At 45.0% G+C, this 144,179-nt stretch overlaps 1 protein-coding gene across 1 annotated transcript; it reads left to right on the top strand.

Annotated features, from left to right (window-relative positions):
* Positions 1 to 40,054: 40,054 nt before the first annotated feature.
* LOC147620681 (syntaxin-32-like) lies at positions 40,055 to 141,649 on the top strand. The gene is made up of 5 exons (XM_086824951.1): positions 40,055 to 40,438; positions 112,142 to 112,392; positions 112,507 to 112,676; positions 141,023 to 141,217; positions 141,314 to 141,649. The coding sequence occupies exons 1-5, from the start codon at positions 40,192 to 40,194 to the stop codon at positions 141,471 to 141,473; spliced, it is 1,023 nt and encodes a 340-aa protein (XP_086681077.1). The 5' UTR covers positions 40,055 to 40,191; the 3' UTR covers positions 141,474 to 141,649.
* The last annotated feature ends 2,530 nt before the right edge of the window (positions 141,650 to 144,179 follow it).

The following is a 144,179-nucleotide window of genomic DNA, read 5'->3' as shown; positions in this document are numbered from 1 at the left end:
TCTTACTCCTTGTTCCAATATCTTCCACGATGCACGTGTGGGTATCTTCGGCAACCCAGAGCCCGAGCACTGTATGGTCAGCACCCTCTAGGATCCTTTGTAGGTCACCTAGCGCTTCACTCATAGGCCGCTTCCTTGGTCCCTCATCCACCATACCGGAAGCTCACCATTTAAATCGAACCGAGGCTGGTTCGGCCGACCTTGCTACGCGAGACATCCTCCGTTGACCCTCCGTCAGCTGTTGCAACTTTATCAGGTAGGTCTCCACAACCACATACTCAAGACAGTCAAAATGCTTCTCCAGCATCTTTGACATAAAACAGTCATTTGCAAATAGTTTCACAAATATAGTTTCAATAATGAACTCACATCTTTCCTGATTGTTCCACATCAATCTATATTACTTAATCCAAATCCAAATCATATGTGTATCCATTCTCGACCAGATACATCATTTTCCATCCCATCACATCAGATTCATTCAGTTCACATAACATCTATTCCTATCTTTCTTAATTTACATTACGTCTCATTCGTTCAGATCTTATATTATTCATTCACGTTCTGATTCACATGACATCTCATCTCATCCATTCGCTCATATCGACTTCATATCCATTCACATTCATATTTGTATTCATTATTTCACCTACACATCCACATTCGTACATCCACATTCACATCTACATCCATATATCCACATTCGTACATCCATATCCACATTCCACATTCACACATCCACATTCGCATTCACATTCATACATCCACATCCACATCCACATCCATATATCTATATCATACATTCACATCCGCGTTCACATTCATACATCCATTCACATTCACATCCATACATCTATATCCACATTCCACATTCATATATCTACATCCACATTTCTCATACATCCACATTCACATTCACATTCATACATCCATTCACATTCACATCCATACATCTATATCCACATTCCACATTCATATATCTACATCCACATTTCTCATACATCCACATTCACATTCACATACATCCATATCCACATTCCATATCTACATCCATACATCCATTTCCACATACATCTTTCCTTTCACATACATCCTTCACATCCATACATCTATATCCACATTCCACATTCATATATCTACATCCACATTTCTCATACATCCACATTCACATTCACATACATCCATATCCACATTCCATATCTACATCCATACATCCATTTCCACATACATCTTTCCTTTCACATACATACATCTACATCATTTCTTTCACATACATGTACGTCTATTCTTTCACATACATACATCTCTATCTATTCCTCGTTCATTTTCATCTATCTGATTCGTTTCACATCCTCGTATCTATTTATAAAATACAAGAGAATTCTTATTTTTGATATAAGATTTCTTTACGCATCTATTTATGCATAAATTCCATTTTAAGGAGAATAACACTTTTGAAATAGAAATCAATCTTTTATGCATCTTCCTACGCATAAATTCATTTTAAATGAAAATGACACTTTTGAATTAAAATTCAATCTTTTATGCTTCTTCTTATGCATAAAATCAAAATTGATGAAAATAACTCTTCTGAACTAAAAATAGATTTCTTTATGCATCTTTCTATGCATAAAATTAAAATTGATGAAAATAACTCTTTTGAACTAAAAATAGATTTCTTTATGCATCTTTCTATGCATAAAATCAAAATTGATGAGAATAACACTTTTGGATTAAAATAAATTCTTTATGCATCTTTCCATGCATAAATCTAATTTAGTAGGAATTACACTTTTAGAATAAAAGAATTTTTCTTATGCATCCTATTTATGCATAAAATCATTTATGATGAAAATCACACTTTTAATATAAAAAATATCTTTTATGCACCCATTTATGCATAAAAATCATCTATGATAAAAGTAGTTGGAGCCAGATTCTGACCTCATGTGCATGTCTTTACAAACTGTGTGCAGAGGAAGGGGAGAAGCAAAAAACTGAGGTTCAAGTGTAGTCAGATAGGAAAGAAGTCTTACAGAAAATGCTTGCCAAGGATCTAGCTATGGTTGAGAGAAAAGAGTATCTGACTATGTTGCAGCAGTTTTCAGATCTTTTCATTTCCTCTTATACTCAAGTAAGGGGAGTGTCAGCAGCTATGCAACATGAGATACAGTTGAAGCCAGAAGCTAAACTAGCTGTGCAAAGATTGAGAAGATTAGGAATTGTGTAGCAATAGGTATTGAGAGAGGAGGTGAACAAACTGTTGAAAGCGGGGTTGATCTTCCCAGTTACAATTCTGAGTGGGCTTCTCTAGTTGTGCAAAGATTGAGAAGATTAGGATTTGTGCAACAAGTATTGAGAGAGGAGGTGAACAAACTGTTGAAGGAAGGGTTCATCTTCCCAATTGGCAATTCTGAGTGGGCTTCGTTTAGGCTTCTTAGCCGCTTTATCCCTAGAAGTAGAATTACAACACCTCTTTCTGTAACGAATCGTGTGTGTACCATGGCATGTCTCCTTTGCAGTTTCGCTTCTTTATGCGTATACGATTGAGGCCGTGATGCTCTATGTATATATCAAAAACTTTTGATAATAAACGATGTTTTGTAAAAAAATTCCAAATTGTTTTCATGATTGTGAATATGGTTGATAAAATTATCAGAGTAAATCTTGTTTCATGATGTATGATGAAATAATTATTTGTTTAAAGAATAAATCACAAAAATTAAATAATCATAAATCTGTTGTCAAAGTTAAGTTGATAAAAATCTCGTTTTATCAATCATGAGGCGCGCGGCCCGTGCAAGGCAACCGGATCCTCTAACCAATGACGAAGAGTTAGATGATGTTAAACATATTTGTTCGTATTGAGAGACTACAACAAGCTATGGTGAAGTTCTATGGTCTTTCACCAGAAGGTGAGAACTTGCAATTGCTACTATTCATGTTTTTTAGTAGAAAATGAAGTTTTGTTTTGAATATTGTAAATTATCATTTATTTGCAGTATTGGGGAGCACACTTTCATTTGTGCTCAAGCTAGATGAGTGCCAAATTGTGAAAGGTCGGAAGCTGGAACGTATGAGCATTACACTCATGAATGAGGCCATGATATGTGCATGGGAAAAGACTACCAAACCAAGTTTTAGTGTGCAATCTGAGAAAGAGGTCTGGTGGCTTGGTGCATTCGAGGTACCGAAGGAGGCACATGAGGTATTGACATGGATGTTTGAAAGGACTCTCTGGATAACAAATGTAAACAGCAAGCAAATTGATGGTCAACTTTTAGATGTAGAAAACATAGGAAAGTTCAAGGTGGATTGGCATCTTGGGGGAGATTTGAAGACAAATGCATGATGGGTTGTGCTCAAGGCGCGACATCAAGATGGCCTTGTCCATACTGCAATGCTCAGATTGATATTCCTCGGCAGAAAAAGACAAATGGAAAAGGTATGCAGAAGATTGGTTCTATTGGGAAGGATGCCTCAAAAGGTCCCAAGAAAGGGAAGAAGCAACAAGAAGATACAGTAGATTCAACTGAGTCAACTGATGAGATGAAGATGAGGAACAACCAGATGGGTGGAAGGTGTCATGTCTCCTAATATGCTAGGAGAACCAAACAGGAATTCAAATTGGAGCCCCATCATTAATTTTCCACTAAAGAATATTCACTTTTGCACACTTTATGCATTCATGAGAATCTTCGATCGATTGCTTAAGTGTCATATCGATTATGCATTCACAATGCCTACACAAGAGAGGAAAGTTGTAGCCCTTGGTAAATTAGAGCACCTTTTGAATTCTCTGGGCTGCCATGGCGGAAACGTGAAAATTGAAGTGAATAAGCAAGTCTCTGGTATATGAGGTTGCTCAAAAGGTCTCCATGACTGGAGCAAAGGCAAGGAGATTTTTGAAGAAGCCAGCAAACATAGAGAATTCAAAGAAGACTTGGGGATTCTGGAGAGACCTGTGTGTAATCACCACAAATGTAGATTTTCCAATGCCAGCTCTTGTAAATATGCACAAACAGCTTTGGACTGCCCAAGAGAACGAGCATCATTCCAACAACATATCATAGAATTCACCAAAAGTGTGCTAGGTGCTTGGGGAGATAGTAAAGTAACACACTATATGGTAAGTTGTACAATAAAAAAACAAACTCGTGTTTTAACTTGGACTTTTTCTAATAAAATTCTATTGTCATGTGTACAGCACATAGTTTATGCACATGGTGCGTATTTCATGAACAAGTATGGATCGCTCGACATGTGGAGTACCCAAGGGATGGAGAAATCACATTATAAAGCAAGAGGGGTTTATTTCAAAAATACAAGACATGGAGGTGGAGCTTCTGCAGGAGGAACACGTACAAACTATCTACAAGAGATGTTCAATTGGTTTTATCGCACAACCTTTGGAAGGGTATTGGTCAGGGAGCAGGCCCAACAATCTAAGCTTGCACAAGAGGCACGCAAGGCTGCAAAAAGTCATGCTCGGCTTGAATAGTTGCAGAGTTGCAGACCAATGCTCCCCATACGCATGGTGCTTTTGGTGTGCAACACAAATGAGGAGACAAGGGAGGCGTTGGGTTGTGCACGCACCAGCACAAATCTAGATGTAATAAGGCTAAGAAAATAAGTTTAGTTAGGTTTTTTTTGCCCTTTAAAAAAACTATTAATAATTCCTTCTCTCACTTCATTTTCATTTCATTTTTTTAGAGAGCTTGAGCTCAAGATCTACGTAGTCACCCACGTAAGGACACCAGCACATCACCACGTTAGCACAATAGAGGCACAATAGGCATAGTCATACATGGATATGGCACGCACCACTGGAACACCGCACGTATTACCATGCCTTCATAAAACACAGTGCAAGGCACCCAACGACCACATACTGGCGACACCATGGAAGAGAGTGACCCCTTGGATTCTAGGACATGCCCAATGGGATCGCTAGAGTCCAACCCTCCTCCCATAGAAACACCAACACACACACATGCAGGCCCTTCTAGTGGGAGCAAGCGCGTGAAGAAGACCCCACAATGTAGCCACCCCAGAGATCAAGACAGAGAGGCCGATGATGAGCAGTTCGACTGGGTTGGTGAAAACATTCCTACATTGCACAGCACCACAGGTGGCAAGGTCCTACTACCAGGACAGGGTCCCCTACCTACCCAGGAGGAACTTGATACACAGGTACCACAGCAGCAGGAGGAGGAGGATTTAGACTATGAGAGAGACCAAGAGGAGGTTCTTGCAAGTGTGCGCAAGAGTAGAAAGGTCAAGCTCTTCAAGCCAAGGAAGTCCCAACCTCGCCAATGCACCAACACAACACAGAGAGCTCCAAGAAGAAGGATACGCCAAGGGCATAGGGCTTTACAAGAAATCAAGTTTTATCAGAGGAACACCGAGTTGCTGATAAGAAGAGCCCCTTTCGCTCGCACAGTGAAGGAGATTCTCCAACGATATAGAACAGAGTTCTGTGTGCAGGGGATTGCCCTTGAAGCATTGCAAGAAGCCTCCGAGGCTTACCTTGTTGGGCTTTTTGAAGACAACCAACCTCCTTGCAATACATGCAAAGAGGATTACCATTTCTGCCAAGGACATGCAACTAGCTTGACGTATTCAAGATGAGCGAGACACAATCTAGAGATCTTAGATGTTAACCTTCTTTTTGAAGCAACTCTTTTGTTTCAAACCCGCCTTTATAACAAGCCTATCTGGCTTTCATTTGCTGATAATTAAAATTTTAAGTTTCTCTTACAATGTCTCGGTGTCATCTTATTTGTTTAACATGGAGTGTCTATCATATGCCAGTTTTTGTCACCCAAGGCATCAGAAATGCTCCTGGAGGACTAAGGAAGCTGTGCCAGAACAGTGCAAATTTGGCCTCTGCAAAACGGCGATGTAGGCTAAAAATTTGCACTGTTCTGGCACTTCTCCCCTAGCCACTCAAGATCATTTCTGATGCATTTAAAAGTCAATATTAGATAAAATGGAAAAAATCCCTCAAAATGGGAATGTATTTAAAAAATTTGTTTTGGCCATAACTTGAACATGCAAACTCCAAATTTGTCAGACAAAGTAGATCTAGATTCTACTTTTCAAGCTCTTTCCAATGATATGTCACATGAATATGTTTTGACAAACTTTTGGATGAGTTTACCATACCCCCACTTTTTTCATGGGAATGGGATTTTTTCCACTTTATCTAATATTGACTTTTATAATGAAGTTAAGTACACTAATTGTGAGAAATAGTAGTTTACAAAATAAAAACACCTTTAATCATGTGTAAAAATACATTGTTTATCATCCAGTGCATCAGAATTGCTCCTGGAGGACTGGGGAAGCCATGCCAGAATAGTGCAAATTTAGGCTCTGCAGCGGCGGTGCAGGCTCAAAATTTGCACTATTCTGGCACTTCTTCCCTAGCCACTCAAGATTATTTTTGATGCATTTACAAATGAAGTTGAGTACACTAATTGTGAGAAACAATAGTTTACAAGATAAAAAAACCTTTAATCATGTGTAAAAATACATTGTTTGTCATCCAATGCATTAGAATTGCTCCTGGAGGATTGGGAAAGCTATGCTAGAACAGTGCAAATTTAGGCTCTACAGCAGTGATGGCTAGGGAATCTATGCCAAAACAGTGCAAGTTTGGGTTCTACAGCCAACGGTGCAGGCTCAAAATTCACATTGTTCTAGCACTGCTCCCCCAGCCACTCAAGATTATCTCTGATGCATTTATAATGAAGTTGAGTACACTAATTATGAAAAATAGTAATTTACAAGATAAAAACACCTTTAATCATGTGTAAAAATACATTATTTGTCATCCAATGCATCAGAATCACTCCTGAAGGGCTAGGGAAGCTGTGCCAAAATAATGCGAATTTGGGCTCTACAGTAGTGGGTGCAGGCTCAAAATTCGCACTGTTCTAGCACTGCTCCCCTAGGCTCCCAAGGTCATTTCTGATGCATTTACAAAAAAATTGATGGTACAAACTAGAAAAAACAATGATATACTTGATGAAAATAAGTTTGCAAAAACTGTATTGTATTCATAATAAGAAGTGATACATCATCTTTACAAAATCTTTCTTACAATATTGAGCTTCCTTCTCTTGTTATTGGGCAGAGTGTGCTCAAGGAGTGATTGGGCTATTTCTGGAGGATCCTCTATGCCTATGCTTTTGGCTATACCTATACGAGCAAGAAGCTTACCCCTAAATCTAGAACCAAAAACATCGAAGGCAAGGGATTTTTTAATCAAAACTATACATTTGGTGCTCTGTGCCATAGAGGCTACATAGAGCACCTTAGAGAGGGCTTTCAAAAAGAAGAGAGTGAAGGCAGATTGAGGGGTGTAGTCCCTGTGGATAATGGTGATGCCATCCACCACAGGAAGCCGACCAAGATAGTGCGCCAATGCAGTATCATGTCCATGGACCTTGGCTTGGTCTCTGCTGTCGTCGCCTCTCCCAGCAAATGCGTCAATTTCAACCACCCTTTGCAATCAAAGGAAAAATCAAAATATTTTTCTATACATAATTACAAATGTTTCTAAGTTGTAAAAGGTGGATTATTACCTCTTGCTCAATGTCTTCTTTTGCCAAAGTGTAAGATTCCTCCCCCAACCTTCGAGGTGTGCAGGAGTAAGAACCTCCCTTTCTGATCTTATAATTATTCCTTTCTAAAATAAAAGAAAGATTATGTTTAAAAAAGGGAGACCCTTTCCCCAGAATACTTCTCAAGAGCCCACCTGTTTTAAGGATTCAGAACGATGAGTTCAGAAGTGAGAACCGGTGTTTTGAATGCCAAGGTGTTAGTCATCAGTTAAAAGACTGCCCGACTCCTGCCATGACAAGGGCACAAGGAAGTCTAGAACCCAAATTCAGAGACCAATTCCTTCATACCAATCTAATCAGGGTCCGTTCTCGGACAAGATTGCTTAACTCCATTAACTAGGTCCGACCCATTGATTAGGGTCGAGATGACCAGTCAAATGCTTGATGACATGGAGCAACAGATGCAGGCAATTCATAAAGATATAAAAGCTGCCCAGGATTGACAGAAACAGTAGGTAGATAAGAAGAGGACAATCAGAGAATGCAAAGAAGTACATATGGTCTTCATTTGAGTACGGGCCAAAAGAAGTTCTGTATCTCTTGGGGAGTATAAGTAGTTATCCCCCAGATATTGTGGGCCATATCTGAATTCAATAAAAATAGGTGACTTAGCTTACGAGCTTCTTTTACCTCCTCATCTCAAAGTTCTTAATGTATTTCATGTAAGCCTTCTATAGAAATATGTGCCAAACCCAAATCATGGAAAGACGGTAAAACTTCAGTGGCAAGATACCTCGTTGGCTTCTAGGTTACGCTTGTTCCTTCTTTTATATAAGTCATAACTCTTACTTGTCGCTCGCAGTAATCTTACTTCCATCGATCTCCTTTCTTTCTTAATTTCCTTCATGGCTTGGTAGCAAGACTTGGTTTTATTCATGATGATTTCTCACCTTCAAGACACAAGCGAGTCTGTGAAGAAGGATTTTATAGAACTGTATGAGCGCTCACTTTTCCCTCACTTGGGAACTTCTGTAGCTCAGACCAAATGGCAGACCTATCAAGACATAACTAGGGTAACACCGTGGGGTCAGCAGCACTTTCGTAACAATGTCCGCTTGGCGATGGTTATTGAAGCTTTGGGTTTGGGTCCTCGATACTATTGCGTGATGAGATCAAGGCATGTTGGGTTTTCTGAGCGGGTCTTCTTACGAGCGTGTTTTCTTCCTTCTCAAAAGATATGCCTTTATCCCATTTTTGGCTTTCCTCTTAGAGGTCCTTTTATTAGGTCACCTCATACCAATGAGATAGGTGCTGCAATAACCAGCCAAATTATTCCCATAGATGAGTTACCTTATACGTGTGCAGCTTGTGAGTGCTGCTTTTGTGACCATATGATGGACGGGCTTATGGAATTGTAAAAAGTTCTTCTATCTTTACTGTATATGTTCCAAGAGTGAATAAAGTTGAAATCTTGTTCTTGTCTTGAGTCTTACTCTCCATAATGGTTTCATTAAAGGATTGTTTTAAAGTTAGCTGATGCTGAGAAAAAGGCAATCTCATATTGGGTGTGTAAGTGGTGTGACTAGTTTTATGTTTGCATGAACTTCCGGCTAGGGGGCCTGGGAACTCTTTTCCCTAGTACCCGGGACAAAACCTAACCAAATCCCTAATTGGATCCTATCACTACAGAGGTTGGCTAACCCATGGGACTGGATGGGGTTAGGCTGGACTAATGGATCCGTAAATCGAGACTCAAATTCCGTTATTACGATAGATGAAGTAAATCTCGGATAGTAATTGTTCTATGGATAGGAATCAACGGGAGGCTGTGCCTCTTGATGGGGAAAAAAGCGTTGATCCCAATGATCCAAGTGCAAGTTTCTTCCTTGATTTGACCGAGTACCTTTATAGGTGCAGTCGGATCAGTTTGATCAGTAATGGTCTTGACTACGTTAGAGTAAAAAGTTATTCTGGTGGAATCGCCCGTGCTTTCCGGATAAAGGAAGTTTTTCTGGGTTCGGTTTTGGAAAAACCGATGGATTAGTCTCTTGTCCGGATATCCATGGACGAGGCTCCGAGTGTGGGACTCTGCCCACGTAAGAAGTGCTACTTCCGCTGTTAATATCCCAAATCCGTTGCGCGGTGGGAACAGGGATCTCACACAAAGTGCTGGTGGGGGCAGAGAGGTCAATCGAGGACTTAGCCTCATCCTTTTTAGTTGCTTTGTTCTCCTCCATCACTCCAGTAGCAAGAGTATCCTTTTCAGCCTCTAGCTTGTCTTGTAAGGTTGTGAATTCCTCCTCTGGAACTAGGGCTTGCTCCGCGGTCTCAACCACAGTTTCCTTGACCAAAGTAACTGTCTCTACGATAGATTCTCCAAGGGGTAATATAACACTATCTAGGTGAGGACCGAGATTGGATGTATTAATAAGGTCCACCTCACATCACGTGCATATAATGCCCAAGCATTCATCCATTCTCAAGCCAGCTACCTTTTCAAGGTCATGTGAAGAAATAAGTATTCTTCACCTTCCACCACAATGGTGCTCAAGAGATTGATCTCAAGCTCTGGCAGCACCTTGCTCTCCTCGTGTGGGGAAGATGGCCCCACATCTTCTACTATAGCGGCTGTTCAGCTGCAGATTGTGCACCCTCTGAAAATTGCTCTGATGCAAGTTGCTCTTCCACACCAGCACTCGTTCCTACTGCCTTCACTTCCTTGTCATCCCTCAAATACCTTGCCAACTGTAATACAGGCATCTCTACCTCCTCATCCGAATCCTCATCGTCACTGAGATGAGGAACACAAAAGTGGCGAGCCATGAGAGGAACCTAGTTCCTAAATTTCCCTTCCCCAACCTCTTCACCTCTCCTGCTTATTGAAGGTGCAGTAAGCTCCTGCGGGGATGCAGATGTCGATGAAGCGTTCAAGGCATTGGATGTAGGGGCAGGCATATTGTTGAATGTACTTAAGCAACTCAATAAGCACCCATCGATCATTGGGGCAGTGGGGAAAGGAGATGGAGTGAGGAGCCAAGTATTGCTCCATGTATGTAATCTACGTCTCATAATGTTGGGACGCAAGGGCGAGCGACTTTTCAAAGTCGACTTCACGAGCGAACATGACAAAGAGCTCGCTCTTGCCCGGCCACGGGGTGGTGGAGAGGAACTCACAAAAGTTGTCAAAGTGGGTAGCCATGTGAATGCAAAGAGATAGCGTGAGCTCGTGCTTGGTTTCTATCGCGTGAAAATGAGAAAGAAGGCACCTTTGGCTATTTATAGTTAAAATTTAAAGTTTGGCCTTTTCACAGTAGACTGCAAGACAAAAAAATCACAGTTTGTAAAAATATTAAGATTCCAATTAAATAAAGATTGGTTAAAAAAGAGCTTGCTACAAAATTACAAGCATGTCATCTAATCTAAAATTGTTATAATGTCTTCATTTTTTGCCTCTCTTGTGACATTTACTTCATGTTGATCTCCATCTCCTTGTTGACTTGAAAGCTCGTCATTGCCTTCACCTCGATCCTGAAACTCTTGCCCCTCACGTGCATCAGAACAGAGGCTATTTTCCCATATACCGAGTTCATCTTCAAGCTCTTCCACATACCTACTATGTGTTGGTAGGGCTATACACCTTGCTGCTGAAAATTCAAGGTCCCCCATTTGCCATGATTCTAAGACCATGGTTGTCCCCTCCTTACGCTTCCCAATCTGTAAAAATATAGCAAGTGGCACAATAACCAGAAAGTGTAAGGGTTAATTCCAGACATGTAGTGGAATCAGATATACCTTTCTTCTCATCAACTTGAAACTTGACTCTTCCACATTGTCAAAGCCCATGATGCTAAAGTGTTAATGCACGTCTGCTAGGCCCCAATGCTTGCTTGCTGCTGCCACACTCAATCCATCCATTTTGCATCATCACAGCTACCTCAATAGGCACAATTTCTTCTTCTGAGGCTTGAAGTGGGATCCATGTCCCGTGCTTTTGCATCCATCTTTGGTAGTGTAGATGCATGTACAAAATAGAGCGTGCCTTCAAGAACCTGAAAGACGGGCGGTAAGTTGGAGGGAGTTTTCTACAACTTCCTAGGCAGCTAACAGAAATCTCCTCTGTCCTAGAGGATGATGTTAGATCAAACCTATGCTCTCAGGCGCCCACCTCTAACGTCCTACAAAACCGAGATCGAGTCAACAACGCAATTGATGACCTCGGTTCAGCTAGCAAGAAATAGGAGACTAGGATAGGGTAGTAGACACTATCGTGGAGCGCTCCCCTATCCCAATGGAACTATGGGAAAGTCCGCAATATTGTAGAGAATGAATTAACCCCGGCCATTAAGGCAACCAGGAAAGCGTACCGCTCATGGTTTGATGAGTTTGATCTTGAGAATGAATTATCATTTTGTTCTGATAATTCATCTGTTGGCTCAGCTCTTATAGAATCTACTACATTGCACTTGTACACATCACCTTGATGTGACCCCTCATTAACCTCCCAACCCTCTCCTAGTAATCCTTGAATGAGGTCAGACCGTACCTCCTTCAAATATACATTGTTTTTGTTTGGCGCATTGGCATGGAATTGAACATGTGCACAAAAACATATAAAGGACAAAATCAATTTAGCCCTACTGACCTAGATGCCTTTAGAAACTTGAGTGATGTCTTGATATCACTTACCATCTTAAACTTTAAGCATAAGATGGTCCAATCATCAGATTTGGACCATTTGGGATTGTTAAGATGGGGGTTGGAGATCTCTTCTAGCTTGCCAAATAAACCTGGTTTTTTATCTACAAAATATGAGTGAGAAAAGAAAAAGATATTGTTCTGTACAAGATCACTTGGGCTTTGAGATACAAACATTGCCTCTCCAATGGATGCATGCATAGCATAGAAAACTCCAGTGAGGCTTTGGAGTGGTTGTTCCAGTGAGGCTTTGGAGTGGTTGTTCCTCAACATAATTTGAGAGGAAAATATCTGCAAAAAGACATAAGAAAATGGAGAATCATAAGAAAAGTTGAAACAAAAAATCCAATATTAGCATGTTGTTAAAGCTATGTTTATATTACACTAACAATTTGAAGGAAACCTTGGTCATTGGCCTTGAATGTATAGGTCTCCAAGGGTATACACGTGTTGCACTATGGCAACCAATCCTTCCTTCTTAGTATGCTTGAAGCCTTATAGCCGCCCCTTCCAATGATGTAGCATATTCCCCAGTTGATGCACTCGATGTGGTCCCTTAGAGCTTGGCTGTATGTAGACCCAAGACCCAACCCTGAATCTTGTTGGAGCCCAAACTCCATTCTCATCTCGTGTTATGCAGCACAAGCTCTTCCACCTTCTCCCTATGTCTTCTCACATTACTGGAAGAGGCCATGGTGGTAAGAAAAGAGAAGAAGGGAAAAGAAAAGTTTGTTTTACAACAGAGGAGTGGAGGAGGAGAGAAAAGTTTGTTTTACAACAGAGGAGTGGAGAGGAGAGAAAGTTTAGGGTTTTCAGTGCAGCAATGGAAAGCTTAAAAGAGGGTTAGAGATTGAGAATAGGCTTCCTGAACCTAGAGTAAACTAAAGAGGGATAGAGTTTCTATAGCAATGGAGAGGGAGGGAGCTTGAGAGAGAGAGAGAGAGAGGGAGATTAAGAGGGATGGAGTTTCTGCAGCAATGGAGAGCTTAGAAAGGAAGAAAGGAAGAAAGAGGGAGAGGAAGCTTGAGACTGAGGGAGCTTGAGAAGGAGGGAGAGCTTGAGAGGTATGGAGTTTCTGCAGCAATGGAGAGCTTAGAAGAGGAAGAAAGAGGTTCCAAATGAGCTTTCCAAACTAGAGTATGTTGGGGGGAAGTTTGAGAGGGAAAACACACTTTTGGAAAATAATTAAATTTTTTTAATTTTTAGGGTTTTTAATCTATACGATTCTAGGTGGGGGGACCTCTAAGTTTGGGCCCAGGAGGTAGGAGAACAAGAGTAGTAATTAGGCACCATTAGCAAACCAAAGCCTAGGCCCCCTAGGGTCAAAGAAGTCAAAAATGTGCACCCATCTCTCTTCCTTTGGGTCCATTCCTAAATCAAAAGTTAATCCAAGAGGCCCTCTTTGGGTCCAAAAAATCCTAATGTCCTATGCGCACACATCGCATAAAGCTTCATCATCGACAGACATCCAGGTACATCTCTAGATGGGGGGACCATGGTGGGTGCAAGCCTGGTCCATGGTACGACCCATTGCTTGGATCTTCTTAATCACCCCTATTACACCCGAATAATTGCGCTTCATGTAGACTAATCAATCCTACCAAAAACTTCTTCTTTGGCTCAACACCTATGGATCCTTGACATCGACTACCACTATCAACACAAGATTCCAGAGCTCCAATGGCTGAAGAAGACAAAGCATAAAAAGAAAAAGAGAGAACACTGCAACCTGATGACTCAACATCCACGGGATCAAGATACCCATCACAATGTCTTGACAAAGATGCTAGAGCTTCATGAACATCACCATCGATATACAGCATCTCGGAGCGCAAGTAGTCTCCATGCGTGTTGCCTCCTTGTCCCTCTAAAATCTCAGGGATCTAAACAAGCCAAATATGCACATAATTGTTTGTTTAGTTTCCTTTCATCTAGGTTACCTAAGTACTCACAAACCTAAACAACATGTTTAAAAAACATTAAAACAAACCAATTTTCCTTCTTTTTCTCACAAAGCTCAAAACCTTATTCTCTTCTCTACCAACACAACACTGTTCAAAAATATAGTGGCTATGGGAAAAGATACTTGCACAAGAGAGCAGAGGCTTTGAAAAGAGTGAAGGAAGCAAGAATGCTTCCCTAATAACAATGGCACAAAAAATGCTCACACCTATTTTTGCCCTCTTCATGAAACAAAACTCATCTTGCAATCATATCAACAAATAGAAATCGAAAAGTAAAAATAATGAAGCAAACTCACAACATAGCATCTGGTCTAATCTGTGCGCCCTCTAGATGGTGTCCCCTCCCCATTTGGAGTATTTATATCTTTAGACCCATGGAGCTAATAATAGCTTGCTCCAAATTTAGGTTAAACCTTATTGCCTTGTGCACTACCCTTATAATAAATAAATTAATCTCCTACATATCTACGATGTTATCTCTATGACACGCTAAAGCCATGGAATATAAATTGCCATTACAAATACAACGCCCAACCAAGCCAAAATACAACGTTAATTTAAATGTGAAAATTGGCACATTGACATAAATACTATGCGCAACACCATGATCGGTACTTGCACACCATGCTCAGACCATCATCCATGTGACACCTCAATTAGTACCCTCATACTACCCTCGTACTACTCAACGCCTATTATTCACCAACGTCAATCACATTGGTTAGAACAATTAATTGGACTCCTCTATAATTAATCCCAACATGATTATGTTCATAGGCACAAACCGTAACACTTATCATACACTATCTTGATATTTAACGCAGTAAATCAACTACAATACCAATAAAAATAGCATGGTTCCAAATGCATATACTAATAATACTAGCTTGTCAATACTAGCTTATCAATACTAATGTGGTATCACCTAGCTACCACCAACATGGTATAATGGTGTCTCAGGTGTCCCTGTGTTAATCCCATTTTGGATTAACAAACATGATCCTCCAATTGAGAACATTAATAAGTGTCATGAAACGGCACTATAAAAGTTGTACATTATGAGATATTGGCCACCCAAGGCCTAGTTAAGTAAGTTTTAGTGCCCAAGTGTGAATAAGGCCTAGTTAAGTAAGTTTTAGGTACCCAAGTGTGAATAAGGGCCAAATGTATATAAGGCATTTTCTCATAATGAAAAGACACAATCCCTTTTGTGCTATAGAGAGCTCTTCCTTGTGTCTTGAGAGAGATTGAGAGAGAGAGAGAGCATTCTAGCATTGTTCCTCTTCTATGCTTGCATGATTCATGCTTGTGTGGGAGAGTGAGAGAGAGTGATTGCCTCATGCGACGGTGCGAGCGACTCTATGGTGACAATGTGGAGGTGGAGCTTGGAGGTTTGGAGCTTAACAAGTGAGCTTGGAGGCCTCAAGGGACTCAAGTTCGAAGCATTGGTAAGTGCCCTATGACAGTTGTGATCTATTGCTCATCCTTTAGGTGAATGCATTGAGTTTCCTCTTGGAGGTGTGGTAGCCTATAACATTTTTGGTGCCGCTGCTGAGGAAACACCTTTATTTCGTCCTTCCTCTTGGAGTTTCAGCTCTCCCATTGTATAAGATTCATGATTACCCTTGCATTCTGGTAGTGCATTGTGTAGAAAATGAATGGATAAGATTTGTGTGGAAGTAAGAAATCGTGTGAAATTGGTTGTGTTTGTTGTGTATGTGTGTGGTGGAGTGGTCTTAGAATAGAGCTTCATTATTTTTTCTAGTTAATTTTGATATTTGCATCATTGGAAGCATCCACATGAATGAACAGGTTGATGTTCTGTTTTCTTCTTTTCTGAAAATTCACAAAAATAAAAAACATAAGGAGGCATTGACTGTGCCATAAACTTGTATTCCACTCCTTAGGCGTGGCACAATCATTTTGGGATCCGTTGGATAAGTATTTTGCATCCAAATTATAACATTTGACGCAGGAAGTTTCCACGTGAAACTGTAGAAAAACATTCACGCCGTGAACTTTTTCTACTTCTTCACGTCGCGAATTGCTCCTCCCGACATCAGCACCACAATTATCACGGGATTGCCTTGCCAAAAATAGGTAACCTTATTCTGACACCTCTACTAACGCCATGAAGTCTAATAAGATTTAGAATCGCGAAAGTTCATAAATTTGTTTACATCGTGAACTTTTTCAGAACTCTTCACGACGTGAACCAATTTGTTCATGATATGAGCCAATTAGAAAACCTTCACGGTAGCGTGAACCCTTTTTTGTTCACGCTGACGTGAACCAATTTGTTCATGATATGAGCCAATTAGAAAACCTTCACGGCAGCGTGAACCCTTTTTTGTTCACGACATGAACTTTTCTTGCAAACTCATGGTCTAGTCCAATCCAACACGCAGTCACACGAGGCTAAGGCCACAAAGGTTGGTAAAGGAGGGACGCCTACAACAAGGATGAGGAGTTCTGAGCCTAAGAGCAAAAATTTTTGAACACGTGAAAGTGCAGAAAAAAGTTCACAATGTGAACCGTTTTTAGACACTTCACGCCGTGAACTATTCTCCGTAATCTCACGGCCTCACAAACAAAGCGCCCGAATCGGATCAAAATTAAATTGGGTCAACAAAGTAGCTTATCAAATCATACATACATGCACTTAAGATCTGGAAAGCTCATCGGAGATTAAGATCTGGAAAGCTCATCGGAGACGATCTTACACCTGACTATAGTACATCGAATAACCTAGGATCTTCCTATCAAAAACGTGTGGGATCAGGTCATTCAGCAAGTACACACCTGAGTGTCTTAAGAAACGTGACCAGCGTTGAAACTAGTAGTGAAGAATCCATGGAAGAAGGGCTAAAGTACTCTGGGTGTGGGGAAGACGAGAAACCACCCTCCCCAACCAGGTCCGATGGTATTATTGATATCGCCTGTGGATTTTTTGGTCTCCAAACCAATAATGCAAAGAAACGCAATCTGTGGGCATGGGTTCATCAACCAACGCTGGACTCAGTCCAAGACAAGAAGTGTCCATCCAAATATCAAATTCAAGGCTGTCGAACACCGGCACCCCCCGAATGAGACATGACATGGAAAGTGCGGCCAGGACGGGTCAAGTATTCTTTCCCACCTCAGAGGAAGTAGAGTTAGATCTCAGAAGGAGCGAGGTGGAAGGATAGCTATGAGAGTTGAGCTAAAGGAAACAAGAGCGAGGTGGAAGGACAGCTATACAAGAGTTGAGCTAAAGGAAACAAGAGCCAGGTGGAACGACAGCTACGAGAGTTGAGCTTAAGGAAACAAGAGCTCGATACTCGAAGGGCGAGAGCTAAGCAAAAGGAAATGGGAAGTTTAAACCTACTCCAATCATGGGGTAAGGAACCGGAATTGGTCATGGGAAGAAGTGGGAGAAATTCCAAACTTGGAACCCATAAATGAGGAGCCGAGCTGAGGAAGGGTTTACAACCATAGAAGAAGAGGATAACCTAGCAAGAGTGGCGAGCAAAGTGGAGGACCGTCTGTACACAAAAAAAGATATTGAGCAAATAATCAATCATCCTATGTTCCCACAAGACATGGAACTTCTAATTCTGCAAAGGCGTACAGAGGAAACTAACGAATGAGCCACTCCAAGGTACAATGGCAGGAAATCCCATGGACCAGAGATACCTAGAAGAGCCAATACAAGAAGGGGACAAGGTCTAGGAAGGGGGGGAGAAATTCCTCAAAGACCAAGGATGGATTCAACCATTGACCTTAATGCAGCCACAAGGATAGATCTGCTAAATATGGTGGCAGAGATGGGCCGAGGAATGGTCAAAGAACTAGGCACTGCTCTAGAATCCCAACCCTCCCCTAGTAGATAAAGCCACGCATCATTTCCAAACTCATCCAAAAATTCTCTGAGGACGGAGATCCTATCCAACATGTAGATATTTTTTAATCCACATGTGAAACCTACGGGCCTGTTAGTGATGTGACAATGATTCATGTCTTCTCGCTAACCCTAGAAGGGAAAGCGCAGCAATGGTTCTGAACCCTCAAGCCCGAGGATAAGGTTAACTTTACATGACTCAAGAATGTGTTTGTGCTGCCGGTAGATCATTGCTACTGGCAGGACAACCCAACTCTTCCTACTTTTCTAGGGGCATATTCCGGGTACAAGATGCTTCACCTCTGCCACCACCAATTCTACCACCATAACCACCGCAAGCTAAAATCAATCAAGTATTGATTGAAGAGCTGTCAGAAGATGTTGATGTGCTATGTGAAGTAGAACTTAGCTAAGAGTACTATGAGGAAACTACAGAGGTCACGCATAAATTCTACATCCTACAGAATAACACACCAGTACCTGTGTTTCAAACCACGGTACAGTGGAAAGGCAAGGACAAGAACTCGAACCTAGAAGAGGAACGCTATAATGTTTTGGTTGCGGAGGGTCGCATCGAGTCGCGAGTGCCCAAATAAGAATATGGTTCATATGCACCAACCCCAAAAAGTGACTGCTACGCCCAATGACATGCCAATACTCACTTGTACTAAATGTGGTATTGATCATTTGATCAAGGATTATCCATACTGCACAAGTGGTTCGACTTTTACTGCCAATCAGGCCACCATCTCAACTATTATTAGTGTGCAATCTAGAAATATCACACCACTCAATGTCCTGACAAGAGCCCAAGCTCAATTAGGAGACAAGGGAAAGAACCAAGCAGATGCGACTATTTCCAGAAATGGCCGCAGGAGAAGAGTGAAAAAAGTGGGTAAAGGTGACACAAGGGTCACAATCCAAGATGGATCTGAAGAAGATACAATCGACCACCGGATCCACCCAATCGAGAGAAGAGGGGGATCAAAGGATCAACCACACAAAGGGCCAAACCTAGAGGAGCAAAGGGAGCAACCAACAACTCCTAAAGGAGTCAGTGAATACCCCAATGCCGATGAGGAAATAAGGAAGCTCGAAGACACCAGGGCCTTTGTCGAAGAATGCCAAACAACGACTTCATGAAGCCAAGCTAAGGGCTAACTGGGTCAGGGATACAATGTATCCACTAAACGAGCCAACAAGGGAAAGGGAGGATAGGCTGTCCACATTATACGATGGCCTGGTGGAAGTCAAGGAAGTTGATATTGTGGACCAGGGGAGGAAGCTCGACCGACCTGACTTCAGCTGAAGAAGACGAGGTTGTTACTCTCCTTAAGGAATTTAAGAACTGTTTTGCCTAGAATCACAAGGAGATGAAGGGGATACCACCTGAGGTAGTACAACATACGATTCCAATCATGGAAGGGTCAAGGCCAACTAGGCAGAAACCATACCAGATGAATCCTAAGTATGTCTAAATTGTAAAGGAGGAAATAGACAAGCTCATTGTTGCGGATTTCATCTATGGAATCGAACATACAGATTGGTTGTCACCAATCGTAATAGTGCCAAAAAATAATGGAAAACTTAGGGTATGTGTTGATCTTAAAAAGGTGAATGCACCTACTAGGAAAGACCATTATCCACCACTACCCTATACGGAACATGTTTTAGAAAGAGTGGCTGGTGAAGAAGCTTACAGCTTCTTGGATGGATTCTCCGGTTACAATCAAGTGTCCATAGCACCTGAGGACCAGCATAAGACAACTTTCAATACAATGTGGGGGACATTTGCATACAAGGTTATGCCCTTTGGTCTCACCAATGCCTCAGTAAACATTTCAACGGTTGATGTGCACAGTCTTCAAAGACTACTCACATAAGTGGTTGAAGGTATTCATTGATGATCTGTGTACACACTCTCGATGGGTGGACCATCTGGCCTGCTTAAGGAAAGTTTTCGAACGATGTCGATTATATCGTGTATCCTTGAACCCTTTAAAGTCAAACATGGTGTGATATTGGGACACATTATCTCAAAGAATAGTATATCCACAGATGATATCAAGGTCGAGTTGATATTGGAGCTGCCACTGCCTACCAATTACAAAGGTTTGCAAAGATTTATGGGCCATAAGGGGTATTACTGCTGCTTCATAATTTTCTATGCTGAAATCGCCAGACCATTGTACAAGCTACTCATTGTCTTTGAATGGACTGAGGAATGCAAGGATGCATATGATCGACTGAAGCAAGCCTTGGCTAGCGCGCCAATTCTACGACCTCCCAATTGGAATCTCATATTTCATGTGTATATTGATGCATCAAACTTTGCTATTGTTTGTGTACCAGCCCAGCTTGGTGAGTTCAAATTGGACTATCCAGTCTGCTTCGCTAGTTAGTTAAATGATGCTGCAGAGGTGAACTACACCACCATAGAGAGGGAAGAATTGGCCATGGTTTACGCCATCAAGAAGTATCGACATTACCTATTGGCCATCAAGAAGTATCGACATTACCTATTGGCCAACAAATTCGTATTCTTCATGCACCATCAAGCCTTATTATACTTAGTGAATAAGCCTTGCACCACGGGGAGAATCACACAATGGTTGCTATTATTGTTGGAATTTGACTTTACAGTCACGATAAGAAAAGGAACAAAGCATGTGTTAGCCAATCATATGTCAAGAATTCCAAATGGGGAACCTCCCTGATTCACAAAACCTAAGTGTTTCATGGAACCTCAACGTTTCACAAAACCTCAATGGTTCATGAAACCTAATTGTTTCACGGAACCTCACACCAGTTCACAAAACCTAACTTCACGAAACCTAACTTCACAAAACCCTGTTTCACAAAACCTCATTGTTTCAGGGAACCTAACTTCACGAAACCCACTTCACGGCCTATAGGTTCACAAACCACTCAGACCCTGCACCTTCACACCACAGTTTTCACCTATCTATTAACACACCCTGTGATTACTCCCACAGTAACACACTTCTCATTTCAACTAACCGGTTACCCATTAACCAAAAAAAAAAGAGGAAATGGTATCAACCCCACCAGAAGTCGAAAGATTGATGTATTGTTTATCTATAGATGTCGGCCTCGGAGTCGGAAGCTATCGAGACCCTAACTACCACTCAAGCCACCGCCACTGGATCCCCAGCAAGTCAAAAAAAGAAGCCAGTGCGGGTCTCGAAGTTGAATTTTTTGGGCCCTTCTGCTCAAGCCTTCTGCCGCCCAAGCCTTGCATGGGTCCATCATCAGCAAAGAAGCCCTCATGGCCCATGGAAAGGTAGCCCTACATTACCACATCTCAGAATGCCTCCAAATTTTGGAAGGGGCTGAAGTCAAAGCGAAGCTGGAAAAGGTAGGCTTGGGGGGGAGAATGGCACAAATATTCCCAAGAAGCATCGACACAGAACTCTGCGCCAAATACATCAAGACCTACATCAAGGGCACCAAACAAGGAACTATCACAGAGGCTAACGGCACTACTACAGAGAGCAACTCCTAATTACATAAGAGCTCATACAGGATGCTCTGCAGCTCCCACCCACCAGCAATCAAGGTCCACGCCCACACATTCAACAAAATGCCTCTCGACGACACAGTGCTCAAGAAAAGTTCTTACAACTCCAATGGGGCCGAGTACAAGAACATCCATGATGAGGCTATAGAAAAAGCTTGCAGGGCCATGTCATTAATGATGCAGGTCAAGCCCGTGGACAGATATAGCAGGGTGCCTTTGAACAGAATTGCTAAGGTACATATGAGGAGAAAGAGGAGGACTGGGCCTACTATGTCCATAGAGAGATGGAGAACTACTTGAAGGCCCACCAATCCAAGATTTACAACCCGTACCTGCTCACCCAAAGTTCTTAATCATGTAGCAAAAAGGCCTCTCCCAAAGCCCAAACCAGTAGAGCACTTGTTGTTTGCAACTTGCACTTCTGTCAGATTAGCCAACACTAACAACTGAAAACATGCAAGAGAGGCAAGCTGTCTTAATGGAGACCCAAGCAATAATGAAGGAAATCAAGAAGGGGAGAAAGAAGAAGACAAAGAAGAAAATGAGGGGGATCATCCCAGATATAGCTACCGAATCGCAAAGATTAGAGGCAAAAGTGGCAAAGAAATCCGAACATACCAAGAAGCATTTCAAGAGACCACAATCAGCCAAGCCACACAAGAGCCCATGCAGCAAGTTACTCCCTCAACAAGCCTAGCTCAACTGATATTCACGGATCTATCCCCACTCAAAGATTTAGCTCTGGCAGCAAAAAGGCCTCTCCCAAAGCCCAAACCAGCAGAGCACTTGCAACTTGCACTTCTGCCAGAACAGCCAACACTAACAACACTAACAACTGAAGACATGCAAGAGAGGCAAGCTGTCTTAATGGAGACCCAAGCAATAATGAAGGAAATCAAGAAGGGGAGAAAGCAATCCCGAGGAAATCCCTGACTTACAAGAATTTATAAAGTCTCACAAGCCTAGCCACCCACCCCCTAGGTCAAGAAGAATCCTCATCCTCATCTTCAAAGTCAACTTCCCCTGTCTATTCCAATGTCACTAGTAAGCTACTTAACCCATATCCTAATACGCCACCTACTAACCCATATCCTAATATGCCACCTACTAACCCATATCCTAATACGCCACCTACTAACCCATCTCAAGCTGACTGCATTTTCTCAACCTTCATTCCTCAACAAATAGATTTTCCCACTAACCCTCTCGCCCCCGAGGAGATACTGGCACCTCACCCGTCTCCACAACGGCACCCTCAGGAGGTACGCTATCCTATTCCACAGGATAATATTGAAGCATTCACTGATGACACAATTTTGGAATCATTGTCTAGTGCAGAGTATGAGGGTTTCATTCGCACCGACAATCCTCTCTTAAAGCCAAAATTAATGTTCAAGGTCCTCATGCAAATCATTCCATTTGAGCCAACTCGACAGATCATGCCAGACGCCTACTCCGAGTTCACACCAACAAAGCAACACAATATGCCATACCCTCTATGAGCTCCTTGCCCCCTTGAATTAGAAGAATTAATTCCTTTGGCTGGAGAGGGCACATTATGGGCAAATGTGGAAAAGCACACAAAGTTGGCAAACCCCCAATTAGCTGACTTGCTGGAAATAAGAATCGTCACCTTCATGATCAGCTCTACTACTTCTGCACAGCAGGTGGAGGAAGGCACATCCTATACACACGAGGCAGCTATGCCATCATTGTCACCGATGAGGTGCAACCCAAATTGAAAGATTTTGGAATACAACCAGACTGGCAGAAGGAATACTTGACAATTCGAGAGTACAGCTAGGTCTATATGTGTGCGCCACCAACACAGCGGGTTGACCCATTATACATGCCAGTTAAGAGAAGATGGATGCCGTTGGAGTTTCAAGAAGCCAAAAGGCGCGACTCCCATGTTTGCTACAACTTTCCAATCTTCATGCCAACAACATTTGCAAACATACAGAAGCAAAGAAAGCAAATGCTCACATGGATACAAGCATGGCGAAGAATTTCGGGCCCAGCAATTGTGGCAAGCATTAGATTTTTAAAATTGTTGGTGGTGCTCATTAATCAAGCTAAGGAGCCCTATAATGGCTATGAAGCTAAACAATTGAAATTTGACATGAATCAAGGGCCATCCAACAGGGGAATGATGCTCTACCACCATCTAAGATGCCTTCCGAGCTACATGCATGTAACATTCAAAGACATGGTCGACACAGGATTTTGGCGCTCCCACTTAGCGTTCAGACGTACACTCAGAAAGCTCCGATCACGAATAAATTTCTACCGACATGAGTTCAGTGACCAGGTCTTTAGACCTTGGTAACAGGTTCTGCAGACAGAACCTACATTAGGAAGGGGGGGGGATGTTAATCCCATTTCGGATTAACAAACGATCCTCCAATTGAGGACATTAATAAGTGTCATGAAACGGCACTATAAAAGTTGTACATTATGAGATATTGGCCACCCAAGGCCTAGAATCCATGGTCTTGAATTTTTTTGGGGCTAAATGCCAAGCTTTCCATTGTGAGCCCTTGAGACCTGTGTATCGTCCTTTTGCTAATGCAGGCTGTATTGGGAATTGCTTTCTTGTGATTGTATTTTTTACCTATTTGGAATTCTTTTGCAACCATATGAAATGGTATCCATGTAGGAGGTATTGCATGTGTGTATAAGTGGTTTGACTTGTACCTCACTTTTTGTCCAATTTGTCTAAAGGAGAACTTGATCCAAACAAGTGAGGGTGAATCTTGCAAGTTTGAGCTCATGAACTTTCCCTCCACACCATTGACAAGGCCATCTGCAATGTCATGGTTTCCGACACACAACTCAATGGTCATATTTGGCTTCAATTAGAGGACTTGGTGGAGTCTTGCAGTTGCTTGAGGTTCATGGAGTATTTGTACTTTTCTACTGCATGTTTGTTGTTGTATGTCGATTGTCACAAGGACATGAGGCTCTCCTAAATTTTGATGGGGTATTTGTACTTTTCTACTGCATATTTGTAGTATGTCGATTGTCACAAGGAACATGAGGCTCTCCTAAATTTTGATGATACACTTTGTCACTATGCTTATTTTTGTCATCATTAGTGTAGAAGAGGTGGGCTATATCATTTTTTTGAGGAGGTGTTCTGCAAAATGAAGCATACAAGTACTGTAAGTCCATGTCTACACGCATGCCTATTCTTATTCCATTAAGAATTTTTATGAAGGTTGGATCATGTTGTCTCATAGTGGTTTTTAACTCATAGCACTTTGGTGTTGTTTGCCAATACATGGGTGCAATTGCTTCTAGCAATTGTGATTGTGGCTTGGAGATCCATGAATCACAAATAGGACTTGCTTGGAAAAGATCACCACACAGAATGACATCAATGCCACCAAATGGTTTATCGTGCATGTGCTTGATACAATGTAATCGATTATCACAGTAGCAAGGCTGAGAGTTTTGGATCCAATGAGGGAATTCTCTTGTAATGTGTGGATAACATATCTAGTTTTTCTGTGGATAGACTTGTAGGTGTATTTGTGAGCGATGGTAGATGCAACGCTGAATGGATTATTGTTCCACCTATGCTGAATGCAGCCTTTCCCATGTAGGCCATAAGAAAGGTTGTTGGGGACTCAACATCATCCTAAATTGACTTAGTGTAATGCCGCAAAAGACCTTGGACAATGATCAATAGTGTGAATGTCTTTCATGTGCCTGCTCCACCAGTTAAGAAAAGATTGAGGGCTTTTATTGGTTGCATCCTCTTTCGTAGCATGACATCATTGAATATTAATTGCTACTCATCATTTAATTTTTGGAGCTATTCATAAAATGTTGCATTGGTGGGCATGAAGATGTTGGTTTTTGGGACTCTAAGCTCAGAAAAAAATTTGGTGGATTTGGAACATCAAGTGCAATGTCATAGTGCTCTCTTTCATTTTTTGTGCTAGGGTGTTCTCAGAATTTGAGTTGGATGCTTTTGAGTAAGACCTATTGCATTCATTCTCATCTTGTATTGTTGATGGCTTGTTATAATTTTGCATGTTGCTGAGAATAATGTCAACACTTGAGGTGTAAACATCATGCCAAGACTCATAACTGTCGAAGCTTGAGAGCTTATTATTTTGGAATGGGAGGAAAAGCAAGCATTGTTCTCGGTAGTAATTCTTAGGCTCTCTTTCCTTGTTGTAGTTTATGTAACACACTATTCTTAGCTTCTTTCATATGTTGTGTGTTCTTCCCGGTTGTGTCAAAGAATGCTAGGAAATCTGCAAGGCATATGTTGGAGAGATGTACAGGTCTTCTAGTGTACTTTTGAATCGAGTCTGGGAAAAATATTTTGGTGCTATCCTCTGGTGCTTATTCTAGGGATCGTCGTCATTTTAACAACAATGTACGTTCTTCTGTCGAGGCCATGTAAACAAAGACACATTGCCTACTAGTAGAAGTGCTGAGAGGCAGTGACAAGGCTATGTACACAGCTTGTTGCAAGCTCAACTCTACTGTGTGTTTAAGATTACAGTGCCAATTTTTTGAAGTCGCTCATTAATGCTAGCATTGTTTTCAACACACCATTGGAATTCTTGCTTGATGGCTCTAGTCAATGTGGTCTCTATTTTTGTCATATATGAAGTGCAATAGCTTTTTGCACCATGCACATTGAGAACAAATTGAATGTCTGTGTTGCGCACCATACTTCAGATAGATTCTTGTTGAAATTATTCATGTTTTTGTCTTGTGGCTTTTGCTGCAAAAAAATTATCGGCATGCTTATTGTGGTGCCGACATTTTTTTTTTGGTTTAGTTATTTCCAAGCGCTGCAACCAATCTATGAATGAATCTTGGCAGGGTGTTGCATTCTTCAAGGCTAGTTTAAGCCTTTGTCTTGTTGTTTTTGGCAGTTGTGAATTGTTTGAAGTTGTTTTGGAAGAGGCCGTAGCAAGATTATGGATGCCATAGGAATCCTAAGGAAGCCAAATCTGCATGTCTTTCCAATTTTCATTCATGTTTTTGTATGACAATGAGTTTGTGACTCACAGAGGTTCTCTGGGAGGTCATCAAAGTTTGTGCTTATGTATTTGTCAATAAAATGCACAATCTCTTGGTCTGTGTTCTTATCCAAAATTGGAGCATTTTCAATCCATAGCCAGTCATAATCATGTTGGCTTCCTCTACTTTGGAATTATGTAACAAAGAAGTAATCTTGGAGTCTACCTATAATGGTTTCTTCAGATGCCAAGAGTTTCTTCATTGCTTTGAAGAAGCGATGGATATAGTAATGCGCACATGTAATGGGATCAGATCGAATGAGTCGTGGCTCATATGCACCAACTGTCTCATCAAAGTGCTTTCTCGATTGGGTTTAAAGCTTGCAAACAATCAATTAAATCTCTCCATAGTCTCTCAACTGTAGAAAAAGTCATGAAGCAAGTGGGAGGGCCTAGTTGTCAAATCATCACAAAAAGATTTTTCTTGAGCTTCTCTTTGAAGTCAGGAGAACTGCACAATGTCTCAAAGTCTCTATAGCCTATCTTAGAGCTTAAAATTTGCTCTATATTGGTGTCGGGGGTGACATCTCTTGTTATGAGGCTAGAACCTTTAAATTTGCCTTTACATAGTCGAACCCAAATTGATGACATCACTTTGTTGACCATGATTTTCATAGTTTTGAAGAATAAATTTTCAATGTTCAAAGCAAACCGTCTATCGCTATGCGTCAACTCCCATTTTACTGTGAGCTAGTAGTTTTTCATTGCGTAAGTACTGATGGTATTGTCTTTCTTCCCCAAAGAACAATGTTGGTGGAAAGTCTTCAAATGGTGCAACGTGAATCATTGAGTCATTTGTGTCTACCACTTGATGTGAAGAGTAGAGTCCATGCGCAAGGTAATCAAAAAAGGGCTCATCATCTTGGCCATCAATGTGTTCATCATTGTCAAGTTATTTTCAAGGCTTCATTCGAGGGCTATCATGTGTGCCACCCAATTATTGTTGAGGGAAACATTGTTCGCACAATAAAGAGGTGTAGGGAGTAATGCATTCAAGGCTGACATTGTTCTTAGAGGGCGAACAGAGCCACTCATGTATGAATGATTGTAGGATAACTTTCTCTTGATTCCAACCAATATGGATCCTTCAAACTCAAGAAAGCATGGAAGGACACATTGAACTCTCTCTAAATCGGCCATCACATTGACTATTGTTCCACACAAGCCAAGTTGTCTGTTGTGTGTGAGTTCATGAATCTACGCAAAAGGTATTCGGATAGATATCAAACACGCCTCAAATTGGTTCAAGTTTTTGACACTTTCAATAGATGCATTGAACCCTTCAGTTGCAAGTGAAGTGAAAGAAGAAATCGCATCCTTCTTCAAGCTCTTTGCATAGAATTTTTAAATTCTCTATGAGTCTTTGCTAGAGTGACCATTTGATGTGCTTTGGGGGCAACATATAACTCAAGGGTGCATGCCAAAGTTGTTTGGCAAACACGAGGCACAAACAAGAAGCACATTTATGTGAGGGTGTATCTTGTATGGCTTGTAAATAGGCTTTAAGAAGGGAATGCTTTATTTCCATGCGAACATGTTGAGGTAGCTTTGCCTTTAGCTTGTAAACTTTCTTTGCAATAGAGCTTAAGCTATACAATGAAGAGGGAGACAATTCCAAGAAAATGTTTGATATCGCATTTGCAATCATTTCAATGTTGGCGATGATCAAACATACAAGCAATTATTCTTCTTCCTTTGACCATGCAATTTGTTTTCATTTAGTCTTATTTTCTTTCTCTCCAACAAAGCTATAAATTTTATCATGCAATTGAAGAAGTATCAAGCAGTGCGTTGCCAGTGCTTTCACTCTTTTTTTTAAAACCCACATTGATCAACTTTGGCTCACTATGCATAGAAAAGTATAAGGCTATGTGCAAGCTTACTATAAAGTTACATGGAAAGACTTCCAAGGCACTCATTACTAAAGCCAAATAATTTGTCATTGTGTGAAAAAGTGCATGAATTTAAGATAGCAAAGATGGAAAAATTTCCATTGTTTTGCAATGCAACAAAGAAGAGAGGGTTGAAAAAATAGTCAAATCTTTCTCCACATAAACTTGAAACAACCATTGGACCATAAGGATTTTGAACTCTTCAAGAGACAATGTTGACTGGACCATAAAGTGAACTGTATTCAAAAGACACATATTCAATGGAAACTTTGAGTTAAAGTAAAAATCAATTGATATAAGTTGTAAAAAGTTTAAGTCTATTTCATAATCATTCATTTGTTGGGAAGTACAAAAAGTAAAGAGGTGATTACAGCATTGGGGTAGTACAATAGCGATAGATAGGTATCCAACAAAAATATTGCATTTCAATGTATCTAGGATGTAGAAGGAGTTGGGCTAAAACCAATTATACAACCTTGATTGTCAACCAAAAATGAACCCACTTGAGTAATTTCAAAGAGTAACACCCTATTTAGAATAGCATTTTTTTTGTAAAGGTTCACAAGGGAGTCTTCAAGCCCAAGCACTTTATCAACACTCTCACCAATCAAGGTCACATCAGAGCTACTCCACTAGGCACAACACTTCAAGCTTGAAGAGAAGCCACCTCAATAATTTCCATAGTTTTGCCACATTCGAAAGCAATAGCCACCATCTAAGAGCTTATTGACCTTCGCTTGCTTGTAGATTGCACACTTATTTAAAAAGAAAACTCCATTCATGTTTGTTATCTCCAAAGTTCCAAAAACCTAATGAAAATAGCAGTTAAGATATATACACATACACTTTTCTTTCCATGTATTTAAGCACTCACTTTTACCTCTTTGCCATATCCCATCTTGGATATTTGAACATGGAAGGCAACTTCAAGCTCGCGTTTGCGTTTATCTCCGAAAATAGGTGTCAATAATGTGATGTCCAAGATAGAGAGAGTGTTGGGCACCTCCTTCCAAATGCCGATGTTTCAAGCGATAAACATGAGAATTTTGCCTCTCTGAAACTGGTTATACCATTTGATGGTTAACATTTTTCCTTTTGTTCACGAAGGTAAGCTAAAATGCAAGCGGCTAATCAATCCTGAAAAGGTAGTAAGCCTAAAGCTTTACGAAAAGCTTCTAACTTTTCACGAGGAAGAGCCTTTGTGAATAAAGCTGCCGTGTTGTCATGTACAAGGTATGGCCAATCAATCTTGAAAAGGTAGTAAGCCTAAAGCTTTACGAAAAGCTTCTAGCTTTTCATGTGAGGAAGAGCCTTTGTGAATAAAGCTGCCATGTTGTCATGTGTAGGCACATAGACCAAGCTGATCTCTACTGCAGCAAAGAGTCTTTCCCTGACATAATGGTAATGCACCTCAATGTGCTTAGTGCAAGCATGAAACACTAGGTTCCTCACAACTGCTTATGCGCTCTGGCTATCAATGAAAATCGTAGTGCTAGACGATTATCCAACAACCAAATCAACCATAAGACCTCTAAGCCACACACACTCAACTGTAGCTGTAAAAGCTGCCCTGTACTTGGCTTCATAGCTAGAAGTGGCCACTGTAGGTTGCTTCTTTTGATATACATGAATCACCAAGGCGAAAGCAAAACCCATGAGTGGACACTCATGTGTCATAACATCCAGCCTAATCACTGAAAGCATGTAGTTATGACTCACCCCTCTTTGGATAAAATAATCCAAAATACTGAGTGCCCTGTAAATAGCATAAAACCTGCTTAACAGCCTGCCAATGCTTCGTACTGGGCTATGCATAAATCTGCTCAACTATGAGACTGCATATATGGCCTCGTGTTACACATAAAGAAGGGATCCAATAGCCTGCTGATACAAACTAGCATCAAAAGAGTCTCCTACATCTTGAAGACTAAGTTGAATACATGTCTCCATCGGTGTAGCCATAGGTTTTTAGTCTTCAAGATTAAACCTCTTCAATAGCTTTTGTATATATTTAGACTGCAGCATAACAATGCCATCATTGTGCTGCATAAAGTGAATCCCCAAATAGTAATGCAAGGGTTCCAAATCTAACATCTCAAACGATGACTGCAAATCAACCTTAAAGGTTGAAATCTGATCTATATCGGGTCCTGTGAGTAGCATATCTAATCTCTTTGTTAATGATGTTGATTCTTGCATTTGATCCACCATAGCTCTTCACATTACTGCAAATTTAACAGAGTATATATCCCTTGCTTTCTGAAATGTATCCCACAAATATGCATTTAACTACCTTCATCAAGCTTATTGCCTTCTTGCTTAGGCACAAGAGCATAAGCAAGACAACCAAAAACACGTAAATGAGCCACAGAAGGCTTCCTACCTTGCTAAGCTTTATAAGGAGTTTTAGACTACAAGGCCTTGTTGGTAGGGCATTTTTGTTCAACACATAGTTTGCGCACATAGTTGCCTCTAACCAAAAACCATGAGGTAAATCTTGGGCTTTCACCATACATCGTGCCATCTCCATGAGAGACATGTTCTTCCTCTCAGTCACACCATTTTGTTGAGGTGTGTATGGCACTGTACATTGATGCCTTATGCCTTTTTCAGCTATATATATGCATGAAATTCCTTGGACATATACTCCCCCCCCTCGATTTGAACGAAGGGTGCCAACTTTACATTCACATGCATTTTCACCCATGGATACAAAGTGCCTAAAGCACATAAAATGTTGTTGCCTTCTGTTTTAATGGATACACCCAACTATATCGAAGTAATCATCAATAAAAGTGACGAAGTAGAGATATCCCCCAATACATGGTGTCCTCATAGGACCACATACATCACTATGTATAAGCTGTAATTGCTTAACAGCTCTCACAAATCCATTCTTAGGAAATGATGCCCGATGTATTTTACCAAGAATACACTCCTTATATACATCATTATGTATAAGTTGTAATTGCTTAACAGCTCTCACAGATCCATTCTTAGGAAATGATGCCCGATGCATTTTACCAAGAATACACCCCTCATATACATGTCTAGTAGGGGTCTCAAAAGTTGGAAACTCAGACACCAGATCATGCCTTTGGCGTAGCAAACTGCCATAATTCAGATGGCCAAATCGCGCATGCCATAATTCTGCATCACTAATAGCACGAGTCGTAGACTGAGCAAGTATCATGCTGCAACTTCTTAAATACACCCATCTTGCATAGGCCATGAAACAAGGTACCTGAAGCAATGATAGAATAATCATCATTTCTATCCTCAACTGTACATCTGTCATCCATAAATTTCACCATCAAGCCTAACAAGGCTAAGGTTGAGACTGACAGCAAGTTCTTCTTTATGCCTGGCACATATAGAACTTTAGAAAGAGTAAATGTGCCCCCATTTGCAAGCAGTGATGCACAACTCTACTAACTCCTTTGACAAGATATGAGGAACCATTTGCACATGTGACGGTTCCTACACTCGGGATAGATTCCAGAGATGAGAATAAATTTTTTTGTGAAGTAATGTGCTTACTAGCACCACTGTTAAAGTACCAAGAATCCGATTTTGCCACTGACATGCATACATCATGAACAAAAGGGTCATAACTGCAATGTACAGTCCATGCCCAATCGTCTCGAGTAAAACTTGTAGATTCCTTCTTCTCAGCACTTGGTGCAGATGCATCAGCCCCACAGCCATGCCTGATTCTTTCTTTTTCTCCTTCTCTAGCTTTTTCTTGCACTCATTTATGTAGTGCCCTGGTTTCCTGCAATAGTGACACTTGCTCTTGTTTTTAGGCTTATCACCTTCTTTCTCTACATCCTTACCTGAGGATTTTGATTTTGGCTTATAACCACCATGCGAAGAAGCTTTACCTTTGCCTTTCTAACTGGCAACAAAAGCTTGGTCACTAACTCGCATAACAGATTTGTTTTTCCTAGATTGCTCTTCTTGCAAGAGTATTGAAACCAGATCATCAAATGTAAGGGCATTTGGATTTTCCTTCATCATAAGTCTAAGGGTAGAGGCAAAACTCTGATAAGAATCTAGCAATGCATTGAGAACTGTGGGCACAAATGTACTATCAGGATATATCTCATCCACATTAGCGAGCTGTTCCTTAAAATCTTTGATCTTGGTCAAGAAGCTGTCCATATTCTACTTCAGATGTACCTGTTTCACCTGGTTGCATTGGTAGTTATGAAACAGGACAAGTTTCACTACCACTGACCAGGCCTTTAGCAACCAATACATGCCTCATCATATAGGACCACAATGGGTAGTTAGTCCCATCAAGTTTGTCCTTAACAGACAACATGTTGAATACATCACTACTGCCAGCCACATGACTATCTACCAAATGCAAAATCTTTTAACACACTGCAAGCACTTAATATTCATTGAATGCAACCCGAGATGGCTGCCAACCGATTGAACTTGCAAAGTGTATGAAAAATAACATAGAGTAGAGAATAGAGTGTTACTGGTGGCGAAAGTATGATAGTCGATGTTGTTGAAGACATTGTAGATGGTGCTGGACGCCTCTCTAGAACGTTTACAAAAACTTTGCGGTGCTTAAAACACGCTCGAATCGCGCCGCGGACCCCCAAAATTTTGTATACAACACACTATAGTATATATCTTCCTCTCCTAATAGGGTCTCTTGAAAAGATGCAGGGGGGAAGAGAGCTTGAGCTCTTGCAAGCACACACACACACACTCACAAAACCCTAATAGAGAACACACAAGGTGAGAGGCTGAAAATCTTCTTCTTCTTCACTCAACACTCAACACACCTTATACAAGAATAAGAGTACACATAATATGAAAGGTACTCAACCAATACATACACGGGTTCTCTATAGTGTGAACCTGACTAAATGAGCTAGCGCTATAACTATGCCAGTCTCTAGAATAGCTGTCACACAGCCTGTCATCCCACTGGCCGCATATCACCCAAGATCTCACCAACCATGCCAGTGGTGTAAGTGTGGGTCCTATCCCCCAGGCGGGTCATCAGTGTCCACCGCCTCACTAGACGAGCTCGATATCTCAACACTCCCCCTCGAGCTCAACTCCATCTCATGTACACCAAGCGAAGCCCTGAATCTGCGGAGCTTCTCTGTACCCAATGCTTTGGTGAAGATGTCAGCTACCTGATCCTCTGTGCTGACATAAACAAGGTCAAGATCTCCTGCCAAGACCTTCTTCTGACGAAGTGGTAGTGGACCTCTATGTGCTTCGTATGAGCATGAAAGACTGGGTTCCTGGCCAACTGTATACTGCTAATGTTGTCACAGAAAATGACAACTTGTCTATCCACTGATAGACCCAAATCTGCAAGTAGCTTTCTCAACCAAGCTACCTCACATGCTGCCATAGCAGCTCCTCTGTACTCGGCCTCTGTACTGGATAGAGCAACCGTAGGCTACTTCTTGCTGCTCCAAGTCATAGCAGCACTCCCCAAGAAAACATGAATCCACTGGTAGATCTTCTATCTGAGATACTACCAGCCCAATCAGCATCTGTGTACCCATGTACACATATCTCTGTCCCAATCTCATAGAATAGTCCACAATGCAAAGTAGACCTCACATACCTCAGTATGCATCTCACTGCATCCAAATGCGGTTTCCGTGGAACCTGCATAAACTGACTCACCAACCCAACAGCATAGCTCAAATCTGGTCTGGTGATCGTCATGTAGATCAAACTTCCTACTATGCACCTGTACATAGTAGGATCCTCCAAGATCTCTCCTGAATCTGCACTCAACTTGCCATTCTGATCCAATGGCAAAGAAATAGGCTTACAGCCTATCATACCATACTTGGACAACATGTCCAAGCCATACTGTCTCTGTAGTAATCCAATACCATGTGGTGACCTAATCACCTCAATGCCCAAGAAATATCTGAGCTCCCCTAGGTCCTTCATCTCGAACTTCTGTCTAAGCAAGATCTTTACATCAAAGATCTCTGCATCATCATGGTCCCCCGTAATGATCAAGTCATCTACATAGATGACAACAAGCACAACTCCTCTATCACCATGTCTCACATACAACGAGAAATCTGCATTGGCTACATGAAAGCCAATAGTGACAAGATATTCAGAAATTTGTCAGACCATGCTCTTGGTGCTTGCTTTAAGCCATACAAGGCTTTCTTCAACTTGCAAACATGCTCGGGGTGACCCACATCCTCATAACCAGGTGGCTGCAACATATACACCTCTTCTTGCAAATCCCCATGCAAGAATGCATTCTTTACATCCATCTGATGTAAAGACCATTGCTTTGACGCAGCCATTGCTATCACAACTCTCACCGTTGCCATCTTGGCAACTGGGCTGAAAGTTTCCTCATAATCAATCCCATATGTCTGTGCATATCCTTTGGCTACTAATCTAGCCTTGTACCTGTTTATGCTTCCATCACTGTTATGTTTAACTTTGTACACCCACTTGCATCCAGTGGCTTTCTCGCCTTCAGGCAATTGCACTAAATCCCAAGTTTCATTTCCATATAGTGCATCCATCTCCTCATCCATAGCTTTCTCCCAACACACATTTCCAATAGCCTCATCAATGCATGTGGGCTCTACAACCTGCACAACCTTTGCCATATATGCATAGTGATGTGCCACATAACCATCATATGTAAATCTCTGCACAGGGTTCTTCACTCTCCCTGATCTTCGCAGCTTTTCATTCATGGCTTCCATAGCCTTCTTTACACCAGGTGTTCTCATAGCTGGGATCCCAAGCTCCTCATCAAGGCTCATATCTGAGCCACTAGACTCTCCATCAACATGAGAATGCCCTGCAGAAATGTCAGGCATACCAAGGGGCTCAACCACTTTCTCCTTTCCTTTACGTGATGTACTAATCACATTTGCAGGACTAGTATTATGACGCAGCCTGCCACTCCATGGTCTATCAATAGACCCACTAGATGAGGACTCTCCTGGTCCACTCAAAGACTGTGATTGCTGACCTGCATTCTGTGCAACAACACTTCCACTCACATCAGCCCCAACAGCTTCTTTTTCAGCAGCATACCAGCTGCTCATCTCATCAAAAGACAACATCCCTGCTTACCCTCAACTCACGTATAGCAGGGTTATAACACCTGTATCCCTTTTGCTCAAGGGAGTATCCAATAAACACACATTTTTCAGCTTTTGGATCCAGCTTAGTTCTCAACTCATCTGGCACATGCACATATGCAATGCATCCAAAGACTTTCAGATGAGACAAGTCTGGTTTTCTGCCAGTAAACCTCTCCTCTGGAGTTACATCATGTATGGCTGCAGTTGGAGTCCTGTTCATGATGTATACTGCTGTAGAAACAGCCTCAGCCCAATAGCTATGCGGCATATTCTTCTCTTCCATCAATGCTCGCGCAATCTCAATAATGTGCCTGTTTTTCCGCTCAGCAACTCCATTTTGTTGCGGAGTGTATCTGCATGTAAACTGTCTCCGAATACCATTCTTTTTCAAAAATTCAGAGAACTCATTGGAGAAGTACTCTCCCCCTCCATCTGACCTTAGGCACTTTACATATTTCCCTGTTTGCTTTTCAACCAAAACTCTGAAATTCTGAAAGTGAGTGAACACCTCACTCTTCTCCTTCATGAAATATACCCACACTTTCCTTGTGTGGTCATCAATGAAAGTCACATAATACCTGCGGCCTCCCATAGATATGGTCTTCGTAGGACCCCATACATCTGAATGCACAACATCTAGTGCATTTCTGCTCACATATCTGTTACGTGGAAACACATGCTTTGTTTGCTTCCCAAATTGGCATGCTTCACATATTTTCTGCATACCTTCCACTTTAAATTTTGGCAGCCCTGTCACAATTCCTTTTGTCTGCATAGACTTCAATCTCTGCACATTCACACGTCCAATCCTTTTATGCCAAATGTCTGTGTCTGCAACAATTCCTGAACCATTTGCAAACATCGCAGCACTCATTTCAGGCATGTCTACATTCAATGTAAACATTCTGCCCACTGTGTTGCCTTTTGCAACCAACCTACACTTGTCTTTAAAGTCTTCAACATAACAACCATCAGGGTTAAACCGAACCTGCAAACCATGCTCAATCATCTGGCCAACTGAAACCAGATTCTTTGTTATGTTCGGTACATGAAGTACATCTGCAAGGCACTTCACTTTGCCATCCTGCATAGACAATGGCACATCTCCAACATGGGCAATTGGATGAGTAGTGTCATCCCCTATTTCCACAAAACCTGGTCTTTCCGGGTTTTTCATCTCCTTGAACCACTCCCCATGACTCGTCATGTGGTTCGAAGCACCTGAATCCACATACCATACATTCTCTTTTTGTGCTGCATCAACATTTTCAGACATGGCATTCACGACATATTGCATAACAAACAACCTTTCATTATCCTCATTATTTCTGCTTGAGGATGCATAGTTATTTTGCTGCACTTTTCCATTTTGCATGTCAGCCTGCTTCTTATAACATTATGCCTGCACATGTCCAGGCTTACCACAATAATAGCATTCACGTGCATCATTATATTGCCTTTGCCAATTTGCACGGCCTCTTTGACTCCCCCTACCTCTGAATTTGCCTCTTCCACCTGTGTGTTGTTGTTGTTGTTGATTCTGGGACTGTTGTTGTTGCTGCTGCTGCTAGCCATAATTCTGATTACCTGTTCGGCCACCTCCTTGACCGCGTCCACGGCCTCCTCTACCTCGTCCTCTTCCTAAACTCGTGTAGAAGGCCTGTTGCTCTGAACTATTTTTGCTTTGTGAAGACTTTTGGTCTTCACCCAAGCTCTTCTCTTCGATAATCAGCATAGACACCAAATCTGTAAAGTTGGGAATGTTTTCCCGAGTCTGAATAGACGTCTTGAACGCCTTGTATTGTGGCCCGAGACCACGTAGACAGACTTCCACCTTGTCATCATCATCTACTGACACACCAATAGATGCAAGGGATTCCACAATACCCTTTATCTTCAGCGCATAGTCATTCACAGACATGCTCTTTTTCTCCACAGTATGAAGTTCATTCTTCAACTGTATCTTACGTGCCTTGGTATTTGTTTCATAGAGCTTTACCAAGGTGTCCCACGCCTCCTTGGGGGACTTGGCATCCTGAATGTGCCCAATCATGGTGTCCTGTATACTAATGGAGAGCCAATACATAACCTTCCTGGCTCCTTGGTTCCAGTCTTTAAACTCTTTCACATCTGCAGCCGTCGGTATCTCCGGTGCCTCTTCATGCTCACCTTCTATGTAGTCCCAATAGCCTTTTCCCATCAGGAAATTTGTCAACCTGAACCTCCAAGCATGGAAGTTATTCTTATCAAGCTTCTCAGTCACAATCTGGGTTATTCCATCATTTGACATCTTGCCAAACACACAATTTTACCAGAAACAGCACTCTGGTTTTTTTGCACAAACTGCTGTATTTTCTGCAGCGGTACTGTAGTACTCTCAAATCTCACAACCAGTGACTTCAATGTACATACATACACCCAATGGCAACTGTAGACCTCTTTGCAGCACCCACAGTGTCTGCACAGTCAATCTATCTTCCTGCAGTTCTTAAAACAAAGTTCTACAGAGAATCAATGAGTTACCCGCAGTGCTCGAAATCGCCTGCTTTCTGAAAAAACGGAGGTCCAGACGCACCCGAAACGCGTTTTCGGCCCAGAAAATTACGTCCGATAGGACAATATAGCTGCCCTATAGCTTTACTCCCGCGAAGAAAGATCCTCAATCAGAGATCGTTGCCGGTGCCTCCCGTAGAGCTCCCGACAAGGGTGTAATCACCAACACAAATAGGGAAGAGTAGTTGCAGCTCTTACCCTTGTATCGCTCCCTGTGGTTCTCTTGCTTGCAGCTCAGCCCTTAGCACGAACCTGGCTCTGATACCATGAAAAGATACAGGGGGGAAGAGAGCTTGAGCTCTTGCAAGCACACACACACACACTCATAAACCCTAATAGAGAACACACAAGGTGAGAGGCTGAAAATCTTCTTCTTCTTCACTCAACACTCAACACACCATATACAAGAATAAGAGTACACATAATATGAAAGGTACTCAACCAATACATACACGGGTTCTCTATAGTAGTGTGAACCCGACTAAATGAGCTGGTGCTATAACTATGCCAGTCTCTAGAATGGCTGTCACACAGCCTGTCATCCCACTGGCCGCATATCACCCAGTGGTGTAAGTGTGGGGCCTATCCCCCAGGCGGGTCATCAGTGTCCACTGCCTCACTAGACGAGCTCGATATCTCAACATCTCTCAATCAGAGACAGAAAAAAATAGGGTCGTAATAAGGAGGGAGGGTCTCTCAATCGGAGACAAAAAAAAAATAGGGTCGTAAGGAGGGAGGCAGACTACTAGATCAAGTCTCTAGGAAGCTAGCTCTGATATCAATTGTTGGAATTAGGGTTAGGGTTGCAACAATGCACACACACAAGATAGAGAAGCTTGAGAGCACACAAACTCACTAGATTAGAATGAACAAATGTGTGCCAGATACAAAAGATAAGTACACACCCCAAAATGAGTTGATAAGAGGGTGTACATACACACGGGGGAAAAAAACCTCCTAGTGAAGGAAAAAGTACCCCGGCGGTCCTAAGTGTGTTCACACACATCACTACCATATAATGCTACAATACTAAGCAATGGAAGAGAGAGAGAAAATTGGGCAGAGGTGTGAGGAACAGTTGAGATCAACTTTCCTTTCCTTAGCTCCTCATTCACTTTGCACACTGCAACACAAAGTATAAATCATCATTTGGTTTTATAAGGATTATGTTAGAGTGTGGGGAAGGAGGTTTTACCTTTCTTTCCTTTGTCAGCAAATAGTTCTCTATTCATTTACGCTAAAAGTGTTGGCCTCTCTCTTCTTGAGAGCTTTTGGAAACAATTCCTTCGATTTGTGGACAAGGAAGATGGGGATCTTCCAAGGACACACAATCAATCTTTAGACACCATTCACAAGCTAACAATGTTAATAAGGGAGAATGCACACCCTGTTCATCCTGCTTAATAGCTTTGGAAGAAGAGGTGACAGAACTGTTTCTAAACAAAGGAAAAAAAGCTAAGGTTTTAACGAGATGGTCTAAGATTAAAAAATGTTTCAAAGACTAAGTAAATTTACCATTATCACAATCCATGTTGGAGAGGTGCATGCTTGTTTTTAATAGAGCTTAAAAATGGAAATTCCAAGCAACTTTTCGTTGTAGGCAACAAGCATGAGATGTTTCTTTATATAGTAGTTGAGCACATGTGCTTTAATTTTTTTGTGTAATTTCATTTCATTTCATTGACCTTACTTAAAAATGTGGTTAAAACACGGTTGAAATGCGTAACACCTCTTAATTAAGTAATTAAAAAAGTGCAATTCATGATCTTAGGAGGACCCAGGAGTGGGGTGTAGACTCGTGGAGCGCTTGGGCTGATAGGTACTCGCTACTGCCCTTGTGCCATCGTTTGCTTCTGCTTCGTTCTTCCCATCGTCTTCTTCTTCAAGGATTCAGACCAGAGTTGCCCAACCTTCTTTTGTAATTATATGATGGCTCCTTCCTCGTACCGCGATCGCACGGCGGAGTTCCTAGCCATTGCAGATCGGGCGAGGAAGGCGGCGTCCTCCTCCTCTTTGGCCAACGGCGACGGTGACGCCTCCTCTTCAGCGAGGCTGCTGCACGGGGCGCCTCCCCGCTCCACCGCTTCGCTGCAGTCCGAGTTCAATAGGAGAGCCTCGAGGATCGGTCTCAGCATCCACCAGACCTCTCAGAAGCTCTCCAAGCTAGCCAAATGTGAGTTCCCCTTTAGATTCCGCTCTTTCTCAACGATGCAATGTGTGGAAATGTTCGCCCTTTAGTGTGCCTGGAAACCAGAGCTTCATGTAGAGATACATCTGCACGTTGAAAGTTGTCGATCGGATTGAGCATCGAGGACGGTTTTGCCTGCCATTTGGTATTCTGTGTTGTGTCGGCAAAGCTGAGTAGCAAGAACGTACTGGATCTGTGGGACTTTCTATACTGCCAGATCGAATGGTATCCAACAACTTTGCGGGCATCACGACAAGTCGATATTAAGCTATGTCTATGAGAATATCGAGACACAGGGAATCAAGTGGCTGTACGGTGCCCTCCAGCTTGGACAACGTTTGATCATGGCAGAGTGCTGGCAGAATTGGAAAGTCAAGTGAAGCTGCCCTCAGCTTTGAATATTGCCCATCTCCAGTTGGAGCTTTTGAATGATGATGCAGCACACAAATTGAGATTCACCTTGGCTAAGGATTTAATGAGAATGCTTGATGCCTTGTATAATGTGCTCAAAAAGTAATTTGCTTCATCAAAGAGGCTTCATGCTACATAGCAGATCGCAAGCTTTAGGTGGTTATAATGAGTGCTGTTAAGATTAACATAACTTCTAGAAGTAGTGGCTGCCGTCAGCTTTGAGGATGGCATTTTTAGCCTCAACCTTCTCAAAGGAAATGCTCTTCAAGGTCATTGAAGTTAATCTAGACCTTGTCCTTTCAGTGCCCTTAGCCTACATGTGAACCCTTAGCCTACATGTGAACCCTTGTTAAATATTAATAGTGATTAGTGTGGGAATAAACCAGTGTTTGGTGGTTGTGTAAACTAGCGCTGCAATAAGTGTAAGCTTAGGTTTTAAATAAAGTGGTTCCAATGTGTGTGAACAACCGCTAGTGTGTGAGTTCTTTTGTGTGGGAACAACCTCTTAGAAGGATATTATGTAAGTAGTGATGTGTGGCAAAGTGACACCTATTAGGGGCACTTGGCATCATATTTGGCATATGGCAGATGTGGTGATAGTATATGCTTCACCTTCGTAAAGGATGTTCTCTCCTAAAAAAAGACGTAATTCTATAATGCAAATTTGCTTTCCACTCTTGTATATTTTCCTTAATCCCCAAATGTTATCCATTAGGAGCTCCTAGTACCTTACTTTTCCTCATAGTTATTGTTTCAGTTTCAGTTAGTTGTTTAGTTGTTTTAGCTTTTCTTACACAGACATTGTATCAGATCCACCAATTGTTGCAACCTTTTTGGTCTCATTGGTCATTTTGGCCTTTTGAGGACGTTAATATATCATTTCATTTCATTTCATTTCTCTCTCTCTCTCTCTCTCTCTCTCTCTCTCTCTCTCAACTGAGCTCCTTGCACTCTCACTATAAGCTACAACAGTTGGTATCAGAGCTGGAACGCTCATACCTCTGCTTGCTGCAGTTCTGCACACCCATCTTGCTGACCAGCCACAGCCATCCTGCTGACCAGTCAATGCTACCCGCTTAGAGCCAGGCGCGGCCTCTAGCTGTAGGTTCTGCCAGCTAGTTGGGCAGTGGTACTGTGCAGTGAACCACCTCCTCCAGCATTTGTGGCAGCGCAGCCTGGCCAGTGGAGTTGTTACTGCGGCGAGCACCATCGCTGCTGTCGGCGGTCAGCCCGTCTCCGCCCCACTGTTCTGGGTGGCATTATTGCAATGGGCACCACGGTCCACCTCAGCTGGCATCCTAGGTTAGCCTAATTGTGCAAAATCAAGGATGAAAGATACTATCTGTCACACGCGAGAGCGTAATACAGAGATTTTCACTTAATCACTACTTGATTAAACCACAATTACATGGATAACTGAAAATCATAACATAGGCACGCCATAATTTATCATAGGCATTTGGCATCATGTACACACTTGACACCACATTTGGGACTAGAACATGGCCGCCCTCTCTTCCCCCCCCCCCCCCCCCCCCCCCGGCCCCTTATAATGTTTTTTTGATATTACCACAAGAGGGGAAACGATTCAAGTACTATAGTGGACCCTGGGTAGCCCAGGGCCTTGCCACTGGTCAACTACTACTACTTCCAGATGCAAAATGAATACAACTTAAAACAACGTTCGTGACTTGCATCCTATGGCTTTTTATCATTGTGAGAACACCAGGGGATCCCATCCCAAGATGATCACTTGTGAATCAGTGAAACCAATCATACAAACAATATTAAACAACATAGAACCAATCATACACACAATATAAAACAGCATAGAACTTGGACTAAAAAGCCTAGTCATCCTCACAAAAGTTGGCTTCTGTCTTGGAAAGGTTCTTTTCTTTAGCAACATTTGCAGTGTTTTTCTTGAAATAACAATTTTTTTCATGATGATTGTTCTTTCCACAAATACCACATGGTTTAAGGCTAAAACAATCCTTTTCCAAATGATTGCTTTTGCCACACAGTGTGTAATGGTTATCTTTGGCTTGTTCTTTGAAAGATCCCTTGAACTTTGCAGCAAAGCCTTGTTCAGCCACATCTTCAATTGACCTTTGCTTCTTCTTTCTTTCTTCTTGCAAGGCACTAATGATTTCTTCCAAGGTTGGATCAAGTACATTCTTTAAGGTTGTGACTAGGTTGTCATACTTGAGGCATGCTTTTGAAAAGCAGTGCCATAGCATCATCTTCAGTCCACTGGGGGGCCACTTCCCGGGAGGTCATCCATCCTAGTAGTGTTTACGCCACTGTACGCTTAACCTCGACCACTCTAATCCCTTCCAAGTCACAAAAATTGGAGGAGGGATGAGATGGCCCTTGTCTTCTATTACTTATAGATGATTCCATTGCTGGGACTCTATGCATGTGGGATGTAGGCGGTCAGGCCACAACCTTCCAACACCCTCCCTCGGCAGCCAGGACGTAGGGTACCCAGAGGCTCTGATGATATGGGGCTTTGAGGCTTCTCGCACTGTCAATGATGTCACGGTTGGCACCCTTAGGATTTACCCACACAGCCTTCTTTTTGGCCCGTGATTACACCCGATATGTCATCAAGCTTGTCCATCCGCTCATACACGCATTCGACCTTCGTTTAGCTCCGTCGAGAGGAATTGGGTGTAGTGGGAGATGGGTGGTGGTAGTTGTTAGAATTTGTGCATCTCTGTGTTTTGGGGCTTTACCATTGTTGTGGCTGTGTTTTCTGCACCGGCATCTGTTTTTGGTGAGTTCTTTGCATTTGGTGCTGCCAGACAAGTGGCCCTTCATTGTCTTCTTCCTCCACGAGTCCCTGCCCTTCCAGTAGGAGGCTCCCGGTGGATCTTGGACTGTTTTGCTGTTGTCCAGCCTCTCTCTCTCTCTCTCTCTCAAGTTTGAGAGGGGGCTGATTGTTCCTGGTGCCGAGAAAGCACTTGAGAGATGTGTTGGAGAGCTGAGATTTGTTCTTTGTTGCTGTGGATATGACTCCCCCCTTGTATGAACAAGGATGACAAGTTGAAAGGACCCAACTATGCTCATTGGAAGCTTCAGATGCGGATCTGGTTCATCCACAAGGGTTTGTGGGACATTGTTCAGAGCACTAAAGGAAGCCCGAGCGTCCTCAAAACTCTATGAGGTGGACTCAAGATCAAGAGGATGAATTTGCTGTGGAATTACAAGATTGGGAGAATCGGGACTCGAAGGCGCATTCTGTGCTTGTGTGGACCATCACCGAGGAGGTTTCACCGGCAGTGCAAACTCTCACTAGTGCTTCAAAAGAAAGGTCAGAGTCGTTGCTTTACTCGTGGAAAAAGGTCCAAAGATTGTTTGTCCAAGAAGAACGACAAGACCAAGGGCAAGGTTTCATCTCAGAAAAAAGGCAAAGACACGACACAAGATAGTGATACAGATTCTAGTACCACTTCTAGGGCTCCCAAGGCGCTTCCGGCTCAGGAGAACCCAGATGGTGTACTTCTGTAGTACACATGCAGTTTCCCTCCATGTGCTTCCAGCCAGAAGCGGCTTGTGGACGGGAGAGGGGGCTGATTGTAGCTCCACTTACTGGTGCATGGGGACATTGTTCGAGGCTTTTGGGACGTGATGTGTTTCGTCCACTGTTGGGGATTATGGGCGCCGTGTGTCTAGTAGCTCATCATCTATTCTTGGAGTTCACTGCACACTTGTGTGGGAATTCGTCGCCAAGCAAAGCTCCTTGGTGTACGTGGTGGCATCTTGTTTCGAGGAAACAGGTTGGTGGATGCTCTCTCCGAGGTAATTCCAGTATTCGCGATGCCGGACGGTCCATGGTTGCATCTTCATCGACTTATCATCTTCCGCCTCTTGCACACTATGAGCTGTAGAGGGGGTGTTAGAATTTGTGCATCTCTGTGTTTTGGGGCTTTACCATTTATCTGGTATTTTATTGTATTTTACTCTTATTTATTTGTCCAGGGCCAGTCGGCCAGCCCTACAGGCAGTCGGTCAGGTCTCTCTTGCACTATATAAGGAGTTCCCCCATTATTCACTCAATCATCCACTTCCCTTGCACATTGGTCAACACTCAGTTGCTAGCCATTGGCATTGTAAAGCTTTACTGCCATTATAAAAGGTGATCTTGTCCAACTCTCTCAATCTCCTTTGCACTCTCATATGTTTACTGTTAATGCTTCTGCCTGGGCTATCTCCTTCAACAGTGAGGATAGTTGGGAAAAGCTGTACTTGTACCAGCCACTGTACCGGCTATACCAACCCTTGTACGTACTGTACCAGCCAATGTACCGGCTACACCAGCTCTTGTACCGGTTGCACTAGCCCCTGTACCTGTTGTACTAGCCATTGTACCGTCTACATCAGCCCCTATATCTATTGTTCCAGCCCATTTACTTGCTGTACCGGCTAAAAGGAGGGCTGTGCTTGCTGTTTCAAATTTTGTACTTATTGTACCAACTCATGATATGGCTGTACCGGCTCTATTGTATGAAGACACGTGGTTCTTGGGGAAGAATTAGTACCCACACGAAGGTATATGGATTATATTTTTGGCTCGGCATTCTACAGCCTGTGTAGTACTGACTGAATTTTATGGCTGCCTCTTATTGGGCTGTGTTATGGCATTTGTATATGGATAATTCGGCATCTCCCGTGGGGAGAGTAAGGTCCTCAAAGCTTGTACATGTTATATTTCTCCTTGGATAATCAAATACTCTAGGGGGGGGATTGCCCACTCCGGTCTCTATGCGGTGTCAACTATGCACATCTCTGTTTTACGGTTTTGTGGATTACGTGGCGTATGTGTTAAGGCTGTGGCTAATTTCAGTGTTAAATTGCATTGATGGTCAAGTGTTTTGAGAAATCCCTGGGCCCTCTGGAAGTTACACCTGTGGCATCCAATGCTTGCTCCCAATGTGTATTGAATTCCTCGGAATCCACGTACATGTGCTTCATGTCATCTAGTCCTGTACCAACAAGGTCGAGTCTAGTCTTTTGAATCAAGGTTACGGTTCCCTTCCTACTCAAAGCATCGGCCATTGGGACTTCTAAGCTCAACACATCATATTGCCTACCACTGACATGACACTGATGTGGTGAGAAGAACAACACGTGTCTAGGCACCTTTTATAATTTTTCCTTTATGTGAGCTAAAGATTTCCTTTCACATCCGCTTTGACTCACTCGGTCCTTTCTCACACAACTTGCCTTTCTCTCCTTTCACCACCATATCCATCCCTTTGTGTGGCCCTTGGTCCCTCATCTCTTCCCCACATGGTGGCTTCTTCTCATTTGGTCGTTGGTCTCCATCCATACATGGAGTCCATATCCCTTACACACCTCTAAGGTTGCTAAAGCACACGATGATACAAAGCCACATACAAGCCTAATATACGATCTAAATATAGCTATATGTTAAACTTTTAAAGAGAGCAAAAAATCAAGTAATATTCATTCTAATGCATATTTTGAAGCAAGTCTGAATCGAGCGTAATGCCTGATGGTCAGTGCGACCCTCAAATTAACGGCCGTAAAGGAAATGCTGCCAATTTTTCAAGACCTGAATAATTGCTAGAAGTTCTCGATCGTAGACCGACCTTTTTCGTGGACAGCAACTTATGGGACATGTAAGCTACTGGATGACCATTCTTTTGTAACACAGCTCCAATCACGATGTTACTTGCATTGAATGGCTCGTCCCACAAGGTAAGCGCTAGACAAGGCGCTTTGGACAAAGCCACCTTGAGGTTCTTGAATGCCTCAACGCTTGTGGAGTCATTTGGATCCGCTGCCGTCTAGCCTTGACACTTTTTAGCAGATCGGTGAGATCCGTCGAAAGGTCAGCGAATTTGTCTATGTGGGTGGAGTATGCCTGGCATATACCCACAATGTCACATGCATTGTGCAATGTAGTGCATGGTGACAAGCTGGCTCATAATCATCAGTGCAACATTGTACAGTATTAGCACCTTTTTAGGATGATATTTGTCGTACGCCGTGACCCCATTATAATCCTCAGTCCAGGATAAGTCAGGCACGAGCTACGTAGGCCAGTCTCAGCCTTAGACAGACAGTCAGTCAGTCAGTCCAAGTTCCTTAACCCCACTTGAAGAGATGCATTCATGCATGTAGAGTCAGTAGAGACCTTAGGGTTTGCATTAGAAAGCACTCTGCATATTGCATATCATTTATCCATTGCATATAGATCATTGCAGAAGCCTTGAAATAGCATCTGGTAGCCTTAGAATATTTATTAGTATTTATTTGGTATTTTTTCCATAATTTCTAGCATTTAATGCCATTTATCCACCATATGCAGTCGTGTAGCATTTAATATCCAATCGGCCAGCATTTAGTGCCAACCGACCAGCCTTCAGTATAGTATAAATAGGCTTGCTTTGTTCATTCATATCATATCATCTCAGCCATCAGCATCAAGCGCTTCAGCGTTTCAGTATTCAGCCCATAGTTCACCTCAGCCTTCAGCGTTTTGGAGAAGCGTTTCATCCTACAGCCATAGGAGCATCAATGTATGAGCATCCAGCCCTCCATCAGCAAAACGCAGCAGTCTATAACATTCAGCCATCAGTAAACCTTGTGTTTCCTGCATACAACCAGTTTTCAGCATTCATCTCTTCATCGTTTTGCTACAGCCAATTAGTGAAGGTAAAACTCAGCATTCATATTCATTTACAGCATTCATACATAGCCTAGAACAATCCCAAAAAGCTCCTATCTCAGCCTCAGATTTGCAGCCTTCCCTCATTCCATTGGGAAGAGTGCATAGGCTCGAGATTGGACATCATTGGTGCTCAGCCATGCACAGTTTAGTCCGACTCTTGGTCTTCTGAGATCTTGCGTTTGGGTTATCGTCAGTCCACCGTCAGTCTCTTCAAAGTAATAAAGCAAATACTATTCCGGTAACGGGATAGGGGGCCCTTAAGTGGGTAATTCGGGACCCCATTCGGTGTACAGTTTCCATCTCTCTCTCTCTCTCAATCTCTTAAAGTTTGAAGTCTTAAAGTGGATAGCTAAACTCGCGAAACAGAAGACGATGTGATCATTTTGTGTGACAGGATCCTCAATTTAGAATACTTCTGCTGCATGTTACATTGGTATCAGATTTAGCTTGTCCACACACACCGTATCCTAGCGTGAGGGCATCCTTGGATGGTCAGATTGCGTTCCGGCATGACCACCGACTTTAGCATCATGTCTACAGAGGAGAGTACTCATTAGCCAAAAGACGTCTCCCCCGAAGAAGGCCTTGCTCTTTCGACTACAGCAGACACCATAGCTCTACTCAGAGCTCAGAACTAGCTTCTCATGGAGCGCCTCCAACTGTTGGAGGCAACAGGAGCATGTCCTCCTCCGCCTCCAGCAACCCCAATCTCCCTCTTCTTTCAGATGGAACAACAAAGAAGAGAAGACGAGGCTAGACGGAGAAGAAAAAGCAAAAGCTGAAGCAAGAAAACAACAAGAACAAGTAGATAGACGGGACTATGAGGAAGCCCAACACAGGATTGAAGAAGACTGGCGTCAGGTTGAACTCGCCGCTCGGGAGCACCAATGAGAGCTCGATCAAGAACGTCGAGCACCAAAGGGAAAAGGAGGCCATGCATCTTAGATACCAACATCTCTCTTCAGCTTCCCTAGCCTTAGGTGCCACCGGCAAGCTGTCCGCGACATCGACGATAGCGACATCGACTATCGTCATTTGAAGTCAACCAAATTTTAGTAAGTATGATGGTAAGTGTGATCATTTAGCAGTTAATCAGTTTATTCATCAATTGATTGCTCATTTTCCATTAGCTAGGATCACAGATCCTCAGGATAGAGTCCACGTAGTGGCTCCCCACCTTACAGGTGAGGCAGTCACTTGGTGGCAGCATTGGTCTAGTCTTCATACAGACTAGACCACATGTGTCATAGCTTTTAGCTGGGATACGTTTTTTCATGACCTAAAGACCAGATTCCTCCCGCTCCAATATATGACCGGTTTGGCAGATGAGTTCTATGGACTCAAACAGAACGGGTCAGTAGTGCTTCAGTTTTCCGGAAAGGTTATCACTTTAGCACAAGAGTTAGGGTTATCTGAGCAGGCCAAGATGGATCAATTCATTCGTGGATTAGATCCCAACACCCGGTTCACAGTTCGTAACTTTGAACCCAATACATATTACCGGGCTTTGACTCTTGCTCAAAATGAAGAAATGAGGATGAACGGAGGCAAGTCCAAACAAACACAGTCTAGTAGCAAACCCCAACCGGGGAAGGGTAATTCGTCTTCTAAAGACACTAAGACAGATAACAATCCTAGCTCTGGTTCAGGGGGTAAGGAACCCAAGCCTAAGAAGACCCTTGAGGAAAAGGCTAAAGCAGGCATCACTAGAGGTTATCTTCCTCCAGAGGAGCAAAGACAGTATTAGTCAAAAAACCGATGTTTTTTCTATCATACCATTGGGCATGGTAAGAAGGATTGTCCAAAAAGGCAAGCGGAGCAAGCCTCCAAAGAGCCTTCTGCCACAGTTGCCGCAGTATCCCCCGCTCCTCCAGACCCGCTTGCCACCACCAATGCGATTCAGATCTTACCTTCTATACACCCCATGCCATCCGTGGTACTTGATGCTAAGCAGGAGGGTGAGGCGACAACCACACAGAAAAGCCTGATTCGAGTTTATGGCTCTGCCAAGGGCCACTAGTTCATAATCCTTTTTGACATGGGCAGTTATGAGGACCCCCAGTTGGCTACCAACATGAGCTGTACATTAGTGCCATATCATTTGGATGTGGACGGGTTTACACCTGGTCTCTGCACCCACATATCGCAACGGGCACAACAGTTTTCTTTTGAGGTTCAAAAGGTCTCATTCCAGCGAGATTTCATTCTCTCCTCTTTTGGGGTGTGACACAATCTTAGAAATCCAGTGGTTTTGTCAGTATGAACCTATTCCCAATTGGGGGCAGGACACCTTTATCATCTCTGAAGGTTTTCTTGAGCCTATCATGATTCGGGGGGATAGGAGCATTCTTGGCATTCCTATGATTTCTCATCTCCAGGCCCGACGAGCGGAAGAGGCATTGATTTATGCTCAGACAGCTTCTATCTCATCGATAATAGCTTTCTTATCTTCTTCTTTTAGCAGATCTTCTTTCTCATTCAGACATTTTTAAGGATGATCTCCAACCCAGTATCCCACCCTCTCGTCCTAATGATCATTGTATCAATTTGGTCCCTAGGGCAGAACCTCCTAGCAAGTTTTCCTCGTCTTTCCAAGACTTTCAAGGGCAAGCTAGAACAGGAGTCAGTTCTCGAACATTTGAAGCCTTTTCCTTATGGACGCATTTTCACAATCACCACAGACCACCAAGCACTTAAGTGGCTCTTGACGATGCCAAGTGCCCAGGGGAGTGATCAGCACACTTGATAGGGTCAGCTCTTCCACCAGGTTGTAGGAATGATCAAGTACATCCCTGGTCATCATAACCTAGTTGCAGATGTTCTTAGTAGAAAGACTAGCATCCAGACTATGCAGGAGTCTACCATTCTCAACATCTTTGGAAAAGACTTAAATAGCATAGAAGATCAGTATGTTGATTCCGCAGAGTTTGGTACTCAATCCACTTTGGTTCTCAATTTTGAGTCTAGCCATTATTCAGTTCACAGACAGGCAAATAAGTCTAGATGAGATGTCCACTTCAAGGAAGGGGATTGGGTCTATCTGTGCATCATGAAACAAAGATTGAAACAAGTGGGCAAACGTTGTCCCAAGCTTTCATTCCGTGGTTTTGGACCTGTCTCCATGAAGTTAAAATTGCCGAATAGTTGGACGATGCATGATGTTTTCCATGTTTCTTGGCTAAAACCATATGTTGGACCAGAAGTTTTTGATGTCTCACATGAACAGCTACCAGACGTGGTAGACGAAGCCGAAGTCATCGAGCCTGAGGAGATCCTTTTTCATCGTTGGAAGCATGGTTTTGGTCGACGGATATGTCAGTTCTATACGAAGTTTCGAGATTGAGGTACCCACGAAGCCATTTGGCTAGACGAGGAGTTCTTTCAAGAGTACCCCTAGTTGTTGGCGGACTACTTGGAAGCCATGAACTTGCCGCCAAGCTAAGTATGAGGGAATGTCACATGCACTGTGCACTATAGTGCATGGTGACAAGTTGGCTCATCATCATCAGTGCAACATTGTACAGTATTAGCACCTTTTTAGGATGATATTTGTCGTACGCCGTGACCCCATTGTAATCCTCAGTCCAGGATAAGTCATGCACGAGCTACGTAGGCCATTCTCAGCCTTAGACAGTCGTTCAATCAGTCCAAGTCCCTTAACCCACTTGAAGAGATGCATTCATGCATGTAGAGTCAATAGAAACCTTAGGGTTTGCATTAGAAAGCACTCTGCATATTGCATATCATTCATCCATTGCATATAGATCATTGGAGAAGCCTTGAAATAGCGTCTGGTAGCCTTATAATATTTATTAGTATTTATCTGGCATTTTTTCCATAATTTCTAGCATTTAACACCATTTATCCACCATATGCCCAGTCGGCCAGCATTTAGTGCCAACCTTCAGTATAGTATAAATAGGCTTGCTTTGCTCATTCGTATCATATCATCTCAGCCATCAGCATCAAGCGCTTCAGCGTTTTAGTATTCAGCCCATAGTTTAACTCAGCCTTCAGCGTTTTAGAGAAGCGTTTCATCCTACAGCCATAGGAGCATCAACGCATGAGCATCCAACCCTCCATCAGCAAAATGCAGCAGTCTATAACATTCAGCCATCAGTAAACCTTGCGTTTCCTGCATACAACCAATTTTCATCATTCATCTCTTCATCGTTTTGCTACAACCAATTAGTGAAGGTAAAACTCAGCATTCATACTCATTTACAGCATTCATACATAGCCTAGAATAGTCCCAAAAAGCCCCTATCTCAGCTTGTAACTCGCGCCGGGTTCCCGGGGGACTAGGGTCTTTGACACACTTGTTGATACCATCAATGCATATTAAAACACTTAAACATGGCCATAGCCTTAACACATCCATCATCACTTTGCATAAAACATAAAAGCTAGACAAAACATAAAAGCTGGACAAAACATCCACAAATGCTGAAAATGGATCTTGCACATGTGACACCATGTCATGACCCTGTGAAAATGGAACAGCACAAGTGTGGGCATGGTGGTTGCTGAGCAAAATAAATATTAAATGATTCATAATGATGTGTGGACATCTTCAGGTGTGAAGGGGGACCAAGAACATTAATATTTTTAATGTTCTAACCATGGGTGGTCCCTAGGCCTAAGTGACCCTTAGGAACTTTAATAAACATTAAAGTAAGGGCCTTAGGATATTTTTGGAGGGAGGAAACTTCACTTTTGGTACACGCCTCTCTCATCTCTCTCTCTCTCTTGCTTTTGGAAAAACGTGCAAGAAACCTGTGTGGAGGAGAAGAAGAGGGACTGGCTGCATAGAGGGGTGGTTGCTGATTTTGCTATGTGGTGAACAGGCCGTACAGAGACAGGCCGTACAGAGCACGTGTCAGTAGGCTGTACAGTCAGGCGGCTGCTGCAGCTCTATTGCAGGCTGGTTTTGGGCTGCATACAAGCAAGCCGTACAGTCCACGTGGAGGCTACCCGTACAGTCGGCTGCTGCAGGTACAGTCGGTTGCTGCAGGTACAATCGGCTGCCGCAAGTACAGTCGGCGCAGGCTGGTATGTACTATGGACAGCTAGTACAGTCCGTATTGTTGGCGGCTGTACATATTAGGTTGTAGGCGCTGCTGTACGACAGCAGGTACAGACTGCTGAGCAGCATCTGGTTCAGGCGGCGCAGGCGACCAGGGTTAAGACAACAGGCGGGCGGTACTGCTGACCTGTACGGACAGGTACAGGCAGGTATAGTCCAGTTCAGACCTGAATAGTAACAGGTGGCCCAGTAACAGGCAATGCTTTATCAGAGCATAGTTGGTGCATCAGTCAGGTGGTTGCAGGGGGGGAGAGTACAGACAGTCTTTGTCAAGTACAGACTGGTACGAACTGTCCCACGGGTGCAGAACCACGCATTGAATTGGTAAGCTCTGAACTTGTCCATTTTTCTTTCTTTCCACTGGCTTATGTCTGCTGCAGAGTTCTGTTATCTGGTCCCTTGTGAGAGGAGGGGTATGGCAGTTTGAAGGGTGGAAACAGAGACTGGACAGTGGATGTATATTTGAACTGAGTTGTGGAACCATGTTCATGGAATATGCCAGATGTGTGCTCAAGGCTGCTCTGCTGAATTGTCTTGGTTGATCAGAGGGAAGCACATTGTGTGCTTTTGTGGGACACAGATCTGTGTGTGAATCCTCTGTGCTAAGAGGTCTTGAGGGCTGCCAGATTGGACATACAGGTTTATTCTCGTGGCTGGCTTTGTTGTACTCAGTTTTACATCTCATTGAATTTGAATAAAGAAATACCGAAGGGGGCGCTAAGCTTTGGGGCCAACAGGTGTCGTTTTCATTTCAGTTTTGGGGCATTCTAGCTCCAGTTAATTTTGTTACTTTTGGACTACAAGTGGAAGGGTGACTGCTAGTCTACCGCACTTTGGTTTCTACCAGAGGCCGGTTTCAAGGTTCCGTTGCCGGGACCCATCATCAACTTTCTTAAGGGGGTGAGCTCGTGGTTGACTCGAGGAAAGTCATTGCTGAAAAATCTAGCAACATGTCTGATACAGAAGACGAATATTTTTATAATGAAGAGGAAGAGCAAGAGACCTCTCCTGAGAGAAATGAATCTGAGGATATTCTTGCAGGAGAATAGGCTGCAGATGATGCACAAGATGAGGATGTAACACAGCCAGAAGATATGCCTAGCAAAGAGGAAGATGATGCTCAATTTAAAAATCGTTTGGCAGGTGTAATGGATGTGTTTATGCAGCTCACACAAAGTGAGAAGTTTGCTGAATTTATGAGATCCTGTTCTGAGCCTGAAAAGAAGAAGAAGAAGGTGCGTTCTAAGAATCTACCTCAGGGCAATAGTGGTGCCTTCCCACAGGATCCATCTTTTGGCCAGTTTCCGAACATGCAACATGCTTTTGTGCCAACTCAGAGAGTTCCTTCTTCGGACAGCCATCTATTCCTCAGCAGTCTATGCATCCAGGTTATTTTGGTGGTGGCTCTGTGTTCCAATCTATGACTGGGGGTTATCCTCAGGGAGGCATGGGTATGCCAGGGACTTTTGGAGCAAATTTTCAGCCTGGTATGCAAGGGAATATGTATGGTGGTATGCAGTCCGAAATGCAAGGAAACATGTTTGGGGGCATGCAACCAGGAATGCAAGGAAATATGTATGGGGGCATGCAGTCCGGTATGCATAATGGTATGTTTGGAAACATGGCTGGAATGTATGGCATGCGAGGTGTGGGAATTGGTAATGTTGACCCTATGATGGGCATGAATGCTGGGGGTAGCAATCTTGTGAAGCCACTTCCTTACGATAATCTAACGCCTATGGGTAAGGCGAAGGATTATAAGGAAGGGGGAGCTGCTGTGAAATTTGATGCATTCAGTGGGGCCAAAGATAAGCTAAAGGCACTTACCTTTTTACAGCAGTTTGATGCTGCTTTTTCTGGTGGTAATTACACAGAGTCCTCTAAGGTGAGAAAAGCTGTGACTTTTCTCAAAGGCAATGCATTGCAGTGGTGGTCCACTCTTCTTTTGCAGGGCATAGCACCATCTACTTGGTACAGTTTAAACAGGTGTTCTCTTCCGTATGGCTCACATCTACTTTTGAGGTCGATGTAATGACAGCATGGCACAAGTTGGATGCATCAAAGTGTGAAAATCTTGAGGATTATAATAAGAAGTTTTGGGAAGCTTTACTCCCAGTTACTTCTTACCGTGCAGTGCCTTTGTCTGAGCAGGTGGAGAAGTATTGTTGTGGGCTACCCAAGGAAGTGCGTGACTATTGTATAAAGACTCGAGTAACAAATAGTTCATGTGAGTCTCCTTAGACCTTTCCATGGGGATGTGCCTGAGGATGTATCAGATGAGGCTCAGCCGGAAGTTGAGGAACTTGATGAGGTTCTTATTCCAGAGCAGATACTGGCACATAAGGAAAGAAAGGTACGAGGTAAAGTTTCCCGTCGCTATCTTGTGAAGTTCAAGAACCATTCACCGATGGATGCGAAGTGGATGGAGGAAGGTGACTTAACAGATTCACCTCAGGTTTTGCGGCTTTATCTCGATGCCTTTGAGTTAGAGCCGACTCTTGTTACGGCTCATTCAGGTTCAGTAGAGCATGGGTTTGGAGCATTGCCTGATGCTCAAGAGGGGGTAGCACCTCCACTCCCTTGATACAGACAGGCTCAGATGACATCTAGAGGTCGCTTGGTGCAATTTTTGTCTCACCCGAAGGTACTGATGGCTGACAGTACATTTGTTTATGGGACTTCTATGATATATGTGTACTAGTCACATTGGATGTTGTGGTTGTGTATGGTTCACAGTGGTATACAACTTGGACTACTACTACGCCATTGGTTTGCAGTGAATGCTGTTACATATGCATGTCTTAGAGAGATTGGGACGCTGATCTTGCCATATTGTATTTTTCATTTTGGAAATGTTGCTGTATCACCAGATTGCAATCGAGGACGCTTGCCATTTTTCAAGAGGGGGGTATGTCATGACCCTGTGAAAATGGAACAGCACAAGTGTGGGCATGGTGGTTGTTGAGCAAAATAAATATTAAATGATTCATATTTGGGGTGCCCGGACAAAGGGAATGATGTGTGGACATCTTCAGGTGTGAAGGGGGACCAAGAACATTAATATTTTTAATGTTCTAACCATGGGTGGCCCCTAGGCCTAAGTGGCCCTTAGGGACTTTAATAAACATTAAAGTAAGGGCCTTAGGATATTTTTGGAGGGAGGAAACTCCACTTTTGGTACACGCCTCTCTCATCTCTTTCTCTCTCTTGCTTTTGGAAAAACGTGCAAGAAACCTGTGTGGAGGAGAAGAAGAGGGACTGGCTGCATAGAGGGGTGGTTGCTGATTTTGGTGTGTGGTGAATAGGCCGTACAGAGAAAGTCCGTACAGAGCACGTGTCAGCAGGCTGTACAGTCAGGCGGCTGCAGCTCTATTGCAGGCTGGTTCAGGTGGTCGATTGGCTGCTGGGTTTTTGGCTGCATATAGGCAGGCCGTACAGTCCACGTGGAGGCTACCCGTACAGTCGGCTGCTGCAGGTACAATCGGATGCTGCAGGTACAGTCGGCTGTTGCAGGTACAATCAGCTGCTGCAGGTTCAGGCAGCGCAGGCTGGTACGGACAGCTAGCACAATCCGTATTGTTGGCGGCTGTACATATCAGGTTGCAGGAGCAGGTACAGACTGCTGAGCAGCATCTGGTTCAGGCGGCGCAGGCGACCAGGGTTAAGACAACAGGCAGGCGGTACTGCTGACCTGTACGGACAGGTACAGGAAGGTACAGTCCAGTTCATACCTGAATAGTAACAGGCGGCGCATCTCCAGTAATAACAGGCAGTGCTTTATCAGAGCATAGTTTTTTTTTTTCCAAAAAAGATCCTTTCATTAGTTATATAAAAATGCCTGTAAGGCTACAAAAGATCCCCTCCTGCTCATGAGAAAACAGAGCAGAGATCCAAGCAAGGCAGCTAGGGAGACTCTCCCTAGGTGCAGAGAAATACAAATATTAGTACACAGACTGAGGGGCTATATCATACAATAGGAGGGAGGAAAAGCCAAACAGGTGGCCTGTGGAGCCTGCGTGTAGGGTATAGAAGGGGTAGCTGCGCCAAGTGGTGTGGAAGGCCTGGCGTCGGAAGATCGCCTCATCCGAGTCGCCCCGGATGCGGTCATAGTGTCCTCGCAGAGTGAAGGGAGAGTGTTAGGGTTTCGTGTGGGAGACAATACACAGAGAAGAAGGGGGGGGGGAGAGAGAGAGAGACATATGGGGATAAGTCAACTCACAGTATGAGTGTGTGACTCCCCTATCACACATGTATATTTGCTCTAGTACACATAGTGCACTTAGTACATTAAAAGTACTAAGTGTACTATGTACTATAAAACACATGGGCTTGTACACACTACAAGGGTGGGCATAATGCCTTTATCCCAACAACCTCCCACTTAAAGGCAAAGTGTCCTTAAGGAAAGGAAAAGAAAAATCAGCATGTACATGATAATATACAAGGCCATATCAAGGCTGAAACTGGCCTCATCCAATGCCCATCAAGTGTCTGCAATGAGCAAACCGCTCTGGAGGCAAACTCTTTGTCAACAGATCAGCCGGGTTGTCATCCGTATGAATCTTGACAAGCTGAATTTGCTTGTTCTCTATCACCTCTCTGATGAAGTGATACTTCACATCCACATGCTTCGTCTTTGCATGAAAGACAGGGTTCTTTGCTAACTGGATGGCACTCTGACTGTTACAATGCAACAATGGAATATCCCCTGTATAGCCCAAATCAACCACTAACCGAGATAGCCATAATGCCTCCTTGCAAGCCTCTGTGGCTGCAATATACTCGGCCTCTGTAGTAGATAAGGCAGTGCACTTCTGCATCCTGGATATCCATGACACAGCACCTCCTGTGAATGTAAACACATAGCCGGTAGTAGACTTCCGGTTATCTGGATGACCGGCATAATCCGAATCCGTGTAACCATGCACTAATGCATCCTGTTTGCCAAAGCAAATGCACATATCCTGTGTGCCCTTCAGGTATCTCATGACACCTTTCACTGCTTTCCAATGCTTCTTGCCAGGGTTGGCCATGTATCTACTAACCACTCCCACTGCAAATGCAATGTCCGGCCTGGTAGCAACCATGGCATACATGAGACTGCCACAAGCTAAAGCATACGGAATCTTGGCCATATCAGCCCTGCCACTATCTGACTTTGGGCTGTCCATAGCACTGAGTTTCACATATGGAGGCAAAGGAGTACTAGTCTTCTTCCCCCGTCCATATTGAACCTCTGCAAAACTTTGCCAGTGTATTCCTTCTGAGACAAATACAACACATGTTGATTTCTGTCCCGAAGTATCCGCATATCCAAAATGTGATTTGCATCACCCAAATCCTTCATATCAAAGGTCTGATGCAGCCTCTTCTTCAAGGCATCCATCTCTTTAGGAGATTTCCCGGCAATCAACATATCATCAACATACAAGATGAGGATCAATAGACCGCCATCCAAAGCTTTCTTGGTGTATAAGCAATGATCTATGCCACTCCTTCTGAAATCCTAGGATTTCATGAATGTATCAAATTTATGATACCATTCCCTTGGTGCCTGTTTGAGCCCATAAAGACTCTTTTTCAGCTTGCATACTAGCTTCTCCTTTCCATTTACTACATAACCCTCTGGCTGTTGCATATATATCTCCTCATGGAGATCACCGTGAAGAAAAGCAGTCTTCACATTCATCTGAAGCAAATCCAGATCATCATGAGCAACCAAAGCCAATACAGCTCTAAGTGTGGTCATTTTGACCACTGGAGAGAAGATCTCATCAACACCATATTCCTGCTTGAAGCCCTTAGCCACTAACCTGGCTTTGTATCTTGGCTTTGCATCAGGTGCAACTTTGAGCCTGTAAACCCACTTGCATGGCAAAACCTTCTTGCCTGTAGGCAAATGCACCAACTTTCATGTTCCATTTTTGTGCAGAGAATCCATCTCTGACTTCATAGCACGCTCCCAAAGAGCCTTGTCTGCCCTCTGTAAATACCTGACAAACAAGTCTCTGCAACCTGGGACATGAAAGGAGGCACCTGAATCAATGATCCATGAGTGCATACCATGACCATCTCCTGCAAGGAGTGAATGGGCATCAAGTGAAGACGTGAATATGACTTCATCCTCACTGTCACCTGCATGTGACACATTGACTTCTTCAATCTTGACTCCACTTTTGCCCTTTGGCTTTGCATCTTTGGCTTCATCTTTGTCTTTGTCTTTTCCTTTGCCCTTTTCCTTTTGATCATTCTTCCATTTGTAGCATTGCTTTTTGATATGTCCCTTCTTGCCACAATAATGGCATTCCAAGTCCTTTTTGGAGCAGGACTTGCTCCTTCCCCTTCTTGGCTTTTACCCCTTTGCTGGGATCTCCCACGTGCATTCATTGCATTGGACTTTCCAACAGAGTTGTTCTTCCTGTTCATCTCCTCTTGAAGGAGAGCACCCTCAACATCTGCATATGACAGCATAGCATTTGAATTGCTAGTGGCTGTCTTGAATGTGTCCCAACTCTCTGGCAAAGTGCATAAGAGAAAGGTGGCTTTGAACTCATCGTCCATTGCCAACTTTTGATTGATAACCTGGCTGACAACACCATTAAACTCATTTAGATGGGCTGTCATAGACGCCCCTTCCTTCATTTGAAGACCTATGAGTTTCTTCAACCAATACACTTTGCTTGAGGCACTTTGCTGGGCATACAAGTCCTGCAATCTTTGCCACATTCCCCAAGCTGTCTTCTCTTCACGTATGCTGAAAAGTAAAGTGTCTGACACAGACAACATGATAGTGGGTCTTGCTAGCTCATCCATATCTTCCCATTCTTCAGCAGTAAGAGAAGCGGGCATTACACCCCTTTCTTTGATGGGCTTGTGCTGCTTCTTCTGGAGCAACACATTATAGCACTGGGTTTGCCAAATGTCATAATTATGTGAGCCTTCAAGCTTCTTGATGTGAAGCAATGAAGAGCGCTCACCTGTGGTTGCCATAGCAATATGCAACCTTTGTCAATGCCTAACTCCCTGTAAGATGTGCAAACACTGCACCAAAAGCACACAAAGTGCTCACAGTTGTTCTCCCAAGTTTATCTCCCACTGCGGAAGCACGAATGCAACTCTCCTCCCACTGAATGTGATAAAATCACCAAAATCTGGTTGCTGCAGATTTATGACAGCACCTTAAATGTGCTCTGTTCCCCTTCCAAAGTACTGTACAACAGTACTAAGTGCTCACCAATGATGTACCAAATCTGTACCGGCAAGTACAGCAGCTGAAAATGAGTCTTTTCCTCACTCAAATCAATGTACAGCCATGACAAAACTTGTACAAAGTTGTACCAAATCTGTACCAGCAAGTACAGTAGCAATAAATGCTCTCCTGGCTGTCCAAATGAGTGAAAATCAGACCTTGACAGTCCCCACCACTGCATACAACAGTCCCAAACAGAAATTAGGCAAAAGCCCCTTGACTGCAAGTGGATTTCTGAGGGTTCAAGGCATAAAAGTCTTCCCTGCTGCTTTGCCAAGCTCAACAAGCACAAAATCTTGAAAAGCCCCTTGATTCAAGATCAATTTCTGATCGTGAATGGTACATTAATGCACATGAAGGCATCTAGAGTCTTCACAATGCTTCCCCCTGGCCACATATACATCCAATACATAAAAGCCCCTTGATTCACAGGCACATTGAGTGCTTGACAGGCATCAACACATTGCCCAAAGCATCAAATGCCAGTGCCTGCATGCAAATCAATGCAATTGGCACAAAAGCCCTTTGATTTGCACTGCAATTTCTTGCAATTTTGCCCCAAGTGTGAGATTGCTCACATCATACAGCATGTATGAATGCCCAATGGCACAATTACACCAAAAGCCCCAAAATTTTGACACCCAATTTCCTGCAAATTGACCCGGAATGTGACCAATGTCACCCAATTTTGCCAATTTTGCTCAAAATCTGAGCCATTTGGACCTGTACCTGCTCAATTGATGAAAATGAACAAGCAAATTCCAAAATATTGAAGCAAAATACCTCAGACAATTTCTGATTTTTGTTTCAGAAAGGGAGGAGTCGTATTGCTCTGATTCGTGAACTGATGATGTTGCTGCTGTGCAGGTATTTAGAGGGCAGCTGTATTCGTGTAGTTGAAGGAGCTGTATTCGTGCAGTTGAGGACAGCTGTATTCGTGCAGTTGAAGGAGCAGTATTCGTGCAGGTTGAAGAGGCTGCGTGTGGGCGGGGGGAGCTTTACGGGGACACGTAAACGTGCCGGCGGACGCTCTGTGGTGGCGTGTCGCAGCGCGTGCAACGCCTTGCGGTGGCCAGGCCTTGTTTGTTGCCGCTGCCTCCGCCTAGTGGCCAGCGCTACACGCGACTTCCTCTTGTGGCCAGGCGCTGACGCCCAACGGCTTGCTGCAATTCGCTATGGAAGCTCAGCTGTAGAAGCGGGTAACGTACTCGGTGAAGAGCACGCAGAGGACGGCGGTGGGTTGTGCTCGCCCAGCCTGGCTTCGACGGCTCGCTCGTAGGCGTGTTCGCCTGAGTATGGACGCCCGCCTGCCTGCATGCGCGTATCCGCCCAACGCTTGCGTGCGCTTATTGACCACGTGCCTGTGAGACTGGTTCAACAGCTCTGCGCACAGGCGACCAGCGACCAATGAAGCACACGCAGCACACCCAGGCGACTTCCAGCGCTGCAGCTCGTTGACCAGTCGACGTGCTACCTGTAAGCAAATCGATCACAGAGAGATTCGAAGGCTAAAGGTGTAGCAACATGGGAACGCACAGTCAAATTAGAGGAATCCTAAAACCCTAAAACACAGCCTGCTCTGATACCAGTTAAAGGGAGAGTGTTAGGGTTTCATGTGGGAGACACACACAGAGAAGAAGGGAGAGAGAGAGAGAGAGAGAGAGACATATGGGGATAAGTCAACTCACAGTATGAGTGTGTGACTCCCCTATCACACATGTATATTTGCTCTAGTACACATAGTGCACTTAGTACATTAAAAGTACTAAGTGTACTATGTACTATAAAACACATGGGCTTGTACACACTACAAGGGTGGGCATAATGCCTTTACCCCAACACAGAGTGTGGATCAACTCTTGCCAAATCCCTCGAACAGTCTCTGCTGGTGGCTCCAGTCTCCCCTCAAAGGCCCTGAAACACCGGGCTCTCCAGGTGAACCATATGGTGAGGCTGCCGAGGAGCTCCCATCGTAGATCCCTCTCCTGTGTCCAGCCGACGGACGAGAAATCCAGTGAAGGAACCAGGCGAGGCTGGCCCCTAATGAATCTGATGGCCTGGCTGTCCTGCTCCGTCTCATAGCCCATAGCAGGCCCTGACGAAGTCGACCAAGCAGCGGCACCCCACGTATACATACCCTTTGGAGAGAGGGGGGCCAGAATGCGCAGCATCCGCAGCCAAGTCTGCTGCGCCTGGGGACAGTCCCATAGGCGATGTCTTTGTGTCTCCATAGGGTGGCCGCATCGGACGCAGGCCGCCGGAAGACCGCTGTAGACAAGCCAGGTGCCAACTGCAGAGCCCCTGTGGGCGACCAGCCACCACTGGAAAGTCGAGATCCTGCGTGCCTGTCGACTAGCCCAGAGCCTGGTCCAAAAATCCTCCAGGAACTCCTGTGAGTCTCTTTGTAGCCGCCAATGCTCCGATGCAGCTGGAGAGACCATCCTCCTCGCCGCCAAATATGTCGTCCCAACCGAACAGTATACTGGAAAAAGGTGATCTCTGTGGCCTCGGGATATACATAAGGATCATGCCATTCGTACTCGCCAGGGTCCCACTGGAGCCGGGCCAAAGGGCGCGCTGCATAAGCCCATATGCGCCAATCAGAGTCCACATCTGCAGGGTTTGGGTCAATATGCCACTTCCGAGAAGCGGCGGCCACTACCCGTATCCTCTGAAAAATGCACTCTGTAACCAAAGGCGACTCCACCTCCACTCTCCGAAGTCTGCCCTCATCCTGGATCTCATAGTAGATTATCAGAGCATAGTTGGTGCATCAGTCAGGTGGTTGCAGGGGGGGAGAGTACAGACAGTCTTTGTCAAGTACAGATTGGTACGAACTGTCCCACGGGTGCAGAACCACGCATTGAATTGGTAAGCTTTGAACTTGTCCATCTTTCTTTCTTTCCACTGGCGTATGTCTGCTGCAGAGTTGTGTTATCTGGCCCCTTGTGAGAGGAGGGGTATGGCAGTTTGAAGGGTGGAAACAGAGACTGGACAGTGGATGTATATTTGAACTGAGTTGTGGAACCATGTTCATGGAATATGCCAGATGTGTGCTCAAGGTTGCCCTGCTGAATTGTCTTGGTTGATCAGAGGGAAGCACAGTGTGTGCTTTTGTGGGACACAGATCTGTGTGTGAATCCTTTGTGCTAAGAGGTCTTGAGGGCTGCCAGATTGGACATACAGGTTTATTCTCCTGGCTGGCTTTGTTGTACTCAGTTTTACATCTCATTGAATTTGAACAAAGAAATACCGAAAGGGGCGCCAAGCTTTGGGGCCAACAGGTGTCGTTTTCATTTCAGTTTTGGGGCATTCTAGCTCCAGTTAATTTTGTTACTTTTGGACTACAAGTGGAAGGGTGACTGCTAGTCTACCGCACTTTGGTTTCTACCAGAGGCCGGTTTCACACCACATAGAGGCCGGAATGGGCTGACCCCCCCTTGGAGTATTTTATTACCCAAGGAGAATAATATCATGTACAAGCTTTGAGGGCCTTACTCTCCCCACGGGAGATGCCGGATTATCCATATATACAAATGCCATAACACAGCCCAACACGAGGCAACCGAGCCGGCACACAAGCTGTAGAAATGCTGAACCAACAATATAATCCATATACCTCCGTGTGGGTACTGATCCTTCCCCAAAAACCACGGGTCTTCATGCAATAGAGTTGGTACAGCAAGTACAACTCTCCATTCAGCCAGTACAGCAGGTACAAATGCTGGTACAGCAGGTATAGTGGTTGGTACATGAAACTCGCGGCAGGTGCCCGGGGGACTAGGGCCTTTGAAGGCTAGTGTGCAGCAAGAGAGCCTCTATTAATGAAGAGAGAGGGCTCCAATTTATAGATTTGGGCCTCCCATGAGGTAAAATGGCAAGAGAAGGCTACAATGACAAGTGGAGAGCCACACAATAGGTGAAGTGACCAGTGTGAGGTCACTTGTCTCACTTTGATCCACTTTCTAACAAGTGTCAGGCCACTTGTCTCACTTTGGTCCACTTTCTTGCCACATGTCCCAATCTAAGAGATGGGTCCTTCCATAAACTTTATCTCTAAAAATATCCCAACTGGTAGACATTATGTCATAAGCACTTTGCCAACTCTTGGTATCTGCTCAATTCCAGATGTAATGACGCGAACAGAATTTCCATCGGAGTTGGGCCAAAAATAGCAACTCTCCTAAATTTTAGGAGTGTGGTCCTTTGTATTCTAGGATAATCCTCCATTCCCAAAGCTTGTACTTTCCAAATATTTAGACATCCTAGAGTCCACCAGACTCCGTTCATACTAGGAAATGTCCAGGCTGGTTACATTCTCCCCAACTTCTTAAAAGTTGTCCGCAACTTGAAGCTTCAAGCCATATATTCAAGATATAATCATGTCCCATCAAGTGAGCGAGACGAGACAGTCTCAAAAAGCCAATACAACTAAAGAATCCATGTCCCAAAGAAATGGATGAGACTAAATAAGTCTCCATAATACCAATATCAAAATCATGTCCCAAAATAAATGGGCAAGAATTCCATGGAAGATATGCTAGACATAGACACAATAGCCAATTGTGTCTCAATCACCAATATCAATGAGATAATCATATGCCAATGAAAATCACCAACCAGGCGCTAAGATACTTAAATAAGTGCCATGCACAAGAAACTAGTTTCTCGCACAAAAACATGTGCTATGCACACAAACTGGTGCCATTCAAGAGCACAAACCATGGTGACAGAAAAGCTGGTTCTCCATAGTTCTGGCAATCCTTTCTCCCAATCCCAACAGTTCCCATGTTCTCCCATACAATCCCGACTCTGATCAATAAGCATGTTGTGGAAACAATGAATCACTCACTCCACAATTGCAACACGAATCCACGTGTATGGTGGAGTGTTCATTGAATTGTCCTCTCACAATCCCAACATGAATCCACATGCATAGTGAGATGAACAATGAATCTCTTGGACTCTGTATGGGGAGATAGTGATTCCAATAAGTCCAGATATCATAATCATGTCCCAAGTAAATGGGCGAGACAAATCAGTCCCATAAGTCCAGATATCATAATCCAAGCTCAAAGCACACAAACATGTGTCCATCCACACGACCCTTGGCGTACACATAAGTCCCTTGCCAACCAGGTATCGTGTCCACTTTACCACTTGCACTCCGTGTTGGTACTCTGACCACACACCTTGGATGAGAGGTGGGCTCAAGTAACAAGATAAAACAATCACTCGCAGGCATAAATAGCTTGGTGTTCCATAAGCATTTCTGCTACACATAGTTTATAGGCATTTCGGCCACCAATAGTTTGTAGGCATTTCGGCCACCAACTCACACTACCCTCTCAAGTGTCCATGTTCCCTTCCATCTGCTCTCTATTGTTCCACCCAGATATGGTAGAAACAATCTTCAAGAGAGCACATAGGACAAGAGAACACTACGTAGGGTATGTTGTGCTTGACACTATCCTCTGAAGTGTCCATGTTCCCTTCCATCTGCTCTCTATTGTTCCACCCACGCATGGTAGAAACAATCTTCAAGAGAGTACGTAGGACAAGAGAATACTACACATGGTATGTGAACTATGAGTTTCATAAGTCCAATGCATCCCAAATAAAGGGAGCCAAAAAGAATAATCCATAAACCTGAGGATAGATCCAAATCCCTAGAAAAGAAGTCTAGGATTCCATAGACCTGTATACCATAATCCTTGTATACCATAACTCTTGCCACATACTCCGTGCTAACCACACACCTTGGAGTAGAGGTGGACTTTTATCCATAAAAGCATCATATCCATGAGATATCCAAAGATTTCTTCTCTATAAACTTGGACAGATTCGTCCATAGAAATCGCTTGTGAAGCCCAATATCTATATAAATCTCGTCCAAGAAAGAAATCTCCATAGACATAGTCCATCCCAATAAAGGGAGCCATAAACAATGTTTTCCTGAAACCATCTCAAGGCAAACAACAGCACTCCTTGCATAGCTATACAAGGGTTTGTGAACATCAAAAACACTTCATAGTAAATAGCCAAAGCACCAACTTTGCAAACTCAAAGTATACTTAGCTTTTCTTTGCCAGGTTGGTCATGAAGCCAAAAGAAATATCTCCTCACCATATCCTTAAGATATTCCAAGATATATCTCCATATAGCTTGCTTGTAAGCGTGATAGTATAATCCACAATATCCATATGGAAAGAGTGCTAAACGTGTGCACATAAAGCCAACTCCATACTTACAAGATAAAATTTTGTGAATTCATAAATCCTTAGATCAACAAGCTGTCTACTGTTCATACTCTTGCTTCATAAGCTATAAAGCAGCTGGCCATGCTTAACAGCAATGATGGTAAGTGTGGTCCCCACTTGAGATCTTTGCTCTTCCTTATTGATAGAAGGAAGCCTCCGCTTCCAAGAAAGCCTATGCTCTGATACCAATGAAACTCGCGGCGGGTGCCCGGGGGACTTGGGCCTTTGACACACTTGTTGATACCATCAATGCATATTAAAACATTTAAACATGGCCACAGCCTTAACACATATCCATCATCACTTTGCATAAAACATAAAGTTGGACAAAACATCCACAAATGTTGAAAATGGAGGTTGCACGTGACATCGCATAGAGGCCGGAATGGACCGACCTCCCCCCCCTTGGAGTATTTTATTACCCAAGGAGAATAATTCCGTGTACAAGCTTTGAGAGCCTTACTCTCCCCACGGGAGATGCCGGATTATCCATATACAAATGCCATAACACAGCCCAACACGAGGCAACCAACCGGAACATAGACTGTAGAAATGCCGAGCCAACAATATAATCCATATACCTCCGTGTGGGTACTGATTCTTCCCCAAAAACCATGGATCTTCATGCAATAGAGCTGGTACAGCAAGTACAACTCTCCATTCAGCCGGTATAGCAAGTACAATGGTTGGTACAGTCGGTATGGTGGCTGGTACAGCAGGTACATCAAGTACAAATGTTGGTACAGCATGTACAGTGACTAGTACAGGAGGTACAGTGGTTGGTACAGCAAGTATAGAAGCTGGTACAGTCGGTACAACAAGTACAACAAATACGAGGGTTGGTACAGCCAGTACAATGGTTGGTACAGCAGGTACAAGGGCTTGTACAGCCATTATAGTGGCTGGTACAGCAAGTACAAGGGCTGGTACAACAAGTACAATGGCTAGAAATCATAATAAATGATTAAATACCCTTGCCTTCAGTATTTCTTCGCGACGATGGAAGCCTCCAAAACAGTCCCCAACAGTCGGTATTCTTCATGAGCAGCCTTCAAGAGAGAGAGAAAGAGAGTAGCCATCATTAGGGAAGCCTTCAACGGTGGTAGAGGCTAGTGTGCAGCAAGAGAGCCTCTATTAATGAAGAGAGAGGGCTCCAATTTATAGATTTGGGCCTTAGCTAAAATGGCAAGAGAATGCTACAATGACAAGTGGAGAGCCACACAATAGCTGAAGTGACAAGTGTGAGGCCACTTGTCTCACTTTGATCCACTTTCTAACTAGTGTCAGGCCACTTGTCTCACTTTGGTCCACTTTCTTGCCACATGTCCCAATCTAAGAGATGGGTCCTTCCATAAACTTTATCTCTAAAAATATCCCAACTGGTAGACATTCTGTCATAAGCACTTTGCGAACTCTTGGTATCTGCTCAATTCCAGATGTAATGACGCGAACAGAATTTTCATCGGAGTTGGGCCAAAAATAGCAACTCTCCTAAATTTTAGGAGTGTGGTCCTTTGTATTCTAGGATAACCCCCCATTCCCAAAGCTTGTACTTTCCAAATATTTAGACATCCTGGAGTCCACCAGACTCCTTTCATACTGGGAAATGTCCAGGCTGGTGACAGTACAACAAGTACATTGGCTGGTACAGAATGGCTGGTGCAATAGGTACAAGAAGTACAAGGATTGATACAGCCAGTACAATGGTTGGTACAATAAGTACAATGGCTAGAAATCATAATAAATGATTAAATACCCTTGCCTTCAGTATTTCTTGGCGATGGAAGCCTCCAAAACAGTCCCCAACAGCTGGTACTCTTCATGGGCAGCCTTCAAGAGAGAGAGAAAGAGTGTAGCCATCATTAGGGTAGCCTGTAACGGTGGTAGAGGCTAGTGTGCAGCAAGAGAGTCTCCATTAATGAAGAGAGAGGGCTCCAATTTATAGATTTGGGCCTCCCATGAGCTAAAATGGCAAGAGAAGGCTACAATGACAAGTGGAGAGCCACACAATAGCTGGAGTGACAAGTGTGAGGCCACTTGTCTCACTTTGATCCACTTTCTTGCCACATGTCCCAATCTAAGAGATGGGTTCTCCCATAATCTTTACCTCTAAAAATATCCCAACTAGTAGACATTCTGTCATAGGCACTTTGCCAACTCTTGGTATCTGCTCAATTCCAGATGTAATGACACGAACATAATTTCTATTGGAGTCAGCCAAAAATAGCAACTCTCCTAAATTTTATGAGTGTGGTCCTTTGTATTCTAGGATAATCCCCCATTCCCAAAGCTTGTACTTTCCAAATATTTAGACATCCTGAGTCCACCAGACCCCTTTCATACTGGGAAATGTCGAGGTTGGTGACATCCTCCCTAGCTTCTTAAAAGTTGTCCGCAACTTTAAGCTTCAAGCCATATATTCAAGATATAATCATGTCCCATCAAGTGGGCGAGACAAGACAGTCTCAAAAATCCAATATAACATGTCCCAAAGAAATGGGTGAGAATAAATACGTCTCCATAATACCAATATCAAAATCATGTCCCAAAATAAATGGGCGAGAATCCCATGGAAGATATCCTAGACACAGGCACAAGAGCCAATTGTGTCTCAATCACCAATATCAATGAGATAATCATATGTCAATGAATATCACCAACCAGGTGCTAAGACACTTAAATAAGTGCCATGCACAAGAAACTAGTGCCTCGCACAGAAACATGTGCTATGCACACAAACTGGCTCCATTCAAGAGCACAAACCATGGTGATAGAAAAGCTGGTTCTCCATAGTTGTGGCAATCCTTTCTCCCAATCCCAACAATTCCCATGTTCTCCCGTACAATCCCAACTCTGATCAATAAGCATGGTGTGGAAACAATGAAACACTCACTCCACAATCGCAACACAAATCCACGTGTATGGTGGAGTGTTTCTCACAATCCCAACATGAATCCACATGCATGGTGAGATGAACAATGAACCTCTTAGCCTCTGTATGGGGAGATAGTGATTCTAATATGGCATAAAGATAAATAAATCCATGTCCCAAATAAACGGGCAAGACAAAACAGTCCCATAAGTCCAGATATCATAATCATGTCCCAAGTAAATGGGCGAGACATATCAGTCCCATAAGTCCAGATATCATAATCCATGTCCCAAGTAAATGGGCGAGACAAATCAGTCTCATAAGTCCAGATATCATAATCCATGTCCCAAGTAAATAGGCGAGATAAAATAAGTCTCCTGCCAACAAGGCATCTGTCCACATGACCCTTGGCATAGACATAAGTGCTGTGCCAACCAGGTGTCATGTCCACTTTACCACTTGCACTCCGTGTTGGTACTCTGACCACACACCTTGGATAAGAGGTGGGCTCAAGTAACAAGATAAAACAATCACTCGCAGGCATAGATAACCTGGTGTTTCATAAGCATTTCTGCTACACAGTTTATAGGCATTTCGGCCACCAATAGTTTATAGGCATTTTGGCCACCAACTCACACTACCCTCTCAAAAAGTGCCCATGTTCCCTTCCATCTGCTCTCTATTGTTCCACCTAGATATGGTAGAAACAATCTTCAAGAGAGCACGTAGGACAAGAGAACACTACACACGGCATGTTGTGCTCGACACTACCCTCTGAAGTGCCCATGTTTCCTTCCATCTGCTCCTATTGTTCCACCCACACATGGTAGAAACAATCTTCAAGAGAGCACGTAGGACAAGAGAACACTACACAGGGTATGTGAACCATGAGTTTCCTAAGTCCAATGCATCTTAAATAAAAGGAGCCAAAAAGAATAATCCATAAACCTGAGGATGGATCCAAATCCCTAGAAAAGAAGTCCAAGAATCTATAGACCTGTATACCATAATCCTTGTATACCATAACTCTTACCACATACTCTGTGCTAACCACACACCTTGGAGTAGAGGTGGACTTTTATCCATAAAAGCATGGCGTGCCTTCTCAAACTTGAGAAGCACCCATTCACCCTTTTTGAAATCCACTTGTCTGCGATGTTTATCTGCAGCTTTCTTATGCTTTTCCTGAGTTCTCTGTATGGCTTTTCGTACCTGTGAGAAAGCTGTATCCAGATCTCTAACATACTCATCCGTAGCAAAGATTTCATCCTTTGTTCGAAGGATAGGTGGAAGCACCACCTTGTCATAAACAATCTCAAAGGGTGCTTCCTAGTCGAGGTGTGCACTGTATTGTTATAAGCGAACTCCACAAGAGGCAAGCACTTCCCCCAATGTGATTTCCGCTTAGCCACATAACATTTGAGCAAATCAAGTACAGCTAAATTTGCAATTTCACTTTGCCCATTCGTCTGAGGATGATAAGTTGATGAAAAATTCAGCTTTGTGCCCATATTATCAAATAAAGCCGGCCAAAACAAACTTGTGGTTCTCGGATCCTGGTCTCCCACAATAGTCTTAGGCATATCACGATGCTTGATAATCTGGGCCAAGAAGATCCTTGCCATGTGCTCAGGCTTAATATTCTTTTGCACAGGAATGAAATGAACCTGCTTGCTAAACCTGTCAACGATGGCCCATATGGCGTCATTCCCCTGCAGCGTTTTTGGCAAACCCATGATAAAATCCATGGCTATGGACTCCCATGGTTGATCTGGAATAGGCAACGGTTGAAGCAAACCGGGTGCCTTATGCCTGTCAAACTTCACTTTCTTGCAAACCATACATTCGCGCACACAAACATCTATGTCTTTGTGCATGTTTGGCTAGAAAAAGTACCTCTCCAAAGCCTGTGTAGTGGCAAGAATTTCTCTATGCCCTACATATGGTGGTGCATGGCATTCATCCATCACCTTAACCCGTAAATCCTTATGTACACATAAGCGATTTTGCATCATCAAATATCCATCCCGTATGCAATAGTTCGGGGTTGAAATGCCCTGCTGTAAATCAGCCCATACAAGCTAAAAATCATCATCCGAATCATGCGAATTTCGCATATTGGAAAGATTCTGATGATAGGCAACAATGACAGCATGTACCTGTGTTGTCACTAGACTGGACATTTCCCAGTATGAAATGGGTCCGGTGGACTCCAGGATGTCTAAATATTTGGAAAGTACAAGCTTTGGGAATGGGGGATTATCCTGGAATACAAAGGGCCATACTCCTAAAATAGGAGAGTTGCTATTTTTGGCCCAACTCCGATGGAAATTTTGTTCGCGTCATTACATCTCGAATTGAGCAAAACCAAGAGTTGGCAAAGTGCCTATGACAGAATATCTACCAGTTGGGATATTTTTAGAGATAAAGTTTATGGAAGGACCCATCTCTTAGATTGGGACATGTGGCAAGAAAGTGGACCAAAGTGAGACAAGTGGCCTGACACTTGTTAGAAAGTGGATCAAAGTGAGACAAGTGGCCTCACACTTGTCACTTCAGCTATTGTGTGGCTCTCCACTTGTCATTGTAGCCTTCTCTTGACATTTTAGCTCATGGGAGACCCAAATCTATAAATTGGCTCTCTTGCTGCACACTAGCCTCTACCACCGTTACAGGTTGCCCTAATGATGGCTACTCTCTTTCTCTCTCTCTTGAAGGCTGCCCATGAAGAATACCGGCTGTTGGGGACTGTTTTGGAGGCTTCCATCGCGAAGAAATACTGAAGGCAAGGGTATTTAATTATTTATTATGATTTCTAGCCATTGTACTTGTTGTACCAGCCCTTTACTTGCTCTACCAGCCATTGTACTGGTTGTACAGTCCTTGTACTTGCTGTACAGTCCTTGTACTTGCTGTACCTGCTTGTATCAGCCACCGTACCGAGTGTACCAACCATTGTACTTGTGTCGGCTGAATGGAGAGTTGCACTTGCTGTACCAGCTCTATTGCATGAAGACCCGTGGTTTTTGGGGAAGAATCAGAACCCACGCGGAGGTTTATGGATTATATTGTTGACTCGGCATTTCTACAGCTTGTGTTCCGGCTTGGCAGCCTCGTGTTGGGCTGTGTTATGGCATTTGTATATGGATAATCCGGCATCTCCCGTGGGGAGAGTAAGGCCCTCAAAGCTTGTACATGATATTATTCTCCTTGGGTAATAAAATACTCCAAGAGGGGGGTCGGCCCATTCCGGCCTCTATGTGGTGTCACATGTGCAAGCTCCATTTTCAGCATTTGTGGATGTTTTGTCCAGCTTTAGGTTTTATGCAAAGTGATGATGGATATGTGTTAAGGCTGTGGCCATGTTTAAATGTTTTAATATGCATTGATGGTATCAACAAGTGTGTCAAAGGCCCTAGTCTCCCGGGCGCCGCTGCGAGTTACATTGGTATCAGAGCATAGGTTTCCTTGGAAGCGGAGGCCTTCTATCAATAAGGAAGAGAAAAGATCTCAAGTGGAGACCACACTTACCATCATTGTTGTTAAGCATGGCCAGCCTCTTCATAGTCTATGAAGTAAGAGCATGAGCAATAGATAAGTTGGTCTAAGGATTTATGAATTCACAAAATTTATCTTGGAAGTATGGAGTTGGCTTTATGTGCACACTTTTAGCACTCTTTCCATATGGATATTGTGGATTATATTATCAAGCTTACAGGCAAGCTATATGGAGATATATCTCAGGATATCTTAAGGATATGGTGACGAGATATTTCTTTTGGCTTCATGACCAACCTGGCAAAGAAAAGCTAAGTATATTTTAAGTTTGCAAAGTTGGTGCTTTGGCTATTTACCATGAAGTGCTTTTGATGTTCACTAACCCTTGTATAGCCATGCAAGGAGAAAGGTGTTATTGGTTGCCTTGAGATGGTTTCAAGGGAACATTGTTTATGGCTCCCTTTATTGGGATGGATTATATCTATGGAGATTTCTTTCTTGGACGAGATTTTTATAGATATTGGGCTTCACAAGCAATTTCTATGGACGAATCTGTCCCAGTTTATAGAGAAGAAATATTTGGATATCTCATGGATATGATGCTTTTATGGATAAAAGTCCACCTCTACTCCAAGGTGTGTGGTCAGCACGGAGCATGTGGTAAGAGTTATGGTATACAGGTCTATGGATCCCTGGACTTCTAGGGATTTGGATCTATCCTCAGGTTTATGGATTATGTTTATAACTCCCTTTTATTGGGATGGATTATTCTTTTTGGGTCCCTTTATTTGGGATGCATTGGACTTATGGAACTCATGGTTCACATACCCTGTGTAGTGTTCTCTTATCCTACGTGCTCTCTTGAAGATTGTTTCTACCATGTGTGGGTGGAACAATAGAGAGCAGATGGAAGGGAACATGGGCACTTTAGAGGGTAGTGTCAAGCACAACATACCCTACGTAGTGTTATCTTGTCCTACGTGCTCTCTTGAAGATTGTTTCTACCATGTATGTGTGGAACAATAGAGAGTAGATGGAAGGGAACATGGGCACTTGAGAGGGTAGTGTGAGTTGGTGGCCGAAATGCCTATAAACTATGTGTAGCAGAAATGCTTATGGAACACCAGGCTATCTATGCTTGCGAGTGATTGTTTTATCTTGTTACTTGAGCCCACCTCTCATCCAAGGTGTGTGGTCAGAGTACCAACATGGAGTGCAAGTGGTTAAGTGGACATGATACCTGGTTGGCAAGGGACTTATGTGTACGCCAAGGGTCATGTGGATTGGCATATGTTTATGTGCCTTGTGCTTGTTTGCTCTTGGATTATACAGTGACATGGATCTTATGGACTATATCTATGGTTTCTAATTTGGCTGAAATGCCTATAAACTAGGAGAAACAGGGTATACCTATGATATTAACTATGGAGAACTAGCTTTTCTATCATCATGGTTTGTGATCTATAATGGCACCAGTTTGTGCGCATAGCACATGTTTCTGTGCGAGGCACTAGTTTCTTTTGCATGGCACTTATTTAAGTGTCTTAGCACCTGGTGGGTGATTTTCATTGGCATATGATTATCTCATTGATATTGGTGATTGAGACACAATTGGCTCGTGTTTGTTTCTAGCATATCTTCCATGGAATTCTTGCCCATTTATTTGGGACATGGATTCTTTAGTTATATTGGATTTTTGAGACTATCTCGTCTCGCCCACTCGATGGGATATGATTATATTTTGTTTATATGGATTTAAGCTTAAAGTTGTGGACATTTTTTAAGAAGCAAGGAAGGATGTTACTAGCTTGGACATTTCCCAGTATGAAAGGGGTCTGGTGGACTCCAGCATGTCTAAATATTTGGAAAGTACAAGTTTTGGGAATGGGAGATTATCCTGGAATACAAAGGACCACACTCCTAAAATTAAGGAGTTGCTATTTTTGGCCCGACTCCGATGGAAATTCTGTTCGTGTCATTACATCTCGAATTGAGCAAAACCAAGAGTTGGCAAAGTGCCTATGACAGAATGTCTACCAGTTGGGATATTTTTAGACTACCTCGAGTATATAACATGCACGTTCCTAAAACGTGAATTAGGGCATGTTCTTGGATTCATCTAGGTATATATATATTTTTAGAGATAAAGTTTATAGAAGGATCCATCTCTTAGATTGGGACATGTGGCAAGAAAGTGGACCAAAGTGACACAGGTGGCCTGACACTTGTTAGAAAGTGGATCAAAGTGCGACAAGTGGCCTCACAGTTGTCACTTCAGCTTTTGTGTGGCTCTCCACTTGTCATTGTAGCCTTCTCTTGTCATTTTAGCTCATGGGAGGTCCAAATCTATAAATTGGAGGCCTCTCTCTTCATTAATGGAGGCTCTCTTGTTGCACGCTAGCCTCTACCACCGTTACAGGCTGCCCTAATCATGGCTACTCTCTTCTTTTTCTCTCTTGAAGGCTGCCCATGAAGAATATCAGCTGTTGGGGATTGTTTTGGAGGCTTCCATTGCGAAGAAATACTGAAGGCAAGGATATTTAATTATTTATTATGATTTCTAGTCATTGTACTTGTTGTACCTGCCCTTGTACTTGCTATACCAGCCATTGTACTGGCTGTACCAATCCTTGTACTTGTTGTACCTGCTTGTACAACTCATTGTATCAATTTTTGTACTAGCCATTGTACTTGCTGTACCAGTTGTTGTAACCACTCCCTACAAGAGGCCTACAAATCGGAAGACAAAATACACATTTTTAGAGCACTTAACTAATACCAACAATGGACATTATTAGCAACATTAAAACTGAAAATGACCAATAACACTTGACACCAACACTAGGACCGGAAAGGGCCGGTCCCCTCAATACATTTGTATGTCTTGGAGTATTTATATGTACACGTGTCACGGGCCAATAGACCAGATTTCTCTGCATAGGGAGTGAATACAACTCAAACAAATTGGTTCAAGTCGATGGAGTTGTGTTGGTCGGAGAAGTCTCAAATCACAGGCACATTCCCACCTTCATTGGGTGCACACCTGCCTTTCACTGGTCTTCCGGGACCGTGCACCAACAGACACGCCTCTACTAACACAGGCCAAGGGATACTCCATGGAGGGAACATGGCCTGGTTCTCCCAAATGAGCTTTGCTCCCAGATTCCCTAGAGTGTCTAACCTTCATTGGCTCTCAGAAGTTCTGAGGGCGCAGTTAGCACCACCACATAGGGAAAAACTAACCACACTAGGAAAGCTTCCTGAGCATGGTCAGCATAAACATGCTTTGTTCTTGCTCTGCACAAAACTTAAAGAAACCTCTGAACTTAATTTAGCAAATTTTAGATCTTTTCAAATAAGAAACATGATGCATCTGGTACAACAAGTATAATTTAGGTACAACAAGTAGGTATATCAGGCACTTCACACGTGTGTAGGTACAACCAGCCAGGTACAATTCAGGTACTGTACTTGGGGTAGGTACAATAGGTACATCAGGTACTTCACACGTGTGCAGGTACAACCAGCCAGGTACAATTCAGGTATTGTACTTGCAGCAGGTACATTAGGTACTTCACAAGTGTGCAGGTACAACCAGCTAGGTACAATTCAGGTACTGTACTTGCAGCAGGTAAGCAGCAGATTTCAGCACATGGGCAGCAAGTACAATTCAGGTACAGCAGGTACACGTGCTATTGCAGACAGGTTCAGGGCAAGTACAAGCAGCGGGCAGCAGGTACAGGTAGGTACGGGTGAAGTACAGCAGTTGGGTACCATCAGGCCGGTACAATTCAGGTACAGGGCAGTCGGGTACAATTCAGGTAGAGCCAGGCGATGGAGAAAGAGAAGGAGATAGTAGGCGATGGAGAGAAAAATGCAGCTAGCCACCCACGTGGGAAATATTACTAAAATATTTCATGCAAGACCTTTTCCCAAGGTTATAAAACCTTAATGCCTATTTAATACTATGGGCACCCATACTAGAAAATGTCCAGCCCTTCTTTTAAATGTGTGAACACATTGGCTTATAAATATTAAAGTTACCATAGCTTATGGATTTTACAGCTCCATCGAAAACGACTGGTGAAGCTGCTACTGACGACCTCGCCTGCGAGCTCCGCCTCTCCCCCCCCCCCCCCCCCCGCTGCTTCTCGCCGTCGCGCCCCCCTCTCCCCCCCGCCAGTCCGCCGCTTTCTCCTCCGTCCTCTCCCCCGCCTCCTTCATTGCGCCCCTCCTCGCCATCTCTCCCCCGCCTTCTGCCTCGCATCCTCCCCCGCCTTCGTTTCCTCCCCCGCCTTCTTTCCCCCCGCCTTCTCTTCCTCCGCCTCCTTCCACGCTGCCTCCCCCGCCATTCCCTCCTCCGCTTGCGTCATCTCTTCCCCCGCCTCTCTACCCCCTTCGCCTCCTTCTCCTCCGCCTCTCTTCTCTCCCCCGCCTCCTCTCCCCCCTCCGCCTTCTCCTCCGCTGCGCATCTCTTCCCCTCCGCCTTCTCCCTCTCCTCCCTTTCTGTCTCGCCCCTCCGCCCACCGCTAGCTCCCCCCCGCCTCAGCTCCCCCCTCCCCCCCCTCCGCCCCGCCCCCGCTATCCTGTAGCCCTCCGCTTCTCTTTTTTCCTCGCAGGGTTGTGTCCCTCCCGTTGGTGACCCCGGTTTCTGGCCTTTTCCCTCTGGAGGACTCCATGGAAGCCGCTCCGACTACCCCTGCCGATTCCGGTCTCCGTCTGGAGTTCACAGCTGAAGATCTTCAGTTGTTTGTTTCCACAGTTTCCGCTCTTGAGGCCTCCTCCTTGGTCTGCAAGATAGTGGGTAGCCGTCCGATGCGGAGAGAGCTTCGCGACCTTCTGCAAGGCAGCCTTGTTGGCGTGCCCGCCAAGATCGTCAGCGTAGATTTTTTGGGACGTGGCTACTACCAGGTGGATTTCGAGTCCCCACAGGCAGCTCAGATGGTGCTGGCTCGGAGCCCCATTGCCCTCCGCTCATCCCGGGCGTTCCTGGCGCGATGGACTCATGGTTTCGACCCCGCTTCTGACCCGCTAGCAGGCGCGACAGGTTTCCCCGTCACTATCTGCTTTCCTGGACTCCGTAGGGAGTACTTGCCCCTCTTGTCATCCATTGGCAAGGCATTCGGGCAGGTGGTGGAGACGCCTCAGACAGCGGCTTCAGTGATTGCTCGGGCAGCAGGACTCCCGGCCATTCGAGTTGTGGTTCCGTCACCGGAGTCCCTCCCGAAGACGATCCTTCTCCCTTGTCTTTCTGGAGGACATCTGATACAGCGCGTGGAGTATTCGGGCCTCCTCGGCTAGTGTTACGCATGTCGGGAGATGGGCCATCTCGCACGCGCCTGTCCCCGCAAGGGGGTTCATTCTTTACGCTATGCCGCCTCTGGACCCCCTGCAGGAGACCCGAGGGGTGGCCATCCACCTCAGAGACCGGACATCCCTGGCTCGCCACAGCAGGCGCCATCATCTGACAAGCAGGCCCCGGCGGAGGATGCCGCGCAGGCCCAGGAGGCTGGCGGATGGCAGGAGGTTCGCCGGCGGAAACGCCTGGCCCGCAGGGACCGTCGCAGACGCCAGCAGGCAGCACAGGTTGGCGGACAGGCGACTCCGGTTGGCGTACAGGCACCTACCCGCACTTATGCTCCAGTCAGGGATAGGCGGCCAGCAGGTCCCACCTCGATGGACGAGGATTCAGACTCAGTGCCCGTTGAGGCCGCTGGTGGAGCCTCCCACGTGGAGACCCCGCTCCCGCCTCCCCCCGCGGGGGGCCCTGCCCCTCCTTGGAGCAGATTCCTGAGGATCCCGGACCGCACTTTGTGACCCCCGGCTCCCCTTCCCCTCACCCGGAGAGCACTCCTTCCACCCCCCCTCTCCCCCCAGCCCCCCCCCTCCCGCCTCCCCCGGCGGCCCCCCCTGACACCTATCCTCTGGCAGATGCCTCTCCATCCTCTCCTCGCTCTCCCCCCTCCTCGCCGCGAGCCCCCATCCCTCCCTCGGCCTCTCCAGGATACTTCGCCAGACCACTCACTGCCCCGAGGCAGCGCAGCTGGGTAGGCCAGAGCTCAGTCCAGCGGCTGTTCCACCGCCACTCTGGGCCGGTGGAGATGGCGATCCTTGCTTCGCCCGCCACAGAGTTCTCTCCAGCCGTCCCTGGGGGGCCCCCGCGAGTGATGGGGCTACCAGTGGATTACGGTTTTTTCAGGTGTCTCCAGCTGGATGCTGGCCCGTTCGAGACACTGGTCGCGCCCTTGCGAGTTTGCGTGGTGTGCCATCCCTCTCGTTCTCCTTCAGTGGTGAGCAGCATGGTGGCTTTCTCCTTTCCTCTCAGTGTTGCCCCAGACACAGCATGGGATTGCAACTCTGTAGAGGAAGTTTTGCGTGGTCAGATACTGGAGTTTTCTCACCACTTCAGTGACTTGGGGCTCACGGACTTATTGCAGACCCGATTACACTCAGCCCGCATGAGCTTGTTTGGTATAGGAGACTGGCGGGCGGATCCGGTCCACACCTCAGTTGAGGTGGTGCTTCTGATTCTCCTCCATGCCGCCCCGAGGGTGCAGCCTACCTTTAGGTACATATATGCAGAGGATTGGTCTCACGCCTATGCCCTGGACAGGGCGAAGGCGGAGTGGGGCTGGACATAGAGACAGGTCACCCTCTTTTTGGAGAGACTCCGCACCCGGACAGACAGTGATTATTCTCCCTCCAAGCCGGCGCCCAAGACTCACAGAGTGGAGGACAGATCATCCGGGCCGGCTGAGAGGGGTGAGCCAGTGGAGGCTGCTTCACTTGCCATAGCTCATCCATGAGGATCCTCTCATGGAACATCCAGGGTCTCGGTGGACATCGCTGCTACATTGGTCGGGGCAGACTTCGCCAGGAGATCCAGAGGGCTCTCGTTGGAGGACCCATAGATATCCTTTTCATCCAGGAGCACCACCTTTTTGCCTGGCGTACCTGCACCTGCGGGAAGATCTTGCCAAGCAGGAGTCACACTTTTTGGTCACCGGCATATGGCTCCCAGGGGAACCAGGGTGGAGTATGCATCTCAGTCAGCGAGCAGCTTCTATCCGAGGTTGTGGACTCTGGCATTCTGGTCCAGGGTCGAGCGCAGTGGATCATCCTTCGGGTTGGGGAAGACCGCATTGGCTTCCTCAACTTCTACGCCCCTAATGGGGCGACCGGGAGAGCCGAGTTCTGGAGCACCATTAGGCAGTCCCTCCCCTTGGCAGACCACTGGTGCCTCGGAGGGGATTGCAACATGTTGGAGGATGCAGAGGACAAGATGGGGGGCAGCCAGGAGACCATTCATGGGCCGGAGCTCGCTGCTTGGGAGGAACTAGTGCTGCAGGTGAGAGGCCAGGATCCGTGGACTCTCCCGGAGTTTGGCAGGTTGCAGGGGAGTCTATCTTTCTCGCGCTCGGATAGACGGGCCACAGGAGTTAACCTTTCCCGCATCGATAGGTTTTACATTGATGAGTGGGCTTGTGATAGAGGTGGCACTGTGGGCATACTTGCAGGCTCCTCGTTTTCAGACCACTTTCGAGTGCTTCTCCAGATCGAGGACCCTACGAGAGGAGAGCAGGGCCAGAGCGTCCGGATTCCAGATTGTCTCATAGAGGAGCCCGAGATTGCGATCAGAGTTGAGCAGGTCTGGCAGGAGCTGCAGTTCAGGAGAGGATCGGCAGCCAGCGATCTTGCCAGTGGCTTGCAAGAGATCAGTCAGATGCTCAGACAGGCTGCCTTGGATCGGCTGGAGGCCTTCAGAGAGCAGGAGAGGAGCCTACGGAGGAGTCTAGCGTCCCTCCAGAGACTCCAGGAGAGGGATCCTACGAGCCCTTGGATCTCAGAGCAGATGGAGTCAGCTCGCACTGAGATCAGATCCATCGAGGAGAGGAGGGTGGAGTTCCGATTCCATGCTCGGGCTTCTTTTTGGACACAGGCTGGAGACAGAGTGACTCGAGATTTCTTTGAGGCGACAGGGCCTCGCTTCAGACGAGAGGGTCTCAGGCGTCTTCGGCAGGCTGATGGCCAGGTTGTGGTGGATCCCCCCAGGGTTCGGGCTATAGCCACAGATTTTTACAGGGATCTTCTCTCTGCTGAGCCAGCAGATGACAGGGTGAGAGAGGCTCGGGAGGCAGTCTGGAGCTTCACGAGACCGGTTGTGCCGGCCCATTTGCAGCACTCCCTTCTCTCCCCCTTCTCGGATACGGAACTGGAGGAGGCTCTTCAGGCATTACCTCGGGGCAAATGCCCAGGAGAGGACGGTCTCTCGGTGGCTTTCTTCCAGAGGTACTGGGGCCTCTTACATAGGGGCTTCAGATTGGCATTCCAGGAGATTATGGAGTCGGGAGTCATGCCGGACAGCATGGCAGAGGGGTTGATCCACTTGATCCCCAAAGAGGGAGGAGACAGACTGGAGATTAGACAGTGGAGACCGATCACCTTGCTAGGCACGGCCTCCAAGGTCCTAGCTAAGGCGATCAGCAGGCGGCTTCAGCCTCACCTTCCGGACATCATCCACTCCACGCAGACAGGCTTCATCCAGGATAGGAGCATTCTGGATAACATTTTCTCTTTCTGGGAGGCTACGGCTCTGGCTAGATTCCGGCAGGAGGATCTGGCAGTGCTCCTTCTCGACTTCGAGAAGGCATATGATCGGGTGGACTGGGCCTTCTTGGAAGGCACTATGGAGAGGATGGGCTTCCCCCCTCAGTGGATCCGTGGGGTCTCTGCACTCTACACATCGGCTCATAGCCAGGTGCTGATACAGGGCGTGCGCGGAGAGAGGTTCCAGCTCTTGCGCTCGGTGCGGCAGGGGTGCCCCTTGGCGCCCTTTCTTTTTCTTTTTGTGGCGGAGGCCATGAGCACTTTTTTGACGGCACAGGATACAGGTTTGCGGGGCCTCCAGCTTCCCATCCGCACCTCGGAGGAGCTCCTAGACTCGGAGTTTGCGGATGACACTGCTGTCTATCTTCAGGGCGGTGAGGAGAACCTCTGCCGCTTCGCCTTAGCCATGGACAGGTTTTGCAGAGCTTCGGGCGCTTTGATCAACTGGCACAAGTCGTGTGGGTTGTGGGTCAGTTCTATGCCCCCCCCCCCCCGACTTGGAGGCCAGTTGATGGTTTTCAGTGGCTGCCTCCCGGCACTACAGTGCGTTATTTGGGATGCTATGTGGGCATTGACATATCTCCGGAGCAGCAGATAGCCCCCCTTCTTCTGAGCATTCGGAAGAAGCTTCTGTATTGGAGTACCGCTCGTTTATCTCTGGCTGGCCGAGTAGTTGTGGCCAACCAGGTTCTGCTTGCTACCATGTGGTACATCACTTCTTGCTGGGCCTTCTCTCGGGCGTGCATTGGCCAGGTGCAGAGGCTCATCAGGAACTTTCTTTAGTCCGGTGGCGACGGGCGGCCCGCCAGGGCCAAGGTGGCATGGGCGGTGATCACTCAGCCGAGGGAGAGAGGCGGCCTGGGCATTGTTGATCCTATTTGCCAAAGCCGAGCTTTGCTTGGCAAGTTGGTAGTTCGTGGCCTCCTGCCAAGCGCTGAGCCGTGGAAGGAGTTTCTTGTTTCCAGGATGCTCAGCCGCACCCCTTCTCTTAGCGGCCCCTGGACCCCCAGCATCAGGTGGATCTTTACAGAGCAGCGATCCAGAGGAGTGGGCCTTGGCTTCGAGGAGCGTTTTGCAGCTAGCCTTCTGAGGGCCTGGGCGCATCTGAGGCCGTCACTCTTCCAGACTCCCCCGGGCACCGATGAGGAGCGCCTTAGGCAGCCATTGATCTGGAACCCCTTGATTCGACTTCCCAGTGGCCATATGGTTGGATCGCGGTCTCACGTGTCGTGGGGCCCGCTGAGCTCTGGCCCAACCCAGTCCCTAGACGACTGGATATGTTTTCAGCAGCTACCTCTAGAGGCTCAGGAGAGGAGACTCAGTGGGATGAGGGGCAGAGAGTTGATGAGACAGGACATTGAGGCGGCCATCCCCCGGGAGTGGCGGACCCCAGTACAGGACCCTCCACCTCCACAGTGGATGGGTGTCTTTACTCGGCATGAGATCCTTCTAGCGGTCTGCGGCACAGCGGAGAGAGTCGCCCCACTCACTTTCGAGGTGGGAGAGGGTGGCCAGCTTCAGAGGACACGACTAGATTTGGATGGGCTCCAGGGTTGTATTCTTTAGAGGGTGCGGGTGGTCGGCTTTCATCAGAGACAGTGGGCATGTAGACCCCTCACCGGCCTCGATAGGGGAGGACTGTTCTTGGAGATTATGGGCTTGGGACAGCAGGCCTCTTATTCGCCTTCAGTGGGATCCAGGTGAGTGGTTTTGGCGAGATCCCTACTCCCCTACCAGCCCAGGCATCCCCTTTTTTCAGTACACAGCGAGGCTGGGGCGGCGGATTCAGAGGCACAGGATAGCGAGCACCCCGGCGGCGGCCGAGCATTGGCGGCGACAGGGGCTCTCCCCTGCCTTTCTTAGGGACTTCTGGCAGCGCCTTTGGGCCAGCTTCCGGCCCCGAAGGTGACGCTGTTTCTCTGGCTCACAGCGCATAGAGGACTGGCTGTGGGGGCTTGGCTAGCTTTTGGCAGACACCCAGCATCCTGCCCTCGGTGCGGCCATGCACAGGAGTCGCAGCGGCACTGCTTATGGGATTGCCCACAGGCACAGCAGGTCTGGCAGCGCGCTCTCAGGATGGTTTTTGCAGGCTCACCAGGTGAGATGCCGGTGACGTGGGGTGCGGTGGCTTGGGCCACAGACAGCGGCCTGGTCCTTGGATATGAGGACGTCCCTGGCAGTGCGACCATCCAGGTCTCTGACAGGGCGATGGCGGTGGTTCCGACGCCAGACTTCTCTTCGGCAGCCCCTCAGGAGGGGGTCGGGCACAGATGGGAGATGATCAGCAGCATGACGGCTTGGCACATATGGAGAGCCCGATGCAGGGAGGCCATTGACCGCCAGGCGACTCCACCGGCGGAGGTCATACAGGCCCTCTGGGTGGACATCATTCACATCTTGAGAGGACACTGGGGGAAACTCCAAGGCGACTCGGATCGCATGAGAGGGCGCCGCAAGGCTTTCCTCCGCACTTGGCAGCCTGGCCCTTTCCTCACCGCGAGGGGCGAGGATGTCACTTGGCACTACAGGCCTCCAGTTTGGCTTTTCTCACCTCCCACATGTATTACTAGGTAGCCCCCCCTAGAGAGCGGCCAGCCACGGGGGTGGAGCTCATGTGTTCACTGTGTTTTTTTATCCCTCCTTGCGAGGTGAGCTTTGTAGCCTTATGGCGTTTTCTCTTTAACTAATAGAAGGATCATTTTTCTGGAAAAAAAAAAAAAAAGCTTATGGATTTTACAATTTACAAGGGCCTAAATGGTATTACTTACCACTTGTTCACACGCCACACCAATGTGTCAGCAAGCAGTACTCCACGGTACACTGGGGGCGTCCTCGTCCAGTGTACTGGCACGACAAAACAGTCAAACACACGCAAACAAATCATGCGAAAACAAGTTTATGCATGCAGTCATAAATGCATGTGTACATGTAATGGACGAAATCTCCCTTTCATGAAACTTGTACAAAAAGTTCATGTCGGGCACAAAATTGGCGCGACAGAAATATAAATATATGTCCTGGTCTTCCTATGGAGTGACAGTCCCATAGGTAAGACGCCATTTTGGCCATACACGGGTGGCACTAACAGGCTCCCGTCCATACAGCACAAAACAGGTCACACACGGGTGGCACGAAACTGGTTCTCGTCCATGTGACGCAGTACTGATCACACGTGTTTCGATCATGCGTGTCGTAGGTAAAATACCTCTATGACCAGCATAAGGTGGAGCGTGACATTCCTCCATAACCTTTGGATGCATATCCTTCACCATGCATAAGCAGTTATCTTTCATAAGATAACCCTCTTTGATCACTTACTGAAATTGTAGCTATATAAGCCTGAAGGCCAATGGAGTGTTAGGGTTAGGGTTTGGAGATGCTGCAAACAGGCGTGGAGAGCAACAGAGAGAGAACACGACTTCAGTGTATTCAGTTGACCAAAATGTGAAGTACAATAGCCACATAATAAGTGACCTAAAGAGATGTGTTCACATGTCCGGCCATAAAATGTGCCGGGTGGACCAAAACACCTATAAACTGCTTATAAGTGAAACTAAGCTAAACTGGGGGAAAAAACCTCCACTAACTGAAGTAAAAAGTGTCCCAGTAATCTACTGATGATCACTAGCACTCCTCTGGGTGCATACACAGCATAAAACCCAACAAACCCCCCTGGAGTGATATGTGATCACTGTACATCATCCACCAAAAGGAAACAAATTCAAAGCAATGCGGAATGCTTCGAATTTCGGACGTGGTAATGCCTTGGTGAAGATGTCTGCCACATTCTGATCTGTAGGACAGTAGATCAGACTGATATCTCCTGCCTGGAGTCTCTCCCGAACAAAATGATAGTGAATCTCAATGTGTTTCGTGCGAGCATGAAACACAGGATTCCTGGCCACGGCAATGGCACTCTGACTATCAGTATAGATAGGTGTAGGCTCCTCCACTGAAATATCCATATCAGTCATGAGACGACGCAGCCAAACACACTCAACAGTAGTAGTGTAGGCTGCTCTGTACTCTGCCTCACAAGACGAAGTGGCCACTGTGGTCTGTTTCTTGCTTAGCTAAGAAATGCATGAAGAGCCAAGAAAGAAACAATTTCCACTAGTGGAATGTCTGGTATCAAAATCACCAGCCCAATCTGAATCACTGTAAGCGTATAACTGCATGTCACCCCCCTCAGGATAAAGCAATCCAAGAGACAAGGTACCCTGCAAATAACGGCATACATGCTTCACAGCTTGCCAATGTGACAACCGCGGGCTGTGCATGAATCTGCTCAACTGAGAGACTGCATACTGAATATCTGGCCTTGTATTACACAAGTAAATCAGGCACCCAACAGCCTGAGCATATGTAGTGGCATCAAAGGAAATACTGTCATCTTGTAGTGACAGTTTCATCCCAGGCTCCATAGGAGTACTAATAGGCTTGCAATTCTGAAATTTAAACTTCTCCAGAAGTTTAGCAACATACCGTGATTGCAACAACCCAATGCCTCTGTTATCCTGCACAAACTGTATGCCCAAATAGTAGTGTACAAGCCCCAAGTCAGACATGTATGTCTGTCGCAGTATCTCTTTAAAAGCTGCAATTTTGTCATCATTTGATCCCATGAGCAAGAGATCATCCACATAAAGACTGATGACCAGTAGATCTGTCTCTTCTTTCTTTACATACAGAGTGGCTTCTGATGGACTGTTCACAAATCCCTGAGTGAGTAGGAAAGCATCTATTTTTGCATACCAAGCTCGTGGAGCTTGTTTCAAACCATACAAGGCCTTTTTCAGCCTGCATACTTTCCCTTCATGACCATGTTCTGCAAAACCTATGGACTGATATACATAAACTTCCTCCTCGAGGTCCCCATGTAGGAATGCAGTCTTTATGTCCAACTGGTGAACAACCCAACCACGATGTGCAGCCAATGCAATGACACACCTAAGTGTCGACATACGGGATGTAGGAGCAAATGTCTCCTCATAATCAATGCCCTTTTTCTGTGCATAGCTCTTTGCAACTAGACGGGCTTTGTACCTGTCAATGGATCCATCTGCATGTCTTTTCAACTTATAGACCCACTTAGTACCAATTGCCTTCTTGCCTTTGGGCAGATCAACCAAATCCCATGTTTGATTCCTTTTAATAGAATCAAGCTCATCCTGCATGGCTTTGTTCCAATGCACATTATCTCGTGCATCCACAAATGAATCAGGCTCATCATCATCTTGTAAACTGGCTGCCATAACCAGATTCAAATCCATGATGTGTGCATGCTCATTGGTCCGTGTCTCCCTACGAGTACGACCAGCAAGAGGACCCTCTAAATGGCTGTCCTGTAATGTCCTCAAATACCATCTAGGTATGTGTTTGACCTGTGGTGCCTGCTGCCCCATATTTGGTTCAGCTTCTGGCTCAATGTGCTGCTGAATTTCTGCACCACCTTCATCATTTGCTGGCTGTCCTGTACCTTCATGAGTTGGATCACCAACTGTGGAATGAAACTCCATAGGTAGTAGACCTTCAAACACATCATTTTCAGCCTGATTTGCCTCATAACCAGCCATGGATATTTCTGATTTTTCATCAAAAATCACAACCCGTCTAGTGAATATCTTCCTGGATAGTGGGTCATATAACTGGTAGCCCTTGCTCTCATGGCTATACCCAACAAAAATGCATTTTGTGGCTTTATCATCCAGCTTCCTCCTCAACTCTTTGGGTATGTGTGCATATGCAAGACACCCAAAGATACGAAAATGTGATACAGAAGGCTTGCGGCCATGCCAAGCCTCAAAAGGAGTAATGGAAACCAATGCCTTTGTGGGACATCGATTCAAAATATGACAAGCACACATGACAGCTTTCACCCAAAAGATATGTGGTAGCCTCTTTGCCTTTAGCATACATCTGGCCATCTCCATGAGTGACCGATTCTTCCTTTCTGCAACCCCATTCTGCTGTGGAGTATAAGGAGTAGTATACTGATGTTTTATACCTCTACTCCCAAGAAAGGAATTTAGCATGTGTGACATATATTCCCCCCCTCGGTGAGAACGGAGAGTCTTGACCTTGCATCCTGACTCGGTCTCAGCAAGTGCTACAAAGGCCAAAAATGCATCATATACTTGTGATTTCTGTGTCAAAGGATAGACCCAGCATATACGAGAGAAGTCATCAATAAATGTTACAAAATAGAAGCAACCACCTACTGACTTCGTCTGCATGGGACCACAAAGATCACTGTGTATAAGCTGCAACTTTGCAGTTGCTCTTAGAGCCTGATCACGTGGGAAGGAAAACCTATGCATTTTTCCCAAAATACATCCTTCACAAATGTGATCTGGAGGCTTCTCCATGACAGGTAGATCTGTAAACATGTTATGTCGCTGCATAAGCATAAGACTACCAAAAATTACATGCCCCATGCGAGCATGCCATAACTCCGCATCAACCATAGCTGGAGTAAGAGTGAATGCATTATAAGCAGACTGATCCACTGGCTGAAATGCATCCAACTGATAAAGTCCATGACATAATGTACCAGTAAGCATCAAGGTCAAGGCATTAGCTTTGTCTCTGACCATGCATTTGTCATCATCAAAGTGAATTTGCATACCACAATGTGCTAAAGAAGAGATGGATAACAAATTCTTCTTTATCCCTGGTACATATAAGGCATCTGTAAGGCGGAGAATGGAGCCATCAATGGCTGTGAGCTGAATCTCCCCAATGCCACGAACTGGATATGAAGCATTGTTGGCACACTGAACAGTTTTGCCAACAGGGGCAGGGCCAACATGACTTAACAAATCCCTGCGAGATGTGATATGCTTTGAGGCACCACTATCAAAATACCAAGTACATGCATGCTCTGTCATACTGAGTGCCTGTGAAGACCAAGAGGCATCATAGCTGCATGTATAAAAACAGTAATCCTTGTCCTCAACAAAAGAAGCAGTCTCAGGAGGAGCTTTAGAAGCATCATTTACAGACATCCCAGCTTCCTTTGCCTTCTCTTTGGCAATCCTCTTTTTACATTCAGTGATGTAGTGACCTGGCTTCTTACAGTAATGACATTTTCCCTTCTTCTTGGGCTATCCATCACCTTTCTTGGTATCCTGAGAAGAACCACCATCACCTGAATTCTGATTTGAACTCTTTGGCTGAGTTTTTCCTTTCCCCTTTTGACGTGTAGTAAATGCTTGTTCAGCATGTGTGTTCATATTCATATTCTTCCTCATTTGCTCTTCTTGTAGCAAGAGAGCAACAAGTTCCTGATACTTAAGGGGTTCAACAGCATTCCTCATGCTGAGGTTCAAAGAGGTATGAAAAGCCAAGTAAGATCTTGGCAAAGAGTGCAAGATGGTGGACACAAGCTGTCTCAGGAATAATCTCATCCACATTGATGAGTTGCTCTCTCAAATCCTGCAGCTTGTTTAAGTGGCTAGACATATCATCTCCTTCATTCATTTTCTGATTTTCCAGCTCTCTTTTCAAAAATGAGATCCTAGCCTCATTACGAGCAGCATACATCTGCTCGAAAGTCACCCATGCATTCTGTGAAGAGCCAGCTGAACGAATATGAGGTATAATAGACCTCTGTACTGACAATGCAATGAGTGACAAAGCTTGTGCATCCCTGGCATCCCATGTCTTTTGAGCATTTGTTCTTTGAACAGGCAATGGCTGCCCTGGAGCCTGTACCTGTTGTCCTCTTCCACGAGCACCCCCTTGGGGAGGAGTCTCTGGAGTCAATGGACCTGGACGTGGTTCATCAACACTAACAAAATCCCAAAGACCTTTTGCCACAAGTACATTTTTCAGCATAAAACTCCACAAGGAGTAGTTTGTGCCGTCCAATTTATCTTCCTTAGACAAATACGTGAATACATCACTCTGCTGTTGATTTGCCATTATGCCTACGCACAATGTTGTACCTGTGTATCAAAAAACCCAATAGCAAGAACCCTGAAAACAACTGTACTCCACTGAATACAGTTCACCTAAATATGCCTGCACTCTCAATCCTCTAAATGTGCAGCTCAATGCACCAATGACTGAGTAGAGCAGCAAATGGCGTACACAATGCCAAAATGTCCCAAAAATGCCCAAATTTACTGCACCCAAAACTGTGCAAAAAACCTGTAGGCTTCTTTGCTAGAAAATCTGCCTGTAGTGCCTGTAGATTTTCACAGAGAAAATAGTATTGCCCAAAAAACAAAATTTTTAATGCTTACCACAAGTTGACTGAGCAGGTTGTGGTACATATGCAGGTTGACTTGTACTTTACAGAACTGAAGGCGACTGCAGGCAGATACTGTGAAGGTACTGTGAAGGTACACTGTAGGCAGGTACAGTACGGGTACACTGCAGGTACACTGCAGGCAGGTACAGTACGGGTACAGAAGCAGTCGACTGAATACAGTCGACTAGTGCAGTACGAGGCCAGTTGACGTGCGCTGACAGATACAGTCGGCGCTGACAGGTACAGTCGGCGCTGACTGTACGGAGCAGGTATAGATGTACGGAGTAGCAGGTACTGACGGCGAACAGGTACCTGGTACGGAAAGCTGCAGTACACCTGCTGACGGCTGCGAACTGGTACGGAAGCTGCACGCTGTGGTGTACCTGCTGAAGGCGGCGCTTACAGTGTGTGTACGGGCAGGGCAATGATGTACGGGTTGTACTGAAACTAAAGGCGACTGTGTATTGGCTGGGCAAAGGCAGGCCTACTTGGCTCTGATACCAAATGAAGGCCAATGGAGTGTTAGGGGCAAACAGGCGTGGAGAGCAACAGAGAGAGAACATGACTTCAGTGTATTCAGTTGACCAAAATGTGAAGTACAATAGCCACATAATAAGTGACCTAAAGAGATGTGTTTACATGTCCGGCCATAAAATGTGCCGGTTGGACCAAAACACCTATAAACTGCTTATAAGTGAAACTAAGCTAAACTAGGGGAAAAAACCTCCACTAACTGAAGTAAAAAGTGCCCCAGTAATCTACTGATGATCACTAGCACTCCTCTGGGTGTATACACAGCATAAAACCCAACAAAGGCTTCCTGGACAAAGCATCTGCCACTACATTCTTCTTTACCGGAGTATGTACAATCTAAAATGAGGCAGAGTACAGAGCAGCTTACACTACTACTGTTGAGTGTGTTTGGCTGCGTCGTCTTATGACTGATATGGATATTTCAGTGGAGGAGCCTACACCTATCTATACTGATAGTCAGAGTGCCATTGCTGTGGCCAGGAATCCTGTGTTTCATGCTCGCACGAAACACATTGAGATTCACTATCATTTTGTTCGGGAGAGACTCCAGGCAGGAGATATCAGTCTGATCTACTGTCCTACAGATCAGAATGTGGCAGACATCTTCACCAAGGCATTACCACGTCCGAAATTTGAAGCATTCCACAATGCTTTGAATTTGTTTCCTTTTGGTGGATGATGTACAGTGATCACATATCACTCCAGGGGGGTTTGTTGGGTTTTATGCTGTGTATGCACCCAGAGGAGTGCTAGTGATCATCAGTAGATTACTGAGGCACTTTTTACTTCAGTTAGTGGAGGTTTTTTCCCCCAGTTTAGTTCAGTTTCACTTATATGCAGTTTATAAGTGTTTTGGTCCACCCGGCACATTTATGGCCGGACATGTGAACACTTATCTTTTAGGGTCACTATCATGTGGCTATTGTACTTGATTTTTCTTATCATTGAAGCATACTGGAAGTCGTGTTCACTCCTCTCTTGGTTTCCACGCTTGCTTGAACCTGTGTAAACCCTAACCCTAACCCTCCATTGTCTTCATTACAGCCAAGAGCTCTTTGTCATAAATGTCTATATGGATCTCGGCATCATGCAATCGGCGGCTTTCATAAGCAACTGCATGACCCTCTTGATTTAGGACAGTCCCTATACAATTCCCACATGCATCACATTCCACCGTGAATGGCTTTTGCGAATCGGGAACAATCAATACGGGCCTACAAATGATAGCATTTTTGAGTTGCAAGAAGGCATCTTGCTCATGCGAAGTCCATTTGAAGGTGGCTTTCTTCTTTGTAAGATCATGCAATGGCGAGGCAATGTTGGCAAAATGCCTGATAAATCGCCTATAGTATGAACATAACCCAAGAAAGCTACGTACTTGATGTACATTTTGCAACTTTGGCCAATTTCGAATGGTTTCAATTTTAGCAGGATCCATTCTTACACCCTCTTTGGATACGATGTGTCCCAAATAGTGTATCTCTGAGAGGAAGAACTCACTTGTCTTAGCATTTATGAAGAGTTTATGCTTTCGCAACTCTTTAAAGATTGTAGCCAAATGAGTCTTATGCTCCTCCTCATTCTTGGAGAAATCCAAGATGTCATCAAAGAATACATCTGTGAACTTACGATGGGGTCGAAATATCCTGTCCATCATGCGGTTGAATGTGGCCGGGGCATTGGTAAGGCCAAAAGGCATTACCAAGAATTCATACAATCCAAAAGCTGTCCTCAATGCAGTCTTATGGACATCCTGGGGTACCACACGAATCTGGTGGTAACCATTCTTTAAATCTATACAGCTGAAACAAGCCGAACCATCAAGCTTATCCAAGATGTCATCGATGCGTGGGATTGGGAACCTGTTCTTGATGGTGAGCTTGTTTAGAGCTCGATAATCCACGCACATGCGGAAAGATCCATCCTTCTTTTGCACAAGAAGTATGGGAGAACAAAAGGGTGAGGAGCTTGGCTGAACCAAACTCTTTTCTAAGAGCTCATTAACCTGCTTCATAATCTCCTCTTGTTGTGCAGCACTCACACGATATGCGGGTTTGTTAGGTGGGGAACTACTTGGCACAAGATCTATGCGATGATCCTCAGGCCTCTCAGGTGGTAGTTCTCCGGGCAATGCATCAGCATAACAATCTTTATATGCATTAAGAAAATTCAGTCTATCTTGAGTCAATACATCCACATTCACAATACTTCGTTCAATTTTGTCACGAACAAAAACCAAATATGTGGAAAGACTCTTTTTCATTGCCTTATTAATCTAGATGTGAGATACAACTGGAATAGAATCCCCATCCTTGCCAGCATCAATAACATGCATGCGGCCTTTATGCATAAAGGAAATTATGTTTCTCTTGTACTCTTTGCGGGGCTCAAGCCTATGATGCCATGGCTTGCCAAGCAATACATCACATCCATTAAGAGGTGCAACCAAGAAATGCTTATGATCAAGATAACCCTGAATATGTATAGGCAACTTCCCAATAATTGGGGTAACTTGCACCTCTTTCCCAACAAAGGCAGCTTCTGCTTCAATTTGAGGTCCTGGGTAGAGATGAAGTTATCTGTTGCACAATCATCAAACATAAATAAAGCAGGCTGATACTTGATTTGGCCCCATGCTTTGCATACCATCATCTCTTTACCATCATGCTTCGTGTTTCCCTGCACATCGGGAACAACATGCACATTTGCCTTGGGTTGCTTGTCTTCATGCTTTTGTTTGCAGTTGGGGTATTGCCTAAACATATGCTCTTTATTTCCACAAGAAAAGCATTTTCCCTCTTTTGCATATTCCTCCCTTTGCTCGGGAGTCGAGCCAAATTTGTTCTTCTTTGGCCCATTATCTTTGGATGAGGTATTTTCAGCTTTACCTCCCTTCTGGGCTTCCCGAAAGCTCTTTTTAGCTGGCTGTTCACCTTTTTGCAGGTTTGGGACAGCCCTCTCTTTGCTTGCTTGATTTTAAGCACCAATTGCTCCGTAGCAAGAGCAGATGCTATAAGTGTCAGAATACGCAACGGAGACGATGACCAGATCTGGAAACACAAGAGCAAAACGCAATGCAAAAAATAACAGCACAAGAGAGAGAGAGATAGAGAGAGATAGAGGCGTGTAACTCTGCTCTATATACACAAGGAAGATCCCGGAATGATACAATATGACAAGGGGACTATGGGGCCATTTTATATGGCCCCAACACTGCAGTCGGCTTGCTCATAGGCAGCCGACAGGCCTAGATCTCCACGACCAGCCCATAGGTGTACACCCATTCGGCCAGTTATGACCAGTTGGCTAGCAATGCCAGGGTGTCCACGACCTGTACCACAATCAACCAGCACCAGAGCTGAAGTCGGGTATTGCAGGTACAATTGGCCACCTACCAAGATCTCTTGCCACCACAGAAGTGCCACCCAAGCCACAGAAAAAATGGGAAAAATGGGAAAAAAATACGGGGAGTGAGGAAAAATGAGAAAACACCTACAAGGGTGGGCGCACCCACAACAAAGGCCCTGGTGTCAACATAAAGACAGGAGATGACTTCTAACAATAAGCTGCTGTAAAGTGTGTTTCGGGTGCAATTTGATGCCCGAACGGTAAGCTCGTTCCAATCCGGAGCGAAACTTCCTCTTCCTTTCATCCTCGGAGAGTTGCATAAAGGGAGTTACCTCAAGCAACACTTTTCAACACTTATTGACATACTGCTGTACACTTTCACTGTCTTTTTGCTCAAGTCTATCCCACTTTTGGGTGAGAGTTTGCTCCGCATTAGGAGGCAAAAATTGGGCATAAAATCTGTCCTTAAACTCTTTCCAAGTGCAAATGGGATCTTTGGTGGTCTTTTCAGTGATCCACCAATGGGCAGCTGTCCCCTTCAAGAACATGCTTGCATGACGAATTTCGGACTTCTCAGTGAAGTCCTCATCACTAAAAGCAATGTAAACTGTGCCACAAAAGCTAGCACCTTAGAGGCATCATACTCTCCATGAAAGGCATCAAATTTCACGGACTTGTCCCCTGCCTTGAACTCCTTGAGCTTCTTGTGATGAGGCTCAAGTTCTTGCCTCTTTCTCTTGCCCTTGTCCAACGAGGTAGTTCTCTTTGCATGAGCTTCATGGGTAATCTTAGGTGTTTCACTAAGCAAAGTGGCATGTGCCTTTTGTTCTTGTGGTCCCACTGCATGTGACCTCGTTGAAAGATGCATTGTCTCACCACGAGACAACTCAATAGGCAAAGTCTTTTGGCTTGCATGCCGACCACTGTCCCCATGATGTACATACTTAGAATCCATAAGGCCTTCAGCATGCATAAATCTGTTTCCTCCTGTGCCATGAGGAGTGGATGCATGGTGAGAAGTGACCGATACTTCTTCTTCATGCAAAAGGCTAGGTCTCCATGTTTCAAACGGAGTGGATTCTTGAACATAAGCTGTCCATCCTCTCCTTCTTTTAGGTCACCCTTTCGGATAAGATAAGAGAGTGCCAAATCCCTTGGCTTCTTGCCCACTTCTCGAGCCATAGACTCAAAAGTCATGTCCACCATAGCATCAACTTTCTTGGCTTCTATGACACTTTGTACATGGGGGTCTTCATGCAAGAATTTTAGCTCTTGCTCTTTTGCTTGCAAGAGTCTCTTCATGTGCTCCAACTAAGCCCTCAATGCATTGGGCTCTTCCTCATGCATGGGATCTTTACCACGTGATGGCTGTCCCATCAATGCACTGTCATAAACTCTCTCAAGAGGCTTATGCCTTCCATGCAATGCATCAAAATTCATTGAAGCACTTGATTGGCCCTTCGAATTTGGTACTTCCAATGGATTGCCCTGGCTGTCCATTGAGTCAAATGTCCGTACTTGCTTCCGATCTCAAAACTACGTGTCTTCTCTTGAGACAGAGAGACGACCGGGCTCTGATACCAATGTAACCGCTCCGTATAGGAGGCCTACAAATCGGAAGACAAAATACACATTTTTAGAGCACTTAACTAATACCAACAATAGACATTATTAGCAACATTAAAACTGAAAATGACCAATAACACTTGACACCAACACTGGGGCCGGAAAGGGCCGGTCCCCTCCTCAATACATATGTATTTCTTGGAGTATTTATATGTACAAGTGTCATGGACCAATAGGCCAGATTTCTCCGCACATAGGGAGTGAATACAATTCAAACAAATTGGTTCAAGTCGATGGAGTTGTGTTGGTCGGAGAAGTCTCAAATCACAGGCACATTCCCACCTTCACAAGGTGCACACCTGCCTTTCATTGGTCTTTCGGAACGGTGCACCAATAGGCACGCCCGTACTAACACAGGCCAAGGGGTACTTTAAGGAGGGAACATGGCCTGGTTCTTCCAAATAAGCTTTGCTCCCAGATTCCCTAGTGTGTCTAACCTTCACTGGCTCTCAGAAGCTCTGAGAGCACGCTTAGCACCACCACATAGGGAAAAACTAACCACACTAGGAAAGCTTCCTGAGCATGGTTAGCATAAACATGCTTTGTTCTTGCTCTGCACAAAACTTAAAGAAATCTTTGAACTTAATTTATTAAATTTTAGATCTACACAAATAAGAAACATGAGGCACCTGGTACAGCAAGTACAATTCAGGTACAATTTGCAGCAGGTACAATGAGGTCATCAGGCACTTGACACGTGTGCAGGTACAACTAGCCAGGTACAATTGAGGTACAATGAGGTCATCAGGCACTTGACACGTGTGCAGGTACAACTAGCCAGGTACAATTCAGGTACAATGAGGAGAGTGCTGAGAGTTTGTATATATCATTCTCCACTCTGCCTTCCCAAACAACCTAGCCAGTCTCTCGGTCCCGTAGAGCAGCAGAATGCTTCTCAAACTCCACTCAGAAGGCAGTCTTGCAAACCTCATGCACTGACAATAGATGAAAACCAAGTGCGGGGACTTAAAGAACACGAGAGGAATGCTTCCCCCCTCTGCCATCAGGAATGATCTCCATCCGGCCCTCACTGTGAATCGGTATGGTGGAATTGTCGCCAATGAAAATGCGACTTGATTGCCGTTTAAGATCCTAAAAGATTGCACTCTAGCATTTCAGCCTATCTAAGAATTTCAAAATTAGCACTCACAACATAAACAATATCTAGACATACCCAAATACACCATGATTGGAATTTGACAATTCAAATAGATAGTAGAAACAAATGATAAGTCAAAATCAAATGACAATGTCACATCTGTCTGATGTCATGAGCGCAAACAGTCACACGTGTGCAGGTACAACCAGCCAAGTACAATTCAGGTATTGTACTTACAGCAGGTATAGCAGGTACATCAGGTACTTCACACGTGTGTAGGTACAACTTAGCCAGGTACAATTTAGGTACTGTACTTGCAGCATGTACAGCAGCAGATTTCAGCACATGGGCAGCAAGTACAATTCAGGTACAGCAGGGTACACGTGCAATTGCAGACAGGTTCAGGGCAAGTACAACAGGCGGGCAGCAGGTACAGGTAGGTACGGGTGAAGTACAGCAGTTGGGTACCATCAGGCGGGTACAATTCAGGTACAGGGCAGTTAGGTACGATTCAGGTAGAGCCAGGCGATGGAGAGAGAGAAGGAGATAGTAGGCGATGGAGAGAAAAATGCAGCCAGCCACCCATGTGGGAAATATTTCTAAAATATTTCATGCAAGACCTTTTCCAAAGGTTATAAAACCTTAATGCCTATTTAATTCTATGGGCACCCACACTACAAAATGTCCAGCCCTTCTTTTAAATGTGTGAACACATTGGCTTATAAATATTAAAGTTACCATAGCTTATGGATTTTACAATTTACAAGGGCCAAAATGGTAATACTTACCACCTGTTCACACGCCACACCAATGTGTCAGCAAGTAGCACTCCACGGTACACTAGGAGGCGTCCCCGTGCAGTGTACTGGTAGGGCAAAACAGGCAAACACACGCAAACAGATCATGTGAAAACAAGTTTATGCATGCAATCATAAATGCATGTGGAGTAATGGACGAAATCTCCCTTTCATGAAACTTGTACAAAAAGTTCTTGTCGGGCACAAAATTGGTGCGACAGAAATATAAATATATGTCCTGGTCTCCCATAGGTAAGACGCCATCCTGGCCATGCACGGGTGGCACCAATAGGCTCCTGTCCATACAGCACAAAAGAGGTCACACACGGGTGGCACGAAACTGGTCCTCGTCCATGTGACGCAATACTGGTCACACTCGGGTGGCATGAATCTGGCTCCCATCCATGTGACACCAAAAGACTGGCTCTTTCACATGGGACACCGGCTTGGCCCCATGTGAACATGGCACGAATCTGGCCGCTCTATGAAGTGACAATCCATAGAAGTACATGCTGTCCGCCTGCCAGAGGTATATGGCAGCATTTGGCTGTCAGAATACGCAGCGGAGATGATGACCAGATCTGGGAACACATGAGCAAAAGGCAATGCAGAAAATAATAGCACAAGAGAGAGAGAGAGAGAGAGAGAGAGAGAGAGAGAGAGAGATAGAGGCGTGTAACTCTGCTCTATATACACAAAGAAGATCCCGGAATGATACAATATGACAAGGGGGCTATGGGGCCATTTTATATGGCCCCAACATTGCAGTCGGCCTACTCATAGGCAGCTGACAGGCCTAGATCTCCACGACCAGCCCATAGACACCCAGTCGGCCAGTTATGACTAGTCGGCCACTAATGCCAGGGTGTCCACGACCTGTACCACAGTCGGCCAGCACTAGAGCTGAAGTCGGGTACTGCAGGTACAGTCGGCCACCTATCAAGATCTCCTGCCACCACGGAAGTGCCACCCAAGCCACAGAAAAAATGGGAAAAAAATACGGGGAGTGAGGAAAAATGAGAAAACACCTACAAGGGTGGGCACATCCACAACAAAGGCCCTAGTGTCAACATTAAGACAAGAGATGACTTCTAACACCCCCTCTCAGCTCCTGGCTGTGAAACCAACCACAGGGAGCTGGGGTGTCGCTTGAGCAAATCCTGAGATAGGGACTTCGTGAAGAGGTCCACCGTACTGTCCTCTGTCGAACAGAACTCTAGCAAGATGTCATCAGCAACGATCTGTTCACGAACAAAGTGCCTCTAGATGACCATGGGTTCCTCCAATGGAAGCCCAATCCTGCAAAGCAACCTCTGCAACCTCACCACCTCACAAGCAGCATCACAAGCAGCCCCGTACTTTGCCTGTGTCAACGACAAGGCAAAAGATGATTGCCTCTTACTGCTCCATAAAATTGCTCTTGGGTCTGAAGTAGATCTCCTCGTGTCCGGATCTCCTCCCCAAACTGAGTCACTCCAACCGTGGAGTCGGACTCCATCAATCAATCCCCCTCTTGTGTAAAAGAGTCTATGATCATGCTGCAGAAACCACAAGATACGCAATCCTGCCTCCCAAAGAGTCATCTGCAACCATGAGCTCAACTGCCTCATCAGGAAGCTCCCGTCCAATTTGGTGTCCCTCAACCAGATCAATGAACCATTGTGCTTCTGAGTCAAAGAGGCATCACACTGCTCACAAGGGTCAACACCTGTTACGGTGCAAAGCCTAGTCCTGGAAACTTGCTGAAGACCACGCAAGGCCTTCTGAAACCTGTCAACCACCCCCTCTGGATCCGGAACCACAAAGCCTGGAGTATGCACCTTCTTCGGCAAGTAATCAACTGCCACCTGCCTGGCTTTCTGAAAGGTCCCCATGGAAAGAACATCTTCATCTACAGGAGTTTCTTTGTCCCGAATACTGCGAGACATAAGAGCATAAGTTACCTGTTCAGTCTCCTCTGACTGACGAACACAAGAACTACCAACATCAGTACTGGAAAGTTCCTGCCAATTGCTTGCCATCAACTGGCAAGCTATCCACCATCTAGTCCGGGAAAGCCTGCACCTGCAGCGTATCCACACTTAAGTGGCCATTACCAGATTGCCACTCATCACAAACCTGAGGACCTGGGAGAGAGAGTGCTGAAAGCTTGTAAACTCCATTCTCCACTCCGCCTTCCCACACCACCTGGCCTGTTGCTTTGTCCCGGAGAGCAACAAAATGCTCATCAAACTCCACCCGTACGCTAGTCTTGCAAACGTGATGCACTGACAACAGATGAAAACCAAGTGATGGAACATACAACACCTGGGAGGAATGCTTCCCCTCTCTGCCATCGGGAACTATCTCCAACGTGCCCTCACTATGAACTGGGATAGTGGATGTATCCCCAGTAAGAATGTGACCAAAATACCTGCAGAGATCGTGTAAATCTGAACGGGAAGGAGTCATGTGCCTGGAAGCACCAGTGTCTAGAATCCACTCCCGAGTATCCGTTGCGGAGAGTCCTCCAACCTCCTCCCTGCCTGAAGAAAATGAAACATCGGTGTCCATCACCTCCAGGTGCACAAAAGCCGGAGTCTTCATGATTGCTACTGAGGAATCTTCACCCTTCTCGATCTTCCGCTTGGGACACTGTCTCCAATAGTGGCCTTTCTCACCACAATCATTACAGGTCCTCTCTGCCTTTAGTTTCTCGCCGTGGTAAGTAACGGACTTCTTCTCAGAAGACTTCCCCGATGAAGCCTTCCCTTTGCCTGTGTTATGGCCTTTCGACCGTTGGCCAGTTAAGGCCTCCGAACCTCCACCCCGAGGAGGGTTCGTGAATCGTTCCTCTTGGTCCAAGACCATGGGCACAAGCTTCTCCCACGTGATGCTGTTGAGCCTGCCACTAGTAATCAAAGACGAGTAAAATGCTGAGTACTGAGAGGGCAAGTGTGACAGCAACGTTATGGCCATGTCCTCTGACGATATCTCCTTCCCAGCCTGAAGAACTTCCTGCTAAAGAGCCTGCAGCTTGTTAATATGCTCCCGCATCGTCAACGACCTTGCAGGGCTTAGAACCTGCATCTGTACCTCCAAGGAAATCCTCTTCATGGGCGATACCCTGTTGTAAAGAGAAGCCAAATGCTGCCATATACCTCTGGCTAGCGTCATATGCTTTACATGATTGATTACTTGCGGTGTGCAGTTGAGGAAGATAAACGAACGGACCCTGGCGTTGACACGATCCCACATCTGTGCTTGTGCCTCGCGGTCGTTTCGGATCGACGGCAACTCCCCTTCCTCTACTTCCGGCCGTGGAACCCCAACAACGATGAAATCAGCGAGGTCGTAAGACTCCAGAACGGATTCCACCATAACCTTCCATATGCCGTAGTTGTTCCCGTCCAACTGACGGTCCACCGGGAACGTGGGGAGTGTAGGGATCTTCACATGCCTCCTGGCCATCTCTAACAGATCTGCCATTGCGCGGATGTACTCTGAAAAAGGGTGGGTGGGTGGGAACAAAGAAGAACTTACACCTGCAAGTGGCTGTCCAGCAAATCAGCCCGCCGTCCTCTTGCTTCTCCTCTTCCCGAACAGTCCACCAATTAGCAACACAACAGTCCCCCTCTTGCTCACACAAATCGCAAGAACTATCTAGAGCCTAGGCTCTACTACCATGTCAGAATACGCAGTGGAGATGATGACTAGATCTGGGAACACGACAGCAAAACGCAATGCAGAAAATAACAGCACAAGAGAGAGATAGAGGCGTGTAACTCTGCTCTATATACACAAGGAAGATCTTGGAATGATACAATATGACAAGGGGGCTATGGGGCTGTCATGTGCACAGTGTGTATCTACCGTGTGCTACACGCACACAAGACTAGCTTCGAGGTTTGGGGAAGCTTGGAGCTAGTGTGGACGCCCGATGACTGACCAAGAGCCTATAAAAGGGTGGCCAAGGTTAGTCATTAGTCATATAGAGTCTCGCGTGTCTTTGTGAGAGCTCTATGGTTTGGAGCCTGGATCTAGTGCAGACGTGCACCTGCTTTACGCAGCCGAGGCCGGCAGCAGTCTCGAGGCCCGCGAGGGTAGCTTCGTGGTGGTATGGGACGTTGCGAGGTAGGGATTGGTTGGTACGTCAACCTAGTTAGCTCAGCTCATGGCTCGGTGGGGACAGTCAAGTCTGTGGGCTTGCCCACGGCTGTCATGGTTGGGTGGTGAGTCAGGCCTGCACCCCCCTTCTTGTTTGTTTGTTTGTTTGTAGGTTTCGAGTCTCGAACCAGGAGCGTTCTACGAGGAGATCCTATGGGGATTTGATAGTGGTATCAAAGCGTGTCTCGTGAACGAGCAAGTCAGTAGGTAGAGAAGAAGAGGTCGAAGAAAAGGTATGAGTTCGAGAAGCTTGCTGTTTTTTCTATACATACTGCTGTTTTTTCAGATTAGTATGTTGCTTTTTCATCGTAGGAGCTCGTGGTGATGGAGATGGTGGTCTAGAAAGGGCTGTTTGTTTAGCAAGAAGTAGGGCTGTATGTTCTTGAACAGTTTGAACAATTGAAGAGAGAGAAAAAGAGAAAAGCCAGTCGGCTGGATGCAAGAGAGAGAGAGAGAGAGCAAGAGAAATAGCGCTTGTATGCTTATTGCGCTGTTCTATGTGTGAAGAATCTCATCACACTTAGATATATGCAAGGTGGCTGTTTGGAGGCATTTGTACGTAGGCAGGCGATTGCTTTCGCTCAGCCAAGTGTGTGCAGGCCAGTTGATACGCAGGCGGTACAGCCGGTCATCGTAATGCTCAGACGGGCCAAGTACGTGTGCAGGCGCAGGCAAACGCTGGTGCGCAGGCAGCGATTTCAGTGGCATATTCACAATCGGCTCTGTACACAGACTGGTAGTAGGCGCGCTGGCAAGCGAGCGCAAGGTGGCAGGAAGGCACTACAGGAAAAAAGCGAAAGCAGGTGCCGGGTGGCAGTATTTTTAGCTTTTGTTTTTTTTTAAAATATAAAAAAAACATAGAACGAAGATCCACCTAGGCTACGTTTCTTTCGTTTTTTTTTTTGGCTAAACACTATATATATATATTCTGTTTTCTTTATAAAAAAAACACCTTTGAGCTTTAAAGTCTTAAAACCCCTATATATATATATATATATATATATATATATATATATATATATATATATATATATATATATATATATATATAAACAAAAGCAAAAGCTCAAGTTTGCTTTTGGGGAAGCTTATCTCGGGCACAACCACACTCTAGTACGTGATCACACCCTCTAGCAGTGGTGCTGTCCCGAATAACCAGCCATGAAAACCTTGGCTTTGGCCACCCGAAAGTTCCACCCTTTAGAGCCACAAGCTTCATGTAGGTTTAGAAATTGTTTACCTTCAAATCTGTCGCGAAGAACCTTGCTGAATTGGGCTGAACAGCACTGTTTTCACAAACATGCCGTACAGGTCACCCCAAAAGATGAGATGGATGCCCTGTTATTTGCCTTGATTCCTGAGCCTTTAGAGCATGAAACTCAGCCCAGAAACCTGATGTACAGCAGTCGACCAGCCCTGTAGAGAGGCCAAAACTGGTCGCCTGCTTCCAAGGAGAGAGAGAGAAGAATTGCTTTTGCCTAAAGCAGCTATGGAGGCAAGCAATCAGCTATGTCGCAGCCCTGCTTGGAGTCGACCAGCCCTCAAGAGCTGTTTTTGCATGCCAAACTGACACCTGTCCCAAGCCCAGGATGTTCCACCACCAAAAACAACTGGAAAGGGGGGTGCCTAGCTGATTTTGGCCCTCCCCTCCCAGAATAGCAACTCGTGGAGCTTTCTTTGCTTGTTGGGCTGCTCACCTTGAGTAATGGCCAAGTTTTATTAAAAATTGGTCCTCTTGATGTGAACACTTTAAAAATTGTCCACCCAAACTTAAGTGTATGTGAACACTTTATAATTTGTCCGCCCAAATTTAAGTGTTATGTGAACACCTGCACTCATAAACCTTAGTATAATAAAATATAAGCTGGAAATTGAGTTTGGGATACGTGCAAAACACATAGGACCGCTGCCTTAGTCCCAAACAAGTGTGCACACACGCGTCCACAGGGTTTCGGCGTCCCCGGAGCCCATGGACAATCACAGACAGAAGTACCAGGCATTGTCCAAGTAGTCAAGACAAGTCATTCATGCATGTCAACACACACACAAATGCTTTATGCATAATATTCTGGATTCTATCTCCCAACTTATTCATCTTGTACCAAACCCTTCTTAGGCATCGCCCATACAGGTATAAAGAATGCTCACGAGGATGTCCACCCTTCCATGAGACTTCATCAGCATGTTAGGAATTCTCACCAGGGTATCTACCCTTCCATGAAGCCCTTCCACAGGACCACATTTACTGAGTCATGCCAGGAACTCACACCAAGATATCCATCCATCCATGGAGCCCTTCCACATGTAATCAATCATGCCGGAGCTCACACCAAGATCTCAATCCTTCCATGGAGTCCTTCCACATGTACTAAACCATGCCTGGAACACACACCAAGGTCTATATCTACCTTCCATGGTGATCCTCCACATGTGTATAGTTAGAAATATGACAGAGGCTCCTCGGGGGGTAGTCCTGTATATGGTTTCAATAAGCTTACATGGAAGGCATTATGTATCCTCCAATGATCCGGGAGGTCCAACCGATAGCATACATCGTTGATCTTCTCTCTAACTTGAAAAGGTCCATAATATCTAGGAGCAAGCTTGGGGTCCTTGTGCTCCTTAGCTTTAGATTTTTTGAGTCTTGCTTTCTCGAATCTTCACACTTGAAGAAGGCTCCGATATCAATGTAACATGCGGAAGCTCGGTCGAAAAATCGATAACTTCAATGCTTAGAAATTCAGCAATTGTTCGTGACGAAGATAACGCATAGCATAGAGAGAGATGTGCATATATATATATATATATATAGAGAGAGAGAGAGAGAGAGAGAGAGAGAGAGAGAGAGAGAGAGAGAGAGAGAGAGAAATGAAATGTTATATTAACGTCTTCAAAAGGCCATAATGACCTATGAGACCAAAAGTTACATCATGGTGGATCTGATACAATGTCTGGATAAAAAAACCCAGAAAATGAAAAATAAAGATGATACTACAGGCACCTAGAAAATGAAACTGGAAATGGAAGGTAAACAGAAACCCTTATAGGGTGTGAATATAGTGAGGGGGGGGGTACGCTATGGAGGTGAGTGGAATATAGTGAGGGGATACAATATCATGTGGGACGGAGGGGTACACTATGGAGGTGCCTCCATCTCATAATATGTGCCGCATCGGACGCTGGCGGATCTCCTCAATATCCTCCATGGTGAGTACTCTGACTGGACGTCTCCCATGCCGTGCTAGTATGGTCCTGATCCTCTGTTGTAGTCTCCGCCGGTGTCGAGATGGGCCTCTCATCTTGGGGCGCCTGGACCGCCCCAGCTCTATAGCCCGATCAATCAGTGTACCTCTGGTGCGGCTGTACTCTGGGGCTAGCTGCAATGCCTGCTGACCTGACTGCTCAATCTCTGGTCGAAAGAAGTCTGTAATCTGCCTCTGTAGGTGTCTCTCCCTCTCTGATCCCCTCCCTCTCAGGAGACCCTCTCTATGTCTACGCAGCTCCAGCAAGTACAATCCAAGGCATCTATGATCCTGGTATCTCATGACTCTAGAAAGTGGTCCAAAGCCCTCTCTGAACAGGCAGTGGAAACGGCCTCGTATCTCATAATATACTGGACAGTGACATATGTAATGTAACTCTGTCTCTGGCTCCATCTGGCACAGCTGACAAATCCTGGCCTCAGCTGGTACTCCTCTGAATCTGCCAATCTCAATCTCTAGCTGGTGTGAGAGAGAGAGAGAGAGAGAGAGAGAGAGAGAGAGAGAGGGGCACAATATTGGGTCCCGAATACCCTCTGTAGGGCCTCCACCACGAATGGTGTATTTGCTTTATTAGAATGATCTAAATTTGTAAATAAATGAGAGAGAGAGAGAGAGAGAGAGAGAGAGAGAGAGAGAGAGAGAGAGAGAGAGAGAGAGTGATATATTAACGTCTTCAGAAGGCCAAAATGACCTATGAGACCAAAAAGGTTACAACAATTGGTGGATCTGATACAATGTCTGTGTAAGAAAAGCTAAAAACAACTAAACAACTAACTGAAACTGAAACTGAAACAACTATGAGAAAAAGTACGGTACTAGGAGCTCCTAATGGATAACATCTGGGAGGAAAACTCCAGCAACAAAGGTAAGCATCATACACATCACTATCCAAAGATGTCTCTCATCGATCGATGGCGGATATCCTCAATGTCCTCCATGGTGAGTACTCTGACTGGACATCTCCCATGCCGTGCTAGTATGGTCCTGATCCTCTGTTGTAGTCTCCGCCGGTGTTGAGATGGGCCTCTCATCTTGGGGCGCCTAGACCGCCCCAGCTCTATAGCCCGATCAATCAGTGTACCTCTGGTGCGGCTATATTCTGGGGCTAGCTGCAATGCCTGCTGGCCTGACTGCTCAATCTCTGGTCGAAAGAAGTCTGTAATCTGCCTCTGTAGGTGTCTCTCCCTCTCTGATCACCTCCCTCTCAAGAGACCCTCTCTATGTCTACGCAGCTCCAGCAAGTATAATCCGAGGCATCTTTGATCCTGGTATCTCATGACTCTAGAAAGTGGTCCGAAACCCTCTCTAAACAGGCAGTGAAAACGGCCTCGTATCTCATAATATACTGGACGGTGACATATGTAATGTAACTCTGTCTCTGGCTCCATCTGGCACAGCTGACAAATCGTGGCCTCAGCTGGTACTCCTCTGAATCTGCCAGTCTCAATCTCTAGCTGGTGTGAGGATGTGCGCATTTGACCAATAGCACACCATACCCCATGAGAAAGATGAGTATCCATGTAGCTGGGTCTAATCACAAACCCATCCTCCGTGAGCTGGAGAAGATGATCTCTATAGAAAGCCATCTTCGTACCAAGCTCGTGTGTCGGCTGTATCCATGTCCTCCTAGTGTCTAGCTGAGTCAAGTCCTGCCTGATAAGTCTGGTAATCTCTGCCCGTGTGAGAGAGAGGGAGGGGGCATCCAGGGAGTACTGAAATGGAGGTAGCATGTCCATACTAAAGCAATGCAGTTGGAACCAAGCTGTCATTTGTGCATACCAACATGATCCGTCTCCCTGTGATGCCAACTGTTGTGAAGACTCCAGGGCTAAGCGAGCACATCTGTCTCTAGGGAGAGCCCAAGTGCTATGTATAAAGGAGACCGATCGAGTGAGTGCCTCTACTACCAATGGGGGGGCAGCCATCTCTGCACGGATAATATCATGTGGTACGGAGGCCTTGGCCCTAATCATCCGGGAAATCATAGAAACCAAGGGCCTCTCCATACGTCTCCATCCATCAGTGCTACCAGCTCGGCTGTGGTGATCCACTGAGGGTCCCCATATCTCCACTCCATACAGCATGGCTGAAGTGACCAAAGTGTCAGAGCGAGAGCTTTGCCTTTACCACGGAACCAAATTCCAATTCTTATCTATTTGGATGCCTTTACCACCACGGAACCAAGCTCTAATTCTTCTCCAATCCTTCTCCACTATATAACTGCCTTTACCATGGAACCAGTGCCTTTACCATGGAACCAGTGCCTTCTCCACTATATAATTACCTTTACCATGGAACCAAGGTCCAGTTCTTCTCCATTTAGAAGAGGAACCAAAAACACAAGGAAGAGTAAAGTGCCAATGTTGGGTACTACCTCGACACAAAGGGATCCATGAGAGAATTCACATAACATGTCCTTAGCCATCATAATGAGCCTATAACCTCAAAGCCAAGCCATCGAAGGAAAAGTGCCATTGGAAACACACAATCCAGCCCCATAGGATAAGAGATCTCATACCTTGAAACAGAGCGTTTTGTGTAACTGAAACTGAACCTGCGAACACATCCTCTCTAGTCTCCCCAATGCTGCATAAGCTCTGGTCAATCTGGTCTCCGCTGCTCTCCTCAAGGAAAATAGTGGGCCACTAAAAACCACACCAAGGTAAGTATATGCATCTGTATACTCCACTCTCTCTTGACCATATGTAAAGGTGGGTATTGACCTCCTAACCCACTGTGCTGTGGTGTTAAACACCATCACCTTGGTTTTACCAAGGGTAACAGACAATCCACTGTCCTGTGCAAACGTGTGCAATGCATCCAAATGACGCTGCATCCCCTTTGGAGAATTTGAGATCAGCACAATATCATCAGCATACAATAACAGCGGAATCCATGTCCCCGCTAGCTGTGCTCCTCTGTCACCCCCCCTGCTTTACATAGTCCGAAACCTCATCCACATACATCCCAAATAAGGTGGGAGAAAGGGGGCAGCCTTGTTTCACCCCAATAGTGGAGTGAACCATCTCAGATATACCCTGAGTAGTACGTACCTGCCCCACAACTGTCCTGTATAAAGCCATGATTCCCCAAATCAGCTCTGTGGGCACTCCCATCTCCTGTAGTCTGCGCATTAGTCTGGCTCTCGGTACTGTGTCAAAAGCTTTGCGGAAATCCACAAAGCAACAATAAATCCTCCTGTCATATAATCTGCCCTCCTCAATAATAGCTCTGAGTGTCAAGATATGGTCAAGAGTGGAGAAACCTCTCCTGAACCCTGCCTGCCCTGATGCACGTATGCCCTCTCTCTCTGCCCATCTACTCAACTCCTGCTCAAGAATAGATGCATATAATCTAGCCAATGTGTGACCAATCATGATGGTACGATAATTCCCAGGAAGCATGGGATCCCCTACTTGAAGATAGGCACAATCGTGGACATTTTCCAAGTCTCAGGAAAAAACCCTCACACATGGCTCGGTTAAACATCATAGCAATAAGCTCTGCAAGCATATCTCTGGCATGAATAAAGTGCTCTGCTACCAAACCATCATGATCATATGCTCTCCCAGTCCTCATCCTGTCAATAGCTTTCCTTACCATCTCAGCAGTAAAGAAAGCACATGTCTCTGGGCATGGCTTTGATGGGTCTGGCAGGGGCGGCTGTCTTGGTGCCGTGTACAGGGATGCTGCATACTCACCCCAAATCTCTGTGGAGGTAATGGCTGGTGATGGTGAATGCTCATGGAATAGTCTCCATGCCTCGCCTGAGTCCTGACTCATAAATAACTGATACAAATCCCTCTCTAACTGAGCAAGATAAGCCCTCTTCTTCCGTCGCACTAGGTGCCGGAAGGTAATCCGTGACTGTTTGTGAGTGGTAACACCCATGAGCACCTCTCTCTGTAATCTGATCCTCATCTCTCTGCACTCCTCATCATACCAACTGTTCTGGGGCATGTTCCCAGTTCGTCTCCGTGTAGGCTGACTATGGGGATATGCCTCTGATGCTGCAGCATGAAGCGTCTCTATCAATATCTGAGTGAGCTCATCTAATGGCCGTCCCGGCTCCTCAGCACATAAGCGTCTGTATATCTCATCCATGTACACGGTGTCAGTCTCCCTTGTAAAGGTATAACGAGTGTGTGTGGAGACCTGTCCCAATGGAGCGATGCTGAACTGAAATGTGAGAGTGAAGGACAAGATAGCATGATCCACTGCTATTCCAACCGGCCTAGTGCCTACCATAAAATCCTGAAAAGAGGGAATGAGACTGGGTTGAGCCATAACATAGTCCACTGTACTAGTAGCACCATGCGGATGTGGAAAGCTAGTGAAACCGCCCGATGTCGGGAATCTCTGTAGGCCATTCAGGATGGCCAATCCATGTGCAGTCCCCATGTCTATCAAATACCGCCCATACACTGTATGGTCCTCATCCTGTGAGAGTTTAGATAGGCCCATATCCCTAACATCAAGCTCCCTCAACATCTCCTCTGAGGTATCATAAAATACTGTCTGGTTATGGGCGGTCCTGGCATTGAAGTCCCCCAAGAGAATGATGTCACCATCCCTGGAGAACTCCCAAATGTCATCATCCAAAATAGAAAAGGGAGACTGCCCGCCAGGTGATGCATACACTGATGTACTAGGAGTAGAATAGCATATAGCAATGTAGAGATATCTACCCGTCTCTGTCCTCAGTCTAACCCACATGTACCTAGCTTGCTCATCTCTGCGGACTATATGTATCAGTGGCTGTAGCTCCTCTCTAAACAATACTGCCACTCCTCCTGAGCCCCGTCCTCTATGCTCTGAACGAGTCTCTTGTCTACAAGCTGTCGTCCATCGGTATCCACTAACATGTGAGGAGCCTGAGCCGTCTCACAGTAGAAGATGATGTCCCTCCCAGTGAAACTATCCTCAAAAGCCCCTACATCAAGACGTAGAGATCCATTACAATTCCAAGTAGCAACTTTGAGTGTAGTCCCATAGGTCTCGCGCCGTCATGAAGAGCGCCTCTCCATAATCACCACTCTTACCATCTCTATAGAAGGCCACTTTCCCTTTCTCTCGGGCTGCCCTTATCTCGGGCATAACTTCTTTCATGTGGGCAAGTTGCGAGAGTGTGAGGTCATCTCCAAGAAATATTCCCGTCTTCTTGAGTGTAGGACATCTCTTCAAGAAGTCCTTCTTCGCTTCCATGGAGGGGAAACGAATGATAAGTGCTCTCTCCTTAGAAGATTCGCCACTACCTTCTCTCTTCTTTCCCACTCTCCATTCCTTTGTGTGCGTGGCTTCAATGCCCATCATAGAGAAGAGCTCCTTGGTTTCCCCTTCCGCATCATCACGGTCTTTTAGACCGGACACTCGTACATGTAAAGAATGATGTGAATGGTGTATTCGCTTTATTAGAATGATGTGAATCTGTAAAGAAATACTGGTTCTTGACCTGCACTCCACTTTGGCTGGAGCACTCCCCTTGGTTGTCCTGGCCCTTGCAACACACAAGCCCTTTGTGATTTATGAGATAGAATGACTGAATTCTGCTTGGGGTATTTATACCCACAAATAATGCTGGTTGTCTGTCTCTACAGGAACCTCACGACCTGGTCAAAATGCAAAAAATGCCCTTTTTAGGCAGTGCTTTCACATTGCAGTCCCTGGCCACCTTGCGCATGCTGTCCTGGCTTGTGCCCGTCTGCTGGGCAGCACCCTGGCCTGGCCGACTGGCTGGGCAAGGTCTCTAAGACTTGTCGGCTGCCTGGCCAAACCTCTTGCGCTGGCCGACAGCCTGCCCAGCTCTACTATGGGCTGGTGAGCAAGGCCTAGGGCTTTCCTGGACCTTCTTGGGTAGCCTAATGCCCACGTCAAAGAGTATGATACTCTCTTTTGGGGTAGGCCTAAGGGCTGGACCCCTTCTACATGCAATCCTACAGGTTTCTACAGACGCGTGGTGTCCGGTGGCAAACCTAACACTCAGATCATCTGACATCATTCTAGAGGGAGATTCACAGTACGGACTGGCACTGCTTCATGTGCAGGACAATGCACACTTGACCTTGGACGCTTAGAGTGGAGCCCTGGCTGACTTGTCCCAGAGTGGGGCACACATGGGACTAGTTTCCACTCCAAGTCCTACACCTTCTTCTTGTTCAGATATATCCACGTGGCAATTAAGTGTGGGATGCACATGATAGAATCCCCAACCAGCTTTAACTTGCACAAGTGGAATGTTCTTTATAAAGTAGTTCACTGGACCTTCTTGGAGGGATTGTGTAGCTCAACACCTAGGGATAGCTTCTTTTGGGAGCTTTTGCGAGTTCAAGGCTTGACAAACACCATGCTTGACTACCCACCCAAGCCCTGGTGTCCTATGACACTATAGCCCACCATCCTAGTGTAAGGCTTGAGCGAGACCTAGGCTCGATTTGGGTCGTGTTTCTTAGGGTCTCCACCCACTTGTGAATGCCCATTAACGAGCCTATTCCTCACTTATTTAAACCATGGGTGAGTGTCCTAAGCTTCAAGGTTACTTCTCATTAATTCATTAAGTAATAACTTTGGCATGCTAAATTTGCATTTAGTGAATGCAAAGCTGTTGAGCCCATTTATGTTTATATATGGATAGTAACCTAGAGTGCCATGGACTAATGAATTGACAACAATCATTTCTGATTTTCTGAAAGAGCAACAGGGAATGTTGCAGCTTTTTTGAGATTTTTTGTATAGCTTAAGATAAAGCTGGATTCTCTGGGAATTGGAAACATTCACTAAGGGTGCTTGAGGTTGGACATATAGTTTACCTTAGAATACCTGAGGATTTGCAGATAATGAGAACCAAAAGAGTTATTTGTCTTCTTGGTTTTGTGGGACTTATCATTTGGGTTGAGTGATCAATGAGAGTGCCTACAAGCTGAAGTTGCCACCAAGGGTAAAGCTTCACCTACTTTTTCATGTCAATAGATGTTGGGAAAGGAGATAGTCCAGCCTCTGCTGAAAAACTTGTTCAGTTGGAGGATTCAACTCAGTTCACCCACACGAACTTGAAATGGTTCTAGGCTATATTGCAAGAGTGCTATTAGAAATGCTCATCACATGGAAGGATTGTTTTGACAAAGATAGGTCTTGGGAAATTATTAAATCTTGTAGGAGACAGTTCTTAGATATAACTTTTTTGGAGGAGGGGAATAATGACATTGGTAATATCGATGAGGTTATGTTAATGCTAATTTGTGGCTCAATTATGAAACAATTAGTACTAATTGAGTATTATTAAGTATTTGATCAATGAGCTAGTGTAAAAGATCTTAAAGTTAAGGAAACTCTCACCTATGCTTTAAATAAGCGAGGATTAGGCTCGCCATAAGAATCAGGATCTAGTTCAGGCCTTCGTCCAGCTCAAGCCCTACACTTGGACGGTGGGCTGTGGTGGTATGGGACAGATGAGGAGTTATGCTTTGTGTTGGTCTGGCCTGAGGCTTGGGCACTTAGTGGCAACGAGCTAGCCAATCCCTTCAAGAAGGTCCATTGAACTAATGGATATTGGAGTTTGTAGGTTAAAGCTGGTTGAGAGATCCTTATTATGCCCACTGGATACAGGTAATAAACACTATCCTCTTATATGGATGTCTCACATAGAGCTGCGTGAATGGGATTCCAGCCAAGTAATTTTAGTTTGTTCTCGGGTTTTTAGCCAATGGTTTGCTTGGGAACATCTGCATTGATGAGGACATGCTGCAAAAGGGAACGTTTATGTACCATTGGACTTTTTAATCCTGGTTTGTTTTATCTGAATATGGATGTTAGTAAGCATATACAAAATATCATTCCTGGTTTGATTTGACTCTGAAAATTGATTCTGCATGAAAGCACTTCTATTCTAGGTGGTTTTAGTGAATATATTAAATTGTCAATCTTTTGCTTCTACAGTGGCGAAACGGACCTCTATGTTTGATGATCCAGCTGTGGAAATTCAAGAGCTTACAGCTGTGATTAAGGAGGACATTACAGCTTTAAATGCGGCAATATCAGATGTTCAATCATTATGCAACTCTCATAGTGAGAGTGACAGCCATACTAAACAAAGCAGTGAGCATTCCATGACGGTGGTGGACAACTTAAAAAGCAGATTAATGAACACAACAAAAGAGTTCAAGGAGGTTTTAACAATGCGGACAGAGGTAGGACTGTAGGTCTCTTTTGTGTCGCACCAATTGCTAAGTCTGAAACTCTACAAACACTGCTTGCTCTTTTTGTGGTCTGAAAGTTATAATTATGGGCATTTTTTTTTCCAGAGTTTGAAGGTTCATGAGAACAGGAGACAACTTTTTTCTGCAAATGCACCTAAAGAGAAGAACCCATTTGTACGCCAAAAACCTCTGGCTCTCAACAACTCTGGGGCTTCAAGTAGTGCTCCACCTTGGGCCAATGGTTCAATGTCTGCTTCGCCAATTCCCAGTTCAAGGTCAATCTAACCTATGTATTGGATTCAGCCTTTCGATAACATATACAAAAGAAGATGGTCAAACCTTGGTTGGACTGGTCAACACGGGCCGCGAATCTTCAAAACATATAGAAATTGCTTGAATTTGGTCAAAAAGCACTAGTCAAATCTGATCAAACATTGGGAGCCCTCCATGGAGTCTCCCCACGCTGACCCTGTGGCCTGCGATATGTAATTGGGGGCAGCACTGAAAAAAAAATCTCCCCCAATTTTGAATTCTAAAAATGAGGAGAGGGACTGCCTTTTTTATAGCTGAAAAATAATCTATAAGTGCTGGTCATTCTCTTTTCTTATATTTCACTGATAGAGAAAGACCCCTTTGTACTCACTTTTAGGGCCCTATCTCTTAGAACTTATGTGGGCTCTAGAATTTGCAGCACTTTTTCCTTGCATAGGATGCTGCTGTTTTTTCCTTATGGAAGGTGCTTGGTGTGCAACCTGTTTTAATTTCCCCGTTTCAGCGTTCACTCATCGCAAACTTTTCTGCCTTAAAACATGTCCCTACAATAGGGCCTTTTGATCTTATGTCTGCATGCATCCAGAAATGTGATGCATTGACAGCTGGATTAGAGTGTGTGCCTCTAGAGTTAGGAAAGTGTAGGAAGTGTGCTATGGTTCTGCTAATCCTCCAGTATCATAGAAGGGAGAAAGGGGTCAAGGAAACGCAGGAGAGGAAGGGAACAGCACAGGCCAAAGTGGATGCTTGCAGGAGGGAAAGGAAGAAGAAAAAGGATCGAAGAGCAAGTTCTACCTCCTGTGGTTACAAAATTAAGAGGAAGACTTCCTCGCACCACTCGACAAAAGATCCGGGAGAGCAAAAACACCCCATAGGAGGAGGGATGCAGGATACTAGAGCGAGCTGAAGCTTCCCCCATAGCATCCCATCCCCCCCCCCCCCCCCCACACCCCCGCCCGCGGGCCGCCTCCAGCGCACCCCCGCCTGCCTGCCTTTTCCGCCCACCTTCTCCTCTTCGCTGCCTTTTCTGCCCACCCTTCGCCTCTTTCGACAGGTTTTTTTCAGCTTTCAGGCAGTTCGTTTCTTCGGCGAGTGTAGGCGCTTTTTGGTCTTTCACCCATCATCAGGACTCCATGGCAGCCGCTCCGTCATCCCCAACCAAGCCCACCATCCCTTGCCTATCCTTTTCTGAAGTGGATCTTCAGCTCCCCACAAGATTGTGGGTAGCCTCGTGGTGCGCGGACAACTCAGGGATCTTTGCGGGTTGGCCTCATCGGTGAGCCGGGAAAGATTACTGATATTCACCATCTTGTGCGCGGATAGTACCAAGTGGAGTTTGGTTCACCTGCAGCATCGGATAGAGTCATGTTGCTGAGCCCCGTCGCACTGTGAATGGCCTATGCCTTCTTTGCAAGGTGGCAGCACAGCATCGATCTAGTATTCAACCCCCTGGCATGTGTCTCGGGCTTCCTAGTTATAGTCTGCTTTCTTGGCCTCACGAAGGAGTACCTTCTCCTACTCCCGGTAATTGGTAGAGGTATCGGGAGAATGATGGAATCCCCCCCCTTCAAAGCCACTTGGGTTCTAGCTTAGATGACAGGGATTCCCTCCCTTTGCATTTGCATTGCCTCCTCGAGTTTGTTCCTCATGTCACTTCTCCTCCGTGCCTTCGAGGAGAGCCTATTTTGTAGAGAGTTGAGTAATCTGGCCTCCTTGGACAGTGCTTCATTTGCCGTCAGATGGGGCAATCTTGCTAGATCGTGCCCCTGTTGTCAATCCAGGCAAGTGCCACTTGCAGTCACTGTCACCATTTGGCTGCTGAAGTGGCTCTCCCTTATTTCGTGCCAAGGTACGGGAGACCTAGGAGCTTCATGTCACCCTTACTAAGGTTAGCACTCGTTTCACACTTGTAGCGTGGCTAGGATGTGAAACTCACTGTCAAGGATTCCAGTTTAGGCTTCCCACTGAGCCAGTTCCATGCTCGGGAAGACTTGCTATTTACAAGTTCTAGGACTGGGAGATATATCCATTGCATAATGCATGTACACACATCCTTGCTTGCTTGAAATTGATTTTGCGTGATTGGTTTTCGTGTGACTGCCCGCTATGACGTGTCCAATTCATAGACAGGAGACGCCTACCCGTGAACCATGCGAGTGCCCTATATTTTGACATGGTTTGTGGCATGTGAACAGGTGGTAAGTATTCATTTAAACCCTTGTTTCTTATTGTAAAGGTTATATAACCTTTATTGTTCACATTCGTTAAAGTCGCCAGTGTTCGGGGTCCAAGGGATGAAGGTTAGGGCAGCCCAACCTGTGGGCACCCTTTTGACCATGTAAATACACATAAGTGTGTGTACACTAAAAAGAGGTGCTCGCCTTGGTTTGGGGTGAGATGTGCCATGCTGCAGGCAGGGCGATGAGGATTTGACTCGGAAATCCATGATCTAGCATGTAAGCATGTTCATGAAAGGTATTGTTGCTCATTGGTGGCGTATTGAGAAGTTCTCACCAAATTCTGTTAGATCATGGGAAGAGTTCCAGGAGAGGTTTTATGCCCAGTTCTTGCCTCCCAGTGCATTAAATGAGATAACAGTGAAGTGGGATTGGGTGAAGCAGAATGAAGGGGAAATGGTGAATGCATATGTGCACAAGTTTTGGAAAGTGCTTTTGGATCTCCATTCATGCATGTCCCAGAGGCAGAAAGGAAGAGAAGGCCTCAATTAGGATTACAACCTGTGTACAAAGCGGGACTAGAAATGTATCGCGGTCACATCTTACAGCAGCTAATCGCAGCTGCCGCTGCCACTAAAGCAATTGGAATTCAAGCTGAGTCGATCCAATAAGGCTAAACCCTCATTCTAAGGCAAAAAGAGGGCTGTCCAAAACCTGCAAAATAGTGGACAGCTACCTAAAAAGGACCAAAAAGGAACAAAACCCTCATTCCAAGGCAAAAAGAGGGCTGTCCAAAACCTGCGAAATAGTGGACAGCTACCTAAAAAGGACCAAAACTTAAAAATAAGTCTACTAAGAATCGTCCCTTAAAAGTAAAAGACTAAGGTCTCACTGCGGAGCAGAAAGTGCAGTATATGAGTGAGGGGAAACGCTTTACTTGTGGTAGCACTGAGCATATTACAAAAGTATGTCCGAACAACAAGAAGTGCGATAATGTGAATGCACCGAAGTCCAATGTGCATATGGTTTTGGATATGTAGGGGAACACTTCGCATGATAGTAAAGACAAGGGTGTATGTAAAGCTTGGGAACAGCTTAAGGATCAGCCTGCTTTGTTCATGTTTGATGATTGTGCAATGAAGAACTTCATATCTACACAGATGGAAGTTGCTTTGGGTATTGAAGTGGAGGGAGGACTTGGGTCCTCAAATTGAAGCAGGGGTTGTCCTTGTTGGTAGAGAAGTGCAGGTTATGCCAATTATTGGCAAGTTGCACATACACATTCAAGGCTATGTGGATCATGAAAAGTCTTTTGTAGCGTCATTGAATGGTTGTGATGTATGGCTTGGAAAGCCTTGGCACACACACATTGATCCGTGCAAGGCTTACAAGACCAACAGAATCACCTTCACGCATAAAGGCTGAGAGCAATTGATTGATACTAGCGAAGAGGGTGATTGTATTCCTTGTACAAATTAAGATTTAATGAAAAAGAGTTTTTTTTTGTACTTGATTTTTGTATGAGATCATGTTGAAGAAATTAATGTGGATGTAAACACTCTTAGTAATGATAGACTGAAATTCTTGCAAGAGTACAATGATTGTTTTGCTGATGAGTTTCCAAATGAGTTGTCGCCCGTACGACCGGAAGATCATTGCAGTGATCTTGTGCTGGGTAGCTTACCACCTAATAGGCCAGCCTATTGTGTGAGTACATCCCAAAGAGAGATCATGAAGTAAGTAATGAGCTTCTTGAGACAGTTTGATTTAGCCAAGCTCTTCTCCATATTGTTCACCTGTCCACTTAGTTAGGAGGGAGTAGCAGAAATCCATGTTCACATACCCCGTGTAGTGTTCTCTTGTTGAACATGGGCACTTGAGAGGGTAGTGTGAGTCGCAGATCTTCACTGACAACCATATTGTTTGCAATACTGTATTCATATTCATTGGTATGGAGTTCTAGTCAAAAATGCACATGACATTATGTACCTGATTCTCCCAAGATTAATAAACATTATTTGAGGGAGGGGCTGGCCAATCTGGCTCATTGTGCGTCTCTTGTCAATTTAGCAAAAGATATCTTGTATTGAGCTTGTTGTCCATTAAATCTTGGTGTATTCAAGTGTATTGGTTGGCATTGTGTTCAACTAGGCATTTCACACGGATTGGTGGAATTATAGTAAGCGATTGGATACCCATTTTGTTGCAAGATCACACCAATAGTGATGTTACTCGCATTGGTGGTCACTTGGAATGGATCATCCCATGAGGCTAGTGCTAAGCAAGGAGCCTCAAATAATGCACCTTAAGGTTCTTGAAAGCTTGTCATCCACACGGGGGGTCATGTGAATACGTTGCCTTTGTTTAGTAGATCAATGAGAGCTGCTGAGATGTCAAAAACTTGTCGATGTGGATGGGATATGCTTGGTAAATGCTCACAATCGACCAAATATTATAGGTAGTTTTCGAGATCTCCCAATTTATGATTTCCGCTACCTTTGCGGGGTCTGATCAGAAGCCGTCGACAGTGATTATATATCCAAGGTAATGAACCACGTATGGATAAAACTCCAATTTTTTTGCATTGACATACAACACATTGCTTTCCACCAATTTCATCACTCTTTCTATGTCAATGTTGCTTTGCTCCTCCATAGCTGAAAAAATCAGTGTGTCATCCAAGAAGATGAAGACACACTTGCCGATTAAGTCCCAAAACACATGCTTAATGTTCGTTGTCATACCCTTGCTAAATCCCTCCAGTTGCTTATCCATCGAGGTCGACCAGAAAAGAGCTCGTCGAGCGGCCTATTCCGTGATCACGTCCTCTGTTTGCCGTTGTCAAACATGACGACGACTCTCTGGCCACCTATGTAGGCAAATATCCTAAACAAGTCATTTCGCTCATACTCCTGGTCATGGTTGTCCTTTTTCTTATCTTCGAGTTGTCCTTTTTCTTATCTTCGAGCTCCTAGCTGACAATGGTGCCAACTGTAGGAGTGGGAGTTGGAGAACTAGTGAGAACTTGGGGGGTGTGTGTGGGAGACTGGCTCACCACAGAAGGTGTCGAGGCAGGAGTGGTGGTTTGTGCAGGGGTCTTCTTAGGGCATGTCCTAGAAGTATGTCCTTTTGTATGACAAAAGAAACAATGCCCGTTCTTTCTTATACTGTTTGTGCTCCTCAGGACTGAGCTTACTACCTGTCTTGTAGGCCTAAGCCTTCTGGTCTAGAGTAAGGCGAGGTGCATTGTTCAAGTTCTTGGAGCCAGAGGCTCTCGATAGACCCTGATTGGGTCTGGTTCTAGCCCTTTCCATTTGGCAGTGGTTGCCTTGGCTACTCTGAGTTGGGAGGTCTTTGGTTTTCCATTGTTGTATTTCATCTCGGCACTTTGCACAAGCGAAAAGTGGCCGATCAAAAGTCTGTGGCTCAAACATAAGCACATCCCATGGATTTGCGTGTCTAAGCCGTACAAAAATTGACCTCTCTTGTTTGTGTTTGATTTTTGCAATTGTAAAGCCAAGTGAATGGCTTTATTGGCAAATTGGAGGAGTGGCTGCGCTGGTGCAATCCCCGATACTCATCCTCGAGCCGCTCAAGATAGTAAGGTGGTAGGAACCGCTTCTTGAGGTCCGTGACTAACTGGTCCCATTCATAGGTAGCAACTCCAAAGTTGGAATTTGCCTAGGTCCAATGTGTCCACTAAGAGATGGCTTCCTTACTAGCTAACACAACCTTTTCTATATCTGACTTCCTACCAGCAACAAAATAGGCTTCAAATTGATGAATCCATGAGTACAAAGTTGTAGGGTCGAGTTTATAGTTATACTTACTAAAATTCGGCCTTTCGTGAAGGTGTTTGAAGAAGTAGCTAGTAGCGTCCTTATGCCGAGAGTTGCAAGGAATTGCTCGTGCTCCACGTGTTGTCGTTGTTCCTCATGTGCAGCAGCACGGGTAGCCGCTTGTGTATGAAGCTCTAACCCTTGTACCTGGAAATCATGTGAAGCATGGGACTGTTGTGTTAATTCCACAATGGAGATAACTCAAGCATGTATATGGAAAGGGATCTCGATGATGACTGGTGGAAAGAGGGGGGGGAGGGGGGGATTGATGGGTGTCGAGGTATCCTAAAGAGATGTCCGTTTCTCCAAGGCCTGGATAGAAGCCGTGCACGCTTGCATCTGTTTCCCTTGTTGCGTAATGATGCGCACAAATTCTTGGAACATGATGTTTGTATCACCAGTGGTAACTTGGCTTCTTGACGTAGTCTTGGTGTCGAAGAAACAATTTCTTTAGGGGTTTGGTGTCCTCTCTCATCATTAGAATTTTCCATAGTGGGCATTGGGAGTGGTCAAGTTTTCCCTGACCGCAATAAAACCATCCACTGTGTGTGTGGGAGACGACACAAGTGATTTTTTTTTCCCTTGTTTTTCCTTGGCTGAGTCTCTTCACCAAAAGGCAAAGCTCTGATAACACTGTAACATGCGGAAGCTTACAGACAGGATTTATACTTTGATAAGGAATATTCAGCACCTTGGTTCTTGACGATTGCACAATGTAGCGGAGATAAGAGTACGAGAGAGAGAGAGAGAGAGAGAGAGAGAGAGAGAGAGAGAAGAAGAAGAAGAAGAAGAAGAAGAAGAAGAAGAAGAAGTACACCCGATTGGGTCCCAGATACCCTCAGAAGGGCGCCCACCAAGGACTGATGTACTTCTTGGTTGGCTGTAAATCTGCATCTTGAAGATGTCCTAATTCTTACCTTCAAGGTCACTTTGCTTTGGTTCTCCCTTTGGCTGTCCTGGCCCTTGGAGTTAAGAATAATGAGATGGTTTTGACCTTTGACAAGCTTATGTTTATATAGGTCTCATGGATGCTGTTGGGTTTTTCATAAAGGCTGTTGGTTTGCTGCAAAAAGCCTCCATGACCTGTTTTGGGACCATGCCCTATAATGGCTGGCCGACTATGCTATGGGGCTAGGGTGGGCCAAAGTGATGGTCTATGGGCTGCCCCAAAGTGGCCCAAGTGTAGGGAAGCATGGGTAAACCCAATGCCCCTACACTTCATGCTTTTCTACATGCATCTATATGCTTCCTAGGTGCCCTTGCATTTGGTTGCAAGCCTATCAATGCCCAGAACACCATGTCATCATTCCAAAGGGTGACTCATAGTACGGACTGGTACTGCTCCATGTAACATGCACACCTGACCAAGACCATGCACGGGACTTGTACACCTAACCCTGGATGCTTAGAGTGGAACCCTGGCTGGCTCATCCTAGACAAGGGCTCACAAGGGACGAGTTACCACTCTAGGTCCAACACTTGCTGCACAGATATGTCCTCGTGGCATCCAGGTGCGGGATGGACGTGACATGACCTCTACGTCAATACCCAAAGTAGCTGCCATTTGTGTAGAGATAAAGTTTTGAGTTCCACAATCATCAAACATAAACGAAGCGGCTGATCCTTAAGCTGTCCCCAAGTGTTGCATACAACCTTGTCTTTGCCATGATGTGATGTATTCCTTTACACATCAGGAATCATATGCACATTGGGCTTTGGTGCATTCACATTATTACACTTCTTCCTGTTTGGGCATGCTTTTGCGATAAGCTTAGTGCTTCCACAAGTAAAACATTTGCCCTCCCGCGTATAGTGCTTTTTCTGCTCAGCAGAAGTAAGACCATAGTTTGCCACTTTGTAGGTACGCTTCTTAGCCGACTTATTTTCAGCTTTTGGATCATTTTTGGCTTGGTTTAGGTCCCTTTTAGGTGGCTGTCCTGTGAGGGCAAAAGGACAAAAAGATCGGATGTATGAGAGATCAGAGCAAATCAATACATGGAAGAGATGAGTGAGTGTATGTATACTAATGAATGAAATTCAGTACAAAGTCCCTCTGATGTGAGGTGAAGCACGATCGGTGTCGAATGAGCAGAGAGGGCTGCTATCCCTACAATGTGTAGTAGAGAGGGCTGCTGTCCCAAAGATGTCTAGCAAAGAGGGCTGCTGCCCCTATGATGTGTAACAGAGAGGGCTGCTGTCCCAAATCTGAGATGTACATTCATCTCAAAAGTTCTTCTCAGCCTCACCATGATATCAGCCACTTTGGCTTGATTTGAACCAGAAGTGATGAAGTCATCTACATACAATACTAGGTAGCAAACCATCCCTTGATCTGTGTGGATATAGATATTGGGATCACAATGAGATGGTTGAAAACCTTGGCTGCATAAAAATTTGTCGATGCGATGATTGAAACCGATCCCGTCAAGTGGGAAAGACTCCGTTGGACACCCACATGCGTAATAGCACAACTTAATACCACAATTTGAAATGGACAACTTAATTACAACTTGAAATTGAAATGAAATGAAACGAGATAAATGGACACCAGCACTGGGGCCGGAACGGGCCGACCCCCCCCTCAATACATGGTATATTTATTGGGAGTATTTAACAAATACAATGCTCCATGGGTTCCAAGAACCAGATGATGTCCATGTACAAATGAATACAATACCAAACAAAAAGGATCGAAGTAGATATTCGAAGCAGAACGACCACTAGCGTGGTCCAATCTCTACGGTCTTGTGCTTTCACTGGACTCCGCGGAGAGCGCCCCACTGGTGTTCCAAGGCCACGCACAAACATGCGCTCTCGTACTAACGCCTGGCTCCTCCCGATCTCAACACCTTTGGACCGAGGTTCTCCAAGAGCTTGGACTACCCGGCACCGAACGGGTGTTGCCGTGGAGAGAGTCCCTTATCAGATTTATCACAAAATACTTTACTTAAATCTGAAAATTCACTTGTAGGTTGCAGATTGTAGACCAATACCCGAGGTATTCGTGTGTGTAGCTACTTGAGTGGGATACCAAGATGTAGCCACTTGAAGAAAGAAAACACCGCCTATGGAAAGGAGGCACAACCACCTGTTGTGCAGGACACAGCCTTCCTTCTTGTGGAGGAGGAGGCGTAGTTTGTCTTGCTACAGCCGCCTAGTGATGCAGCCGCCTGGTGAAGAACACAAAAACGGGAGGAGAGGCTTGTGCAGTTGCCAACTGAGGTCAGGCGCAGCCACCTGCTGTAGGCACAGCCGCCTGAGAGGGAAAGTAACCGCCTGATGTATAGAGGAGGCGCCTGGCTGCTGTGCACAGCCACTTGGCTGCAGCCTGCGCAGCCGCCTGTAGTGGGTAGCCTGCTGGAGAAACAGGCGCAGCTTGCTGTAGATGGCCCACGTCTGCCTGCAAGAGAACAAGGCAGCGCAACCTGTGGGCTGTGGGTATGTAGTCGCCTGCTGAAGTAATAACAGCCGCTTGTAGTGCAGAGTGAAACAGCCACCCATATGATAACTAGCGTTGCCGCTCAGGCAAGTACAACCGCCAGCAGCCTGCGTAGTTGTCTTGTGTAGTGGCCAGCCCTCTGGTAAAGGGTACAACCGCCAACAGAGGGTACAGAAGCGCAACTGGTACAGCAGCCGCCTGGGATTTCGTGTGCAGGAGATGGTTGCAAGATTCTCTCTTACGAAAGATGGTGGAAGCGCACGTCGGGTGTGTCCATGATGGAGGTGATGGCTTCTTTTATAAAAATTAAAGTGGAGATAACCAATTGATTTGGTTGGTTCCCCACGTATGCATGTGGGCGGCCAGTTCTATGGGGATGTGGGTAGGTGACCATGCACCCACCCCCACACTCACACAACTTAAGTGTGGCTCCCCACCTTGGCCCCTAAGTGGGTGCCCACTTAAAGTGTATGTGAACATATAACCTTATAAATCAAAAGGTTAGAGATTAAAGTATTAAACTAACATGTTCAATATACTTACCACCTGTTCACATGCAACAAAACTCGTCAGAAGACAGAGCAGACTTCAGGACTCACTGGGAGGCGTCCCCGCTTAGTAAGTGACACGTCAACCAGGCAAACACAAAAATACAAGTGATGCGAAGACAGTTTCAAACATGCAGAACATGAGTGCATGTGCAAATAGTATCATGGACATATCTCCTGTTCATGGAACAAGTACAAAATATCTGTCGGCACAAAAATGGCACGACGTAAAACATAAAAACCTGGTCTTCCTATGGAGTGACAGTCCCATAGGTAAGACACAGTTCCAGGCACGAGCCTCCCTATGGAGTGACAGTCCCATAGGCAAGACACGGCACGAATACTGGCTCTTCCATGGTGTGACAATCTCATGGGTCGAACATAGTCCAGGTCATACACGGGTGGCACCAGTCTGGCTCCCGTCCATAAGACACCATCCTGCTAACACATGGGTGGCACCAGTCTGGCTCCCGTCCATGTCAGCAAAATACTGGCCTCTTCACATGAGACACCGGCCTGGCCTCAAGTGAACGAGACAAAAATCTGGAGATGGACCAAATGGTCGGCGAATTTGTGACATCCCCCCCGAGCTTCTAAAGAGTTGTCCTCAACTGAAAAGCCTGAAGATATGCCTGCAACAACTGTGGGTAATCAACAAAATAGTCCTCGTTTACCCATTCTGCATCAATAGGCAAATAATTCTTAACTTCACAAGGTATCTCCTGGAAAGCTTCCCTGTAGGTAGCTTTCGCTCCTTGTGAAAAATAATCTGTTCTGGCTGGAGGATCTCCTCAAGCTCTTCAATCTCTGGCGGATCTTCTGTGACAGGCTCATCAGGATCTGGCCCCGCATATTTCCGAAATAGACTCACATGAAATGCATTGTGAATCTTCCAGTGACTAGGCAAAGCAAGCGTGTATGACACTTCATTGATCTTGTGAATCACCTTGAAGGGTCCATAATTGTGAGGAGAAAGCTTAGGATATGATCCTTGTCGTCGTGGCCTCTTCTGAAGCCTAGCTTTCTCAAATTTCAGCAAAACCCAATCACCTTCTTTGACTTGCATGTCCCTTCTATGCTTGTGAGCAGCCATTTTATGCTTATCTTGAGACCTCGCAATGGCTATGACCAAAGGCTACATCCAAGTCACGAACATATTCATCAGCTGCAAAAATCTCATCCTTTGTACGAAGGATGGGTGGCAATACCACTTTGCCATAGATAATCTCAAAGGGAGCTTTTCCCGTGGAGGCATGGATCGTATTGTTGTAGGCAAACTCAACAAGCGGAAGATAACTTCTCCCATGCAGTTTTTTGATCTGCCACATAACACTTCAATAAATAAAACACGGCTGAATTTGCAGCTTCACTTTGGCCATCCGTTTGGGGATGATAAGCTAATGAAAACTCAAGTTTAGTACCCATATTATCAAATAAAGCCCTCCAAAAGAGGCTTGTAGTCCTAGGATCTCTATCCCCAACATTGGATTTAGGCATACCATGATGCTTGAAAATATTAGCAAGAAAAAGCTTTACCATATGATCAGCTTTAATGGTTTTCTTGACGGGCAAGAAATGAGCTTGCTTGCTAAACCTGTCCACAATGGTCCAAATAGCATCATTCCCATGCTGGGATCTAGGCAAATCCATAATAAAATCTATAGTAATACTTTCCCAAGGTTGCGAGGGAATAGGCAATGGCTGAAGCAAACCTGGAGGTTTTTACCTGTCAAATTTCACCTTTTGGCAAGTAATACATGCACGTACATAAGCCTCAATGTCTTTACGCATGGCTGGCCAAAAGAAATATCTTTGAATCTATGACCAGCATAAGGTGGAGCGTGACATTCGTCCATAACCTTTGGACGCAAATCCTTCACCACACATAGGCAATTATCCTTCATAAGATAACCCTCGTTGATAACATAAGAGGCATGTGAATGACCAGCCATCAATTCAGTCCATATATGGCAAAAATCAGCATCCAAATGATACAAATCTCTCATAGCAGATAAGTCTCCATGAGAGGCCACTGAGACTGTAGCTACATAAGGCCTCTTGGATAATGCATCGGCCACCACATTTTTCTTTCCTGGAGTATGTACAATCTGAAAATGAAACATGGAAAGAAAATTTGCCATTCTCATATGCTTCGCTTTGTTTGAGATAAAAAGTATCTCAAGCTTTGATGATCTGTCTTGACTACAAATTCAGTCCCAAGAAGATAATGTTTCCATATCTTTAAGGCATGAATTACAGCCAAGAGCTCTTTCTCATAGATATCCATATGAAGCTCAGCATCATGCAAACGATGGCTCTCGTATGCAACTGTATGCCCTTCTTGATTTAGGACAGCTCCTATGCAATCACCACAAGCATCACATTCAACTACGAATGACTTGTGCAAGTCAGGAACAATCAATACTGGACCACATATGATAGCATGCTTGAGTTGCAAGAAAGCATCCCGTTCCTTTGAAGTCCATTGGAAAGTGATTTTCTTCTTTGTGAGATCATGTAGAGGAGTGGCTATCATAGCGAAATGCCTTATAAAACGCCTGTAATACGAACATAATCCTAGAAAACTACGTACTTGATGTACGTTTTGCAATTCGGGCCAATTCCGAATGGTCTCTATCTTTGCAGGATCCATTGTAACTCCATCCTTGGATACAATACGACCCAGATAATGAATCTCTGAAAGGAAGAACTCACTTTTCTATTAATGAAAAGTTTGTGCTTCCGCAACTCTTCGAACACTGTGACCAAATGAGTTCTGTATTCCTGCTCATTTTTGGAGAAAACCAAGATATCATCAAAGAATACTCTTGTGAATTTGCGATGGGGTCGGAATATCCTATCCATACGATTAAACGTAGTAGGAGCATTGGTGAGACCAAAAGGCATTACCAAAAATTCATATAGTCCAAAGGCTGTCTTGAATACAGTTTTATGAATATCTTGTGGCACCACTCGTATCTGGTGATAATCACTCTTCAAATCAAGTCTGCTAAAACAAGCGAACCATCAAGCTTATCCAAAATATCATCAATACGCGGAATTGGGAATCTGTTCTTGATGGTAAGCTTATTCAAAGCTCTGTAGTCCACGCACATGCGGAATGATCCGTCCTTCTTTTGAACAAGAAGCACAGGGGAGCAATAAGGTGAGGAACTGGGCTGAACCAAACCTTTCTCTAAAAGCTCATTTACCTGCTTCATGATCTCTTCTTGTTGTGCGGCACTCACTTGATATGAGGGTTTGTTGGGTGGAGAACTACCTGGCACAAGATCTATGCGATGATCTTTGAGCCTTTGGGGAGGTAATTCTCCTGGCGAAGTATCAGCAAAACAGTCGTTGAATGCATGAAGAAAATTCAGGCTATCATTAGACATAGCATCCATATTTTGATGATTGGCATAAGGTTATCACGAACAAAAACCAAGTACGCAGAAAGACTCTTTTTCATTGCTTTATTAATTTGGATGTGTGATACAAGTGGGATGGAATCTCCTTCTTTGCTAGCATCAATAAAATGCATGCGGCCTTTATGCATAAAAGAAATCATATTGGACTTGTAGTCTTTGCGGGGCTCAAGCCTATGGTGCCACGGCTTTCCCAACAATACATCACATCCGTTTAGTGGAGCAACTAGAAAATGTTCATTATCAAGGTAGCCCTGGATATGGATGCGCAACTTCCCTATCAATGGGGTAACCTGCACCTCTTTACCAATAAATGCGCAACTTCCCTATCAATGGGGTAACCTGCATCTCTTTACCAATAAATGCAGCTTCGGCTTCAATTTGAGGTCCCATGTTCTCAACCTCAATACCCAATGCAGCTGCCGTTTGCATAGAGATGATGTTATCGGTTGCATAGTCATCAAACATGAATAAGGTGGGTTTGAAGGAGCTAAGTTGTTAGGGTTAGGGTTTGGAGGGTACTTCAGCAAGAAACGTGAGTGACAGAGAGAGGAACACGACTTCTCTTGTATTGAGTAGTGATAAAATGAAGTACAATAGCCACATAAAGAAGTGACCTAAAAAGGTGTGTTCACATGGTCCGGCCATAAAGTGTGCCAGGTGGACCAAATAACTTAGAAAACTATTATAAGTGAAACTAAGCTAAAACTGGGAGAAAAAACCTCCACTAACTGAAGTAAAAAGTGCCCCAGTAACCTACTGATGATCACTAGCACTCCTCTGGGTGCATACACAGCATAAAACCCAACAAACCCCCCTGGAGTGATATGTGATCATTGTACATCATCCACCAAAAGGAAACAAATTCAAAGCAGTGTGGAATGCTTCGAATTTCGGACGTGGTAATGCCTTGGTGAAGATGTATGCCACATTCTGATCTGTAGGACAGTAGATCAGACTGATATCACCTGCCTGGAGTCTCTCCCGAACAAAATGATAGTGAATCTCAATGTGTTTCGTGCGAGCATGAAACACAGGATTCCTGGCCACCGCAATGGCACTCTGACTATCAGTATAGATAGGTGTAGGCTCCTCCACTGAAATATCCATATCAGTCATGAGACGACGCAGCCAGACACACTCAACGGTAGTAGTGTAAGCTGCTCTGTACTCTGCCTCACAAGACGAAGTGGCCACTGTGGTCTGTTTCTTGCTTAGCCAAGAAATACATGAAGAGCCAAGAAAGAAACAATTTCCACTAGTGGAATGTCTGGTATCAAAATCACCAGTCCAATCTGAATCGCTGTAAGCATATAACTGCATGTCACCCCCCTCAAGATAAAGCAATCCTAGAGACAAGGTACCCTGCAAATACCGAAATACACGCTTCACAGCTTGCCAATGTGACAATCGCGGGCTGTGCATGAATCTGCTCAACTGAGATACGGTATACTGAATATCTGGCCGTGTAGTACACAAGTAAATAAGGCACCCAACAGCCTGAGCATATGTAGTGGCATCAAATAAAATACTTGTCATCTTGTAGTGACAGTTTCATCCCAAGCTCCATAGGAGTGCTAATAGGCTTGCAATCCTGAAATTTAAACTTCTCCAGAAGTTTAGCAACATACCGAGATTGCAACAACCCAATGCCTCTATTATCCTGCACAAACTGTATGCCTAAATAGTAGTGTACGAGCCCCAAATCAGACATGTCAAATGTCTGTTGCAGTATCTCTTTAAAAGCTGCAATTTTGTCATCATTTGATCCCATGAGCAAAAGATCATCTACATAAAGACTGATGACCAGCAGATCTTTCTCTTCTTTCTTTACATACAAAGTGGCTTCTGATGGACTGTTCACAAAGCCTTGAGTGAGCAGGAAAGCATCTATTTTTGCATACCAAGCTCGTGGAGCTTGTTTCAAACCATACAAGGCCTTTTTCAGCCTGCATACTTTCCCTTCATGACCATGTTCTGCAAAACCTATGGGCTGATATACATAAACTTCCTCCTCGAGGTCACCATGTAGGAAAGCAGTCTTGATGTCCAACTGGTGAACATCCCAAAATACATCCTTCACATATGTGATCTGGAGGCTTCTCCATAAGAGGTAGGTCTGTCAACATGTTATGTCGCTGCATAAGCATAAGACTACCAAAATTTACATGCCCCATGCGAGCATGCCATAACTCCGCATCAACCATAGCTGGAGTAAGAGTGAATGCATTATAAGCAGACTGATCCACTGGCTGAAATGCATCCAACTGATAAAGTCCATGACATAATGTACCAGTAAGCATCAAGGTCAAAGCATTAGCTTTGTCTCTGACCATGCATTTGTCATCATCAAAGTGGACTTGCATACCACACTGTGGTAAAGAAGAAATGGTGGTACATATAAGGCATCTGTAAGGCGAAGAATAGAGCCATCAATGGCTGTGAGCTGAATCTCCCTAATGCCACGAACTGGATATGAAGCATTATTGGCACACTGAACGGTTTTGCCAACAGGGGCAGGGCCTACATGACGAAACAAATCCGTGCGATATGTAATATGCTTTGAAGCACCACTATCAAAATACCAAGTACATGCATGCTTTGTCACACTGAGTGCCTGTGAAGACCAAGAGGCATCATAGCTGCATGTGTAGAAACAGTAATCCATGTCCTCAACAAAAGAAGCAGTCTCCGGAGGAGCTTTAGAGGCATCATTTACAGACATCCCAGATTCCTTTGCTTCTCTTTGGCAATCCTCTTCCTACACTCTGTGATGTAGTGACTTGGCTTCTTACAGTAATGGCATTTGCCCTTCTTCTTGGGCTGTCCATCACCTTTCTTGGTATCTTGAGATGAACCACCATCACCTGAATTCTGATTTGAACTCTTTGGCTGAGATTTGCCTTTCCCTTTTTGACCTGTAGTAAATACTTGTTCAGCACTTGTGTTCATATTCATGTTCTTCCTGATTTGCTCTTCTTGTAGCAGGAGAGCAACAAGTTCCTGATACTTAAGGGGTTCAACAGCATTCCTCATGCTGAGGTTCAAAGAGGTATGAAAAGCCAAGTAAGATCTTGGCAAAGAGTTCAAGATGGTGGACACAAGCTATGTCTCAGGAATAATCTCATCCACATTGATGAGTTGCTCTCTCAAATCCTGCAGCTTGTTCAAGTGGCTAGACATATCATCTCCTTCATGCATTTTCTGATTTTCCAGCTCTCTTTTCAAAAACGAGATCTGAGCCTCATTACGAGCAGCATACATCTGCTCCAAAGTCACCCATGCATTCCGTGAAGAGCCAGCTGAACGAATATGAGGTATAATAGACCTCTGTACTGACAATGCAATAAGTGACAAGGCTTGTGCATCTCTGGCATCCCATGTCTTCTGAGCATTTGTTCTTTGAACAGGCAATGGCTGACCTGGTGCCTGTACCTGTTGTCCTCGTCCACGAGCACCCCCTTGGGGAGGAGTCTCTGGAGCCAATGGACCTGGACGTGGTTCATCACCACTAACAAAATCCCAAAGACCTTTTGCCACGAGCACATTTCTCAGCATAAAACTCCACAAGGAGTAGTTCATGCCATCCAACTTGTCTTCCTTAGACAAGTACGTAAACACATCACTTTGCTGTTGATTTGCCATTATGCTAGTGCACAATGCTGTACCTGTGTATCAAAAACGCAAAAGCAATAACCCTGAAAGCAACTGTACTCCACTGAATACAGCTGACCCAAATATGCCTGCACTCTCAATCCTCTGAATGTGCAGCAAAATGCACCAATGACTGAGTAGAGCAATGAAAATGGCTCACACAGTGCCAAAATGCCCAAAAAGCCAAAGTTACTGCACCCAAAACCTTGCAAGAAACCTGTAGAGATTTCTTTGCAAGAAAATCTGCCTGTATCTGCCAGAAAATTTTCACAGAGAAAATGCCCAAATTTCAGAACTAGTAAAGCTTACCACAAATGTGATTTTGCAGGTACAGGCGGCTGTAGACTGTACGGAACTAATGTACGGTACAGTGCAGGTACAGGTCAACTGCACGGTTGATGTACGGCGACTGTACAGTGCAGGTACACGCTGCATGTACTGTACGGAAACAACAGTTGACAGGTTGGCAGCAGATACTGTACGGAGCTGGGCGAGCAGTTGACGGCGAGTGTAGGTCGCCTGCAGGTACTGTACGGGGCTGGGCGAGCAGCTGACGGCGAGTGTAGGTTGCCTGCAGGTACTGTACGGGGTACTAGGCAACTGTGTACGGAGCAAAGCAGGCGCCTGGTTGTACGAACAGCTGAAGGCTATAGCTGATAGCGAGCTTGCACGGTGCTGTGTACGGAACAGTAGCTGGTCGACTAATGTACGGAGCAGAGTACGGAAACAGTACAGGCGCCTGTACGAGTGTACGGCTGAAGGCGGTCACCTGTATGTGGCTGCAGCTGAAGGCGACTAGCTGTACGGACACTGATGGCGTGGAACAGTACGGGCAGGGCGCGTGGAGCAGTATGGGTAGGGCAGGCCAAACCTGGGACCTCTGATACCAAATGAAGGAGCTCAGCTGTTAGGGTTAGGGTTTGGAGGGTACTTCAGCAAGAAACGTGAGTGACAGAGAGAGGAACACGACTTCTCTTGTATTGAGTAGTGATAAAATGAAGTACAATAGCCACATAAAGAAGTGACCTAAAAAGGTGTGTTCACATGGTCCGGCCATAAAGTGTGCCAGGTGGACCAAATGACTTACAAAACTATTATAAGTGAAACTAAGCTAAAACTGGGGGAAAAAACCTCCACTAACTGAAGTAAAAAATGCCCCAGTAACCTACTGATGATCACTAGCACTCCTCTGGGTGCATACACAGCATAAAATCCAACAGGGTTGATCCTTGATTTGCCCCCAAGCCTTGCATACCATTCGCTCTTTTGCATCATGACTTGTATTCCCTTGCACATCAGGAACTGCATGTACATTAGACTTGGTCTGCTTGTCATCGTGCTTTGGTTTGCGATCAGGGCATTGTGGAAACATGTGGTCTTTGCTACCACAAGAAAAGCATTTTCCATCCTTGGCATATTGCTCTCTTTGCTCCGGGGTTAAGCCGAATTTGTTCTTCCTTGGGCCCTGATCTTTTGATGTGGTATTTTCAGCTTTACCACCCTTGTGGGTCTCCCGGAAGTTCTTTTTAGGTGGCTGTCCCCCCTTTTGCAGATTTGGGACAGCCTTGTCTTTGCCCTTTGAACCTCCTTGATCCTGTTTAATCCTGAGCACCAATTGCTCCGTAGCAAGAGCAGAAGCTGTGAGCTGTTGCAAAGTGTGTTTCGGGTGCAATTCAATGCCCGAACGATATGCTGGTTGCAGTCCAGAGCGAAACTTCCTCTTTCTTTCATCCTCAGTGATTTGTATAAAGAGAGTTACTTCCAGCAACACTTTCCAGAACTTGTTAACATACTGTTGCATACTTTTATTATCTCTTTGCTGAAGCCTGTCCCACTTTTGAGTGAGAGTTTGCTCCACATTTGGTGGCAAAAACTGAGCATAGAATCTATCCTTAAATTCCTTCGAGGTGCAAATGGGATCCTTGGTGATCTTTTCAGTGATCCACCAATGAGCAGCGGTCCCTTTCAAAAACATACTAGCATGGCGTACTTTAGACTTTTCGGTTAAGTCCTCATCGCTAAAAGCAATGTCGAACTGTGCCACAAATGCTAACACTTTAGAAGCATCATGTTCTCCATGAAAGACATCAAACTTAACAGATTTGTCACCTGCTTTAAATTCCTTGATCTGGCATGAGGCTCATGGTCTTCTCTTTTTCTTTTCCCCTTATCCAACGGGGCAGCCCTATCTGCATGGGCTCCATGGGCCGTCATAGAAGTTTCATGAGGCACGGTGGCATGTGCTCCACGAACTTGAAACTCAGATGCATGTGACTTACCTGCATAAGGCATTGTCTCTCCATGAGACAACTCAGAAGGCAAAATTTTTCTAGACCTGTCACCCTTACCATGAGATACATGTCTTGAATGCATGTGACTTTCATGCCCTCTATGAGCACTAGCATACATATATCTGTCAGGCTTTGCGCCTTGTGGAGAAGAGGCATGTTGAGAGGTGACTGTCACCTCTTCCTTTTGCATAAAAGACTTCAGCCTTTGAGATCCCACACGCGTAATAGCACAACTTAATACCACAATTTGAAATGGACAACTTAATTACAACTTGAAATATTCTCTTTAGGTAACTCTAGAGGCTCCTCATTGTCTCCTTTGACGTAATCTCAAAATCCTTTTAGCAATCACAAAATTGTTCATTCAAAACTTCCAAGCATGGAAGTGGTTCTTGTCTAGCTTTTCTACGGACAATTTGAGTCAGTCTATCATACATGTTTTTCTCTACAACAAGCGAAACTCACAAACAAAGAATTTTTGTATGCAACCTATAACACGGGAGCGGTAGTTATTTACAACTTGTATGTCACCAGATGTGACCAAAATACATGTACATACATCGAAGCAGAACAACCACTAGCGTGGTCCAATCTCTACGGTCTTGTGCTTTCACTGGACTCCGTGGAGAGCGCCCCATTGGTGTTCCAAGACCACGCATAAACAGGCGCTCTCGTACTAACGCCTGGCTCTCCCGATCTCGGCACCTCTGGACCGAGGTTCTCCAAGAGCTTGGACTACCCGGCACCGAACGGGTGTTGCCGTGGAGAGAGTCCCTTATCAGATTTATCACAAAATACTTTACTTAAATATGAAAATTCACTTACTTGTAGGTTGCAGATTGTAGACCAATACCTGAGGTATTCGTGTGTGTAGCTACTTGAGTGGGATACCAAGATGTAGCCACTTGAAGAAAGAAAACACCGCCTATGGAAAGGAGGCACAACCACCTGTTGTGCAGGACACAGCCTTCCTTCTTGTGGAGGAGGAGGCGTAGTTTGTCTTGCTACAGCTGCCTAGTGATGCAGCTGCCTGGTGAAGAACACAAAAACAGGAGAAGAGGCTTGTGCAGTTGCCAACTGAGGACAGGCGTAGCCACCTGCTGTAGGCACAGCCGCCTGAGAGGGAAAGTAGCCGCCTGATGTATAGAGGAGGCACCTGGCTGCTGTGCACAGCCACTTCGCTGTAGCCTCCGCAGCCGCCTGTAGTGGGTAGCCTGCTGGAGAAACAGGCATAGCTTGCTGTAGATGGCCCACGTCTGCCTGCAAGAGAACAAGGCAGCGCAGCCTGTGGGTATGCAGCCGCCTGTTGAAGTAATAACAGCTGCTTGTAGTGCAGAGTGAAACAGCCGCCCATATGATAACTAGCGCAGCCGCTCAGGCAAGTACAACCGCCAGCAGAGGGTACAGAAGCGCAATTGGTACAGCAGCCGCCTGGGATTTCGTGCGCAGGAGATGGTTGCCAGATTCTCTCTTACGAAAGATGGTGGAAGCGCACGCCGGGTGTGTCCACGATGGAGGTGATGGCTTCTTTTATAAAAAAGAAAGTGGAGATAACCAATTGATTTGGCTGGCTCCCCACGTATGCATGTGGGCGGCCAGTTCTATGGGGATGTGGGTAGGTGACCATGCACCCACCCCCCCACACACACAACTTAAGTGTGGCTCCCCACCTTGGCCCCTAAGTGGGTGCCCACTTTAAGTGTATGTGAACATACAACCTTATAAATCAAAAGGTTAGAGATTAAAGTATTAAACTAACATGTTCAATATACTTACCACCTGTTCACATGCAACAAAACTCGTCAGAAGACAGAGCAGACTTCACGACTCACTGGCAGGCGTCCCCGCTCAGTAAGTGACACGTCAACCAGGCAAACACAAAAATACAAGTCATGCGAAAACAGTTTCAAACATGCAGAACATGAGTGCATGTGCAAATAGTATCATGGACATATCTCCCGTTCATGGAACAAGTACAAAATATCTGTCGGCACAAAAATGGCACGACGTAAAACATAAAAACCTGGTCTTCCTATGGAGTGACAGTCCCATAGGTAAGACACAGTTCCAAGCACGAGCCTCCCTATGGAGTGACAGTCCCATAGGCAAGACACGGCACGAATACTGGCTCTTCCATGGTGTGACAATCCCATGGGTCGAACACAGTCCAGGTCATACACGGGTGGCACCAGTCTGGCTCCCGTCCATACGACACCATCCTGCTAACACACGGGTGGCACCAGTCTGGCTCCTGTCCATGTCAGCAAAATACTGGCCTCTTCACATGAGACACTGGCCTGGCCTCAAGTGAGAGAGACGCAAAAATCTGGAGATGGACCAAATGGTCGGCCAATTGGTGACAATGATACCACGCTCGAGGGGCTTGCTTAAGCCCATAAAGAGCTTTATGTAGGTGGAAGACTTTGTCGTCATACTCGGGGAGCGAGAAGCCCGGAGGTTGGTCAACATAGACTTCCTCCTTGAGAATGCCATTTAAAAAATCACTCTTAACATCCATTTGGTAGAGTGGCCATTTGTGGTAAGCAGCCAGATTGAGTAAAAGACGGATTGTCATTATTTGAGGAGTGGGTGCGAAGGTCTCGTCAAAGTCAATGCCTTCTTTCTGGCGAAATCCTTGCACAACAAGCCGGGCTTTCTACTTGTCCAAGGTACCATTGGCTTTAAATTTGGTGTGAAAGATCCATTTGGTTCCAATGACCTTCTTACGACGAGGGCGATCCACAAGGGACCACGTGCCATTACGGTCAATGCTTTCGAGTTCTTGTTCCATAGCCGGTTTCCAGGATGGAAGTTTGATAGCATCTTTCCACAATGTTGGCTCATCATGCGCCGCATAGTCTACGGAAAAAACAAAGGCAAATGAGGCACGAGGAGTGAGCTTAGTGGACCGACGAGGACCGTCCAAGGGAGTATCATGAGGAAGCATGCCTTAGTCACGCATGGTCTATTGGTACCAACGGGGTAAAGGGTCCCTGGGTGGAATGCTCTTCAAGAGGTGGAGTAATAGTTGACTGATTGGGTTCATGTGGCATAGTCGGAGATTCTTGTTGGGGTGGTATGGGTAGCGGAAGACGAAGTAAATCCCGCTCATCAAAGACAATGTCTCAACAAACGAAGACTTTGTTTGATCTAGGATCAAAGACTTTGTAAGCCTTTGATTCAAAAGAGTAGCCCACAAAAATAAGCAACTCACTCCTTGGCTCAAGCTTGCTGCCCCTCACGTCATTCGGAGTGTGTACGCACGACACCCAAATACACGGAGATGGGAAACAGTCGGTTTTTTGCCATAAAATGCCTTGAACGGGGTCTTGTGTGGGATAGCAACCGTGGGGCAATGGTTCAGAAGGTACACCAAAGGCATTCAGGCAGCTCTGCTACAAAGAGCACGGAGCGTGCCATGTCCATAACGGTGCGGTTCTTGTGCTCAACCACTCCATTTTGTGAGGGGGAGTTGGTGGAGGTGGGTTGGCGTTGAATGCCCTGCTCTTGCAAGAACTCGGTAAATTGATGGGAGATAAACTCACCACCATTGTCACTGCAAGCAATCCCAATTGAGACGCCCATTTGGTTAGTGACTAACTGAACCCACGTGGAAAAGTATTGGAAGGCATCTGATTTATGCTTCAGGAAATACACCCACATGTACCTCGAATAGTCATCTACAATCAGCATGTAGTAGAGAGACCCATTCAAGGAGGGAGTTGGGGATTGCCCACTTAAGTTGAAATGAATCAACTTGAGTAGCTGGGATGTGATGTAAGTGAAGCAATCAGACATCTCTTTCGGGGTGGCAAAAGAGATTGACTAGGAGAGGGGGGGGGGGGGAACCTTGAGCAACATGACTAGTGGGTCTCCACGGAGAGGATCTAGGCCAATTCGTACCATTGCCTTGTTGCTCGTTTCTTGGTGGGGAACCCTACAAAGTAGGTACTGGATTATTACCCCCTCTTGACCGCCAATTTGGGGCATTGCTGCCACCTTGGTTTTTTTGGTGATTTGAGTTAGTGGTGTTGTGGTGGTTGTTGCCTCTATTTTCCTTGGCTTTAATGCCACACTCATCATCAACATGTCCAGGCATTTGGCAATGAGTGCAAAATCTATTCTTTTTGGGAATATTCTGCCGGTGGGGAGTGGGTGTTGAGGAAGGGTTTTTGGGATCAATATTGTTGCCTTGAGGTTTGCCTTGTTATGCACCAAATCTCCTGAAATCAATGCCAATGTGTGCCAGTTTTGCAATTGCAGGCTCAATTGTAAAAAGCCCCAAATTTGAACAGGCAATGTGTGCAATTTCAGGTCAAACCTTGCAGATCTGGAATTTGAAGTTGATTTGGGCAGTGCAAAGTGGGCACAGTTGCAGGTACAATCGTCTAGTGCAGGCGCAATTATGGTCGTACGGCGGTGGGCGACAGCACAGGCGGCGGCGCTCAAGGCAGTAGGCGCAAGCGGCGGCGCACAGGCAGTTGAGGGCGGCGATGGCATCGAGGCAGGTACGGGCGCAGACGGTTACTGTCATAGCTGGCGTTGGGCGCCCAGATCTGAGGCGCAGTGGACAGGCGGTGCCAGGTTTGGAGCGGCGCAGGCGGCGGGAAGCAGATCTGGGGCGGCTGAGTGCGATGGCGCACGGGCGGCGACAGAGGCGACGCAGGTTGACGGCGACGGCGGTACAGTCGGCGGTGGCGTGAGCGCACAAGGGCGGCGGCGGCAACACACAAGGGCGGCGGTGTGGTGCGGCTGAGGGCGGCGGAAGAGCTGTACAGTACGGCATACAGACAAAGTAGGGGAGGCGTGCAGAGGCGGCTGAGGGTGGCGGCAGGGTGGCTGCAGGGCAGCTGAAGGCAAAACCCTAACCCTAACCCTAATGCAGCAAAACCCTAATTCCAGACGTGCGCAATAGGCTCAAGCTCTGACGGGCAGCAGGGGGCAAACCCTAATGCTAACCCTAGCCAAGCTCTGATACCAATGTTGGGTAGGAGGGAAGCTAGCCTGCACACACATACACATACACACAACCTCAAGCACAGAGAAACGTGAGTGTTGGAAAAGATGTACTCTATAATAATATGAAAGTACAATGTGAGTACATAAAGTAGCCTAGGGCAAGGTGCCCAACACACATAAGTGTGTTCACACGGGGAAAAAACCTGTGTCCAGTGAGCTAGGCTGAGCAAGATGAGTTGGCTAAACAACTCACAGACTATCTGAGGATGGGCCAGATCCATCCAAGTAAATCACCTTTATATATATATATATATATATATATACATAATGCTGTGAATTCATGGGATGGTTGTCCTACATGTTCTTGATCCTTGCTATGCACAACATGAGTATGCTCTTCCTGTAAGGCATTGGAAGCATGCATACCATTGTCCTTGCCCTTGTGTTGGCATCATCAACATTAATTGTATGGTTGTCCATAATGTTCTAAGTGTAAAGATAGCTTGTGTTTGCGGGTGATCATCTTTTACGATGGAAGTGAAAGAGAACCATGTGCTCTAATACCAATGTAATTCCACTGATTGGTGTGGAATGTTTGGTTGAACACAATGCTAATCAATACACTTAAATACACTAAGATTTAATGGACAACAAGCACAATACAAAATGTAATTTGTTGAATTGACAAGAGACACAGTGAGCCGGAACGGCTAGCCTCTCCCCTCTCCCTCAAATAATTTATATTGATCTTGGGAGAATAAAGTACATAGCATCACGGCGGGCATTTCTGACCAGATTTCCATACCAATGCATATGAAAACAATATTGCAAACAATATGGTTGTCAATGAAGATCTCAAAGGAGCTGCCTTCTCACACTACACTCTCAAGTGTCCATGTTTCCTTCCATCTGCTCTCTATTACTCCACCCAAACATGGTAGAAACAATCTTCAAGAGAGCACATAGGACAAGAGAACACTACATAGGGTATGTGAATACAGAGTCTTGTCCTTCCCTCTTGCTACATTTTGTTATAATTGGTCATATGAGCTTACCAATTGCAAGTAGAGTCAACGACAACATAAGTCTGTGCGATAGAAGTGTTTGTGGAAATTTGTCGCGATCCTTCACCACAAAAGTCTTCAAATAGGTGTAGGGAATCTTGGGAAAGCTTCTCCTATGGTTCACTTAGAAAGGATGGCTGAAATTAGGGTTTTCAGCCAAAAGACCAAGAATTACAGCAAACAAATGGACTGTTTGTTGAATTTGAGTCATTGGGAGTGTATAGGAGGAAGAATATGACCTGGAAACAATCCTAGATGCTTGAGAAACACTCTTAACAAGCTTGGATATGGAGTTGGGAGAGGACACGTGCAAAAAATACAGCCATAGAGCCCTCTTGAAGTTGTCGCCCATTTGGTGAGAAGGGAGGAGAGAGTTGTCCACCTACAAAAGGTAAGTGCAAAGGGGTCCAAGGTGGAGGTGACACATGGTTGGATACTTACTTTGGACAAAGGGATAAGACTCGGCTCTTGGATACTGGATACTGAGTTGTGACCACCTTGGAACTTCAGTGAGTGTGTATAGAGGATTGGTCATAACTTATACGTGAGTTTTGGTCACCCAAAACTTAATAAAGTGAATACACTCACTTATAAATTAATGCTAACTCCTAAGAGAGAAATTAACGCAATTTGACCGATACTTACCATCTGTCTACATGCAACATAACCATGTCAACAAACAGTTTCACACGCATGGTTCACGGGCGGGTGCCTCCTTACTCGGAACTACATATTGGTTAGGCAAGCATGAAAACAACATGCAAATTCAATTTGCAGGCAAGCACATAAAGATTCTATGCGATGCAACATTGATATGGACAATCCCCGCTCATGAGACTATACCCAAGGGACATTTCCGGACAAGTATACAAGGTACCGGACCCAGGGGAAAGCCATACCTGGAGGTGTTTCCAGGCATGTACACAGGGGCACAAATCCTAGCGGAACATGTAATCCCAAACATGACATCAAGTCCTAGTGGAAGATCATGTCCATAGTATCATATGACAAGCATCAATTCCATGCGTACGCTAGTAGCCATGGACGCGAGTCCAATGTATACACAAAGGGTGGACCATTTGGGTGGCCAAATGGTGACTTGGCTTTTGGTGTTTATGGTTATGGGAGAGTTGCTCGCTCACATACCTTCAGTGGGACCTAAGAGAGTGGCATAGTTGCAATGAAATGTGTTTCATTCCATCTGAATGAAACGAAACGTTTCATAAACATTTCATTGGAATGAAACACATTTCTTTCGTGGTGCCTGGGAAAACCTACGTTTTTCTATCCAGAGAGCGCCTTTTTGGGAAAAAAACATCTATAGGTGACTCGGAAACTGATTAAAGGAGCTCCTGCCTTGCACAAATCAGCTCCTCTAGTTTACTATTTGTCGTCATTCATGCATGATTGCGTGTATCAGGCTTCAACATGCTTTACTTTGTGTATTTCATACTTCAGTTTACTTTTTTTGTATCAGCTCAGGATTCAAACTTTTTGTGATCACTTTGAGTGTCATTATTGAGTAGTTGCCATTATTGATGATGAAATCCAGACCTTGATTCTTGATGTTGCCAGTTTATTTATGCCAATTGGTCAGTGACTCAGTTGGGTGCTCACTCTAACTGGGTCACCCAAATTCTTTAGTTTTAGCTTGTAAACATGTTTTAATGTGTAAATGATGCATGTTTAATATTGTTTTGCAAGGAAGGTAACATATTTTTAACATATTATAAACCTGTATATAAATTTTGAGGCGTGTACCCCCCCTTTTTGTATGAAACGTTTTTGAAACTTCTGGAAAATGAATGGAACGTTTTTGAAACACGTTTCATGAAACGCTTGGCAACTATGGAGAGTGGACTTGGTAGGATCCCTTTGCTTGGGAGGAGGCTCTCGGCATCCCTTTCTTTGAGTACCAAGCACAGTTGGGCGGTAGGATTCATATGCCTGAGATTGAGGGCACTCTAGTAGCGGGGCACTGGTAGTCCTTGGGTCTCCCTCCATAGTTTCTTTTGGATTTGGGACAGTTTTCGGCCGTGGAAGATTACACTCTTTCTGTCGCAACCCATTGGAGTCTCGGAGTTGGCACTTGGCTGTCCATAGGAGGTAGATTAGCAGCCTTTTTGAGGTCTCGCCATCTACAGGAGTCCCCATCGTCATTGCCTTAGGAATTGCCTGAAGGCTCAGCAGGTTTGGCAGAGGTTTCTCTGCATCTTCACTATGGATCGAGCTCCCTTCGCACAGTTACTTGGGGCATAGTTGCTTGGGCCACCGAGGTTGAGGCAACCATGGAATATGAGGAGGATGGTGGGGGACAAGCACTGCAGGCTGCTTATCATCAGATCTCGACAGCTCTAGTTCTGGCTTCCTCTTCTGTTCAATGGGGACTTCAGGCTCTTGCTAGAGATGGGAGATTTGCAATGGTATTGCTGTGTGGCATATTTGGCAAGCTCGTTGTAGCAAGGCCATCGAGGGCACCCCCACCCCACCATGGAGTCCATTTGGAGCATATGGCTCGATATCATTCACCCCGGACACTGGGGGAAGCTCAGGGTGGCTCTGATCAAATGCGGAAGCACCACGAGGCCTTCTTGTGGATTTGGTGTCACGGTCCTTGTCTCACTGAGAGTGGTGGTGAGCCCACCTGGCATTGGCTTTTTACTATTTTTAGTAAAGTCTTAGTTTTAAAATTTCATTTTTTTGGGTAAAACAAAATTCCCATATGGTGCACTTTGTTATCATCTATGTGCTAGTTGCCGAGTTTCAATATGGTTATCTATTCCTACTTTGATAACCTAAATGAGACCCTGAGCCACTTTTGTGGCTCAATTACAAGACTAGTGTTAAGGGAGTTTAGATGAAATGGATGAAAGGTCAATCTATTATTGGGTGTAGAAAGAAAGGTGAGAAATTTTTGGTAAAAATGGTAAACTTGGTGGGATTGTGCTTTTGCAGGCGAGTTAGGAATGAGGACAATCCAACAACTTCGACTTCACAGCAAGCCATGCAGCAGATGGTTCCTTTACAGGACACCTACATGCAGAGCAGGGCAGAAGCTCTTCAGAACGTGGAATCTACCATCTTGGAACTAGGCAGCATTTTTACACAGCTAGCTACGATGGTAGCTCAGCAGGGTGAAATCACTCTCAGGTATGCATGTATGAGGGCACTTATGAGGAGAAATGGTCTACTGCACTTTGACTCAGTTTTTTATAACTTGCTATGGTCTCCTGTATGATTCAACAGAATTGATGAGAACATGGATGACACGCTGAGCAATGTGGAGGGAGCTCAGGGGGCCTTGTTGAAGTATTTGAATCGCATCTCTTCAAATAGCTGGCTCATCATGAAGATTTTTTTTGTGTTGATCATCTTTCTGTTGATATTTGTCGTCTTTGTAGCCTAACCATGTATAACATAATTGTGTGAGGGTAACAGATCCGCAGTAGTATTGAATCTTTTCTTGGCCATGGCTCCACAGCCTTCTTGATTCTTTTGTGCTTCAAGTGATCATTTCCCATTTGTTTGGGGTGAGAAATTTCATGTAACCTATTTGAAAGTATATAGATCAAGTTGCCTTCATTGCATGCTTGCCATTATCTTGTGTAGGCAGAGAGAGACAGGAACTTAACAGCTGCTGCACGGGGTCTTTCAAGCTCTCATTCCTTATGCTTCACGTAAGGCTTCAAACCAGCACCACTTTATTGGGCAACAACTTTTTTGGCATTTGGATGTTCACTGTTCACTATTCCTTGTTGGGATTCTTCTCTATGGTGAAGGCATGTACAATATTTTTGGACATAACTGCATATTTAACCTTGTTGGCAACTTCCAGATTTCCAGAAAAGGGCACGGCTGCTGTCCCCCTCCATTGTGCGCTCCTCCGCCAACACCCCACCTCTTCATCTACCTGACAAGAAGAGGGATGTCTACTGTAGCACAACCTAGAGAAAGGAACCGAGAGAGTTTCTCCTCTCCCTAACACAGACAACCTCCCGCCAGATAGAGCTCTAGTCTGCATATGAGAGAGAGAGAGAGAGAGAGAGAGAGAGAGAGAGAGAGAGAGATCCAAAATCATCCAATACACAGGCATCCCTCTAGTAGTCTGCTCGCATGCCGCCCCAGTTGAAATAAGTCCCTCCCGAATTCACTGGTCCATGGCTGGACATGCTTACAAGAAAAGCTACTGAGACTGAGAGAGAGAGAGAGAGAGAGAGAGAGAGAGAGAGAGAATCTTTGATCATCTATTTTAAGTAATGTGATAACCAAATAACCAATAAAATTATATACCATTAAACGTCTTTTAATGATGATATTTTCCCATTACTATGATTATATTGTACGTTAAACTTAAGATGTTGCATATGTGCATTTAAGCAAATGATGAAATCGTTTTTGTCTCAATTTATTACCACTCAGAGACGTTAATAAGAGATACAGAGCTGAATTGATGATCATTAAGGCAAAGGCGGCAGGCTATACTCGGGCTTCAGCTGATTTCCGAACTTACACAGAGTAGAAGCTTCATGTGATTAAGCGTGGATTTAATGAGTATTCAAGCCTTAGATATGGCCACAGGTAAGCCAGCATCTTAGATACGAGTGAGTTAATCTCGAATGCAAGCATTCAATTGAGTAAGCAAGGATTGAATGCAAGATGAAGAATTTGCTGTCATGTTCCTCTTACGATGTTCTTCTGCGCATTCTAGCCTTGGTCCCATCTTCTCGGGTATACATGGAGATTAGCACTTACGATCTAAGTTACTTGACTTGATACGAGGGAATGAGGTGCCAGGTTTCTATAAAAAACTACTCGGGTGCACTTAGAATTCCATCCACTTTCTCTGCTCATCTGTCTTGAATGTGAGAGTGGCTAAAGGATCCATGATCGCTAGTAGACTAGGGCTACCACCTACATCAAAACTAGCCCCCGAGGTAAAAGAAATGTTTATATCACCTACGTAAAGCCCTATATAACATGTAAATTACCTATATAAAAACCCCCTTTCTACATTTTTAAAACATGTTAGGACTCCACAATGTATAAAATCTCCTTTTAATTAGGGCGTTAATACACGTATATATTTATCCTCCTATACCCATCTATATACATACACAAAGAGCCTTATAAATATACCCTTTGTGTATGATATCCTATTGGTTAACTCACGCTAATTCTATACATTTGTGTAGAATTAGCGGCTATTGTGAATTATCACCCAAGGAATCTAGGCAGGTTACTAAAACTTGTTACATTGGGACTTTGATCTATTCTCTATACTTGGGTTTCATAACCTGTCGTTTAATTCATATGATATCATGCATTTGTATAGAATTACTATGTTAATGTTAACCACTCCATTGGTTAATATGGTTTTGATTGCTCGATGTATTGTAAGGTGCTTTGTCATCTTATGTGTATGAATGGGCATTTGTTTGTTGTAAGATAGCGTTGGAACAAATAAAGCGATCTTATCATGAGCTTAATGTTAAATAGGGAAAGCCTGTGGACTTACTGGACATAGTTGCTTAAGACTAGTAATAAAGATTGAACTAATTTAATGTTTGGTTGGGCTAGTATGAAAACTAGTCACTTGTATATAAGTCATTTTTGACAATAAGCAATACACAATTATTCCCTTGCAATAGTTTACTCGTGATCTCTTCTTCTTTCGTCTTGCTTACTTTTATGCTTTTGAATTCATGTTTGCTTGATGGATACATGCTTAAGTAGGTTTGATTGTAGGTTTCTCTCTTCGATTAGCTTATTCTTCTTCTTTTGCCTATTATTGTGCGAGAGAACACGAGGACCATCTCTTCTTACCTCTATCTAGGCATTGAGAGCTCACTCTTCACTTCTTTGGCAAAGGAGCATTCTGGTGTCATAACGGAGGGAGAGCGCGACGAACGCGCTAGCGCACCCAAATTGAAAGTTGCAGATTAGATGAGACCCAATGACACATGCTTCGAAAAGGTTAAGGTAATCTCTTGACTTTAATATATTTGGCACTGTTATCGAGGACTAGCCTAGAGATTAACTTTGTTTTTTTGTTTGTTTTAAGTTATTGGGATCACCCAATATTGCCTAATGTTGATACACTCCGAAAAACATA

The sequence above is a fragment of the Cibotium barometz genome, chromosome 31, assembly GCF_041138505.1.
Source record: "Cibotium barometz isolate CiBa-2024 chromosome 31, ASM4113850v1, whole genome shotgun sequence".
Taxonomy (NCBI): domain Eukaryota; kingdom Viridiplantae; phylum Streptophyta; class Polypodiopsida; order Cyatheales; family Cibotiaceae; genus Cibotium; species Cibotium barometz.
The sequence above is the reverse complement of the archived record's forward strand: the minus strand, read 5'-3'. Positions and strand labels throughout refer to the sequence as shown.

Excerpts from the sequence above, each read along its gene's own strand:
- LOC147620681 (XM_086824951.1), top strand. The coding sequence starts at position 40,192 with ATGATGGCTCCTTCCTCGTACCGCGATCGCACGGCGGAGTTCCTAGCC. Across the intron at positions 112,677-141,022 it reads TCGCCAATTCCCAGTTCAAG|GCGAGTTAGGAATGAGGACA; the intron begins GTCAATCTAACC and ends GTGCTTTTGCAG. Across the intron at positions 141,218-141,313 it reads CAGGGTGAAATCACTCTCAG|AATTGATGAGAACATGGATG; the intron begins GTATGCATGTAT and ends ATGATTCAACAG.